The 143,810-nt window shown below is 40.5% G+C and overlaps 8 protein-coding genes across 22 annotated transcripts; 5 read left to right on the top strand and 3 right to left on the bottom strand.

Annotated features, from left to right (window-relative positions):
* Positions 1-4,976: 4,976 nt before the first annotated feature.
* On the bottom strand, positions 4,977-22,335 carry LOC307124283 (uncharacterized protein). 3 transcript variants are annotated; one of them, XM_079813346.1, is made up of 7 exons: positions 19,328-19,523; positions 18,174-19,103; positions 17,922-18,013; positions 7,596-8,082; positions 7,356-7,437; positions 7,067-7,255; positions 5,916-6,519 (listed from the first exon to the last, which is right to left on the bottom strand). In XM_079813346.1, the coding sequence occupies exons 1-6, from the start codon at positions 19,346-19,348 to the stop codon at positions 7,107-7,109; spliced, it is 1,761 nt and encodes a 586-aa protein (XP_079669472.1). In that variant the 5' UTR covers positions 19,349-19,523; the 3' UTR covers positions 5,916-6,519; positions 7,067-7,106. The 3 variants fall into 3 exon arrangements, with proteins under 3 accessions (XP_079669471.1, XP_079669473.1, XP_079669472.1); XM_079813345.1 differs by having other exon boundaries at positions 4,977-7,255; XM_079813347.1 differs by lacking the exon at positions 19,328-19,523 and adding an exon at positions 22,144-22,335 and having other exon boundaries at positions 5,322-7,255.
* tmem187 (transmembrane protein 187) lies at positions 21,694-22,699 on the top strand. Its single transcript, XM_079813348.1, has one exon. The coding sequence runs from the start codon at positions 21,783-21,785 to the stop codon at positions 22,551-22,553; it is 771 nt and encodes a 256-aa protein (XP_079669474.1). The 5' UTR covers positions 21,694-21,782; the 3' UTR covers positions 22,554-22,699.
* Positions 22,700-23,329: 630 nt separating this feature from the next.
* On the bottom strand, positions 23,330-26,928 carry LOC307124170 (visual pigment-like receptor peropsin; the record flags this gene model as incomplete). Its single annotated transcript, XM_079813217.1, has 7 exons — positions 23,330-23,542; positions 23,662-23,740; positions 23,832-23,996; positions 24,084-24,222; positions 25,397-25,586; positions 25,714-25,853; positions 26,907-26,928. 7 exons carry the CDS (start codon positions 26,926-26,928, stop codon positions 23,330-23,332), a joined length of 948 nt encoding a protein of 315 aa, XP_079669343.1.
* ndufs8a (NADH:ubiquinone oxidoreductase core subunit S8a) lies at positions 26,911-31,785 on the top strand. 2 transcript variants are annotated; one of them, XR_013816189.1, is made up of 8 exons: positions 26,911-26,979; positions 27,685-27,741; positions 27,865-27,930; positions 28,231-28,320; positions 28,422-28,594; positions 28,740-28,868; positions 29,925-31,067; positions 31,269-31,775. XR_013816189.1 is itself a non-coding variant. In XM_079812302.1 (7 exons), exons 2-7 carry the CDS (start codon positions 27,699-27,701, stop codon positions 30,054-30,056), a joined length of 633 nt encoding a protein of 210 aa, XP_079668428.1. In that variant the 5' UTR covers positions 26,911-26,979; positions 27,685-27,698; the 3' UTR covers positions 30,057-31,785. The 2 variants fall into 2 exon arrangements, 1 of the variants encoding a protein (XP_079668428.1); XM_079812302.1 differs by having other exon boundaries at positions 29,925-31,785.
* Positions 31,786-35,652: 3,867 nt separating this feature from the next.
* stx3a (syntaxin 3a) lies at positions 35,653-42,316 on the top strand. Its single transcript, XM_079813119.1, has 11 exons — positions 35,653-36,093; positions 36,736-36,810; positions 36,889-36,988; positions 37,103-37,177; positions 37,287-37,357; positions 37,446-37,554; positions 37,659-37,732; positions 40,494-40,628; positions 40,760-40,870; positions 41,208-41,293; positions 41,366-42,316. Exons 1-10 carry the CDS (start codon positions 36,064-36,066, stop codon positions 41,283-41,285), a joined length of 858 nt encoding a protein of 285 aa, XP_079669245.1. The 5' UTR covers positions 35,653-36,063; the 3' UTR covers positions 41,286-41,293; positions 41,366-42,316.
* Positions 42,317-42,458: 142 nt separating this feature from the next.
* Positions 42,459-77,031, top strand: kdm2aa (lysine (K)-specific demethylase 2Aa). 7 transcript variants are annotated; one of them, XM_079813097.1, is made up of 23 exons: positions 42,490-42,769; positions 47,216-47,354; positions 47,442-47,520; positions 48,390-48,436; positions 48,522-48,700; positions 48,785-48,891; positions 54,498-54,591; positions 56,380-56,533; positions 57,986-58,101; positions 58,482-58,505; positions 58,617-58,743; positions 58,831-59,060; positions 64,633-64,710; positions 67,554-67,805; positions 67,890-68,006; positions 70,055-70,141; positions 70,345-70,503; positions 70,820-70,846; positions 71,590-72,740; positions 73,405-73,568; positions 73,729-73,875; positions 73,965-74,180; positions 75,855-77,030. In XM_079813097.1, exons 1-23 carry the CDS (start codon positions 42,719-42,721, stop codon positions 76,034-76,036), a joined length of 3,927 nt encoding a protein of 1,308 aa, XP_079669223.1. In that variant the 5' UTR covers positions 42,490-42,718; the 3' UTR covers positions 76,037-77,030. The 7 variants fall into 7 exon arrangements, with proteins under 7 accessions (XP_079669228.1, XP_079669225.1, XP_079669223.1 ...); XM_079813098.1 differs by lacking the exon at positions 42,490-42,769 and adding an exon at positions 43,137-43,980; XM_079813099.1 differs by lacking the exon at positions 58,482-58,505 and having other exon boundaries at positions 42,489-42,769.
* Positions 77,032-77,995: 964 nt separating this feature from the next.
* tcirg1a (T cell immune regulator 1, ATPase H+ transporting V0 subunit a3a) lies at positions 77,996-100,593 on the bottom strand. Of its 6 annotated transcripts, none has more exons than XM_079813110.1 (21): positions 100,366-100,593; positions 99,227-99,349; positions 98,668-98,746; positions 98,319-98,467; positions 98,109-98,204; positions 97,961-98,022; positions 87,170-87,296; positions 87,003-87,085; positions 86,778-86,871; positions 85,902-86,114; positions 85,522-85,672; positions 84,686-84,825; positions 83,877-84,034; positions 81,398-81,488; positions 81,197-81,315; positions 80,850-81,063; positions 80,638-80,745; positions 79,311-79,403; positions 79,022-79,142; positions 78,761-78,932; positions 77,996-78,410 (listed from the first exon to the last, which is right to left on the bottom strand). In XM_079813110.1, the coding sequence occupies exons 1-21, from the start codon at positions 100,582-100,584 to the stop codon at positions 78,320-78,322; spliced, it is 2,703 nt and encodes a 900-aa protein (XP_079669236.1). In that variant the 5' UTR covers positions 100,585-100,593; the 3' UTR covers positions 77,996-78,319. The 6 variants fall into 6 exon arrangements, 5 of the variants coding, with proteins under 5 accessions (XP_079669236.1, XP_079669238.1, XP_079669234.1 ...); XM_079813112.1 differs by having other exon boundaries at positions 98,109-98,215; positions 100,366-100,546; XR_013816240.1 differs by having other exon boundaries at positions 78,000-78,410; positions 80,888-81,063.
* Positions 100,594-116,301: 15,708 nt separating this feature from the next.
* LOC307124105 (lectin-like) lies at positions 116,302-118,742 on the top strand. Its single transcript, XM_079813123.1, has 6 exons — positions 116,302-116,386; positions 116,459-116,534; positions 117,421-117,560; positions 117,711-117,851; positions 118,022-118,136; positions 118,329-118,742. Exons 1-6 carry the CDS (start codon positions 116,384-116,386, stop codon positions 118,421-118,423), a joined length of 570 nt encoding a protein of 189 aa, XP_079669249.1. The 5' UTR covers positions 116,302-116,383; the 3' UTR covers positions 118,424-118,742.
* Positions 118,743-143,810: the final 25,068 nt, after the last annotated feature.

Below are 143,810 nucleotides of genomic sequence, written 5' to 3'. Positions count from 1 at the left end.
CCCTCACGTTTGATTGGCTCACCATCCGCCGCTCATTCAGACGGAGACACATTCTGTCTTCTCCGGGAAACAGAGCGACCCAGTCTTCCCACTCTGGCTGTGACATGTCCTACTCCGCGCCAGGACGCCACGTGCTTTCCTTCGCGGATGGCCACGCCTTCCTTAGAGGTTTAGCTCGACACCCTATCTCAGGTATGTCCACCGCACCTCAACACCCCACTCCCTGTGTCACATTTCTCCCATGAGTGGAAGCTTCTGCCAGGGATATCATCCTGGGTCCTCCGCACAATTCAGTACGATTACACACCCCAGTTTTGTCGCAACCCCCCTCGCTTCGACGGGGTCATTCAAACTGTAGTAAACAGCGCCTCAGAGGCTTCTGTGCTACAACAAGAACTTATTTCTCCTCAAGGGGGCGATAGAGGAGGTTACATTAGCAGAAGAGAAATGTGGCTTCTTACAGCCGCTATTTCCTGGTTCCAAAGAAGGATGGCAGATTGCGTCCCATTTTGGACCTTCGTCGTCTGAACTTCACCCTCTACAGAGGGAAGTTCAAGATGCTAACACTCGAGGCTATTTCGTCACAGATACGTGCGGAGGACTGGTTCGTTACGATAGACCTGAAAGATGCATACTTCCATATTCAGGTCGTCAGACGACACAGGAAGTTTCTCAGATTTGCCTTCGAGGGGAGGGCTTAGCAATACAAAGTCCTTCCCTTCGGCCTCGCCCTGGCACCGAGGATATTCACGAAGTGTATGGATGCTGCTCTGGCCCCGCTGAGGCTCCAGGGCATCCGTATTCTCAATTACCTGGATGATTGGCTCATTCTGGCCCACTCCAGGAAGTTGGTGACTCACCACAGAGATGTCGTTCTTCGGCACATTCAATCTCTTGGCTTGTGAGTGAACACCACAGGAGTGTTCTCACCCCAACTCAGCAGACCACCTTCTTAGGAGTTCATCTGGATTCCGTTCCGATGCAGGCCCGCTTGGCCCCTGCTCGGTTTTCCAGTATTGTAACATGTTTGGCCCGCTTCAGGCTCGGCCATCATGTTTTCTGTGAGTACATGTCGCAGGCTCCTGAATCTCATGGCCGCAGCTTCCCCGGTGCTCCCCTGGGACTGCTCCACATGAGACCCTTCCTTTGGTGGATGAAACGCTCAAGGGCTCGGTCAACAGGATCGGCCCTTCACCTATTGAAGGTGTCACGCGGCTGCTTCCGTGCCCTATCAGTATGGCGGGACCCTATCTTTCTTCGGAAGAGGGTCACGTATGGGGGCTGTTTTCCGTCGCCAAATGGTCACGACGGACACCTCTCTAACCGGCTGGGGTGCGGTACGGTATTCAAAGGCAGACCGGCATTCGGGGTCTGGAAAGGGGAAGCTCTCTCTTGGCACATAAACTGCCTAGAGATGAGAGCTGTGTCCCTGGCCCTTCTTTCTCCCCTCCCTCATGGGACATCATGTCATTGTCAGGACGGACAACATGGCGGTGGTGTCTCATGTGAATCGCCAACCCTCAAACTGTATCTCAGATTTGGGAGGTGTTCGGAAAAGCGGAGGTGGACCTTTTTGCCTCAAAGGAGTCGTCCCAGTGCCTACTCTGGTTCTCTCTGAGTTCCCCAGCCTCATTGGGGATAGATGCGTTCGCGCATCCACGGCCCAATCTGAAACTCTATGCGTTCCCGCCCATCATCTGATTCCGGCGGTTCTGTGCAGGGTGAGAGAGAGTGGAGTCAGCCTCCTGCTGGTGGCTCCACTCTGGCCGTCCCAGGCTTGGTTCTCGGAGATGGTTCTCCTCCTGGATTCTCCCCCCTGGGAGATCCCGATCAGAGAGGACCTATTGTCCCGGCTTCAGGGCAGGATTTGGCATCCTCACCTGGAAATTTGGAAGTTGTGGGTATGGCCCATCAAGGGCCGGTAGCGCTGGATACTGGTCTTCCTGCCGATGTTCAGGAGACCATTGCGAGTGCTAGAGCTCCCTCCATTAGGAGGCTCTATTCCTCCAAGTGGAGGGTCTTTTGAGTCATGGTGCTCTTCCCATGTGGTGGACCCAGTTAACTGCCTGGTGGGTCCAGTTCTGGAGTTCCTGCAAGAAAAGTTTGCCGCTGGAGCAGCGGCTACCACCCTTCGGGTCTATGTCGCAGCTATCGCTGCATGTAGGGAGTCAGACGAAGTCCCTCTAGGCAAACATAGACTGGTTTCATCTTTCATGCGAGGGGTTAGGCGCCTGAGACCAGCACGCTCCCCATGTATTTTCTCTTGGGACCTCTCCGTGGTCCTTGAAGGGCTAACATTGGCTCCATTTGAGCCCTTGGAGTCAGCTCCTGAGCGAATTCTGACTCTCAAGGTTACTCTTTTGTTAGCACTGTCCTCTTTGAAACGAGTGGGCGATCTACAGGCCCTCTTTGTTAACGGGTCCTGTATGGATTTTGCTCCTGGCCTAGTCAAGGTTACCTTAAGACCTAGGCCGGGTTATGTGCCCAAAGTTTTGTTCACGAAAAATCATTTCGCTCTCAGGTTATCATTCTTCACTCCTTTCACCCCCCCCCCTTTTGACTTGGAGGAAGACGAGAAACTTCATTTGCTCTGCCCAGTTCGAGCGTTGAAGTGTTATGTGGACCGTTCTGACGGTTGGAGGAAATCTTACCAGCTCTTGGTGTGCTTCGGTACTGGCCACACCCACGAATCAAATGTCCCGACTTTCCACAACCAAAACACCTCATCATGTTTGTAGTAACAAAAACTGTGTAATCAAAGTCCTCCACCTTAAATTTAAAATTCAAGTCAAGATCAGTTCTATTTCCGTTCAGTATCATGTACGTAAATCGCCTGAACGACACCACATGTTTCACCAACCCCAATTTACTCCCTATAGCAATCTTTTTTATGGGAGCAATCAGTTTGCCAAAGCGTGACAATTCCTTAGTCAGCATCTCATCCTTAATAAAAGGGGGTACATTAGAAATGGTGACTTTTTTAGCGGGGGTAGAAAGAGGTAGTACTTGGGTAAATAAACCACTGATGTTTATTCCCTTTCCAACTACTTCAATCGCTTTCTCTACTGTACTTAAAAACAGCACAATCGAGTTATTCATTTTAGACGCCGCTAACACACAGTCATGACCCACTACATCACCAACCGCCACACTACACTCCTCCACACTCCCCGCAGCCTCCACCTTCACTCCGTGGCGCCGCGTGAGTGAATCTAGAACATTAGCTCCCTGAGTCGCCATGCCTCCCAGTACAAAGACTGGTTTAGGCGCTCAGTTAATAATTAAGTTTCTCTATTAAATTCACAAAGAAAAACTTTAACCAAACAACAAAACAAAAAACAAAAAAAGGGGGAAAAGAGATAATCTTTCAAAGCCACAGCGGGCACAAAAGACCACGCACTCACCACTCACTCGACTCAACAAACGCCCGCACATGTGCACAGAGAGAGAGAGAGAGAGAGAGAGAGAGAGAGAGAGAGAGAGAGAGAGAGAGAGAGAGAGAGAGAGAGAGAGGGCCTATATTTGATCTTATTGAATCATATAAGCTCTTAAATCATATTTTATTGTCACACTGTAATGGGTAGCCTAAATTAATTTTTTTAAATGGACAAATTAAACTCAAACATGTAAGGCTTTTATTTGAACACATAACATTGAAACGAAGGAGTGTGTTGTGGTTGCTTCATCTTACAGGGCTTCTTCCACAGGCTTCTGGCTGCTTTATTTCAAATAAGCACCAGATGGCGCTGTTCTCGGCACTCTCGAAGCTTCGAATCTTTTTCCGGAACAGCCAGGGGAAAGCCTCTGTGCTTCATGAGGCTTCATTTCCCCATCCCTTCCCTACTACTCAGAAATGCCGTGTGACCACATTTAAGACTAGCGAAGAGTGACTGAGTAAAGGCACAGGGTGAGTTAACAAGGTCACAGCTGAAGACAATCATGGATGATGAAACTGGGCAGTGAGTTATGGGAAATGTAGTCCTTGATTGAGTAGCATAAGTCTGGGGTAGAGTGCCCTGTGGTGGCTAACAAGGGCACTCCAGCTGCTGATTGTGACAGTACCTTATTAGGGCCCGAGCACCGATGGTGTGAGGACCCTATTGGAATTGCTCCGTTTATTAACTTGTATATTTATAACACTTTATAGGCTACTGTAGAAATAGTTTCAAATTAGCTTCACAATAATAAACAGAAAAGTAACAGAATTAATGATGCAAACTTTCAATAGGCTATACTTTTTATACATCCAATATGAGAAAATTTCAAATTCTGTTGAAGTTATTAAGTATCATAATTCAGCTCAATTAAGTTGTGACGATTCAGTTCAATAACTGAACAATTCAACAATTAAATATAACATCAGTGACTGTAAATCCGTTATCTGCTTTACATTGGCACTGGTAATCCTTTTGTAGTCTTTTCCATGATTCATCTTGAGGTTCAAAAAATATGTCAAATTAATATTTTGTGTTCAATTATTTACTTATGTGGCAAGTAGCTACATAATAAGCTGGATACTTTCACCTTGAAAAGGTTTGTTTTGGATTAATAATCAGATGACTGTACTCTATCCCTTAGCCTTGTTGTGCCCCCCTTTTAATAACTCCTTTTTATTACAAGGCAAGGCAAATATTGTTAAAAAAACATGTGACCACTACATATTTTGTGTATGTTTATAAAGTATTTTCTATGTTCATTGATATGACCTGTTATTATGAGTATCGACAGCATTAACAGATATATTAACAGAGTGATATATTTCAAGTTTTACCCTTACACAGATAAGAAAAACTACTCACCTAAATGTTTTTAAAATGTCAATAGTCATGTGTGTGACTCTGTGATTAAGGTTTTGCTTTTGGCCATACTAATGTCACTGAGCCCTGCTTTATGCCTAAAGCGTGTGATGTGCATGGCTTCACTGATTGGTTCAAAGTGGGCCACTACTGTGTCAAATACTTCACTGAAGCCAAGGTAGGATGTAGCACTTTTTAAATAATTATTACATTGTTACATTCAATATATTTCAATTGTATTATTCTCCACATTATTAACTCATTACACCATTTAAAAAAATTAAATGTTCTACTTGTTTCATATCCAGCTCAGCTGCAGAAGCAAAGCCCCTGGAGCACATCTGGTGTCAGTGCAAAAGGATAATAATGACTTGCTCTGCATTCTGAAGAAATTTAACCCAAACAACCTGCGCTTCTGGCTCGGAGGCTTTGAATTCTTTAAGGTAAAAAAGACAGAAGTGTGAAGAGGTTCACAAATGGGAAGAGCAAAGAGAAATAATTCAGTTATTGTTTTATTTTCTGTTCTTCATTGACATGCATCCACTAGTTTCACCTTCTGACTTTGTTTCTTTACAGTTTTTCTTTAAAAAAGAAAAGAAAAACTCTTTCTCACTTTCCAAGTCTGGTAAGTTTTTTTTGGCTCGATGGTTCCTTCTGGGATTATCAAATTTAGCCCAACCACATGTACACCAGCACAGAGGAATGTGTGGAGATGAACTGGAAAGGTAAGGATGGAAAGATAGAGGAAACTGTTTTTTTTTTTAAAAACTGAATGTGTTAGGATAATCACATTCAATTTTAACTTGAAGTTTGGCTAAACTATTTATTATAGTGAGATTGATGCTGTGAGGACAATTAGATGTTTGGTAAAACACACTGATAGATAAAGGTAACAATCTCACTGTCCGTCATATTTTCAGAGGTTGGCAGGTGGAACGACGACTCTTGTTATGTCAAGAAAAACTACATCTGCGCCTTCAAACAAAGTGAAAGGCTGAAAGTAGACCCGGAGTAGATGGAGCAGTTTTATCTGAGTATCATAAAACTTTCTGAATAAAATTATGCAAAAAAAACTATTCTTCCTTAAAACAACAATAAAAAACTTTCCTAATCAAATGATCAGTTGATTTTATGTATTTATTGTTTATCTGATTAAGTACTATACTTGAATACTTCAAAGTCATCCTTTAGTTATGTTTTAAATACTGTAGAACTTCATTAGATAGAATTCTCACACTAGGCACAAAACTGAATTCATGGAGTAGGATAAAAGGCAAAGGGATGGAAGGGAAAACACAATAATAGCTTGTTGATTTACAGTTCGTTAGTGAAATCGAAAAGCCAGCAAAACGATGCACACACAAAATCTAATATTTCACATAATAAATCGCATTATAATATGGAAAAAGACTATGATTTACTGTGCTTTACAGTTAATCAGCAGTTATGAATGAACAGGTGTGTTAGTTTTTAATACAAAATTTAATTTTGCCTATTAACATGATAAATCATCCTATTTATGACTTTTATTATAAAAAGAATTGTTAGGGTGAATGAAAAAGGTGTTCTTTTCTAGCAAATATTAAAATAGGACATGATCACCATTATCCACCATTATCCATCCTTCATAAATCAGTGCAATCCAAACTCACTGTCATTTCAGTAAAGTGATTTTTCATTTTTGAATTATCCAGTCTTTACAGTCAAGGTGTCCTTTAATCGGCTAAGGAAGTAGAAAACCAGAAATAACATTAATACAATGATCTCATTACTTGATTAAATAATGAAATTGTTTTAATACAATGGGGTCTTTCTCTATTTCAGGACCACTATCGTCAAAGATGATTGACAATTTGCATATAGTTTGGATTGGCGGTATGGTTCTGTTTTGGGCCAGAACCCTATAGGGTAAACAGAACAGAACCAACAATGTATTGCAGATATACTTAATGTCAATATTAAAATGTACAACATTATTCGGGAATTAAGTCTTATTCAGGGGGAATCAGAATGCCAAATCCTGAGTGACGAGAGGAGGAGCTGGGGATGGAGGAGGGTACATGAGCTCCGGAGAAACGCAATAGCTGCTGATAGTACTGAAGGAGCTCATATATATGCATGCTGTGATAGGCATTGTATCCCTATCAGCTGACAGTCATCTGATGCGAGCTTGACTAACATGTCCTGCCAGAATGCTACGAATCTACGATTGATTTGTGCTTTGCGGTGGGTTTCGCAGATTAATGTCTACTGCATGTGACTTTATTGACCTGATAAGATTAGATGATAGAGCATTCATAGAGGGACTGGTCAGGTGTGATCTGGAAATAGTGGTGAATGATGAGGAGGAGACTTGGAAAACGGGATGCTGTTAAATGGTAGAGATGCACTGACAGGGGATTCATTCAGGATGTCTTCGGGAATCTTGTAGAATATGGCGTTTGTCTTTTCTTTTTTTACTGAGAGAAAAAAATGAATGCAACAAATGTCAGAGGTCTGCACATGTTCATTTCTCTCATTTACATTCACGCCACTCAACTCTCCAGAGCATTTTCTCACCTTTTTTGGGTGGTGTGTGGGGTCTCTTTTTGCTGAGACGAATTCGACTTTTGAGAGCAGAGTTGTCCAGCAATTCAGATGACTGAGAGAGAAAAAAATATTTCGAAAAATATTTTAAATATAAAATATTATTTGTCATTTATTCCACTTTATATCAAGTTACTGTTCAAATTCACATATTCACATAGTCTTTCACATATTAACATATACTTTAAAGACAGAAATATAAGTATTCCCCACCTTGACTGCTGAAAAGTCCATCAGCGGATCATCCAATGACTTTCTTTTCATTAATGGTAAATCATGTTTGGGGATAATATACATGTTCAAACAATCATAGACATCTGATTTCTTTGGCGCACAGTCTATCCCAGATACCATTTGTTTTATTGCATTATTTGTTAGCAGTGTCTTAGGAATAGCAAAAGTATTTGCATCCAAGTCACTGTTCACTTTTGCTGCATTGTCCAGTTGAGCATCACTAACATGATCTTGATTGTTCTTTGTGTCCTCTGATTGGTCCTGCTGCGATGTCAATCGCGGAATATTGAGCTGAGTATCTTTTTCTGTTTGAAGAACATCATATGCCATTGGTTGATCACTAGTGTCTTTCTCTGCTGGACTAGTTTTGCTGGGCAGGTAATTCAGCCATTCCTTTCCTGTGAATATTTCATCCATTAAGTTGATCGGTTCAAGATTGAGTTTGAAGTCCTTTAAGGTAAATGTTCTGAAAAGATACATTAGATTGTATTTTTATTAACTAAAGTAAACAAAGATAAATGTAACAAATGTATTGCTCATTTGTAGTTAATTAACTAACATTAACAAATGGGACCTTATTGTAAAGTTTTACTATAGATTCAAACCTTTGTTGGGTTACACTTTATTTTGATAGTCCACTTTAGATGTTCCTCCTAACTCAACTACACGTCAACTAACTCTCATTGATATATGTCAACTCTCATTGGTATTAGTATTTATATACTGGTTAGGGTTAAGGGTAAAGTAATAAGTTCACATGTACTTGTAAAGTTAATTATAGTCAGTAGAATGTCTGTTTGGGAGCATCAAAATAAAGTGTTAGCAGATATAAAGCCACAATAAGTAATTTTTCGCCGCTAGAAGTCGCTTATTCTAAACAAAAGCGTAGCTTGATGACGTCTTGATTTCGCCAAGCTATATAACAATGATTTGTTTTATGTTGATGAATGTATCCAAATAGTTGCTCAACTGTCCAATAAAACACAGATTAAAGCATTTTTGGTGTTTCTAAAAAATATATTTTTTTTTAAATCAGAACTCGAGGGTAACATGGGTATGGTATCATTGATAGGCAACGCACGTACACGGCCCGTGTCCTGGTTAAAATTGCTTATTTCTCTGGATTTAAACATTCTTGGAAACATTTGGGATAATGTAAGTACACAAGTAAAAATATTTAAAGTCCTCATGAAATCAAAATCGATCTTATTTACTTTGTTAGCCCACATTACAGGTCTTAGGGTGAAAAAATTAATCCGTGCAAGTTAACACACATAAAAAAAATTGTTTGCCGTGGTAATATTTAATCAAAATCTGAAAAGTAACTTCCAGTCTTGAATGTCGTTCCCTTTCCAATGACGACTATGCGCCGGCTTGGGTTTGAATATCCTTAACCACTCCCCTCCAACCGTAGTCTGCTATGAGCGAGATGGAGAAGTGGAGCACTGAAGTGAAACCCTGCCCTCTATTCAATATTCCGTTTCACTTGGAAATACGTCACAGCACTGAAATAAAATCATGTCATGTCGCATGTCATGTCGTGACTACTATGTTGCTCGGAACTGCACCAAGAATTTCACCTGCTGTTGCACTTGTGTACATGGCTGTGTGACAATAAAGTGATTTGATTTTTTTTTTTTTTTTTTAAATCAGTTTCAACTTCCGGTTCACTGGGACTTTAACATTGCCCTAGCGGTTTTCGGATATTTTAATCCAAAAATCTTACATATTGTGCCTTTAAGCAGAATGTCTAAAGCAGTGTTTCCCAACCCTGTTCCTGGAGGCACACCAACAGTACACATTTTGGACGTCTCCCTTATCTGACCAATTCCTTTCAGGTCTTGGACTCTCTTCTAATGAGCTGAAGAGTTGAATCAAGCTGATGAGTGATCAAGAATATTCCAATGTACAAATAAGATTTCCTTCGATTCCTCTGTCCTTATTTTTCTTTACTTGCATCCTTCCCTTACATCCTATATAGTGGAGCTGAGACACGAGGAAAGGAAGTGAGGAAAGGAAATGACGATGCACGAATAAGAAATGAGAAGCACCATAGTATTGGGATGCGTCTCAATCAGCTCCCCAGGTCGTTTCTGTTAAGGGAACATAGTGAGCATTGATGCTCCTTGGTTTTCAAGGTGCATTGTGGTACATTTTAGGGAGCGAATGTTTCAGTGCATTAGAAGAAATTTGCGATTGAAGCAGCCCTCAAAATGGCCGACTCCCTGAACAATGCCCTGACTACATAACTAGGGAGCTGATTGAGATGCATCCATGGTGTGCCTCCAGGAACAGGGTTGGGAAACACTGGTCTAAAGTGGACTATCGAAAATAAAGTGTTACCATTTTTTGTTCCCTCAAAAAATGACTGTGATTTTAAAAGTGGACTTGAGATATCACCAGAGGCTAGCCTATTTCCCCTGTTTATCCATTGACAGATTTTTTCCCGTACACTTTAAAAGGTTTTTCCTGTTGAGGAGGTTCTGTTTATGTGGACTTAATCATTCAGCAGTTTTTAAGGGCCAGCAATAGCAGATCTATAACATGGATGTAAAGTGGCAAGAAAAAGTATGTGAACCACTTGCAGAATCTGTGAAAATGTGAATAATTGTAACTAAATAAAAGAGCAAAATGCATGTTAACATCATGCAAAATGCATGTTTTTTTTTATTTAGTACTGTCCTATTTATTTAGTTAAAATGATTCACATTTTCACAGATTCTGCAAGTAGTTCACATACTTTTTCTTGCCACTGTATGTGTTCGATTTGTTCCATTACGTCACATAAAAGGAATGTCACAGAACTAGAAATGAGTTATAAATAGGTGAACTTGATAATGCTACAAATAAGGAAGTCCTTTTTATAAAAAAAAAAGAAAAAAAGTTTCAAATGAAAAAAAAAGGAATGTGCATATAATGTGCATTATATATAGAATGTGCATATAGACAAGTATATCTACATTTATATCTCAACTCTGAGCTGTTCATGATCTAGGATTGGGAATTATGCTTTTCTGTGGCACCACTATCAATGCCTAAATGAATCTGCAGCGGTCAGGTAGTGGTCACATGGTAAAAACAGGAGCTCTCAAAAAATTCCCTCTTACAAGCTGTAATTCCAAGCTCTACGAGAACGTGAACACTTTTACAAGTTGAAATCACTAATTGCAGTAAATATGACATGGGGTGAACGCACATTTAATTCAAATCCAACACACCTAAACAAGCTAATCAAGGTTTTCAGGATTAGACACACACAGACAGGTAAGATTGATCAAGGTTGGAGCTAAACTCTGCAGAAAAGTGGACCTCAAGCGCCATAGTTAAGAACCCATGGTCTACAGGTCTACCCATGGTCTTGCACTGGCTACCACTCGCTGCTCGCATCAAGTTTAAGTCGCTGACGCTTGCCTACAGAGCCACCACGCACTCAGCTCCTGCATACTTTGACTCGATTCTACGTCGTCACACCCCCACCAGAAGCCTTCGTTCAGCTAAGGAGCGAAGGCTTGTGGTACCATCACAGAGAGGCAAAAAATCCCTCTCCAGAACATTTTCATTCAACGTTCCCAGCTGGTGGAATGATCTGCCCACCGCCATCCGAAATGCGGATTCATTGACAACATTCAAAAGTCAACTAAAAACTCATCTCTTCCGTGAGCACTTAACCTCCTAAAAAAAAAAAAAAACTTTCCTTTCCTCTTTTCCTCCTCTTTCCCGCCCTACTCTAGCCTGTGCTACACTGAGAAATGTACACGGACCAAGTATTTCAGGCACTTGTTGCGCTCACTCGACTCTTCACAACCAATCGCTTATTGTACCCCCAAGTTGTAAGTCGCTTTGGATAAAAGCGTCTGCTAAATGCATAAATGTAAATGTAAATGTACAGGCTTTCACATGTGTCAAACTCAGCTCCTGTGGCCTGTTGCACGAAGTTGGTTTCAGTTGCTACCCAAGTAAGTTCGAGATTAGTTTGAGCAAACTCTGTTTTTTCGGGCTCAATAAGGTTGATTGGTTTTTAGCAGTGTTCATCACCATAGTAACTTACACTACACGGCTCTGAAGCAGGTTTTATTCTGGGTTAGAGATCGCAAACTGGACCAATCAGCTGCAAGAAAAGATGCAATAAGATAATAAGATGCCACTCTCCCTGTATCTCTCGTTCCAAATTAAAGCAGTTTATAGTGAAAAATATAGAGACCAAATTGCTCATCTTTTGGTGCAAATTTTTTAAAATATTTATATTATATTAATTATAATTACTTTTAATTCATATAATATAATCATATAATTATTATATTAATTGACAAGTAGCCTAATATTAATATAAACATAATACATGCATTTATAATGCTTTTAAACAACGTGTATTCATTGGAGCTCTTTGTGAACCTATAATTATTAGGCATATTTCTTTGATTCACATCATGCATTGATATAGTCAGATATTCTTTCAGCTGCATTCCGGCCTTGTAAACGCATTTAATATCATGATCATTTTCAAAACAATCTCTCAATCTTAAGAAGAGAAGTGAATTGGGCCGTCTCTCTTGCGAGAAGTGTATAAAACAGACACTGTGTTTGGCTGTTTGCAGCACGTGTCACACTTTCAGGTGCATGCGCCATCCATCCATCCATCTTCTTCCGCTTATCCGGGGCCGGGTCGCGGGGGCAGCAGTCTAAGCAGAGATGCCCAGACTTCCCTCTCCCTAGACACTTCCTCTAGCTCTTCCGGGGGGACACCGAGGCGTTCCAAGGCCAGCCGGGAGACATAGTCCCTCCAGCGTGTCCTTGGTCTTCCCCGGGGCCTCCTCCCGGTTGGACATGCCCGAAACACCTTCCCGGGAAGGCGTTCAGGAGGCATCCGGATCAGATGCCCGAGCCACCTCAGCTGTCCCCTCTCGATGTGGAGGAGCAGCGGCTCTACTCCGAGTTCCTCCCGAGTGACTGAGCTTCTCACCCTATCTCTAAGGGAGCGCCCAGCCACCCTGCGGAGAAAGCTCATTTCGGCCGCCTGTATCCGGGATCTTGTCCTTTCGGTCATGACCCAAAGCTCATGACCATAGGTGAGAGTAGGAACGTAGATTGACCGGTAAATCGAGAGCTTCGCCTTACGGCTTAGCTCTTTCTTCACCACGACAGACCGGTACATCGACCGCATTACTGCAGAAGCTGCACCGATCCGTCTGTCAATCTCCCGTTCCATCCTCCCCTCACTCGTGAACAAGACCCCTAGATACTTAAACTCCTCCACTTGGGGCAGGAACTCTCCACCAACCTGGAGTGGGCAAGCCACCCTTTTCCGACTGAGGACCATGGCCTCGGATTTGGAGGTGCTGATCCCCATCCCAGCCGCTTCACAGTCGGCTGCAAACCGTCCCAATGCATGCTGAAGGTCCTGGTTAGAAGGGGCCAACACGACAACGTCATCCGCAAAGAGCAGAGACGAAACCGTGTGGTCCCCAAACCTGACACCCTCCGGCCCTTGGCTGCACCTAGAAATTCTGTCCATAAAAATTATGAACAGAACCGGCGACAAAGGGCAGCCCTGCCGGAGTCCAACATGCACCGGGAACAAGTCTGACTTACTGCCGGCAATGCGGACCAAACTCCTGCTTCGGTCATACAGGGACCGGACAGCCCTCAGTAAAGGACCCCGGACCCCATATTCCCCCAGCACCCTCCACAGGACGCCGCGAGGGACACAGTCGAATGCCTTCTCCAAATCCACAAAACAAATGTGGACTGGTTGGGCAAACTCCCATGAACCCTCCAGCACCCTGTAGAGGGTATAGAGCTGGTCCAGTGTTCCGCGACCAGGACGAAAACCACACTGTTCCTCCTGAATCCGAGGTTCCACTATCGGCCGGATTCTCCTCTCCAGTACCCTGGCATAGACTTTCCCGGGGAGGCTGAGAAGTGTGATCCCCCTATTGTTGGAACACACCCTCCGGTCCCCCTTCTTAAAAAGAGGGACCACCACCCCGGTCTGCCATCCCAGAGGCACTGTCCCCGACCGCCACGCGATGCTGCAGAGGCGTGTCAGCCAAGACAGCCCCACAACATCCAGAGACTTGAGGTACTCAGGGCGGATCTCATCCACCCCCGGTGCCTTGCCACCAAGGAGTTTCTTGACCACCTCGGTGACTTCAGCCCGGGTGATGGACGAGTCCTCCTCTGAGCCCCCAGCCTCTGCTTCCTCAATGGAAGACGTGACGGCGGGATTGAGGAGATCCTCGAAGTATTCCTTCCACCTTCCGACAACATCCCCAGTCGAGGTCAACAGCCGCCCATCGCCACTGTAAACAGCGTTGGTAGGGCACTGCTTCCCCCTCCTGAGGCGCCGGACGGTTTGCCAGAATCTCTTCGAGGCCAGCCGATAGTCTTTTTCCATGGCCTCACCGAACTCCTCCCAGGCCCGAGTTTTTGCCTCCACGACCACCCGGGCTGCAGTCCGTTTAGCCTGTCGGTACCTGTCAGCTGCCTCAGGAGTCCCACAAGCCAGCCAGGCCCGATAGGACTCCTTCTTCAGCTTGACGGCATCCCTTACTTCCGGTGTCCACCACCGTGTTCGGGGATTGCCGCCTCGACAGGCACCGGAGACCTTGCGTCCACAGCTCCGAGCAGCCGCTTTGACAATGGAGGTGGAGAACATGGTCCACTCGGACTCAATATCTCCAGCCTCCCTCGGGATCCGGTCGAAGCTCTGCCGGAGGCAGGAGTTGAAGATCTCTCTGACAGGAGACTCGGCCAAACGTTCCCAGCAGACCCTCACAGTACGTTTGGGTCTACCGAGTCTATCCAGCTTCCTCCCCCGCCATCGGATCCAACTCACCACCAGGTGGTGATCAGTTGACAGCTCCGCCCCTCTCTTCACCCGAGTGTCCAAGACATACGGCCGCAGATCAGATGAAACGACCACAAAGTCGATCATTGACCTACGACCTAGGGTGTCCTGGTGCCATGTGCACTGATGGACACCCTTATGCTTGAACATGGTGTTCGTTATGGACAAACTGTAACTAGCACAGAAGTCCAATAACTGAACACCACTCGGGTTCAGATCAGGGGGGCCGTTCCTCCCAATCACGCCCCTCCAGGTTTCACTGTCATTGCCCACGTGGGCGTTGAAGTCCCCTAGTAGAACGACGGAGTCCCCAGTCGGAGCACTCTCCAGCACCCCTCCCAGAGACCCCAAGAAGGTCGGGTACTCTGCACTGCCGTTCGGCCCGTAGGCACACACAACAGTGAGAGACCTATCCCCGAGCCGAAGCCGCAGGGAAACGACCCTCTCGTTCACCGGGGTAAACTCCAACACATGGCAGCAGAGCTGGGGGGCTATAAGCAAACCCACACCAGCCCGCCGCCTCTCACCATGGGCAACTCCAGAGTGGTAAAGAGTCCATCCCCTCTCGAGGAGTGTGGTTCCAGAGCCCAAGCCATGCGTGGAGGTGATTCCGACTATCTCTAGTCGGAACCTCTCAACCTCACGCACAAGCTCAGGCTCTTTCCCCGCCAGTGAGGTGACATTCCATGTCCCAAGAGCCAGTTTCCGTGTCCAGGGATCGGGTCGTCTAGGCCCCCGCCTTCGACTGCTGCCCGATTCGCTTTGCACCGGCCCCTTACGGTCCCTCCCGTGAGTGGTGGGCCCACGGGAAGGTGTCCCCACGTCGCTCCTTCGGGCTGAGCCCGGCCGGACCCCGTGGGGGAAGGCCCGGCCACCAGGCGCTCGCATACGAGCCCCAACCCCAGGCCTGGCTCCAGGGTGGGGCCCCGGCTGCGCCATACCGGGCGACGTCACGGTCCTCCTTCTTTTTGTCATCATAAGGTGTTTTTGATAAGGTGTTTTTTCATAAGGTGCATGCGCTTCAGAGTTAATTGCAAACTCTGTATTAAACCTGAGTTGACAGAGAACGTTTATACCTTGATCTAAACCAGGTTAGATTTATCTGAATTTGTCAACTCTAAACCTACTCTGAAACTCAGAGTTTGTTCAGCTAGCTTCATGCAAAAGGCCTTCGGAGGCCACTGTCCTGCAGAGTGTAGCTCCAAAACAGCTCAAGGTTTAGTAATCCTGAAGACCTTGATTAGCTGGTTCGTATCTGTTTATTTAGGACAGCTAATGTGTGATTTTGGGTATGTTTACACAACAACGATGTATATGAACAGACAATAATGTTGTCAAAACGATCCCCGTTCACACGGACAAAAAATGACTAAAAGGGCTGTATCATGCATGTAAGGCCAGTATTTGGAGATGTCACTTTGTCAAGAAACACCCCGGTAATACGTACTACGCATGCGCATGACGTCATCATTTTCACAAATTCACATTTTTGTTGTTTACATGGCATCGTTTTCATCATTTTTTCACCTTCAACCCCGTGCACATTTTAGAGAATTACATTAATCGAAATCAAAGAAATCATAGAAATCAAGTTTAGAAGAGAAACACAATTTTGTTACATAGAAATGGGGAAAAATCAAAGATGACGTCAGTAGACTATGGGGTGCCGCAAGGATCCGTGTTAGGCCCTCTGCTATTCTCTATATATATGCTGCCACTTGGTAATATTATAAGAAAACATGGAATTAATTTCCACTGTTATGCTGATGACACTCAATTATATATTTCATCACGACCGGATGAAAACGCTAAATTATCTAAACTGACAGCGTGTGTTGAAGATATTAAATACTGGATGACGTGTAATTTTCTGCTATTAAATTCAGATAAAACGGAGGTGTTACTTATTGGTCCAAAAAACTGCCCACAAAACCTCTTGCAATACAATTTTACCTTGGAAGGATTTCCTGTCACTTTATCCACTACAGTAAAAGACCTGGGTGTTATATTAGACCGCAACCTGACATTCGAAAATCATATTTCATATGTTACAAGAACGGCATTTTTCCATCTTAGAAACATTGCTAAGCTACGTAACATGCTATCTATTTCTGATGCAGAAAAGTTAGTTCATGCATTCATGACCTCGAGATTAGATTACTGTAATGCTTTATTAGCTGGTTGTCCTGCATCCTCAATAAACAAACTACAGTTAGTCCAAAACGCAGCTGCTAGAGTTCTTACTAGGTCAAGAAAATATGATCATATAACACCAATTTTATCATCTCTACACTGGTTACCTGTGAAGTTCCGTATCAATTACAAACTATTGCTACTAACCTATAAAGCCCTAAATGGTTTAGCTCCAGTGTATCTAACGGATCTTCTATCGCCCTACAATCCATCGCGCTCTTTAAGATCACTAAACTCTAGGCTTCTGGTCATTCCTAGGATATCTAAGTCCACTAAAGGAGGGAGGGCTTTTTCACATTTAGCTCCTAAACTCTGGAATAGTCTTCCTGATATTGTTCGAGGTTCAGACTCGCTGTCCCAGTTTAAAACTAGATTAAAGACGCATCTCTTTAGCCAAGCATTCACATTATAATTATCTTTTTATACTACAGTTAAATCGGATCAAAAGCATTAATATAATATTCTGAACAGCAGCTACGCTAATCATTTCACATCTGCTTTTCTGTTGTTATCTCGGGACACCAGTCCCGAGGTAAATAGTTCATCAGCTCCAGTTTGTATCCAGCCTCTCATGGAGACTTCAGATGCCCCAACACCTGTGATGAGACGACTCCACGCCTGTGAAGAGACGACTCAACGCCAGCGTTGTTATGGCCTAAATTAATACACGATTGATTAACTTTTTCGAACATTATTCTTTAACATTGTCTTTCTAAAATTTTTACTGTACATCTATGAAATGCACTTTCTGTAAAGCTGCTTTGAAACAATGTGTATTGTGAAAAGCGCTATACAAATAAATTTGAATTGAATTGAATAGATTGCAAATAATATGATATGCAATATATGTTTTCCCATTTTTTCAGTGTGGCCTATAATTTGACTGTTCATCAACTGAATTTTTTTGTAAATTTTGTAGTTATCAGTGTTGTAATAGTGAACTAAAACTAAAATTAAAGCTGAAATAATACAAATATAAGATAATTTTTTTTTAAATATTACTTTGTTAACTAACTCTGACATAGTATACGTTTAAGCATTACAATTACTAAAACTAAACCTGAAATAAAAACAAGAATTATTCAAAAAATGGCAAAAGCACATAACAAAAATACTAAAACTTTAAGATTAAAATAAAAAAATTAAGATTCAAATTAAAACTTAAATATAAAAATAAAAGCAAATTCACAAAATATTAATAAATACAATAATAGTATATAAATAATATCAAAATAACACAATTCAATATATTTAGCATATCCCACCTCTCTAAGAAAACATATTTCCCCTTTTTTGGCGGAAGTGGTGGTGGAACTTCTGAAGCCTCGACCTCCCTCTCCATCTCCATGGAATTTAGCTGCATGGTGCATTTACGTTTGAAAAAAGAGCCCAGGGAAAAGTGAAATAGTTAAAATAAGCTAGCACAAAAGTTAATTTTCAGTTCCCACATTCATTAAAGTTAAAGAACTGTCATATTTTAGATGTAGGAGAATAAAAGTATAAGGAAATAAACATACACATTTTGCTTCTTCTTCCCCACTGTCTTGGATGCCCTTGCTGTCGGCGTGGTCAAAATCATGTTTTTCTTTCAACTTTTCCATCAGTTTATGAGTAAGATTCTTCATCTTGTTTTTCACTCCCTTCTTTTGCATTTTGGCGACCGAGTTCTCCTGTTCCATCCCCCCGAAACTCATGGCAGCTTTGCTGAACCTTTTCATAGTATTTGCCATGTTTTCACATTCCTGTAGGTTTGAAATACTTGGAGCTGAGAGGGGTCTCTCTTCCTTACGCTTCTGGACTACTGGATCTGAAGCGGATCTTGCTGTCCTGCTTGTAACGTTCACATCAGTTTGATGGGTTGGAACACTGCTTGTGTCCATACCGACTGTTTTTGAGGGACCATCATCTAGTTGTTCATGCTTAAGCTCCATCTGTGTGGTGTCACATCTCTCTGAGGACATCGAGAGGTGAGACGTGTGTGCCGATGATTGTTGAGACGGATTGTTAAGCAATGATGCAGCTCTATCCGTGTGCTCCTCCGCGCTAGGCTCTTTGTTATTTTTGTCCTCCAACAATTCACCTTCTTTTGGCCCCCGACTAGATTCTGCTGCCTGTGTTTGTGTGGATAAAGAGACAGGAGGAGAACTCTTACTCTCACATTTATGAAACTCTTCAACCCCTTCATATCCATCTTCTGTATTAGAACTCCTTGTTGGTAGTTCCTCATCACCATCAGATCTGACTGTGCTATCCAAATCGTTCCCGTCTTCATTTGCTATACGTTCTTCCGACTCCAGAGAATGGTAAAACACACTTTGGCAGGTTGCATCTGGACCTTCCTGTGATTTGAAAGCACTTCTTTTTGGAAGTTTTTTTGGACTCATAAGTCTCAGCAGCATGGACTCCAGTAGTGGGATTTCATTCTGCTGATCATCCCTCACATCGCTCTGCATGAAAAAAAGAAAATGAATGACTATGCGATCATTCACCTTTTGAAGCACTATTCCTTCAAACTTACTACTATATATTTTGTAGATTGTACAATACTAGCGAACATATTTACTCTTATATATCATAGAAACATTGTATATTTGATCTTTTTGTGCTCTTTAAGAAGTTAAATGTGTTTTTGAAAATGAATTTTATCTTATCTTTAACAATCTTTTCATACCTTTGCTGTTTGTTCCTCCATAGTCTCTCATTTCCGGTTATCCTTTACATATCCTGCATTTCTTATTGCTTAATCATTTTGAAGTGTGCTAAAACTTATTTTCCCCTTTCTTCAATTCAGAGTCTATAGCTCTTGCAAAACAGTTGTGCAACCTGTGCTGAGCACCTTGTTTCTGTGCTTCCCTCTCTTAGTCACTGCCTTCTCTGTCTTTTAACTTCCTTTTATAGTCTAGCATTGCTGTACTGCCAAAACCTGTTTTCTAAATCTTATTTCACAATACCTTTTCTTCCTCCTATAGCCTATTCAATTAAACGTGCAAACATGTTATTAATGTGTGTCTTTTTGCATTAAATGTTAAATGTTTTTATTTTGACTGTAGATCATTTATATTTCAACATGTGCAGTTCACAATAATTATAGCGACAGACCAAATTGGGTGCAAATGAAACATATGGAGTAAGGAAATGTGTCAGAATGTGTCTTGATATTATGTTACTTATCATAACCAAACATCTTTACCGTACTGCATGTAAGCAGGAAACATTTAAACATTGTTTGGACCTGACTGGAAATGCCAAAGAGTCTTTCTGTCTTTGGAGGAGGAACTGGCAAGCTAGAAGTAACATTGGCCAGGTAAACTTGACAAACAGGAAAGTCCAGTGATCTGAGAAATTCCTTTGGGGACTTTCTGCTTCATCTTTGGACTACATCCTTGATTGTAAATGATGTCCCTCATTTATGTGTATGTGCACATCTATAGACTTCTGTCACACATGTGCTCATACACACCCACACCAAACATGTTTGCTTACTGTATACACAACAATACACTGCAGTGGTTCCAAATCTTTTTGACACCAAGGTCCCCATTGTCCACGACAATATTCAAAGGCCCCATGATGTTTTCAGATGTTCAGGATTTATAAGGATTTTATGAAGAGTTCAGATACAAAAGCCTCTAAAAGCCACTTCGGTCAAAAATGACATAACGATACTGAGTGAATGCTCTGCATATAGTATACATTCATGAAATACTTTCACTTCAAACCCACTAAATCCTAGCCTCAGCCCATTCAGAAGTACCGGTACTTCGGTAGAAACCTATACATAGAAGCCTGACGAAACTGCCTATTTTAAAGAAAAACGGCAGACGGACTTAGAGGCTTTTGCATCTGAAGTCTTCATATATATATTTATATAATGACATGAACACCCACCAAATGAATATTATTATTATTCAAGCATGGTTCAGTAAATTACAACTTATATCAATTAAAAGGAAAAGCATGTTAATAAATACCTCAGGCATAAGTTTACAATGTATTTTAGTAAATGGCAATCTTTTTTTTTCATCCACATATTTCTAAAAGCGTAGGAACTTGATACATTTTGTCACAGAAAACCATGTCCTCCAGTGTGACACCATTTCCTGATTTTAAATCGGGCAATTCCACTGAAACGTTTAATAAGTACCCCATTCAAGGTCATGTTACTATGAAGCCCATGACATGGTAAGATTTAGTCTCAGAAAAGTTTTTTGGAACCACTATAAAAGTGTTAATTTCTGTTGTTCTTTGGTGCAACACCCCTGCATTCTTAATTCTTTGTGCCACACCATAGGACACATTTAATGTTCAAAAAACAGTGAAAGAATTGACAAAGTTAGTGACCCCTTATATTTTCTCATCAGACTTCACACTACATAACAATATGGATTTTTTTTCGTCAAAATATATATATATATATTTTACTGCTTATTTTGTCAACTACCCATATAATGTACTTTTGGTTAAAACATTTTTTTTTTTTGTCATATGGCCACATTGACTTGGCCTATGTAATTTCAGTGATTTAACCAACAACATTCTGGATAATAGGATTCATCCTAGAATAACATTTAAATCAACCAATCAGATTTGAGGGACACATTAGTTAATGTCTAGTTTAGGCTTAGGTCTAACAAGGGTTAGGGGCTTGTACACCATTCTTATTCACATAGCCTATCATTTTTCTCTGGTTTCAGGGATAAGTTATTGGTAGGTTTAGGGATTTGCTTGCCAAAATCATGGCGACCATTATTCAGAGTAGCATAGTTATTATACCAAAAATAAAGAGATGATATGCTTATTTCCATTTTTAATAAAAAAAATTGTAAATGTATTTTATCATCTTTATCACAGTCTGGTGAAAGTATACCTGTAATATAGTGTATTTCTTGTAGTGTGCTCTGTTGCATATTGTGGCAAAAGTCATCAGGGAAAAGGCTAAAAAAATAGTAGGCCTAAGAGTAGATGCTAATTCAGAGAGTTCCAAGTTCACTGTGCAACCAATGAAACAGTACAGTGGTAGTCATGTGATCTAGATCGCGGAAAACAAACACTGCTTTCTTGTACACAATATCCCACATGTTTTCTTGCTGTCGCTTTAAACGGGATTGTGTCTCTTTTATCTGAAAATGACTATGTCTGCGGTCGCCCACGTTCTCGTACCCTTCCTGCTTTGCATAGCGCTTGCAAACACTCACATTTTCGACAAAGTTTTGGTGGATGTCACTTATGATCACTATGCGGAGAAGAAAGTAGACGATCTTCCTGCCTTTTTGGCAATGCCGTTCAACTGTCTGATAAATTCAGGATACATGTTATTGGGAATCTACTGGATCTTGCAACGGAGGTCAGACAGTAAAGACGGCAGAGCAGCCGCTTACACCAAAGACGTGTTTGCGCTCATGGCAGTCGCATATGGACCGGTGCAGTGGATCCGCTTGGCCACCTTGCGGCGCGCGCCCTCTGTTTTGGACCAGTGGTTCACTTTACCTATTTTTGCGTGGGTGCTGGTGTGGTGTAATGTCATCGACAAAGGCTGGTCATCTCGTTACGCTTTAATGGTCGAATCGTGCTCTATCCTCAGCTATGGACTGGCGCTCTTTCACGACCGAGGGTTTGAGGTAGCTCTGGGTTGTCACATCGCCTGCGCCGTATTCAAAGGCGCCCAAGTGCAGATGCGCCACGGAGATACGGAGTCCATGCGCTATCTTTGGTTGGCAGTGCTGTCCTGCGCTGGTTTCGTCGTTCTGAAGCTTCTGGATCATTCTCTTGCAGAGTACTGGGTGTTTCAAAATCTCACTGGACATTTCTGGTCCAAAGTTTGCGACATTCTGCAGTTTCATTACAGTTTTTGTCTTCTCACTCGCCTTACTGAAAATGCACAAAAACGCTATTCATAAATGCTTATACATGACATTTAATAAGTACGTAAGCCTACTGTAATTGTGAACACAATACAACTGAATAATAGGACAATGAACATATGCTATGTCTTATCTGTCATTAACAGTAACATCATGTCACACTGACAGCCTACAGACAGATTATACAAAGTCTAATGATTTGAATTACCGGTATGTGATCAACGAGTTTGTAAAATCACAAACTGATCCGATGCTCTTTTTGGTCCAGTTTCATCTCCCTGATATTTTTTTCTAACATATAAAAACATGAGCCATTTATGTCCAATACTTTGAATAATTTATAATACAGTATTATATTACTAAATCAATATATGTGTGTGTGTAGCCTATACTGCAACAATTCATATTTTACATGTATGTGTGTGTGTATATATATATATATATATATATATATATATATATACATGCCATTTTCATGCAAAGCTTTGGTACATTTCTGATTGTCTTAATTCAAAGAACTTAATCCAAAACTAAATGTTTGCAAGTTCATAATATCCATAATCTCTCATTTTCCAGTTTTCAAGTTGAAGACTATGAATGTAAATGCACAATATACGAACAGCCTTGTATTGTTCTTGCCTTAACTTGACGCATTAAAAAACATTCTGGAGCAAAAAAATATTTATCACCTACACTGCAATATAGTCACAGGAAATAGTGTCATTTGTAACAATTAAAAATCATAATACGATGCATTACAAAGTGCACAAAAAAAAAAACACATTTATGATCTTCTTGCTTGTAAATAATCCTCATATTTCAAGCCTTGTAATGCCAGTCAGCACTGGCTCTGGAAAAGTCGATCTCCTTTTGTTCCACAACAGTATGAGCACTGCTTCTCGGAAATCTTTATTTGTGCAGTAGATAAATGGATTTAAACAACAGTCCAGATACGCCATTACTGATGATAGTGATCTCAGCCATTCAGGGGAAGGGGACAGATCAAGCCTTCCAAGGAGAACCAACTAGGACAACAACAATGAGCAGAATTGTTATCATGGACAATCACATTCAAATCCGATCCTTTGTCTGCTGAAAAACGCACAGAACAGAAGATTATTCCACTCGTACAGGCTTTTCTCACCTCAGATGCAGCAAATGGAGCATAGCAGAACAGATACAAGATCACCAGCAGTGGTGTGATAGAGGACAGGTCATCGTGGCTACACAAAACAGATACAACATGATATCAAATGAAATTACCTTAAAATCCATATGAAAACTTCTGTGTTCACCACTTCCAACTCTACAAACCTGGAACGGTCTTTCCCAAAGCCTACACAAGGCATGATGGAGCAGAATAGTATGAGGAGGAATGGGATGAAGATGGAGATGGAGAAGGCACAGAGGATGTAGACCAGCATGTCAGAGTAACTGCTCTCCCAGAACACGGCACACAGCATTTCGGCTGGATCATACCTGAACAAGGGACGCAGAGTACAGTGAGAAGTTATGTAGATGCATATGGAGTATAGCCTATCTCTGAGCATCTTTACTCTAGCTCACCTTATCCAGGCATAGACTACTGGCACTGCTCCAAATATAGTTCCAGTGCACCACGATGCTACACATGCAACTGCCATCACAACAGACATTATTTTACCTTTGGAAGGAATGCCCATAAATCTCTGAACACAGAGAACAGCTGAAGACAAAGAAGAAAATAATGTGATAATTGTGACATATATATAACTTTATTTAACTTTTTTAAGAGTTTAGCTCTCAGAATATTCACCTTAATTTAAACAAATATTTTGAAAACTTTGAAATTTAAAGTTAAAACACTTCAATTATATTAAGAATTTAACCATTTTTAAATAAAAATAAAATAAAACAACTTATTATAACGGAAACAAGAAAAAATCCCAAACTGAGGACAAAGAAGGAAAGAATGGTATAATTGTGACAACTTTTTTAAAAGATAATTTAGATTTTCTTTAAAGGCTAAAACGAGGAGTTTAGTTCTCAGAATAACTTAGTTTTCTAATTCACTTTAATTTAAAAAATACAAAAAAAAAATTTAAATTAGAATTTAGAAACTAAAGTTCAAAGCCTTGCCTTAATCATAAGATTTTTACCATTTTTAAACAACCAAATAAAAACTATTTTATTATTAATTATAATTAAAGAAGAAAAAATCCCAAGCAGAGGACAAAGAAGAAAAGAATGTATAATTATGACATAACTAATCAGATTTTTTTAAGGTTCAAATGATGTTTAGTTCTCAGAATAATTTTGTTTTCTACTTCACCTTAATATATACATGACATATTTGAAACTAAAATTCAAATAATTAATATAATATATTTTTTTTATTAATAAAAGCAGAAAAATCACAAACTGAGGCCAAAGAAGAATGGTATAGTGTCATAACTCTTTTTATAGAAAACTTTTTAATCTAGATTGTATAGATATTATCATATAATATTATAGATGAAAAACTAATTCTCAAACTCTAATTTACTTTAGTTTAAACTAAAAAATATATATTTTACTCAAAACATTTTATTATTAATTAATGAAAGAAGGAAAATCCCAAACACTGGTATTGCTTGAAGTATTAATTAAAACAGCAGCATATCTATCTGAAGAAGGTCACATTACTTTTTAGATAAATATTTGGTTTCATGAAAGCTATGGTTGTGTGTGCAAGATAATTTTTTATTTCCTCATAATATCCTGTGACCAAAGCACCTGTCTGGAGATGTACAAAGGGGTGTTTGTATCGTCCTTTATTGCTAATGACAATGAAAGCAGTATTTGTGAAGATATCCATACAGCTATAATTAACTCCATAAATTGTTCAATGTCAGCCATACCTAGGCTTCCAATGGAAGAGGTGATGAAGGTGAACTTTAGCAGGCTCACCACCTCACACCACGGTGAAATCTGACCGTCACTCAGTACAGCTAAGAGGGAGCCACAGATTATGAGGATGGAGCAGAAGAAATCTGAGAGCGTGAGACTGAAAAGTGGCAGCCAGTAAAGACACTGATAATGGTCTTTACGCTGGGAGAAAGCAAACAATTAAATAAATAAAGGCATGAGATAGGTCATAATTTTTTTCAATTGATTGTGTCTATGGAGAACACACATTATAGATGACAAAAAACATAACATTATATATTATTCTTACCACTACTTTAACTATCAAAACCAGTCCATTGCCCAAAACACCCAGTACCATCTCAGTTGTGAGAATGGGAGCGAGAATAGACTTCTCAATTCTGGACCAATAATTACCCTCCGATTCCGTTAAATTACTTGAAGTGTTCACTGAAAGGAATAAGATACATTTTCAAAATTCACAGCTTCTAGGAATCAGGAATCAATTTAGCAATGAAATTGAAATAGTAAGCAAAAATGTAAGTTCCAAAAGCAGGTTTTCACAGTCAAAGAACTTTTCAGTGATTAGTTTGAAAAAGTTGGGGGGACAAAATTCTTAGTGTGAAGAACACTTTATCATCTAAAGAACCTTTTTTTCCACAACAAATAACCTTTTGTGCAATAGGAAGGTTCCACGGATGTTCTTCATAGAACCATCAATCCTAATAAAGATCCTTTGTTTTTTAGAGTGTATGAAACAGCACATCACATTTAATTTAAATTAAAGGTATCCTTCACAGAAAATTACAGAGCATTTTGTGTAAAAGTGATCGACTTACTTTGTCACCGAAGCAGAGACCTACATATAAACCTAACAATTAGAAAAAGGAAAGCTTCACACTGGGCTGTTTTCTGGATATGTGATACAGAGAGCAGGGAACACGGTGATTACGTGAAGACAGACGTCACAGCTTTCTTTAATTAAACTTATCCTGCTTCATTAAGCTTTAACCAATGAACACTTATTCAGCCCTTTTCACAGTGACAGCACTAATGGTTGTGTGTAACAGAGCATTATAAGAGAAATCTCATAAATCTTCACACAGAAATATTCATTTTAGGACTTTAAACACCTGCAGAACCATAAAGTAGTGCCATAAACGTATTATATCAACTCTGGAACAACTATCAAAACTATGACAAGTCAATTACAATTGAACGTTCACATTACTACATGGTGCAATGCTGAAACAATACATAAAATATCACATGTTTGAGTAAAGGGTCTGTTTAGACATTTTAATACAATGTCATATTTTACAGTTTCTCTAAAATATGGCAAACTACATTATTTAATATTTCTTTATGATATAATAGTCGAACAATACAAATCTGATAAAAAATGCAGTTTTATTAATTTTATTATTTTTAATTTAATATTTTACAATATAATGTTGTATATTTATTTGTAATTCTGTCTTATATTTTGTAAGAAAATCTCACTTCCGGCGTTCTTCATGTGCATTTCCTCAGTCGTCCGCTGTTCTGGTTGAGAAGGCCAAATAGCGACTGTCCGGTGAGTACGAAATGAGTTTTAAACTCAACTGCATTCTTTGTCTATTGTTTGAGTGAGCACGCGACGCATTTTGTTCAACCGATATAATTAATTCAATATTAATAAGGCAAATATTGGTTTAAAGGTTATACGAATAATAGCAGTACAGTCATTGAAAGTCCTTGAGAAATCAGCCTATGGTTAAGCTACTAAACACCTCACGGGCAGCGTTTGTCCTCGCATAAATATCACTTAGTTATAGACAAGTATGCAAATATTTAATATGTACATTGATATGTTAGTGAAACTGTAGTTTATGTGTGGAAAGCTAATTAGTCTGCTAACGGAGATGTTTGAGTTCGTGTCCTAAGCAACTTGCTGCAGTCCAAACTTCATGCATTATAATGGTTGTGTTACATGCTGTCTAAAGATGATTAGTGATAATAGTGATAATTGATATGTGGTTCTCAAATTAACCATATTTATGTATCTGCTGCCTCGTGAGCTGAGCGGAACCAATGGTTTGGGTTTTTGTTTACGTTCTGTAAGGGGAAGAAAATCATGGCACACCATTTTGTGTAACTGCAAATGTTTATCTTTTTTCTTTTTAAATAGATGTTTAAAAATTGTCATCAGACGTCCACCAGAATGTTTAGTGTTGTAATCTGAACAAATACACATGACAAACCCCATTCTACCTCAATCTTGTGTCCCTATTGCCCACAGTGCACTTCACTGAGATGTCTGCGGCGCTACGTGTGGTCTACACCGTATCCAGGCCAGGTGGGTTTATGAAACAGAAGCACACGAATACAGTGGTATTTATGTATATCTGGACTTTTTTTTATAGTGATCAAAATAAAGTCTTGACTCATAGGTGAGAGATGTCATGTGCTTACTCCTTAGGGTCATTTCTGGCCAGTCAAAATCTTGCACGTCCTCTGAGCCTATCAGCACACAGAGCAGGGATTAGTAAGTACTCTAATATATGTTCTTAATAAATAACCCTTTTCCCATCACATCGCTTTTTTTATGGAAGCATAAGATAATTGTGACTTTTTATTTCACAATTTTTTGCAAGTTTATATTTCACCAATATTTGATTTTCTTGCAATTCTGATGTTTAAAAAGTCATCTTATAGAATTGTAAGAAAAATGTCTGAATTGTGAGATCCAAACTTGCAAATGCAAGAAAAAAAGTCACAATTAACAATGTTCATTTTTTTTATTCCATGGTGGAAACAAGCTTCCATACTTTTTTCTTATACGCAGAGTATGTCAATAATCAGGAAGAAGCCACAGATATGAAGTCCATCACGGACCGTGCAGCTCAGACTCTTCTGTGGACAGAGCTGTTCAGAGGTCAGTAACAACATAAGCCTTTTATCTTCCATAAAGTCTTCACACAAATAAGCCCAATAACTCGAAAAAGTAGGAACCACCTGATATTTGTGTTGATGCAGGTTTGGGAATGACCATGAGCTATCTTTTCCGTGAACCTGCCACAATCAACTACCCATTCGAGAAGGGCCCTCTGTCGCCCCGTTTCCGTGGCGAACATGCCCTGCGCAGGTACCCCTCTGGAGAGGAGCGATGCATTGCATGTAAACTTTGTGAGGCCATTTGCCCAGCTCAGGTACACTCTCTTTCTGACTGCCCTTGTTCATCCTGATATATCATGCCACTGTAATGACAAGCAGTAATTGCATGTATGCCATTTATTTGCACATGTGAAAAGGAAGAGAATAAAAGTAATGTATGCCCCTAATTCTCTCTCTCAGGCTATTACAATTGAGGCAGAACCTCGTACTGATGGCAGCAGGAGAACAACGCGCTATGACATAGACATGACCAAATGCATCTACTGTGGCTTTTGCCAGGAGGCTTGTCCTGTGGATGCTATTGTAGAGGTGAGCATCTAGCAGCAAACATTTTAAATACTCATCCCGTCACTTAGCAGTTTCTTAAATGGGTTATCAGACAATGCAGATTAAAGCAGAAGTGTTCAAACTGATTTCTAGGAGATATGTGAAAGAAAAGTTTACAAAATGTGTTTTTAGAGCTATCAGAGATAATACAGCACAGCACAATATAAAAATAAAGTAAGAAAAAACAAATATAAACTACATTATACATTCAAAAGTTTAGGTTTATCAAGATTTTTGTTAAAGAAAACCACCAAGGGTTTTTATTTATTCAAAAATACAGTGAAAACACTATTGCGATTTTTAAATAACTGTTTTCTATTTGAATATATTTTAAAATGTAATTCATTCCTGTGATGGCAAAACTGAATTTTCAACATCATAACGCCAGTCTTAGTCACATGATCCTTCAGAAATCATTCTAATATGATGATTTGGTGCTCAAGAAACATTATTATTATTATCAATGATGAAAACAGTTTTGCTGCTTAATGTGTTTGTGGAAACAGTGATGCATTTTTTTTAAGGATTCACTGATGAATAGACCATTCAAAAGGATAGCATTTATATGAAATAAAAACTTTTGAAACTTTCTGTATCTTTACTGATCGATTTAATGCGTCCTTGCTTAAAGCGTTAACACTTTATTTTAACTTTAATAACAGTAAATGATGCATAATTACAAGTAACTAACCCTTAACCAAACCCTAACCGTAACTCTAGCAAGTACATGTAGTTAAATAGTATAACTCTGTACTTATTTGAGTAAGTACAATGTAACTACGTCACCTTAAAATAAAGTGTAACCAAAAATATTACTGACCCCAAATTTTTTAACAGTAGTGTATCTGCTTCCAAAGTGTGTGCATTGAATTATTTAGAGAAGTATTGTGATATTGTACAGCATGAGCGTGTACATGTGCAAATACTGCAGAAAATAAGCAGGTGCACATGCTTAGGATGAAGCATGTATTAACTTGCCATACATTGTACATGACCAGATTCGCTGAAGTTAATGTTTATCTTTACTCCTCTTTTCAGGGCCCCAACTTTGAGTTCTCCACAGAGACTCATGAGGAACTGCTTTATAATAAGGAGAAGCTCCTCAACAATGGAGACAAGTGGGAGGCTGAAATCGCTGCCAACATTCAAGCTGACTATCTATACAGATAAAATGCTTAATGGACTCTCATCTCAACACAGGGACAATATAGTCTTCAACATGCTCTCTACCAGTAATCACAGTTTCAATAGCATAAGGAATAATTGGTTTTAGACAGTTTTACAGTTGTGCAGAGTGCACATTTTCAATGCCCAGGGACTGACTTTGTTTTTTTTTGTTTTTTTTGAAGATGCACATACTTGATTTCTTTCAACGTGGACATACATGTAGATGCTCGGTTCTGATATTAAGTTCACACATTCAAATCTAAAACAAATACAGCAGCCTTAAAGTGGTGCCTCACATTTAAACATTTCTCTGTACATCTAAAGCTGTCATTTTGACTTTGAACATTTAACACAACCTCACACAGAAACTGTTGAGGTAATTTGTGTAATTAAAAAAGTGTCTAATGGCAGGAGAACCAAGTTGTTCTTGAAAACCACAGAGGATGACGCACTACTTTGAGGCTAATGTTATATTCTTATTTTGCACCGTCAATCCATCCTCCCCACTTTCTTCCCTCTTACTTTCATATTGTGACCATCCAGTGGGTTTAAATGAAGAAAGAGTTGTAACAAACAAAAGCACTTCAGCAAGTGTTGAGTTTCTCACATTGTATCCTTACAGGTAAAACATTTTATTTGTCCTTGTGAGAACTGTACAAAGACTAAATACATGGGTACCGTATATAATAAATTAATGCTCTGTCCAAATCTTTCACAATCTCCTGCCTCTTCTTATATTGCAATATTTTGGATAGCGATGTGTATATTTAAGATGAAGTCTCCATATATTTTTTTTTTACTCCTTTTGAATCTTTTTAATGGGATGTGAAATCTTTGTTATTTTTGACTTCTTCAAACATACTTCTTCTAACAGAACCATATTGTTCTGAAGAACTGTTTTATACTAAAATTATTCTGTGGCAAGCAGAACGAGGCAGAGGGACTGTCAGAACGGGACGCACCTCATTACTGATTTAACCATCTAACTACACAGACTGTCAACACACTCAACAGGTAAATTATTTATTTCATAAAATGTCTATTTAGACTTTCAAATTTTCTACCTATAATGACTTTTTCTCTTTAGTTTAACATTCTGAAGGACTCACATACTGTCTATTTTTGCTACGTTTGTCTTTCATAAACATGATTTTTACATACACAAATGGAATAGACACACTGTAACTCTAAATTCAATTGTGTATTTCTTCCCAGATGCTGTCACATCCCACAATCTCATCATCTGCAGAGAGAAACTACCATTCAATTACACTAAAATGATGGACTTTAAAGATGTCATGGAGGATTGTGAGGATATTTCACTGGAACTTGGTCTTCATTACTCCTTTTTTCTGTTTCTTGTTTGTTTTTACTATGTATTTCTGTCATGACAACTCTCAAGAGTGTTTGTTTGGCATGGTAATAAATATGACAATGTTGATATGTTTGGTCTTGGCAAAATAGATCTGCTACTGCTGCTGCTGTTAGTTATTTCTGCTGTAGAGCAAGTACGGGACTTGCTACTGCTAATACATAGTTACACAACGCACATTAACTACAGTGTAACTATTGCTGCTGCTGGACAATATAGCGTGCATTAATACCCATAGCAGATAGCTTAAGAGTGATGTGATTGCAAGCAGATTGTATAAAATCTATGTAATACTAATATACTTGTATTACTGAACATAAACGAGTATTAAAAAGGTTATATAAAACACCATTAAAGTCCTATAGGGGGAGACATTTTTTGCTTCAGCATCTGAAATGGATTTTTTGAGCTATAGAGTGCTCAAACTTTCATTCTAAGTACCCACATTTTCTACAAAAGGCACCAATTCAAACCTCTGCAAGAATAGCCCTGATGAGTGGATGTCAAATACATGGTGTGTCTTTGTTACAATGTACCCCACAACCAGGGTTGTAACACATGCTGGGGTAAGTTGTAACAATATCACAAAAGAAACAAAAACAGCACCCACACCATGCAATATGCTTCAAAAACAGAAAAATACAAAACAATGCCTCTCTCTGTGACTGATCATAACTCAAATTTTTCATTACTCACTTTCTGTTTGACTCAGGTGTGTGTGTGTGTGTGTGTGTGTGTGTGTGTGTGTGTGTGTGTGTGTGTGTGTGTGTGTGTGTGTGTGTGTTATAGTCAACTAGAACAAACTTCCTTAGCAGTATTTATGCTTAATGAACTCTCGACTCTAGTGTACCAGTGTAAAGAACATGTAGGACTTACAGAAAACACTGTCATTGTGTGTGTGTGTGTGTGTGTGCGTGAGTTTGTGTGTCTGTGTGAATATCAATCAGAGCCACAATTGGTGACAAATGAATGTTGTTAACCATAGAGTGGTGGGCACAGAGACTGCGTAGGGCACATTTTACCCACACTTCCTTTGGCTTACCAAATGCCTCTATACACATAACAAACATTTTTGTCTCAGAATCCTCACCACTGCCTTTCAACATTTTCTTCGCAATTAATATGACTGATCTGCCCTTCTTTGAAACCTCTATCTATCTATCTATCTATCTATCTATCTATCTATCTATCTATCTATCTATCTATCTATCTATCTATCTATCTATCTATCTCTCTATCTCTCTATCTCTCTATCTCTCTATCTCTCTATCTCTCTCTCTCTCTCTCTCTCTCTCTCTCTCTCTCTCTATCTGAGGTGTAAAAACTCAAAAATGTTACTCAAGTGAATGTACAAGTACTGAATGAAATTTTTACTCAATTAAAAGTAAACGTTTCTGGCCAGAATCCTACTTGAGTAAAAGTAAAAAAGTACCACATTAAAATTGTACTTGAGTATTAAAAAAGTAAAAGTAGCAGCAAGAATGAAAACTAGAGATTCTTCTTTAAGCTTTTAATCTCTAAAAACATGAAGTGAATGAACCACATACAAGGTTTTATCCTGCTTTAGAACTGTTTGAATTTAATGGTATTTAATTATCAAACTATAAGACTACTACCTAATGCCAGTATGCAACATGCTACTCAAAGTTGTAAAACCCCGGATTTAACTTAAAGGGATAGTTCACCCAAAAATGGAAATTTGATGTTTATCTGCTTATCTCCAGGGCATCCAAGATGTAGGTGTCTTTGTTTCTTCAATGGAACACAAATTAAGATTTTTAACTCCAACAGTTGCAGTCTGCCAGTCGTATAATGCATGTGAATGGAAACAAAATCTATGAGAGTAAAAAAAAACATGCACAGACAAACCCATATTAAACCCTGCAGCTCGTGACGACACATTGATGTCCTAAGACACGAAACGATCGGTTTGTGTGAGAAACCGAACAGTATTTGTAAGAAATGTTTACCTCGAATACGTTCTATGTCCGACACCTGTTCAGCGTGTCATCACTTCCGGTAAGTGAGGTCAATGTACACAATCTGGCGTAGAGATATCTGCGAGAGATCACTTCCGGCACTCTGTCTGATCATTTGCCAGCAGCCATATCACTGTTTTTTTTTTAAATGAAGCAGGGCTGAGCATGGTCAGTACGGATGGGAGACCTCCTGGCAAAACCAGGTGTCTGCTGGTAGATGTGTTAGTGAGGCCAGCAGGGGGTGCTCACCCTGTGGTCTGTATGGGTCCTAACGCCCCAGTAGGGGACACTATACTGTCATAGAGCACCGTCTTTCAGATGAGACATTAAACCGAGGTCTTGACTATCTGTGGTCTTAAAAAAAATCCTAGGATGTCCTTCGGAAAAAGAGTAGGGGTGTGACCCTGGCATCCTGGCCAAATTGGCCTCTGTCCATTATGGCCTCCTAATCATCCCCATATACCGATTGGCTTCATCACTCCGTCTCCTCTCCACCATAAGCTGGTGTGTGGTGGGCGTTCTGGCGCAATATGGCTGCTGTTGCATCATCCAGGTGGATGCTGCACATTGGTGTTGGTTGAGGAGATTTCTACCTTCTATATGTAAAGCGATTTTAGTACCCAAAAAAGCGCTATATAAATATTTTTTTGGGGAAACGCAGCCCAGGTCAAGGTGCTGCATTGTGGTAATTGATGCGACATGATGTCACTTCGAAAGGACCAATTAACATGTCTGACCAATTTCATGGAATGTGAAAATGAATCTCATTGGCAGAATAAATACATTTAAATTAAACATTTAAATTACACTGGGCATCAGCGCAATTCAATTGGTTTGGTATAATAGCAAGGGAAAATAGAATTGAGTCATCTCCAAAAAAGAAGTACTTTTTGACTGTAAATAAAATTGTAAGGAGTAAAAAGTACTTTTTTTTTCTTAAAAAATGTAATTAAGTAAAAGTAAAAGTATTGATTTTTAATTGTACTCAAGTAAAGTAAAAATCCCCAAAAATAATACTTAAGTACAGTAATCAAGTAAAATTACTCAAGTACTTTACACCTCTGCTAGGTGTTTTGTAAAATTGTTAAAAATAAACTGTTGTTAGTTGAAAATTTTTTACAACCCAAAAAGATGTTACAATCGTTACAACCCACGCCACCCCTGCCAGCCATTGTTTAGCTAGCCATATTAGCATACCCTAATGGATTGAAATTAGCAGGTTAAAAATTAATCAAATTATGCCCGAGAAACTACGATTTAATGTAATATAAGTTAAATGATTTATCTGCAAAACTTTAAGTAACAAAATTGGTCAACAACAAAAAATCATTTTTTAAATCATTTTTTAAATCATTTAAAAAAAAATTTAATCTGCATCTCCATCCTTAACCATCCATATGGAATCAGAGTAAGTGAGCAAAAACTGAAATCATCATAGGACTCCTATAGCTTATCCCTGATTGGTGGAATTGGTGGTTACACGTCTCCCCGTGTGGTAACAACCCATACCCAGTCTCCTCCATAGCACTTTCTAAGCATGGATCTTTATGGAACCTTATAAAAAGGGTTCTGCTATTGTTACAACCTGAAGAACCCTAATTTGGTACTGTTTAGAAATTATTATTATTATTTTTTCATATTTATTTAGTGTATTTTATACTGCTTTGTGACACACAAAACTGTTTTTATAGAGAAAAAATATACACTCTTAAAAATAAAGGTTCTTTGGCTGGGTGTATGGTTCCATGAAGAACCTTTAATATCCAAAGAACATTTCCATTGCACAAAAGGTTCTAGACTATAAAATGGTTAGAAATAATGGTTCTTTAAAGGACCTTTCACAAAAAGGTTCTTCCTGGCACCTTAATTGTTAAGGGTGTAAAAGCTGTTCAATTCTTGCCTGAATTACAAAATTAATTACAAATCTGGATTGTGTGATATCGTTTCACTTACTGCTTAAAAAGCAAATCGATTTTCATTTTTTTTCAGTAGGCCTACTTCAAAAGTCCCTCAACTTGCTCCAACCAGACTTTTTTTGGGGTGGAATTAAATTGTTTTAAATATGACCATTTATTTTCCATTTTAAAAATAATAATAATAATATTGACTATATTTTAAAACTTGAATTAAACAGTTTTACTTTGTTTTAAAAAGTAAATAATTTATTTCCATTTTTATGTTTGAATTGATTACTCCTTAATTTGATTTTTAAGTGTCACCTCTAGTCCTGCAGTATGTGGGAAGTCCTGTAGCCAGCACGTCGTCTGCGTGCGATCTGTCAAGCGCTGTTTGCATCGATCTGTGAGTTAATGGAGAAACAGAAGCACCTCAGTAGAGGAAGATTAGCTACCCGGCATACAACTGTTGCTCTAATCCGCTCTGAGAGGATAGGCTTAGGACAACTACAAGACAGAAGCGATACTGCCATATTGTTTGTTTTTTTGCAATAAAAAAAAGAATATTTTTGAGTTAACATAGAATATTTTTTGTCTAAAACGATAATCCAAAACGATTCTATTTGAATTCTTAACTGGGAGCATTCATACTGTAGTTAACATGTTTTCTAGTTATCCAGTCTGAAAACAGCGTCTCTGGGATCTTTTAGTGACTATTACAGCTATTTGAAATCTTATAAGTCTCATATTGCATTGAACCGAAGATGAAGGATCGACTGGAACAACTAAAAGCGGTAAGATATTTTTTTCTAATGAGTTATGATTCAAACGGCGGTCTGGGGACTGAATTGCTACTGTTTGACCTACCTGGGAGGTCCTGAGCTCAATATCGACTAAGTGGGTCATTGTAGAGAGTTATGGTTAATTACGCGTAGATTATCTAACTGACAATAATTACACTAATTATTATAAATAGGTTAACGGGTAAATGACACATTAACTGCCATCACGGTTAATTCAAGCACGTAGAAACACGTCTGACATTGATAGTTGAGATGGGTGAGCATCCACGTAAATATCAATAACAATGTCTGTTTTCCTTAGTAAATTCTGTGAAAAATTAAATGCTGTTGAAATGTTGAAGATAAGTTACAATGGATTCTATTATGTTAACTAACAAAAACAAGTATAGGTTACTGAGAAAAAAATCTTAAACAAGACTAGTAATTTGCTAATCTTAGTCGGTCACCCAGCTTGGACATCTGTTGGCTGGTCAGACTGGGAGACCAGCTGGACGTCCAGTTAAACACCAGCTTGACCAGCCTGGGAGACCAACTTAAACCAGTTACGCCTGGTTTAATATGTTTTTACAGAGAGAAAGCACTGTTTCTGCCAAGTTAATAAACTTTCTGCTTTGTTCCTGTATGGCAAAATAGAAGTCGGATCAAGCTCCTGATGATGTGGAAATTCCAGTGGAAAACAAAGAATTTATGGATGAGTTCTTCGCTCAGGTATATGTGAATTAACTATATTGGAAGAAAATAAAAACAGACATTTGAAGGTCACAATTTCTGTATGTGTTTCTACAGATTGAGGAAATCCGCACCAGTATAGACAAGGTTGATGAAAATATTGGCGAGATAAAGCGACTGTATTCTGTCATCCTCTCTGCAGCTACATCCGACCAGAGTTAGTCTGATCATTTTTACCTTTATTTTTATTTTCAAGTTATTTATAATTTTTCTCTGTTGTCTCCTCGCCGTATTCATGCTTTAAATATCTCTCATCTCATTTCTCAACTAGAGACGCAGGATGATTTGGAGGCAGTTACTAATGAGATAAAGAAACTGGCCAACAATGCTCGCAACAAACTCAAAAGTCAGTTTTCAGCTCTTACATTGCTTGTTCATGAAAATATAGCAATAACTAGACAATATGCTACAGCACTCTTGTCTATATATTCTGACTTTATATATTTTGTTGACAGGCATTGAGCAGAACTTGGCATCTAACACCGAGGAGAGGGCTTCAGCAGATATACGGATAAAGAAATCTCAGGTAACCACTAGCACTATACCAGCCCACAAGGATTTCAAAGAGTAGTTGTTGTTTTTTATTCATACAGTGTTTATCTCCTACATTTTAGCATGCCATTCTTGCTAAGAAGTTTGTAGAGGTGATGACCAAATACAATGAAGCCCAAATGGAGTTCAAAGACAAGAGCAAAGGGCGCATCCAAAGACAGCTGGAGATCAGTGAGTGACAAGCAGCAAATTTTATTGGATGCTAAATTTTCAAAAGATCAGTGTTCGCAATGTTATATGCATGTTTAAGGCTAATGTTGGATTCTGCCTTACAGCTGGCAAAGTCACTACTGATGAGGAACTGGAGGAAATGCTGGAAGGAGGGAACGCTGCAGTATTCACAGCAGGAGTGAGTACTATTCTGTATACTTGTTGAAACAACATAACTTGTCTCTATGTTTTTGAGCTAAAAGATACTTACACTACCGTTTAAAAGTTTGGGGTCAGTATTATAAAAAAAGAAACAAAAGAAATTCAGACTTTTATTCAGCAAGGATGCATTCAATTGATCAAAAGTGACAGTAAAGATTAGCCTGGTCCTACCAGTCTCTCGTACATTTCATTTGTACAGAGATTCTGGCCACTCTCCATTGACAAGTGTTTACTTCTTTGAAGGCGGGAACTCTGTTGAAGTTTAAATTCAAATTCAATTCAATTCAAATTTATTTGTATAGCGCTTTTCACAATACACATTGTTTCAAAGCAGCTTTACAGAAAGTGCATTTCATAAATGTACATTGAAAAATGATAGAAAGAGAATGTTAAAGAAAAATGTTAGAAAAAGTTAATCAATCATGTATTAATTTAGGCCATAACAACGCTGGCGTTGAGTCGTCTCTTCACAGGCGTCGAGTCGTCTCATCACAGGTGTTGGGGCATCTGAAGTCTCCATGAGAGGCTGGATACAAACTGGAGCTGACAAACTATTTACCTCGGGACTGGTGTCCCGAGATCACAACAGAAAAGCAGATGGGAAATAATTAGCATAGCTGCTGTTCAGAATATTAATGCTTTTGATCCGATTTAACTGTAGTATAAAAGGTAATTATAATGTGAATGCTTGGCTAAAGAGATGCGTCTTTAATCTAGTTTTAAACTAGGACAGCGAGTCTGAACCTCGAACAATATCAGGAAGACTATTCCAGAGTTTAGGAGCTAAATGTGAGAATGCCCTCCCTCCTTTAGTGGACTTAGATATCCTAGGAATGACAAGAAGCCTCGAGTTTAGTGATCTTAAAGAGCGCGATGGATTGTAGGGCGATAGAAGATCTGTTAAATACACTGGAGCTAAACCATTTAGGGCTTTATAACGCAGTAGCAATACTTTGTAATTGATACGGAACTTAATAGGTAACCAGTGTAGAGATGATAAAATTGGTGTTATATGATCATATTTTCTTGACCTAGTAAGAACTCTAGCAGCTGCGTTTTGGACTAACTGTAGCTTGTTTATTGATGATGCAGGACAACCAGCTAATAAAGCATTACAGTAATCTAGTCTCGAGGTCATGAATGCATGAACTAACTTTTCTGCATCAGAAATAGATAGCATGTTACGTAGCTTAGCAATGTTTCTAAGGTGGAAAAATGCCGTTCTTGTAACATATGAAATATGATTTTCGAAAGACAAGTTGCGGTCTAATATAACACCCAGGTCTTTTACTGTAGTGGATAAAGTGACAGGATAAGGGATAGTTCACCCAAAAATGAAAATTAGCCCATGATTTACTCACCCTCAAGTCATCCTAGGTGTATATGACATTCTTCTTTCAGACTAATAAAATGTTATGTTACAAAAAGTCCAGGCTAATCCAAGTTTTATTATAGCAGTAATAGTTGCTCTGGCAGTCGGCCGAAACTTTACTTTATAAAGTTTTAAATATGGTTATTTTTCTTACAGAAACGCATCTATTCGCTTCAGAAGGCCTTTATTAACAACCGGAGCCACGTGGAGCACGTTATTTGATGGACAGATGCATTTTTTTATGGACTTCAAAAACAGAGCAACTATTACTGCTATTATAAAGCTTGGAAGAACCAGGACTTTTTTAATATAACTCCGATTTTATTAGTCTGAAAGAAGAATGTCCTATACACCTAGGATGACTTGAGGGTGAGTAAATAATGGGCTAATTTTCATTTTTGGGTGAACTATCCCTTTAAAACTATTGGATCTGCCCAGAGTCACTCTGAATCTGCCATAACCAATCGCTAACGTTTGGTCGTGAAGCATGTCATCTCAAATTAGCGCACGACATCAACGTCATCGTTCTCAGCCACTCCCTCTGTTCGCTGATTGGACCGGTTAAAATTTGATCGAAGAAAACCAGAGAATATACCGCAATCCCAGACGGAGTACTGAAGGAAAATGAAAATTGAACGGAAGTTCGTAGGAGGGCGGAGCCAGGCTAAGTAAAGACTTCCGTTACAAGAAATATCTATTTCAAATAAATGCTGTTCTTTTGAATGTTCCATTCATAAAAGAATCATGAAAAACTATATCATGGTTTCCACAAAAATATTAAGCAGCACAACTTTTTGTGACATTGATAATCATAAGAAATATTTCTTGAGTAGCAAATCAGCACATTAGAATGATTTCTGAAGGATTGTGAAGACTGGAGTAATGATGCGGAATTGACAGTTTTGCCATTACAGGAAATGTTTAAAAATATGAAGACTTCAGATGCAAAAGGCTCTTAAGTCCGTCTGACGTTTTTCTTTAAAATAAGCAGTTTTGTCAGGCTTCTATGTATAGGTTTCTACCTCAGTACTGGTACTTCTGAATGGGCTGAGGCTGGGATTTAGTGTCTTTGAAGTGAAAGTATTTTATGAACGTATACTATATGCAGAGAGCATTCACTCAGTATTATCTCATTTTTGACCAAAGTGGCTTTTAGAGGCTTTTGCATCTGAACTCTTCATAATTACAATAGAAAACAGTGATTAGAATAGTAATATTTCACAATATTAAATTTTTTTACTGTATTCTGTTCAAATAAATGCAGCCTTGATGAGCAAAAGAGACTTTAAAAAACTCTTACCGACCCCAAACTTATAAACAGTAGTGTGTGTTTATTATTTAAACAACTATTTTTCCTTTTTTATAGATTATGGACTCTGGGATATCAAAACAGGCACTAAGTGAGATTGAGGCACGACACAAAGATATTATGCGACTGGAGAGCAGCATAAAAGAGTTGCATGACATGTTTGTGGACATTGCAATGCTAGTGGAGAATCAGGTATATGTGTTTGTCTTTTCTGGAGAATAAAGCTAAGATATTGGCCCAATTTGGAGGCCTTATTATTACAGCTGCTGGTTGAACACCGGTCTGTTATATATCTTTAGCATTTTATTCTCATCTGTCAACAGGGAAGTATGATTGACAGGATTGAGAGCAACATGGACCAGTCAGTGGGTTTTGTGGAAAGAGCTGTGGCTGACACTAAAAAGGCTGCCAAGTTCCAACAGGAAGCACGCAGGGTGAGCTTGGAAATTTTGAGGAGTAAAACAACCGTCACATACAATACAATACAATAATACATACTTTCACTTTATAGTTTATTTTCATGAATAAAATGCAGACTACTTATTGTATGATCCTCAGATAGTGTTTTATGTTTCTTGCAGCATTTTCTTTGTTCAGAAGGTTTTATTGTTCATCATCCTTTGAGTTTCTTCTGTTTTCCTTCTCTCTATGTTTCTGGTTCTCCCCCATCTCTATATGTCTGTTCTCTGTCTACACCTGCCCAATCATCCTTTCTGCTTTCCTGTATATTATTATGATGCTGTCACTGTTCGCTCCCTTCCACCTTTGTAGAAGAAGATGATGATCATGCTGTGTTGCACAATTCTTGCGGTCATCGGTGGTTCTCTGGTGTATAGCTGGCTGACATAAACTTCAGGGTAAGCATTCATAAATCTAAATTCATAATACTCTAGGTTGACTATTTGTGAGTAATATCTTGTCTTTTCCAGGTGATGAGGTTGTCTAGTCTACCAAGTCCAGAGTCTCTATCAAGAATCAAGAGAAGCATCTTAGTGCCGGTGAACCATAAACTGGCACAACATGTTTTCCCGTGCTTGTTTATCTCATTTTGTCTTTTACATTCTTCCTGTCTTATCAGTTGGCCTTGCATTGTTAGAGGCATCATAGTATAATGTGATGTGCAAGCTATCTGTCAATTTTAGGGCTGTGGTATGAAAAATAGCTTTAATGGGGTATAGCACCTAAAAATGAAAGTTTTGTCATTTACTCACCCTTAAGTTGTTCCAAACCTGTAGAAGTTTCTTTCTTCTGTTTATCACAAAAGAAGATATTTTGAAGAATGTTGGTAACCAGACAGTTGTCTGTAGCCATTGACTTCCATGGTATTTTTTCCTGCTATGAAAGTCAATGGGTGCCGTCAATTGTTTGCTTACGAACATTCTTCAAAATAACTTATTTTATGTTCAGCAGAAGAAAGAAACTCATACATATTTGGAACTTGAGAGGGAGTAAATGATGACAAATCCCTTTAATTTATTTAATAGTTTTATGGGAATTTATGATAAAGCTTATATATGATGATAAAAGATAAACAAGAGGCTATGTTTTGTTTTGGATGCCTAATTTTTGTAACTGACTGGTGAAACATTTTACACTACCAATGTCAAATATGTTGTGCCCAATTAGTCTTTACTGGAAAGAAAATGTTTTATCTTTTAATTTAGTATTAGTCAAAATAATTTCAATGAGTAAAGGTGGTTCTGTTGTTACTGGCGATACTTATTTAATGCAGATGAATAGCACTTAGTGTATTTCTTCATTTTTCTCTTATGTACGTGATAATAGTAGTACTGTATATTTTGGAGAGTTTAATTTTACAGTAGTCTGACTTGAGTTATTGTTTAGACTGAGTAGTCGTGATTAAAAGAACGAGGTGTATAAAATCTGTGTTATTCGTTCTTTCATCGATGCTTAAAAACAACAAATCATTATAAATGTTTATTTATGCGAGAAACTTTTCTGCAGTTGGTTATGACGTTGTGGTTATCGACAGAAATTTAGTCCAATGAGACGCTGCGCGTTAGATGATGGCTGACCAATCAGCAACTACTTCCTGATCGATTGGGTTTAACGAAAAGTTTTACCATGCGGAGTTACCTGGGGTCGATTACGGCTAATAATTCAATGTGTACAATTATTCAAGTATTTCAAGACAGTTTAATGGATTCAAAGAAATGTCAAGGACTTCACGATGACCTTATGTGAAGTTACACTCGGCTAATTCGAAAGAAAATGTAGATTTATTTCACCAGACGCCACAAGCCAGAGCTTTATATGCAGTCATGGACTGGACATCCGCCGGCGATGGGACGCCAAGCCACGCAAGATCTAAGGTAGGCTACTTAAAAGCTATATTTGACTAATCACATTGCGCATAAGAAATAAAAATAAAAACAATTTGGTTGCAGACATTTTGGTAAAGCTGAATGAGTGTTGATATTTTACATTTTGATTGGTTGGTAAACGCGAGGCTTTCAACACATGGAAACCAATCTTTGTCTAGATGATTTGATGGGCGTGTGACTCCAGCCAATGTGAGCATGGCTCGTCTGGTTACTTGTACTATTATTTGTCTCGTAGTACCGCCTCCTCGTGAAGTGACAGCGGCATTAACCAATGGGAGTAAAATCGATGGCGTCGCATGTGTCTGTGATTGGATGCTAAATCTGTAATGGGCGGGGCTTACTTCGTGGTGTTTTTGTGACGATGTGAAAATGGCGGCGAATGATCTACTACATTAACTTTGTCGTGAATTCACACAGTGGAGCTTTCTGAATAATGCTTACTTTCACTTAGAATAGAAAAGTTACTAGACTAGTCTAGTCGGAGTGCACATTTTAATAGTAAACAATACACGTGGACTATTTTACCCGCTGGATTTTCCCCACTGTGAGCCCGACTTTAAGTCTTATGGAAATGTGGTTTTATTTGAAACTTGAACAGGGATTAGCGTATGTTACTCGATAAATATACGCTCCTCATTTCTCGTCTCACTCTTCATGGGTGACTGAAATATTAGACGTTGTACATATAAGCCGTATGTATAAGCAAGACCCCATATCGTTTTGTGTTTAATATTTTTTTTTTGTACTACCGCGTAGTGTTTGTAGGCTGGTTAGCGGTTGGTTAGCTGGTGCTGATGCTCGTTCACTCCCCTCAGCATCGCATAGCTTGATAACCTAGCTTTTTATTCCGACCTGCTGTTTTACTCTCGTTGCTGTGAGAATGTAACGTTAATACAATAATTTTGTAGCTTTAATGTCTGCTTTTATGTGAATAAAGCTGCTGACGAGTTTTCAACTAACTGTTATTTGAAAACAGCGATTCTTTTATCCAGGCAGTATTCATGTAACGTATCGTTATTTCGATCAAACGGACACTGTAATAAAGTGTCCATCGAGCACATTTGTGGCGGTTATTTTTAACGGGATAAACTGACATAATCACGTTCGCTGGCTCGCGACTCGCCCGTGCACTGGCGGGCGGCTCGTGAGTCTTTATTCTGACAATGGACGATCACAAACCGCGTTACAGCAAGCGGCTGGTAAGTACAGCACACTAGACACTTTGATAATAAAATGTTTTGCCCAGGATGGTAACGTTAGTCTACTATGGAGTTTCTGAATTGATGGCATTTCGCTGATAAATTCCATAGCAGTTGAAATGTTTGCAGCAATGTTCGCTAGTGCTGTCATTTGAGTGGGATAAAGAATCTGCAAGGTGCGACTTTTATTTTCATTTTATGTACTCCGTATCGGTTTAATGCGTCCATATGTTTAAAATGTTGTATATAGCAGATGTCATTTAAAGATTTCTTGAAAGCTTTGACAAGTTTGGCACTCTCGTGAAAGGATAAATACAGTAGATGTTGGCTTTTGACAGAAGGACCACGTGACCAGCAAATGCCAGCAACCACTGACCCTTACAGTTTCATGATCTAAAAACATTTCCATTGTCACACAACAGAATCTGTAAAACAAAGTGTCCTTGCAATAAATGAGTGATACGGTGAGGAAAAACACCTAGAGATTTACTAGTTTGCACAGCTATTTTGTTAAAGATCTTGCCAATATCTGTCTTTCCATTGCCTCATCAAGAAGTTAAATATATTTATTTTTAACACTGTTCTTATGTCTTAGTGGAGTTTACTTGCGATAAAACCTGCCAGTTACGAATCCCAACGGCTCCACAGCTTGCAGTGCATCATCAAAACTGTGTAAAACATCTACACCACGAAATTCAATAAATAATTTATTAATATTCTGTTCTTATATATTGTTTTTTATTTATAATACAGGTCTTGCTTTCAGTTAAAGTGGTCGAATTCTCTTGATCCAAACTGACATATCCCTTTCGTTCCATGTGATTATTAATATTCATTTATTTTTGGATTAACCCCAACAATACCTCAGTTGTAAAGATGTTAAATGTTAGTTGCTGACACACAATGACTTGTGCACGCAGAAACGTTTCCACACGTTGGTTCTATTGTTTAAGGCTGGGTTTTAGAGAATTTGTAGCACATAAATTAAAAGATCTCTCAGCCAAGATGTATCAAGCATTAGTATTCATCATCTATACGATTAAAATGGTCTGAAATCTATATTGTTGGTTTGGTTGTAACATTTGCCCTGATAGTTCTCTGAAGAGCAGTTACTGAGACAGTGATGGAGAGTGAGCAGGATTTGAGAGATGGTTGTGAGCAGACTGTTTTTGTAGAGGCTGGGGAAGTGGAGGACGAACGATTAGATTGGTTTAGCGGACCACGTGATCAGACATGCGGAAACGGGGGGAGGAGTGGGAGGGGGCACTGCAGAGGCGAAAGGATGACAGAGGAGAACAGACAGCAGGTTTTCTCATTTTGAAAGACGGGAAGAAATGCAGGGATGGAGAACGGACAGGAGATCCTTACGCTAGTTGACGGGGGGATGTTGTTGATGAGACGGAGAGGCAGGAAGAGGAAAAGCCAGCAGAGGGATGAAGATGTGACACTGAAGGTGCGAGGTGTGTAGTGTCTCATTGCCCTCCACAAGGGCTTCCTCCTAGCGCACTGCGGTCTAGGGCCTTGCTTGGAGAGAGGGCGATCGAAAGCTGCATGTGGAACGGCACAGAAAAGGTTTTAATCCTGGCATCAGTTGCCACTTCATCTTGATTGATTTCATCTATAGAAGGTGTTCTTGTTTTGATCTCCCTCCAGTGTGGGGACACAGGTTGTACTGTCCTACCTTAAATGCATCTTTGCTGCTGAGAGATCTGACAGTTTGTAGATCTTTGTTGTGAATGGAAGAGATTGAAAGATGCAATGATGCAGCGTCAGAGAGCGACCGATTGGCAGGGTTTGCGCACAAGCCCAGAACCTGGAAAAACTGCAGCATCATTGACTAGGGATGGGCACAAGTGCCTAAGTACTGAGCATTGATTGATCTTTATAACAATTGCATCTTTAAAAATGTCTGTTCTTAATATTGTGATTGTTTACAGTTGCATTTTGGGCAGTACCCTGCAGTCTGATTGGTTAGAATAGGATCATGGTGTACATGGTGACTTTGTTTGTGAGAGCAATTTTCAACAGCAACTAGACAGGACATAATTTATGTATTGGAACAGAACCGGTCCTGAGACGTGTTTTTAACTTGGTACAAGACCAATAATTGGCTGGTGTGTTTGGACTTTTGTGTGCTAACATAAAGGGCTTTTGTTCTTAGAGTTGTACATGGTTCAATCAGGATATTTGAATGATTTGGAGAACATTTCCTAAGATACTGCACAGTCATGCCCAATTCATTTCATTGATTTTTTTTCTACCCCCCTCTTTTTTTTTTCTTGTTTTCTTTGAGAGGGTGTGACGACAGAGCTTTAGGAGCATGTGATTGGCTAGTGGTTCCACATCACCATAGAGACATTGAGGGCAGAGGCAAGGGCGAGCAGAGGAGGGTCTTATTGTTTTGTTCATTGTGTGCCTGTATGTGTGTTACTCACCTGCTCTTGGTGAGCTGTGGTGCATCTCAGAATCATTAACTGCAAACTAATATTATTTCAGATTCTACTTTTTTATGCAATAATAATAAGAACATGTTATTTGAGCACCAAATTATAATGATTTCTGAAGGATCATGTGACACTGATTCACTATTTTACTATGTTTGCTATATATTTTCATAAAATAAATGCCGTTTTGAGCATAAACATCAAAAACAAAAGTGTATGTATGGCAGTGTATGTTGTAGAAATCATTGACATTCACTTGTTCTGCTGTGGCATTTTTGAAAGCATCACTTCTTGTTTTAAATAAAATAAATGCAACTTCCTTTTCTGTGAATGATACATTGCTACCTTTTAGAATTTGTACTTTTTTGAACAGAGCTTGTTAAAGAAACTTCCTGAACTATACTGCTACTCACCTGTACTCTAAGGATGTAAACATGCTATATTAAGCAGAAAAGAGAATGTGGCCATTTGTTGTTTTCTGCTGGAAACAAACCAGCAGTTCTGCTCCAAGACTCTCAACAGTGAATCCTGTGCATCAGCATGATTTAGGAGGTTTTATTAATAGTTTCTGTGTGTGGGCTAGTGCTCGTGATGGGTGTGAGTTATTTAGTGTATGTTATGTGTGAGATTGTGGGCAAGTGCATCTCTCAGCCTAATGTAGGTGTGTGCTCAAATTTGAAGCTGTGGTGGTTTGTACAATAAATTATTAGAAAGAAGTGATTCATGTATGCTGAGAAATGGTGTTGTTCTGACAATGGTTTTTCATTGTGTGATTTTTCTTTGTCTTACAGCGGTCTGGCACGCGGCGGCGTTACCAAGACGATGGCATTTCCGACGACGAGATCGATGGAAAGAGGACTTTCGATCTGGAGGAGAAGCTGCACAGCAGCCGCTTCAGCTCTGACCGAGTCAAACGCATGGAGGGCAAAGGTGATAAAGAGTTGCAGTTCTTATGGAACGCATCAAAGATACACATCTTTATGGAGTGTGTAATTTAACTTTGCATGTTTTTTTCAGACCTCACATATGAGTATGTCCAGAGATATGGGCTTCGGGACCCCATCATCTTTGAGAGACCTGATGGACTTGGCATCAAGTAAGAGATCGTCCTTTTTTTGTCTTTTTTTCTTTAATATGCTTTGCTCTCTTTTTTGAAAAACCTCACTTTTGAGTTTCACAGATTGTTTGTTTTTACTATTGCTGTTTTGTGTCTTCTTCCTTCTCATATTTCAGGATATGTATACATTTTTACTAGGGCTGGGCAAATTAACGCGTTAACACGGGCGATTAATTTTTTCAGCTTAACGCATAAAAAATATTTAACGCAAATAAAGCAGCGTCCGTTTTTATATCCATTTTTGCCCAGCATTACATGATCACGCTCCTATCCATGAATGTGACAGCGCGGGAGATCCGCATCATGTTCGTCAGCGGCCGTTCTTAAAGTGACAGGAGCACTGATGATGCCTGTCATTAATGGTCATCAAAGAACAACGGGAACAGAGAAAAGTGTAGCTTTAATGATGATTAATCTATATTTAATTTATTATTTATGCAGTTAAGAAAGGTGTTTGATAACTATTACATTTCTGTATATGTCTAACAGGGAAGGCCACAGGCAAAAATGAATAAATTAAAAGTTGTTTTTTTAAAGCCTAATAAATGTTGAAATTGGGAGCTTTCAGTTATACTGTAATGTAACGTCGTTAATGTTTCATAGAGACATTAGTATCAGTGATACTGGCCTTCATTCATAAAAAGATGCCATTACAACACTTTAAATTGTTTCTACATTAATTTGGAGAGTAACTGAAATTATTACAATATCAAAATATTAAAAACTTGTGATTAATCGCGATTAATTACAGAAAAAAATTCGATTAATTAGTTAATTTTTTTTAATCGATTCCCAGCACTAATGTTTACATTTTAATCTAATCTACATTTGCTATGTTTCCATTTCAGAATGCCGGATTCAGACTTCAGTGTGAATGATGTGAAGTTGTTTGTAGGTAAGTGTTTTTGTAATGGAAATGCTGAATTTGGTGCTGGTTTGGGATGCTTTAGCCTCTCCTCCCTGCTCGTCTTTGTTAACAGGAAGTCGGCGGATGATCGACGTGATGGATGTGTCAACTCAGAAGGGCACAGAGATGTCAATGGCCCAGTGGAGGCGCTACTATGAGACTCCTCCCTCTCAGAGAGAGAAGCTTTATAATGTTATCAGCCTTGAATTTAGCCACACTAAACTAGAGAGCCTCGTCAAAAGACCTGCCACGGTAGGTACCTTAACGCTTTGATGTGCCACAAATATTAATATTTAAACCAGTCTGATAGCTAACATTTTGACCTTGTTGTCACAGGTGGACATGATTGACTGGGTGGACAACATGTGGCCACGGCACTTAAAAGAAAGGCAAAGAGATTCCACAAACTCTATCATGGAAATGCAATACCCCAAAGTGCAGAAGTGAGCATTTCTTAAATATTTCAATATAGTCTGTATTTATTCATTCTTGATCTCTTTTCACAACTTGTGAAGGCTTTAAAACTAAAAGGGTCTGTTCACCTATGGAGTTACCTTTGTGTCTTTTTATGCAATCAAACTGTTTTGAGAGCAAAAACATATACTGTAATTAAGAAACAAAAAAATGTGCTCTTTTATAGTGCAAGTAAATCTTTTTTCTTTGTGCAGTTTATCACGCATGCACAAATTTGCTCCCTGTTCTCCTGTCATTGTTTGCGAGTCTAAAAACGTTGCTTGCGAGTTGAAAAGTTTTGAATTCAAGTGAAGCTGCATTCCAGTGGGCGGTATCTAAGCACCAGAGTGATAGACCTGTTTTTATTGGTCTCTCATTTAGCTCAATAATTTGGCCTCACTCACTACTCGGACCCGCCACTAGTCGGGATTATGGCAGGCATCTGGCATCGCACAGTGCGTTAGATATAACACGGGATTTTAAAACACGTTGTAATGCTTTAATTAATTATAAATTTTTATCATTTACAGTAACAATTTTATGGACCTTTTATGTAACTCAACATAACGCAGCTAAGCCAAGTCATTTCGGATCAGTCTTTCTCAGCCATGTTCAAGGGAGAATTAAATAAGACACTGGCTGATGACACATGCTAATGACCTAACAAAATCCAAATTTTTATTACATTTGACTCTACCAACTATAGACTGTTAAAAAAAAAATATGGATGTCACCTGAAGGTTTCTGAAGAGGTGGGACGTGACTAGAGCTGAGGTAACATGATGACTAACAGACAGCAGACAAACGGCTAGTAGTAAAAGCAGTGGCAAACTACCTGTCACTCAAAGTGGCCACGCCCTTAATTATGCAGGCGAGTCAATGAATTGCAGTTTAATGCTGCATACACAGAATGCGAATAGAGCGTCAAATTTGTGTCTATCGTGTCTAGTTGGACACTTGAACATTTTGAATCCACTCGTGCGTATAAAGCGAGTGTTTGAAGCGAAATAGACGCATGTTCGAGGCGCTCCAGGAGCTGCGCCTGGATGACGCCCGCTTTCAGCTGTACTTTCGGCGCAGACTTTCTCAAAAATGTCCGTTTGATCCTAATATACATTTGTCCACATTTTAAAATGTCTTTCTAGAAAACAAAACACACCTTGTGTGAATTATTTTGCCAAAATTCATCATGTAATTTAATCCTACCTGGTAACACGTGCATAGTTAAAATTAGCAAAAATTTTACACATCAAAACTAATTTAATTAAACATCTAAGAGTTTTTTTTTTTTTTTTGAGATTTCTAATAACTTCTGTTTGCGAATTAAATGAGCAGAAATATATTATTGTTTAGTGCGATCACAAATAAAATGGAACAGACACAATTGAATATGCGTGTCTCATTATTTTCTACGAAGTATCAATAACCACTGGTTTTGCATGTTTGATGTGCACTCTTGACAGAATAAAATTACTGTCCCTGTAACCGTTTTTATCATAAACAGAGGTCAATATCAAATCAATATCATATCTAAATCCTAAATTCTTCAAATGATATATGGGTCAAGTTTAAATAAGACTGTCATAGTAATAGCATGCAGTAAATGTGAACAACAACAAAAGCCCAGGCAACTAGAGATCTTTTAAAGTTAACTGGTAGTCTAGCTGCATGCACTTCAGAGTGTTCTTACATGGTTGCACATGGCTTACAATGAATTGTTCTCCATGCCACAACCCTGCTCCATGTCAGACTCACTGCAGGAGTGCTATAGTGGCTGTGGCCAAAATATTGTGCTAAGCGAGAGTTACCATTAGAAACAGATCTATCATTTTGGTGGTTAGATACCACCCACTAGAATGCAGCTTCTCTTAAATTCAAAACTTTAAGCAACGTTTTTTTTTCCGCAAACAATGACAGCAGAACAGATTTGTGTGTGTGATTTAAACTAGACAAAGTTTTGTTATCAAATACTTCTTAAAGGGATAGTTCACAAAGAGATCGTAAAACTAAAACATGAATCAATTATTAATGAATCTAATATTTTCTGAAGAGACACGATCGCTTTATATAAATGGATTGAATTTAGGCATTTATTCACATATATATATACTTTAATCAACTCAAACATCAGTTGTGGTAAACAGAAGCTCAACCAATGAGGTTAATTCCTGAGTGTTACATGGCACATTTGATCTTCTGTTAGGTTGTTTTCGCACGTCAAGCAGATTTGGTTGAGCTTCTTATGTTCGCTGATCAATGTTTATGTGAATAAAAGCCTAAATTAGGGTTGGGGTTAGGTAGGGCTGGGCGATATGGAGCAAAAATTATATCTCGATATATTTTGCTATATCTCGATATACGATATATATCTCGATATCTTTACCTGAAAAATAACCCCCCAAAAACTACTGCAAAAACAAATATGCAAAGTGCAAAGAGGTAGGCAGTTCATGTAGGAACAAAGTAGGGATGCAACAATACAGTTAGTCCACGGTTCAATACATACCTCGGTTTTGTTTCCACGGTTTTCGGTTCGGTTCGGTTCTGATGGCTAGTCGCAACAGATTTTTGCTATTCTATTCTTAGCCGAACAGCAAGAGCTTAAGGAGGAAAAAAATACTATTTTTTTATTGCAATACTCTTTCTTTATTTTACTTAAAAGACTTGAAAAACCTTACTTAAACTTAAAACTTTACTTTTAAAAAACCATGTACACATTCCTAGTGTACTTATAAAGATTTACACTGGCAGCTCAGAGCTGTACAGCAGCATTTAAGTAGACATGTGCCGGTAAACGGTAATACGATATACCGCAATAATGAACATGCACAATATTGTTATCGTGGGCACTTCAAAATACCGTGAATAATTATTTATTACGAATTATTCCGATTTTTATAATGTATTTTAAGAATACTTTACCCATCAACCGTTTAAAATGAACAACGCGTCAAAGAGAAACGCGCACTGATGTAAACAGACCGTTCATGAGCCGAGCACATGGCGGAAGGCGTGAAGACACACTGAAGTGCACATTCACTTTCAGACAGCAGAGGGCGCTGATGGAACAGCAGAAATACAGCCGTTTCCCCAGTAATCACAATCCGGTGCTCATCATCACATAACCTAATACTTAAAGACTTTTTTTTTTTTTAAGTTTTAAATTACATGCCTTAGATATTGTTTGAATATGTTCTGACTGTTGTTCAATCACACACTTTACAATATGGCTCCATTATTTAACATTAGTTCATTCATTAACAAACTGACAATGAAAAATACTTCTAAAGCATGTATTAATCTTAGTTAAATGTACATTTCAGCATTTAATAACACATTATTAAAATCAAAAGTTGTAACTGTATTATTTAATGGACCTGAGCTAACACTAACAGTTGCTTTTTTAAACTAACATTATCAAAGAAGAATAACTTCTGTAAAAATGTAGCTATTCGCTCTTTTTTAATGTTAATGCATTAACTGGCGAGACATTATTGTAAAGTGTTACCTATTGTTCTTTATAATTCTTTAGCACTTTAATCTGTTTCAAATATTTGTTTACTTTATACATTTTTGTGTATTGCTTTATTGTATTTAAATGTTTGGTTCTTTTGTTAAAAGAAAGTTTTTAAACCTGTTATAGTATGACAACACTCTTTTTGCAACTTTTTTTAAAATATCGTGATAATACCGTATACCGTGAAAAAAGCTTCAGCAATTAATCGCAACATGAAAATTTGATACCGGCACATGCCTACATTTAAGTATGAAATTGAATTAATAAATGTAAAAATAAAATACTACATAGACTTCCCTATAAAATATACATTGATTCTTATTAAAGCTACTGTATTCGTTTTTCAGTCAAGAGCCGTGAGTGATTTTGTCTTTGTCTTTTGTTATTTTATTAACCACTAAAGGAATAGTTCACTCAAAAATGAAAATTCTGTCATTGATTACTCGCGCTCAAGTTGAATGAAGTTCTTTCTTCTGTTGGACATAACATATATTTTGAAGAATATTGGAAACCAAACAGTTGCTGGTCCCCATTGTAGGAAATAATAATATGAATGTCAATCGCTACCATCAGCTGTCTGTGTTAAACAGAAGAAATTAATACAGGTTTGGAACAACATTAGAATGAGTAAATAATGACATCATTTTAGAGTGAACTGTCCCTTTAAGGACAAGCGGCAGCGTGTTCACTAGGCTGCCCTGCTGTCAATTTAAGACTTTCACGCATCTAATATACAGACACACGCCGATTTGTCCTGTCTGGGAAGCACATGGTGGGCACCATGTGCTTCCCAGAGCGCGCGCACTAAAAGCCTGTCAAACAAGTGATTACTGGATTAAATCTTGATTACTGGTTAACATAAACACAGTCGGTTATGTCTAAAGTGAAAGTAAAATCGGCGTGTGTCTGTATATTGTTAACCAGTAATCAGTTAACCAGTAATCAAGTTAACCAGTAATCAAGATTTAGTCCAGTAATCACTTGTTTGACAGGCTTTTAGTGCGCGCGCTCTGGGAAGCACATGGTGCCCTACGCGCAAGGCTTTAAAACGCATGCAAATAATGAATTTTCATTCAAAAATAAAACAACTCAAATCAAGGGCATAGTAAGTAACCTTCTCCAGCAAGCAAGCCGCTCTCTCTCCGTAGTGTACAGTCGTGGGAGTTCTTGTCTCGCAAAGTAATGCTGCCTAGGTAAACTGTATCTTGGATCAAGTGTTTGAGAACCAACTGTCGGCATTCATGGCAGTAGACATCTGTCTGCTGTTCGTCCGACGCCTTAAAACCGAAGTATCTCCATATAATGGAGCCAGTTGTTTTTAAGACGAGTTCTGTAGCCTCCGAGCTGGTTGCGGATGCCGCCATGACAACACGCGAGGGGAGGGGGAACAAAAGCAAGGAGGCGGGGGGCGAGCGAGCGGGCGCGAGCACAGCACAGAGAAGGCAAACAAGCAAAGTGGCGGACTCAGAATTAAATATAAACAATATATCGATATATACGATATGTCAAAATCCATATCGTGTTTAAAAAATATCTCGATATATTTTAAATATCGAGATATCGCCCACCCCTAGGGTTAGGGTTAGGGTATCCTCAAGTGATCAAGTGTTTTACGAAAATTTGGACTAAACAGCTCAATTCATATCTCTTTTTGAAGCATCAAAGTGGTAGTTGTATAGCTGTCAATGGAGGGAAAGAAAGCTTTGAAGCAGATTTCATGAAAAAATTAAAAAATAATTTGTTTTCAGAAGATGAATGAAAGTCTTACAGGTTTGGAACGACATGGGGGCGAGTAAATGATGACAGCATTTTCATTTTTGGATGAACTATCCCTTTATTTGCAATCTACTATTTTGTTTTTAATTGAAATAGTTATTTTTGATCTCAAAATCATGTTGTTTGATTGCATAAAAAAGACACACGGGTAATTCCATTATCACCAGGAAATAAGTCCTCTGTATTGTTCCATTTTCTATCCTAATTAACTTTGTCCCGTTTCTCACCCAGCTCTCTTTGTTCTTTGTTTATTAACAAAACCGTCCTCTTCCCCCATTTTAAATTAGCTTGTTCTGTGTGCAGGTACTGCCTAATGAGTGTGCAGGGCTGTTACACAGATTTTCACATAGACTTTGGAGGCACATCTGTGTGGTACCACATACTGCGGGGCTGCAAGGTCAGAAAACTATGTGCATATACACTACTGTTTAAAAGTTTGGGGTCGGTAAGATGTAAAAAATATTTTAGAAAAAAAAAAGTCTCTTATACTCATTAAGGTTGCATGTATTTGATCAAAAATACACTAAAATAGCTGTTTTCTATTTGAAAATGTAATTTATTCCTGTGATGGCAAAGCTGAATTTTTAGCATTGTTACTCCAGTCTTCTGTGTCAAATAATTTGAATATGCTGATTTGTTGCTCAAGAAGCATTTCTTGTTATCATTGAAAACAGTTGATGCTTAATATGTGGAAACTGTGATGCATCTTTCCAGGATTCTTTGATGAATATAAAGTTCAACTGCATTTATTTGAAATAGAACATTTTGTAACAATGTGAAATTCTTTACTGTCACTGTTGTAAAATTACCATAAATTCTTAGCAAAAATGTTCTATTTGTCAACAGTAGTTAACTAAATTTGTCAACCTGAACTAACACACTAACTTTTTCACCTTTTAATGTTAATTTAAACTTTTTCTGTTTATTAAATTAAAAAGTTGTATCTGTTTTATATGATTATAATTTTATTGAAATGTATATGAAGTAGGATTAATTGGTCCTGACCTAGCAAGAACTAACAATACACAGTTGTATTTGATTAACTAACATCAACAAAGTTTAATAAATGACTAACAAATTATTGGTCATTGTTAGTATTATTTAATGCATTAACTAAAGTTAACGAATTGGAATTTATTGTAAAGTTACTGACTCCAACGGTAGTGTGCATGCTGAAATCGTGATACGAGTTTAGCATAGACACTTGAGCTCATTGATAATGCCAAATTAAAGGATTAGTTCACTTTCAAATAAACTTATAATTTACTCACCCCATTGTCATCCAAGATATCCATGTCTTTCTGTCTTCAGTCGAAAAGAAATGAAGATTTTTGATGAAAAGATTTCAGGATATTTCTCCATAAAATGGAAGTCAATAGACTCCATATGGTTCAAGGTCCAAATGAGAGGTTCAGTACAGCTTCAAAAGGGCTTTAAACCACATCAAACGGTACCAGACGATCAATAAGGGTCTTATCTAGCGAAACGATCGGTCTTTTTTTTAAAAATAAATAAAGTTTAAGTTTTATAAGCACAAATGCTCGCCTTGCTCTGTTCAGTGATGCACGCTCGTGACTTCACGTAATACACAATTACGTTGAAAAGGTCACGCTAGACGCAGGCGGAAGTACCGAGTCAGTGTTTACAAATGAGTGGAAGGAGGACCGTATCCACTTATTCAAACGTCTTTGCGCCTGCGTCTAGCGTGACCTTTTCAACGTAATTGTGTATTACGTGACGTCACGAGCGTGCATCAATGAACAGATCAAGGCGAACATTTGTGCTTATAAAACTTAAACTTTATTTATTTAAAAAAAAAGACAGATCGTTTCGCTAGATAAGACCCTTATTGATCGTCTGGTACCGTTTGATGTGGTTTAAAGCCCTTTTGAAGCTGTACTGAACCTCTCATTTGGACCTTGAACCGTATGGGGTCTATTGACTTCCATTTTATGGAGAAATATCCTGAAATATTTTCATCAAAAATCTTCATTTCTTTTCGACTGAAGACAGAAAGACATGGATATCTTGGATGACAAGGGGGTGAGTAAATTATAAGCAAAAGTTTATTTGAAAGTGAACTAATCCTTTAACTGTTGTTCTTGATATCTGATAATCAGTTTGCTGTCAAAATGCCCAAAATGTTTTTGGACTAGATGAGCCTGATTGCCTGTGTTTGCTACAGGTGTTTTGGTTAATCCCACCCACGGCACAAAACCTGGAGCTTTATGAGAACTGGGTGTTGTCAGGAAAACAAGGCGACATCTTCCTTGGTGACAAGGCCACTGATTGCCAGAGGATTGAGCTTAAGCAGGGCTACACGTTCATTATTCCATCGGGTAAGCATATTCAGGCACACACATTCATTTACATGAAGAGAGAACTAGATTGTTTTGTTTGCATATTTACTTGTAATATCTGAGATTATCATGTGTTTTCATGGTTTGAGTTTTGAATGATTAGTTTAAATTAGGGCTGTCACTAATGATTATTTTGGTAAACGAGTAATCTGATAAATTATGTGGTGATAAAAATAGACCTAAATGAACAATAGCCTTTAAAATGAATCGAAATATACACATAATAACAGTGACCTTGTTTACATGCACTGATATAAGGTGATAACTCACAAATATCGGCTTATTGAAATAACCAGTTTTCCCCGTTTACATGCACATCAGTAATCTGACAATGCAAGTAAACCGCTTTTACGTGACTTTATTAATAAATCAGATTATTTCCCTCTAGTGACGTCAAAACATAATCATTTGCATATCTGAGTCTTGAGTATTCCATGTTATGTCAGTTGTAATGTAAAACAAAGCTTGCAACATGTCAGCGGGAACTTCCAGCTCATGTTATCCTCTCGTGCGGTTACAGATGCAGCATATTGACTGAATCACTTCTATTCTGCTGCATGAGATGAGAACACATTTTCTGGGTCATGAAAGATTCTGCGTTTATGATATTTCCTTCTTTCTTTTACGTGTCACGTATCACACATAAGATAAAAATACCTAATCTAATATACACAAGATAAACATAATCCACTTATGTACATTATTTATTTTAACAAAGGCCTGCAGAGGGCCATGACCTGGTGGTGTAAACGCTACAGCTACTCTTTTTTTCTTAAACAAGAGCATGAGGACATCAAAACATACAAACTCAGAAAATCACTGAAATCGCAATGAACAACATTTTGCATATTAAGAAACATATCAATGTGTAGGTTTATAAATTATTTACCTTACAAATCTGGTGAAATGGTGCATGTTGTGTTCCCAGATAAACATTATAAGCAACCCTAACTTGCAGCTTATGCAGAGATGAAGCTTAACCAAGCTGTTGATGCACTCCAAGCATGAAAATAATAACAGAGCAACACTTTGCTTGAAACACAAAGCACGTCAGACTTTATATGCGTTCATGTTATTGGAAACCCAAACAAACAGCACATGCAGAGACGGAGTTCATGTGGAACAGCTTTTACAGTGACCCACTGGACGAAACGCATAACCTCCACGCACGTAACAGCCTTTGTGATTTCACAATAGCACTATGCTAATTATGATTTTTTTTAATGGTGTAATATATTGTGCATCTTTAGAAAACGGTCTCATAATGCGGTTCATGGGTTGTCGTCCATGCAAAGCGCCACTTCCGGTATTTTATCTGGTTAATTGACCTTGGTAAATTGCTATAAAAAAAATTTTTTTATTGAGTACTCAAAAATCGAAGAATTATGACAGCCCTAGTTTAAGTTTTCTTAATTACATGTTTTGTTTTAGGTTGGATTCATGCGGTGTACACACCAGTGGACACGCTTGTATTTGGTGGGAATTTTCTTCATAGTTTTAACATCCCCATGCAACTGCACATCTCCAGCATTGAGGACAGGACAAGGGTGAGCCCAACATTTCACTGCAGTGGTTTCAGCTCATGAATGGTTTAGACCATTATGGTCTTTTTAATCTCAAAAGAACATTTCTGGGTCATATTTGATACTAAAAAGGTTAATAAGGGTTAATAAGAAAATACATTTTGCATTAGAAAAAAGAAGCTGCATTTTTGTAAACATTTTGCACCATTTTGCTTTGTTATATTATCTTGATAACGATAATCACACCTCAATTCTCATCATAATAAAGAGGGGAAATGTATCATTTTGTTACTTCAATCCAATAAATATATACATTTTAATGCTACAAACAATCATGGCAGTATTTCTTGTACTGATTTTTTTTTTCTGATTTTAATAAAAACAAAACCTTTGTGTCTGGACAGGATGATTTTCCTTACTCCTTTACGGTAATGAGAATGTGATGTTTTTCTCATAATTATTGGAAATTTGGTAGGAAAATATGTATGTATCTGAAGATAATGTAACTGAAAATCGTAATGGTCTCTGGTCGTCCTCAGGTGCCTGTGAAGTTCCGGTATCCGTTCTATTATGAGATGGGCTGGTACGTGTTGGAGCGTTATCTGTACAGCATGACCAACACATCATACCTCATCCCTGAGTTCCAGAAATACTCTCTGGGCATCGGTCAGTACATTAACAACACATCCACATAGAATTGCTTTTAATGAGCACAGATAAGTTAAACTCCTTCTATCTGATACTAATACACAGGCTTGAAGCAGGAAAGCTCGGGCTGTGAGGTACTAAATGGCCACACTAAAGAGGAAAGAGATGACAGTGCTCCCTCTCCACCTAGTGGGCCAGGGGTGAAGCTTCACTTGACTCCCTTTGAGCTGGAGGGGTTGTGGAACCTGATAGGGAAGTTGGAGTCACTGCCCTCACATAAGAAGTGTGTGCCTTCAGGAATTCACAATGCTGCTGCCCTGCTACACGACATACGGGTCAGAACTCATGCTCATTGTGTATTATGCTTTTATTTTTGGAAATAGTTATTCTGATGCAGTTGCTGGTGTGTTATTTGTGAAGCTGTATCACAAGATTTTTTTATAAATAATTTTTTTTAATTATATTTTATATATTCATATCTCTTTATGGAATTAGTTTATATTAGGTTGTGCTGCTATAAGCTGCGTTCACACTGCCACTTTGTCACTGCATGTTGCCAGTGACTAATGGTTAAGCTAGCGAGGGCGTTCCCACTACTGGTTGCCTAGAAATGTTTATGAATGACAGTCATCATGGATTAGTTTTCTACCACATGGAATAACATTCGTTTTCTAAAACTAATCAGGGTTCATGTGTAATGAAAGTAATTTCCAAAGTCCATATGAAATTTTGGAAGTTAACTGAAACTAACAAAAGTTAAATAAAAAACTAAATAAAAAAGAAAATACATATCCCCTGTTAACAAAGTAAACAAAACAAAACAAAACTAACCCTAACTAATGTCAGCTGGTCATGATGTTATGGCTGAACAGCACTGACTAACAAATGTTCACCACTGCTAGATATACTAATTTAGCCTCTACCAAATAATTATCAAGGTAAATATCAAATAATAATTTACCAAATAAATCCCAAACAACAATAATATTTGCAACAAAAATATACACTTTATCGAAACTAATATGATACAATCAACTACTTAAAGGTCCCATGGCATGAAATTTTCATTTTATGAGGTTTTTCAACATTAATATGAGTTCCCCTAGCCTGAATATTGACTAGCCAATCCTGAAGTCTCCTGTTTTGTTGGGCTGTAATCAACCAAGGAAAATCTTGGTCGACTGAAGTCCTGAAATTTTCGACTAAAAATCGACTAAAATGACGTTAGGAAAAAAAAACGTTAAATTAATAAGCTGCACACTGTGCGCAGTACTTGGTAGCCTTGTTGTTTGCCTAAATTAATTATAAATAAACATAAAAAAATATTAGGCTATTTGCAGTATATTAAATAGTTTTTGAGCTGATTATTTTGCACTGAAATTAGTCTGACACACGAATCTGTTGGCTCTGACAGCGTCGCATCAAGTGCACCTGCGCAATATCATAGCTAGAGCTGCAACTAACGATTATTTTTTCTGTCGACTAATCTAACGATTATTTTTTTGATTAGTCGACTAATCTAACGATTATTTTCCCAGATTAATCTTATTATTCTTTTTTACTGATTATTGTATTTCAAAGAGGGTACTGAATTTGTATATTATTTTAACATGAAATCAATGAATGATGACAATATTAATTGTATTTCAGGAAGGGTAGTGTACATAGTATGCCATTTTATAATGAAATATATGAACACAAGAAGCTTTTTAAACATAATATATAATGATACTATTCATCATAAAATGTATACAGAGTAGGCCTAATTAGGAAAAGTTGTTTACTATAATAGTTGAGTATGATTTACTTATTGATTTGTGTCAATAGTAAACGAAAATGTACTTGTATTTATCTGCAAAAGGTTCACATACAGGAGCTTTCAGCAGTGTTAATGTATAACTAGTCGTCTATTTTGAAGGTACATGTGCATAAACAACGACTAAAGCTGCCAGAAGTTTTTGCCCAAACTTCAAAGACACATTTAAATGATTAAAGCTAGAGGCATATCTTTACTTTAATGTTACTTTAATCATGTAAACTACCTATATACAGCATGTTATTATGCATATGTGTTTGGGACAGAGCGGAACCAGGTCGCATTTACAGTAGATATATGCAGCCCATAATAAATAAAAGCACGAGACGTACTGGGGTCGGAAGAGAACCCAGGAAAATGTGACCGTCTGTTGCAATACACGCGCCACGGTTCAGCTGCGCGAGAGAACACTGGCAGCAGGGTTGCCAGGTTTACACAACAAAACCCACCCATTCGTTACTCAAAACTAGCCCAAAACTAGCCTAATCGCGTTTCGGGGAGGTTCTCTGGTAAACATCGCGTTCGGGGGGTTAAATATGTGTGTTTTTTTGCTTCAACCCGCGGACATGAGACACAGCCCGCGGCAACAGTGTAGAAGTAGCCCAATTCCGCGGAAAAAAGCGGACTTGGCAACACTGATTGGCAGTGTGAAAGCTCCCGCTCTCCACGCGCACAGCTCCGGCTCTGCCACCGCGCGCAGTGTGAAACCGGCGTTACAGAGCGAACAAAGCACAGTTTTATTCGGCTTCTGTTTAAAGTACTCCCACACTTTTGAATGTCGCGGTCTGGCTTTATATGATAAATGATCATTTTCACTATGCCCGGGTGCAGAAGCTGCCATTATTCTAGAATCTAGATCTTCTGTTCCATTCTAGAATGTAAATAATGTGCCACCGACGCGTCGACGCATTTCACGCACGTCGACGTATTTCCGTAGTCGACGTCATCGACGACGTCGACGCGTCGTTGCAGCCCTAATCATAGCCTATGACTTCCGAAAATATAGTACTATGTGTTGTCAACTAGATATCATCACAAGAACTTTTGAAGAATATGCAACATAATTTAGACAATTGTTTTTGTCATATGTATTATAATAACTGACAGACACTCATTTCAGCCGCTCTGTGCAGCTCGAACAGGAGCTGAGCTCAGCTTCGCGGCTGAGACACGAATGGACTATTAACTTAAAGCTTTTACTCTTAAACACAAAAGGCACGTCCACTTTAATAAAAAGGGAATATTTATTAACAAGCCAGATCAAGAGCAGAAAAAACGCTCTAACAATTAGATAAATAATATACAAGAAAACTAGCCTTCTTCAATCTGTCTCTCTTCTCTAGTGGGTTGGGCTAATCCAAAAGAAGTGGAAACAATGGGGGTGTTCTGAAGGCAGACTGTTACCTGTGAAACAGGGGTGCTCTGAAAACACCCCCATTAGCAATTAGTGCTTTCCACCTGATGAAAATGAACGCGGCGCGGCAAAACTGATGAAATGAACGCAGCAAAAGTAATGAAATGAACGTGGCTCGGCAAAACTGATTAAATGAACGCGGCAAAACTGACAGTACAGATCCACATGTAGCGCGGTGTTGTGACGCTTCCCCTCATGTTGATGGGCGTTCCTCAAGTTTACCGCTATGGGTGTACGTTTGAGCCAGCGGGGAATGAAAAACAAAGGACCCGCGAGAGACTTCTCTTCGCCAGTTGGCTGGGCTAATCCAAAAGAAGTAAAAAGAATGGGGGTGTTCTGAAGGCAGACTGTTACCTGTGAAACAAGGGTGCTCTCAAAACACCCCCATTAGCAATTAGTGCTTTCCACCTGATGAAATGAACGCGGCGCGGCAAAACTGATTAAATGAACGCAGCAAAACTAATGAAATGAACGCGGAAAAAAATCGACCAATCAGAATTTTGGTCGAGCCAGGTCGACTAATAATCGACTGGGAGATTACAGCCCTACTGTTTTGACGTAAAAACAGGAACGGTTACCTCCCTTTCCTCCGCCCAGAGAATCTGGCACGCCCATGCAAGCGCTATATTTTTCCTCAAGCGATCATGGCTTGTGAACGAGTGAATGCTGGCAGTTTCTCAGTGTTTGGATGTACAAATGAAAACAGAAGTCTTTTTTCAGTTCCTTCTGATCTGTGATCAGTGATTTCTGATGTGTAGCTAATTATTTATTATTCGTGCACACGCAGCGGCTTCTCTCTCTCCCGACAAAACGGTGTTTTCTATCTTGTGAGTCTATGTTTTTGTACGTCCTCGTCGCGTCTATCTGTTCTAAAATGTGCATACAGTTGTGAGTTTCTGCTCAATATCGGCAGAGCTACATCTTTAGAGATAAACCTCACACATGCCGAAGCTCGGGCTGCACTGACCGGTCGGCCTTCAACATCCCCGACCCCCAGTACTGCATCTGGCCCACAGCGGAGGCACCAAACGCGGCGCGAGATTAAGCAGAAGGGGGGTAAGCGTGAGCATATCCGGGCTAGCCAGCTAGCTCCACAATAAACTGGATTACATTCGATTACTGCTGTTGTGTCTTTGTTTGCGCTGTGTACTCAATGCACGCGCATTGAGTACACAGCGCAAACAAAGACACAACAGCAGTAATCGAATTGATGCTTTTCAAATGATAGGAAAATATCTAAAAATAATGGTATTATCAACACTTACTCGTAACTCGTTCATCTTGACAGCTGTAATGGTACATTACATGTGTTACAAAGTTGGTAGAATAATGATGAAGACAGGCTTGGTGTGACTGAGACTCTTGTTTATTCAGAACTCTCAGATACAAACAAAATAAACTTGCGCTGACAGCGCTCTCATAACTCAGTAGTTACTATAAATAACGTTGTTAGCAATCACTCCGTCTCTGGTACATTAGTGATGTCCGGTTCGCGAACTAATCATTCTTTTGAACCGGTTCTTTTTAGTGAACCAAATCAGTTCACCAAATCGGACTGAATCGTTCTAAACGGTTCGCGTCTCCAGTCAGCGCTGATCCATAATTTACTAAAGTTACTAACTTTCTGACATGAGTGACAGTCCCTTTGACTAGAAATAAACGAATAACCTGAAGTATATCCTAGTAACTACAACAGTTCACTGAACTGAGACGTGCTGACAACTGATGAGAAGTGAACTCGGGTCCATCCGTCTCTCTGGCAGCAGCTCGTGCCTGACTGCCTGGTAGACCTCGTTAAACCACGCCCCCTCCGCTCGTTTCAAATGAAAAGATGTCAGCCAATCACAACAGTGGGCGTTTTTACTGAAGTCTCACAGCAGACACGCCTCTTGAATACTGCTGTTACCTCAAACAGCAGTATAGAAAAAATGCCATTTTATGATGTAAAAATCATACTAACAATATAAGTACACATCAGGAAACATTATAAAATAATAGAAAAATGCTATGCCATGGGACCTTTAAAGCACAATATAAGAAACCACTCCAACACACTCAACAAAAGATAACCTGAATTAAAATAAGATCCCCCCCTCCGAATCTGATCATGATGGTACAGTTCAATTTCCTCTGGAACAGCACAAGTTTGGAGACTGAAGCACCGCCTCTCCCTTTGTTTGCTGACACATGGAATGCGGCCATTCACTCCATGGACCAGAGGAATCTAGGACTCGGGTACAGTTAAACAGCAAAGGAATATAATTCAAAATTTTAGTAAAATGTTAACTTGTCCTGTGTTTTTTTTTTATAATAAGGGGATTTAAATAAAGTAACAAACCATATTAAGTTAAACTTCAAAATAACCAATTTAAGTAAAAAAACTCAAATAACTTTTCCATCTTGCCGTTGACACTTCACTACAGGATGTAGTGACGGATTCATTCCTGTTGTTGAAAATGGCAATTCATTTGCATAAAGTTAAACATATCTCAGGCTTGTCACGTTACTGGACATGCCTACATCCTGTCGCCAACGGTCACTTGTGTTGCTGGAAATCACCAGCTTTCCATTGAAAATAGATGGAATCTTGTCGCTGCGTGTCGATGGCAGTGTGAACACCACTTAAGTCATATTGAATAATGATGATGTATGTTTTTTTTCTTTCTCTTCCTTTCAGGCATTATTAAAAGAACATGCCAATGACATCCCTAAACTCTCTTACACAGGAAAACCCATTGTCAGATGGCCAAAAAGGGTAAGCTCACAGAATTTGTTTCTTTAAGTATTTTTAATTGACTTTACAGAAAACACGTTAAGTGAACTTAAAGAATTTTTCTTTTTGTGTAGTTTTTGGTTTATTTCATGCCATACATGAAATAATTGGAATAACAGGGTACCCGCAGGATCTTAAAAAGTCTTAAATGTCTTTAAATTCAAAATCAACATTTTAAGGCCTTAAAAAGTCTTAAATTTGCGTATTGAGTTTAGGTCTTAAATAATTTCTTAATTTTCCTACGTCCATGTAAAGGCCCGGGTATACTTCACTTACCGCGCCCGGACGCGTCACGCGCGCAGCCCTGTCCGCGCGTCTTTTAAAGTATACTACACAAAGGATGCGCGCGGAGGATCGCGTTCGACACATGCGCAGTAAAAAAGTGTCTATGCTCTACCAGACATCGGAGGGCAGCACTGAGTCCTGTCATCAAAGGGACATTTACTGGGCATGATCGGAGAAGAACTGTAGTGGATCCACCATTGCAACATAGTTTGGAAGAAACACTGAAGAATCAAAAATTCTCTCTTTTTTTCAAGCGTGTTGTTTTTAAACCGGTCTTTGCACACTCTTCTTCGACGGCTGAACACTGTGCTCAATACTGTGTGTATTGCCACCTAGTGGACTCTTCTGTACTGCTGGCGCATGCGCTGTTGCACGCGGACCGTCCGCGCGGTCTCAAAATTTGGGCTGCGCGCGGACGGGGTGTGCGGCCGGCCGCGAGCCCTCCGAATGACGAAAATTACGTCACGCGGGCGGTGCACGAACGCGGACGGCCAAAGTATACCCGGGCCTTTACGCTACCTCTTGCTCATTGAAATGCTCCCGCAACATTTTAGTGAGAGTGTGAGAGTGTTGTAGTTCGTTTTTTCGCTAGTGAGAGACCAACATGCATCTTATATTGCAGCCAATCAGCTTTCGTGTTATTGGCGCGAGGCTCTCTCGGATTGTACCACAGACACATCAAACAGATTTTATTCTTCTACTGACAGTTCTTCCAGCTCCGCGATCGTGAAAGCAAAGGCGAATCTTTCCTACCTGCCATCTCGCATAATGACCAAATAAAAGTATGATATGCCCGATAGCACTAAAAAAAGAGTTTAAAAAGCGATGTAAACCCCGAATTAATTCGCTACTGACACTCAGACCGATGTTAGACTGGCCGCGGATTCTGTGCTCGCGTTTGCCGCCTGTCAGCGCTCGCGCGAGTGTAGCGAATCTTGGCTCATTACTGTAGATCTTAAAGTGAAAGCAACCCAATATAGCCTAGCCTATTATACCCGCTCCTGCCTGTGTCGTTAATATTAATCAAACAACAACAACGGGGAAAAACAAACAGTAGCCTACCTAAACTTAAAGCACTGTTTGTATCTGTATATATAAGTTGTATTTATTTGTTCTATTGTCAAACAAGATTCATGCATTTTGTTTGTATTGCCATGTGTGACTATTGTGCATCTAACATAATGATATGGTAAATGTGGCATCCTAATTATGAAAAAACAAACAAAAAAACATGCACATTTCTGAAAATGACCACCACAAAATCAGTAATTTTGATCTCACAAAAAATACATACACACACACACACACACACACACACTACCGGTCAAAAGTTTGAGAACGGTAAGATTTTTAAAATGTTTTTAAAGAAGTCTCTTCTGCTCACCAAGGCTGCATTTATTTGATCCAAAATACAGCAAAACATTTTTTTTTTTACAATTTAAAATAACTATTTTATATTTCAATATATATTTTAAAATGCAATTTATTTCTGTGATTCAAAGCTGAATTTTCAGCATCATTACTCCAGACTTTAGAGTCACATAATCCTTCAGAAATATATTTTTTTACTTTCTATTTCAGATAAATGCTGTTCTTTAGAACTTTCTATCCATCAAATAATCCTAAAAAAAATGTTTTACACAACTGTGTTCAACACTGATAATAATCATAAATGTGTGTTGATCATCAGATCCTCATATGAGAATATTAGTGAAGGATCATGTGACGCTGAAGACTGGAGTAATGATGATTCGATCACAGGAATAAATTACACTTTACTATATATTCACATAGAGAACAGTCACAACAGAACTGTCACAATATTACAGCTTTTTTGTATTTTTAATAACATAAATGCAGCATTGGTGAGCAGAAGAGACTTCTGTAAAAACATAAAAAAATCTTACCGTTCTCAAACTTTTGACCGGTAGTGTGTTTGTATATTAATCCTGGTGAGATTGAGCTATGAGGAAGTGCAAGTGTACTAATACTTTGTTCAATTTGAATAAATTAATTTGCTTTGCAAGTAATTTTGTGATTCTGCATTTCCTTTTGTACGTTTCTTTTTTTAATTGCGTGATATAGGTCTTAAATTGAATTCATAATAATCTTGAAAAGGTCTTAAATTTGACTTGGTGAAATCTGCAGATACCCTGAATAATGAATTTGATCGCAATTAGGAATAGCTTATTGTATTATCTGTTTTAATAATTTATTTTATCTTGATTTTAATTTAATATATGCTGAAACAAAACTTTGTCCTGACAGTGATTTTTCATTACTATATGAAATGAAGTGCTCAACACGAACGCAACACTTTTGATTTTTGGTGTATCTAATATGACTATAACATTTTTTGTTGCTCTGACAATTGTGACTACCTAAATAGGTTGATTTTAATCTAATCAAGCTTGATTTAACTTTTGATGCATAACGATGTTTAAAACAAAAACCCTAAAATCTGCAGTTTCACTTTTTTATTCTGTTCTAAACCCACCACACTGCAGTGCTTACCTCCTTTTATTTTTTTCTCTCCCAAGCCCCCCTGGTACCAGCCCCCTCCTCCCCCTCCACCTGTCATTCGTCCCAAACTGGCAACCACACCCATTATTTCACGGCCAGTGAAACCAGCCTCCAATATGTCGGTCCTGCGACGGCGCCGCGTGCGCTGTAAACGCTGTGAGGCCTGTCTACGCACAGAATGTGGAGACTGCAACTTCTGCAGAGACATGAAGAAATTCGGTGGCCCTGGCAAACTCAAACAGACCTGTGTACTGCGCCAGTGTCTTGCTGTGAGTGTCTTCACCTTGTGCATTGTTAATGTAGCCTTCCTTTGTTTGCATATATTTATCTCTTTCTCTGTGTTCTCTCAATAGCCTGGTCTGCCACTCTCTGCTGTTTGTGAGATCTGTGAGGAAGGCAACCAGGAGACTAGTGAAGAGCTCATGGAGTGCTCCAACTGTGCTCAGATAGCACATCCTAGCTGTTTGAAGGTACAAACTTTGTTACTACAGCAATTCAATCCACTTCTCAAAATCCTTTATTCAGATACATTTATCTGGTGAGCATAGTGACTGAAGGCTTTGCAAAGTGTGGGCATCATCCGTTCTCAACACAATCGAGTTTAACAATCGGCTGCTGGAAGAAAAAATCCTATTTCTGATCGCCAAAGAGAAATTCATTTTAGCACGAGTCCTTAATGTATAAGCCTTCAAGGACAGACCTACCACAAGCTTTTGATGAGATTTTACCATGAGAGTTTAAAGGGTTCGTTCACCCAAACATACAGTAAATTTTTTTGTCATTAATTACTCATCCTCATGTCGTTCCAAACCCCGTAAAGACATTTGTTCGTCTTCGTAACTTTAAGAAACATTTCTAATTATACCCCCCCCATTTGTCCCCATAAAGTAGAGTTTACCAGGCCCCACACAAACACACTTCTAATCACACACACACCTTATAATCTAAGATAAATTGCTTATAATGTAAAAATAATTCATTTAATTTGGTTAGCCATATCGGAAATTGCAAGCAAAGTAGAAACTGTCTATTTAATCAATATCTATAGAAATCCATTGGTGTACCAAATGATTAAAGGGTAACTTCAGTGATTTAGCATTAAGCTTTGTATTTAAACTGGGTCATTTATGCTGTAGAAATGTGAAATTATTTTTTAATTTGGTGCCTTCTAGACTGAGAAAAGACAGAAAATGTATTTTTGTCTCGTGGATGAAAGACAACAACTCCCAGAATGCACTTGCTTCGCTGCCCTACGAGGCCACTCTGTGCACCGTCGTTTTGATCTTCATAGTAATATAATAATTTCTTTCAGTTAGGAAATAAACACTATTGAAAAGACACGTTCAGTTTTTAACTGTAAAGTGTGAGTGAGCCGAACGAAAGTCGCATCACAGGCGCAGCAGTGTCAGGTTTCCTCAGCAGTGTCAGATTTCCTTCATCACGAAGAGCTGAGGTAACGTTAAGCGCCAGTCTGGCACGTTTTCTGATCGCATATGGAAGCTTAACTATCACAGGAATTCATTGAAGAGTTGAAACGCTCACTTTGGTCTGCATCGCACCGTTATGATTGTCCGTTCGGCCGTCTGTGTCTTACATGTGAGATCTCTCCCCTATGGGCGGGTTGAAAACATGCGGAAGAGCTCTATCTAGCTCCTGTAGTCTTTAGCCTCTGGCCAAAAAAATCCTCAGATGACGCAAAATGACGGTATTTGCGTCATTGGAGGAATTTTTCCAGAAATAAAATGCATAATTCTCTCGTCTCAGGGGGATATGAGGGGGGAAAGTACCATAATTTGAATAAACTACCGGGTTTCTACTGATACAAAGCCTAATGCTAAACCACTGAAGTTACCCTTTAATTGATTAACCATTAAGATCAGTTGGATTAAATAAAAGACAAATGAATTAAACTGAACGAGAAGAGATGCAAATCAAAAGTTTGATAGTAAGAGCTTTATGAAAGGCAGTTACTGTGAATGAAACATTTATAAAAATGAAACGCTTATTTTGTGTAGTGAAAAGGATACTTTGTGGTTTTGTGTATTATACTAACACAATTGAAAATATGCTGCAATGTTTGAAAAAAGTGCACTTTTGATGATCTGTTGTGATATTAGGACAATGAGTTTTGAAAATGTACACCTTGCTTGTAAAAATAGTACCAAAGCGAGTGATATACTAACTAAAACAGAAATAAAAATGTAATTAAACTATATAGACATTTAAAAAAAAAAAAACATACGACTAACGAAAATAAAATCTAATCAAAAATCTTAACAAAAACTAATAGTACATCAATGATACTAAAGATGACTAAAATGTGACTACAATTTAATATCCTTGCTGAATAAAAGTATGTAGTAGATTTTAAATCTATGTTGTATTGTCATTGCTGATTACATTGTCATTTGCTATGCTTTGTGGGGCAGTTCAGCTCTATTGATATGAGTACCATGATGATCTATAGTTGTACCCTCTGTACAGTAAATAGTTTTACTGATTAAATCTGTTTCTGTAGACATCTGGTGAGGGAGTGGTGAACAAAGACCTACCGAGCTGCTGGGAGTGTCCCAAATGTGTGTTCGGCAAAGACACAGATTCTGAGGTAACATTTTTAGCACATTCACCCACACCCAGATGTGTTTTTTTGTTTGTTTGAGCGTTTGTTCTAATGCTACTAGCTTATGCAAGCCTGCATACATACACAATCATTCACACCATGTAGAAAAACGCATGCCGAGAGCTTACTGTGTTGTACACACTCCGATGTGCGTGTGTAACAGTAACGGCTGTTTTCCTGTGTGCCAGTCGTCAGGCAGTGGTGATGACATCACGGCACAGGATGGGTCAGGTGGGCGAGGGGGCGAGGGCGGGGCATGGCACGGGGTCGGGCGGCCCCCCTCTTCTCTCTCTCACGGGTCGCTCCAGAAGCGGGCAGCAGCCCCTGAGCAGCGGCTCAGGAAGAGGGTGAGAGGCTCCGCCTTACTCACGCCACTGCTGCCGCATGCACAGCTGCTTCAGTCTCTTCTCTGCTCTCTCTACCTCTTGCAGTAAATTCCCTCTAATTTGTTCCACCTTTTTTGTGTCTTCTCTCGCTCTCTCTTTGGCCCACCCTGCCCTGTTCATCATCATCATGCCCAATCATTGCTTTGACTGACTGAGGGTTTCAGAATAAGCTTTGTGTTTGCAGCTTGTGTGATTCCATTCAGTGATCCTGATGTGTTCATCGCTGCTCTTTCTTTTCAAATTCATATTAACCACAGTATGCTATTCTGTTTTGCAGCTAAAATTGGAGGGCGGTAAAACGCATGTAAGTTATTTAATTGTATTTATCAGTGCTTGAATGATTTTCAAAATTTTTAATGAAAGTAACATTAAAAACGCAAATTGTTTAACTTTTAACATTTTAATAATTTTATACTGACATGTTGCTTATATGACTAGTAGCAGACTTTTGTTGTGATAAATATTATTATAAATCTTTTTTTTTTTTTTAAGTATGGGCTATCGTTTAGCTTGTTTTGCAAGTTTTTAGGCCCAGTTTCTGGATGGTTTAGAACTTATAATTAACTGCCTATTTTACAGATACAGTGTTTAAAGAATAATATTTTACTGCATTAATATAGGCTCACACTTATGTTAAATTGACTTCCGTTCATGTGGTAATAATTATTACTTTTTTTAGTACTTTATTATTACTTCATGTGGAACACAGGAAACAAGCAAGCTCATGCATTTTCCACTGTTCCACAGTTTGGTAACTCAGACTTGGAAATTTGTGTGACCAATAGAAAATTGATACGTCACAGCATGACATCTTAGTTGAATTAAAAGAATGCAAACGTTAAAGCTGCACATTTACAATAGTGTAATTAATTGTATATTTTTATTTTTACATTCATTATATCCTGAATTATGTTTTTAACAAGGATATATCACACATGATATTAAATGAATGACTTCCTGTCTGAGATTAGAGGTGGCTTTAGTGTGTTTTTTTTTTTTCTTTCTTTTATTTACTGTGTCTCTTACATAGTCTTTTCTCTCTTTTAGAAACGCAAATCTTCATCTCTTGATCCTCGCGTGGCTAAAATCTACCGGCGACATGGAATGGAACACGATGATGATTCAGGTAGCGATGACGATGGAGATAGTGGAAAGATGCCGTCAGTCCGAGGGGGTGTCTCTTCATCCCGGCGCGGTTATGGAGCTAGTAGGCGAGGTGTTTGGAGAGGCTCCTCGCATCGAGGGAGTCGAGGGGGAGGCAGCCTGGCAACAAGTTCGCTGAAAATGAGGCGAGGACTAGGGGCAAGAGGGGAGAGAGGGGGTCGGGTTAGGTTACGAGGAGGATCCCAGATGAGGCGACGGCGCTATGAAACGGATGACGACGACGACGACGATGATGATGATGATGATGATGACGACGATGATGACGATGAAGATGATGATGATGACAGTGATGATGAGAGGCATCATGGCCGGTCAGAAAAGGAGCATCGCTCCAGGAGACGGAGACAGAGAGGTGATGACTACGATGATGATGATGACGAGGATGATGATGAGGAAGACAGTGAGGAACAGGACTTTGATGGAGAGGATGATGAGATGGAAGACTTAGATGATGGAGGAGAGGAAGATGAGGATGGAGAGAACCAATCAGACTCTGATCCTGATCCACCCGTCTTACTTGTCTCAGACTTGAATGATGATCTGCTGAATGATTCCTATCTGACTGTGACGCTCCAGCGTCCTCCAAAGGCCAAACGTGACCCGGGCTCCATTGTACCCAAACTCGAGGCGGCTATGTCTCCCCGCACACCTAGCGGTCCTGGCTTCATCCAGCGCAAAACGCTACCCAGGACCCGACTCAGGAACAGCACCTCGACACCCGCCGGGAATGGCCTTTCTCAGTCCAAAAGCGCCCACACTTCCGGCCGCCACACGAGGCGGAGCTCAAACCAAGATGGTCGGGACAGAGACACAGCATCACCTTCCTCTATGTCTTCTCGTTCCTCTGTTTCTCCACCACCTCCTCCTCCAGCCGTCTCCACTTCTTCTCCTCCTTCTCTCCTCTCTCATCCCTCATTCCGTGATGTAGGAAACGAGCGTGGCTGTGAAAAAGACATTTGGGTATCAGTGTTCCGCTACTTGGGTCGGACAGACTTGGCTGTGTGTATGAGAGTCTGCAAGGCTTGGTACAAGTGGTAAGTGTAGTACACAGTTTTCTTTTAATTTTGTGGGGTGGGGTTCAGACACATTAGGGCTGAATGATTAATTGAAATTAAACTGAAAGTGTGATCTACTTAGTTATGCTTAGATAATGGCTTAGTGTGATTTATCAAGTTGCAAAGGCTGCAATTTAAATAAATGTGCTGCAGGTTTTAGAGTGTAGCACAGCACTGTGTCCTTTTACACACAAACAGCCCATGACCAGTGTTTTGCATTTGAATGGCAACCATCTAAACAAATTTTAAGTGAGAATAGGTTATAAATCTGTTGTCAACAAATTAGAAGCTTTAAGGGCTTGCTGTGGTTTTCAACCAGAATAAAAGCTATATGGTATAACATTTAAAAGCAAAGAACCCCCCCCCCCACCCGATGTTTATTAACAGAATTATTAATATTGACGTGTAGTCATATTAAATGGGTTCCATAACAAACAAGTGTGAATGTGGCCTGCGACAACCAAAGTTAAGAGAGACACACATTAACAGCGGTTAATTTAAGCTAAAATGTTTAGCCCACTGAACATTTGCACTAAAAGAATGCGTTTATACAGGTGTTTATAAATTGTTTTGTGCTATGTCAGGCTAAATTCTTGTATTTGCTCTGATCAGTTGTTGTGGATCCTCTCCTCTCCTGCTGCAGGTGTTGTGATAAGCGCTTATGGACCCGAATAGATCTGAGTCGTTGCCGGGCACTCAGCCCTCAGGCTCTGTCAGCTGTCATTAAACGACAACCTGTGACACTTGACCTCTCCTGGACACCTGTATCAAAGAAACAGATTGCCTGGCTCATTCATCACCTCCCATGTACGGTTAACCCAAATCTCAGCCTTTTACAGTCTAAATGTTTTAATATGTATAGGAATTTTTTTTAATAAAAAGTGCACTAAGATAAAGACTAAAATACTCACACTCCTTCTCACTCTCTCTCTCTCTCTCTCTCTCTCTCTCTCTCTGTTTCTCACAGGTTTAAAAGATCTAATAATGTCAGGTTGTTCTTCATTATGCGTGTCAGCATTAAGTTCGCAGAGCTGTCCGGGTTTGCGAACACTTGACTTGTGTTGGGCCGTAGGCGTCAAAGATTCACAAATAAAAGACCTTATTGTGCTCTCAGGTGAGGCATTCATATTTATTATTATTACTGGGACTGTACCGTGTTAGTTGAAGTGACTCATTCACTTTTCTCCTTCTCCTGTCATGCAGGCAGTGAAAGCCGCAGTCGATTGAGAGGTTTGCTTACTCTGCGCTTGTCTGGTCTGGATGTGAGTGACTCTGCCCTTAAGATGATCGTCAGACATATGCCTTCACTGCGCCGGTTAGATTTGTCTCACTGCCAGGGGCTCACAGACCAGTCCATCAACCTGCTCACTGCTACTGGCTGCAACACTCGCAACTCACTCAGACAGCTCAATCTTTCAGGTACCCCTGATCTTCTGAAAATACCCTTGATATTTGATTCCACATTTTGCCATATTTTAAGATAGGACAGTGAGTAAACAGGAAGTGAAGCGGGGGAGAGATGACCTGACAAGCCAGACCCACATCAAGATGATGGGTCTGGGAACTCGCCATTGGCAGGGCTCAATCCGAGGGGTGGGATAAACGGTTGTCATTCAAATTCCCTCTGCACGCAATAGGATGGTGCTACAACCAACCAGGGCAACGAAGAAGGTGAAGCGGAGCTAGTTGATAGATTAAACTTTCGCCGTATCCGGTTGGCAAAACTCTGAACACATTAAAAAAAAAAAAAAAAAGTGAATTGAGCTCTCTTTCGTGTATTTTTAATGCCAAAAACAAAATGATTTCAAAATGTCAGTTCAAGTGACAGTTGGTTATGTAATGCTTAAATGCTTAATGTATTACAATTGAACTAAACTCGTTAGATTTTAGGAGACTACATCTACTGTAGATTTAGTCGACTAAAACTAATAACAATTCAGGTGACTAAAATTTGACTAAAACTAAATGGCATTTTAGTCAAAAGACTGACTAAAACTAAATCAATTTGCTGTCAAAATTAACACTGGTTCACACTGCACTATTTTACCGCAGATTTTCACTCGCCGACAGGCTTTGTGAAATCTCCGACAAATGTCCGAAATCCTAGGCAAATCGGTGCTCGTTCACGCGAGTGGCAACCACGCAGTCTGAAGACGCGATCTGAGAGAATCGCTGATGAGTCACAGATGCCCGTGAGATATTTGGCATGCTAAATATCTGGACTTGTCGGCGATTCAAAATCCTGCTGTGTGAAATGTTTTGACTGAATGAAAGTTACATCGGCGATGACCTACAGCCAATGAGAGAGCAAGATACAGGGCTGCAGGAAGTTCGGGGAGGAGTTCTAGACCAGAATATGAGTATTTTAATAGACGTAAATAAACAAAGCACAAACATTTGCTTGACCAGCCGCAACAGCAGCACATTGCAGAATGATTTATTTGCCTTCAACTCTCCTTGCTCCTTGTGTCTCCCCAACCATTTTCTCCTCCATAATCTTTTTTCTTTTTCTCCTTTTCGCTGCAAATCAGCGCACAGTCAATTTGGATAGCAAGCGTCTTGCGGGCTATCATTTTTAATAACAATTTCAGTCTCGCTCTCGAACTCCGGTCTCACGCACGCGTGATCTTACTTTATTTCTTTGTCACTTCTCGCGTGTTTGGTTGTGAAATGTAGTTTGCGCACTGGACAGAGTTGTCTGCGATTCTTCCTATTGTTAATTCATGCAGTGTGACACCCCCTGTCGCCAATCCATCATGCAGTGTGCAACTGAACGCTACCCCAGAAAGTCATGCAGTGTGAAAAGAACAGTGATCCGACTACTCTGAAAATCGTGCAGTTTTGAATTAATTATTTTTGAGGTTTTATGGGTTTGTTCTATATGGATACATTTTATGTCTTAAACATGTCTTAATTGAATCAGTCTTTAATTTGATCTTTTAAAAGACCCTGCAAACAGTAATGACATGCACGTCTTTAATTTGATCTTTTAAAAGACCCTGCAAACAGTAATGACATGCACATAATTGTACTTAAGTCTTGATCAGTCTGGCACTCACTGATTGGTGGTTTCACTTTTTTCTGTCTCTCTAGGTTGTAATAAGTTGACAGATGCGTGTCTGTCTTATATGAAGCGATTATCTGCACTGGCTCTGTTGGATCTCCGAGGCTGTAGGAACGTGACTCGGCTCGGCTGTGAAAACTTCATCTCTGACCTGTCCTACTGCACCTTATTCTGTCTGACAGAGGACAAACTCATTCAGAGAATATCGTAACGTGCACACATATACACACACACACACGCATACATACACACACAGTCTCCGCACAGCTCTGCTTATTGAGCTCACGAGTGCTCCATCCCACTCAATACAGGCTGATCTAGCCTGAACAGGAGGATGAGGCTGAAGACAAGAGATGGGTGGAAGGATATGGCCGCTGTTTTACAAGTAGGGTAAAAACAGGCTGACAGGGAAGAGGTCATTTTCAGTGAGTAAAGTGGAGGATTTTACTCCCACAACCCACAAGGCCGATCCAGGCACATCCAGTGTGTGGCTTTTTCTTCTTCTCTGGGCATTCAGCCTTATCCAAAGTGACTTCTTCTGAAGATGTTGCCGATATGCTTGAAACTGAACTTCATAATCCAGTCCAAGTGGGATTTGGTGAATGAGGAAGGGAAGGTTTGATCAGAGAATTCTGTGCAGGTGTGACCACTGATGTTTTGCCAGACGATCTGTTTATGTCAATGATGAGCTGCAAGGAGGAAGAAAATGACATGGCACATCCTGATAGTTCTCATCTGCCACAACTAGTTGATCAAAGAATGTAGTGGCAGCACAGGATGAACCGGAATCATAAAGACTTCAGCATATTGATCCTGATCGTTCGCTCATGCTTTCTTAGTGACTATGAACGCAAATTTTGTTAGTTCAACCTCTGAAGGTTTTGCTGCCTGGATGTTTGACACTTAACCCAGCACACTAAGTTTTTACTCACTCGTACCAAACTTTTTGTTTTCTTTCATCTGATGGTTTGTACTTCTGCTTGCTGTCTTCTCAAACGGCCGATTCACCCGCATTCCCCTGTCCTGGGAAGGGTTGCTCACAGTTTAGGCTAAATTGTTCATTTACCCTTGGAAAGCTATAATTTAAGTGCAATTTGTAGCAACACAATAGCAATTATTTTCAGATAACTTTTTTTGTAATTGGTGTTCATTTAGTTCGTTTTTCTTTTTCATGAAAAAGCTGGAAAAATAAAGAGTGGGAAGCAAACAATGTGTTTGATTTTTGTTTATACTGCATTTCATCAGAATGCATGATTGTTACTTCATGAATCTATCGAGCTTAGACCTAGTTTTCACTGATTCGTAGAGTTTATCATGCATGATAAAGGCTTTTCAAGATTTTCAAAACGAATGTGGAGTATTGGTCAACTGATATGAGTTTTTAATGGCCAGAGAACAGGGTGGCTGATCTACAATGGGGTCCAAAAGTCTGAATCCACGTTGAAAATCTGGTATTTTATTCCTGGTAATTTAGTCTTGGGGTTTAGACACTTTTCAAATAAGTAAATTTGTCACTGACTATAGAAAACTGTTCAATTTCAATCAGTTTGGGGGTTGCCAGTTGGGGACTAGTTCACCACAGATGTCCTGTTAGAACTTGAAACCCTATTGCTTCTTCATGTCTCTTTGCTCTTTATTTCCAGCACATTGCTGGTTCCATATGTTTGTGCATGTGTGTGGTTTCATACAATATACGCACACAAAGGTGAAGCAAGCACCGAGTCCGTTCGAAACACACCATGCTGAGCTATTCACTAGCATTAATCAACGCCACCTGCTGGAAATGGTCGGAGCATAGTGTCTGCTGCTTAGACAGTGCGCTCTGACATTGGCTGATTGCCAGAGCAAGTCTCTCAGACACAACTTTCAAAATACAAGTCACAATGGGCCTTTTTAACATTGACCATGTGACCACCTTTGTACAAAAGGTGTGATTTCCTTTTCTCCATTTGAAGCATACTAGATTTTGTATTAAGGAAACTAAATGGAAGCATTTTCTGGCCCCCTTAGACTTCTTTTCTCAGTGAGCATGTAATTTTTTCCTCAGTAGGAACCTCCTAATGCCCAAATGTTAACTCTGCACAGCACCTTCAAGGTAAGAGTCAAGTTTTCTTTTGCATTTAGACAGAAAAAAGGTAGTGAATGGGGTGTGAATAACCATGACTTTGAGAAATGCAAATATTCTCATTTAATAGTTACACAAAACCTTTATTAGTAGCATTGTGTATTTTGTAATTCATACATCATGTGTTCAGCATTTATTTTAGTGATAGTTCACCCAAGAATGAAAATGCTCCTGACATGCTGCCAGAGTCCAGTGAACATTCTTCAAAACTTTTGTTTTGCACAAAAAAGGCATACAAATTTGGAACAACCTGAGGATGAGTAGATGACGGAATTTCATTCCAAAGTGATCAAATCACTCTTGTATTAATTGGGTGATAACGTATTCAGCTCCAAAATGAAGTAGATTTTTTTTTTGTACAGGGAATATTTACATTTCCTCAAGATGCTGAATTGATGCAAAGGAGAAAGGGTTGAACTTGTATCCAGATCCACTGTAGAATTTGTTCTGAAACTCCACCCTGCAACAAATTGGAAAATAAATGTTTTACTCCTAATGAGTTTAATTAGAATTCTCTCTCTCTCGTCTGTCAGTGTTCTCATTGCTTTGCTTTTTTTTTCTTCACTGTGTGCGAAAATGGATGTGTGGCATGAGAACTGTGCAACTGTGTGAGTCCATGAGAGTTGGCAGCCCACATACAAAACTATTAAGTGGAGGTCGGGGTGGGTTGCTATTAACCAGTAAGTTTTATTTAATTAGAGAGACTAACAACCCTGCGGCATTCTGGTCAATCACTGCGTCACCCTAGTGGGTCCCAACACCCTGGTTGAGAACCACTGCACTATTCAGTTTGTGTGTGATTTTTCTCACCAGTGCAGACGTAGGGCGTGCAGAAAGGCTGACAGCCCCTCCATGACAAGCAAGATGGAGATCGTGAGCATGGCGAAGATGGAGAAGATGATCGACAGCACCACAGATCCCACATAGCCTTGCCACGAGAGTGAAATTCTCATCACCATCACCCAGAGAACCTCAGACAGCTCTAACACACAAATACAGAATTAACTAAGCACCTACAACAGACAATTTAACCTTTAAGTGAACATGTAATACTTGTGAGTATTTGCATACGTGCATGCGCGAGGCTGAGGGCCCACAGTCGAAGGTATGATGCAGTGTTGGAGATGCAGCCCAGGCAGTACTCTATGGTGTGGATGGCCTGGTGCATAAAAACCTCTGTCCAATCAAACTCCTGTAAAGGTTAAAAAGACAAGCATACAGTATTTCAGTAGCACTGCTACAGAGGAATGGAAAATGAACTCTGAATCTACCAGAATGTTACCCTTTCACCTCTCTCTTCGACTCTTCTAATGTTTTGCTTCATTTGAGGAATGGTGTTATGATCTTTTCTTGTTCTCACCTGTTCCTCTGTTCCCCTTCCTCCCTCTAGGTCTCCCAGTTGAGCATTTATAGAGCTGGTGTCTGTGACGAGGTGTTGCTGCTCTTCCTGTAACTGAAATAGAGGGCCAAGACCTTTTTTTAATCGGAGACTGTATGGGAGAAACTTCAAGAACACTCACATTTCAGCAAAAAGAGCCACACGCCTCTTTGGTAAGTGCATTATTGCTTATTTGCTCAAGAATATGTACATATATTAGCTTTTTTTTTACACTACTGGTTGAAAGTTGAGTTGGTAAGAATTTTTCAACAAAAGTCTCTTATGCTCACCCACATCAAAAATACAGTCAAATATTATTTAAACTAAATGTTTTCTATTAATATATTTTAAAATGTAATTTATTCCTGTGGTGTGTGAGTGTGACAAAGCTGAATTTCCAGCAGCTATTACTCGTCTTCAGTGTCACATGATCCTTCAGAAAATATTCTAATGATTCATTCTACAATTTGGGGTACTTTTCACATCCACGGATAATAACACATTTCTTTACAAAATCATATTTTATCCATTATTGGAAAACATAATCTCACAAATATTTGTATGCAGCCTATGTTTCAGTTTGTTTGAATTTTCAGTCGGTTTTTGAGTTCAAAATGAAAAAAGTGTTAAAGTAATAAATCTATTTCTGAAATCTAAATACTTCAGGAATTTTTTTTTTTAAATGTCAATTTAAATTAAGAATTTATAGAAAAAACCATTTGGCTGCAAAAGTTCTGTCAATTGACCGTTCGCAAAGACCCGCCCCGTTTAGTTACTGTTGCTATGTCTCTCACACCACACATCATCAGAAGGAATGTTGTTTCAACCGCGTCAAGACGTCATTGTGTTATTCTACGAACTCTCTTGACTGTTTTGTCGGACAAAAATTATGATTGGTCAGATTGCCTGTCAATCAAACTCCCGGCGAAGGGTGAATTATCTTAACCGAACAACTATCTTAACATCCCTGAAACTAAAAATGGTTTATCACAACACCCCATGACCAAAATCATAATGGTTCATAGTGGACATTTTGAACACAATATTGTAAAAGCTTTCATTTAAAAAAAAATATTATCTACAATAACCAACTGCCAGAGTCTATATTAATGGACCATCAGCTGTTACACTGTATGGTATATTATTATAGGTTGTGTGATTGGCCAAACAAAGCCTGCCTTTCAAAATGGTGAATTGTCAACTATGTTACCTGTCAACTAAGTTACTCTGTAAAGCCAAAGTAAATTCTTTAAAATGTATAGATTTTTCTTAAATCAAAGATGCCAGAACAGCCTGATTTCAAACTTACCATTCTCCTGTTATTCCTGTGCTTGAAATACAGGTAAAATGGTTTTCCAAGTAACAGCACCGGAACTGCTAGCAGCGCCAAACACAATAATACTCTCTGAACTATCACCTAAAGAGTGTGACAGGATATGGATGTATTAGTCACAGCAGTAAAACTGTAGTATGATATAAAACAAGTTACAAGAATCAGCGAATACTGAATGAGTCTCTCACTTGTCCTGTATAAAGTGGTGGGTTGTCTGGGTTCTCACCAAACACGAACATGTCAATGAAGTGGATCAGGATGCTGGGAGCGCGGTCTGAATCCTGAGGTCCAAACGCAATCCATTTAAACACCACCATGAAGACAAGGTACCCAAAAAGACACAGCATGAACACTAGCTCTGGAATCAACACCAGAAACATGCTGCTCACATCCCCTGTGTACCTGAGGAGAAAGTGTAACATTAAAAGGCTGAGGGAAAAAAAATGAATAAGTTGTAATCCACATAGAACCAGAACAGTTCACAAATATAAAGCAAGTAATGGAAGACCGAAATGAATCGTACTTTATGACTCACATGTAGTTGAAGAAGGATAAGCAGACTCCAAAAGTCATATGGATGACCCCGATGATGACGGACATCTTCATCTTATAGGAGTTGAGGAAGGTGAGGTGGTTACTGGCAAGGCTCCAGATCTAAGAACCAGTCAAACAGTCAAACCCAAGCCTCACAGTGAGCTAGACACAAGGGGGATTTGATTAAAGGCCTGGTGGTTACCGGGTCAATGCCGAATGGATACGGTCCCTGGAATACTCCAGTTATGTTGGGATCCAAAGTGAGGTACTGGTTGCTCCTCAGAGTTTCATCACTGAACCAGCCCAGAAGAAAGTAGACAAAAGTGAGCGTAAAATGAGAGCACATAGGCAAGCTGAAATGGTGGATAATTGATCAGGTTCACAGAGTCAAAGTGTGAACACATTAGTGAAATTTCACAGACAAAAAAGGTCCAGTGTCTACTGTCAAAAGTGTGCAGATGTATGGAGCACAGCTCCAACAGAAGTTTTTCAAACCAATCAGCTTTCTGCTGGTTAACGTGGAGAATCTGTGTCTAAATTGAACCATTTGCTAAATCTGTGTGGGGAAATCCTTCACCCTCGTGTGAAATTTCCAATCGCACCGATTCATACAAAGTTCTGTCATGAAACTCTAGATGGCGCAGGCTGATAGGTCCTCACCTCAATCTGCTTGCAATCACATCACTCTCTATAGGGCGCAGCTGATTGGTTCCTGCTGTATTGTTAGCCAAATTTCAGAAACCCTCCACCTTCCCCAGCTCCACCTGTATAGATCTGCTATGGGTAATTTATGTATGCTATATTGTACAGCAGCCTGCGATCTCGTGGGTGCTCGAGCCACCGGAAAAACACATTATATTCTCTATTCATTTTAACCAATAAAAATAGAAGCTTTTGCAGCTTTCACACACCACTTTCTTCTCGTTTTTTATAGTTCTTTTGAGGTTGTTTCTATGGCGTTATTTTAACGACAAATGTTGCGAGTGCATTATTGTAACTTGAGGGCGCTTCCATCTAATGAATCTCCGCTCACAAGCGGATTTCCTTCACTCTAGCACAAAACTGGACGCACACTTTCAAATATACAGTGGTTTCGCTCAGATTGTATGTGTCCGCGCTCAAACTTCCTGTGCATTCGTGAATCTCTACTGGCTCTTTCTCTAGAATTGTCTCTAGAAGCTTTCAACCACCATACTTTCACGAGTGACTGATGAAATAACAGTGAAGAAATTACGGATTCACCTTTGTTTCAAGAGAGCATTTTCAAGCTGATTTTAGTTAGCAAGTTCTCTAGTTGTTTTATTATTTAATAGTTATTTTTGAGTTAAGTGCTTATTGTAAATAGGTACTTATTGAATTCTATTTAGTGAACTACTACTGACCATCAGGTAGGCTATATATCAGCGAGAGCGCGACTCGCGATGAAACTCATGGACATGATGTGCTTTTTTTTTGGTTGGTAATGTATTTGCAGTGTGTGTGCTTCTCTTTGCGAAACACGAATAGCTTGAGTAATTCATCATCAACGCACCATCAAATCACAGTAGCCTAACAGTAGGCTATAATTAATAATATGAATGTTAAAATGTTTTAAGGGGCATTTTTTGCATATCTGTATAATTTGCCCAGTTATCATTTGCTCATGGAAACGGGTGAATAAAAATGTTTTTTTTAATATATATATTTGGTTGGTAATGTATTTGCATGTATGTGGGGTGGTGGTGGTATGGAGTGTGTGCACCCACCAGCAGAAACATAAATGGGTCTTTCTTGCTCACAGCAACGTGTCATGTATGTATTGGCAATAGCAAGTCCCGTACATGCTTTGCAGCAGCAATGACAGAAGCAGCGCAGCAGGTCTATTCCGCCAAGATCAAACATATCAACATTGTCATACCCATTACCACGCCAAACACGCCCGAGAGTTGTCATGACAGAACTATTGAAAGGACTGGATTTCGCCTGAGAAAATTTGCGGTCACATGTATTATTGTTCTGCAAATTTTCTCAGGCGACCTAATCACTGTAGTAAAGAGTCACACCCTCATGTCTTTCCAAATCAAACAAGACGTTTGGTTCATCTTCGATTTCTGCCCCTCCATTGGAAGTCTGTGCAACCAAAATGCTAACCCTCAAAGTTATTAAAGGCATCGTAAAAGTAATCTATACTAATTGAGTAGTCTTCTGAAGAAACGTTATCGCTTTATATGATTAACAGGGTTAATTTAGGCTTGTTTTAATCACATATAATCATTGACAAATGCACATAGATGGAGCTAATATAGGAAGTTCTTTGTCTTAATGCTTTTATGAACTAAAGTGTAAATGTTTAATGTTTTGGTTGAGTGGACTTTCAGGGGAGGGACAGAAATATCTCAGTCTTATTTGGAATGACATGAGTGTGAGTAAATAATTATTTTTCATTTTTGGTTGATCTAACCCTTTAGTCTATCTTTACAAAAAAACGATTGAACATATCCACCATTATTGCCCAGGAAAGATACCCTTGTCCTTAGAGCAAAATTAAATATTTTAGTTAAAATCTACCTTATTGTGGGAAGCAGGCCGTGAGAATGCCGGCCTCGCCCCATTCTCATGGCCCCTCAGCCTCGCCCTGCTTGTCACACTTATATTTAACCTTTGCCTTGGGTTTAATAGTGTGTGTGTGCGTGTGTGTTTACCTCCAGTTATAGTGCTGCATCATGGGTTTGAGGTGCCAGCCAGAGGAAAGAGGACTGAGTCCTTTACTGAAGCACTCATTATAAACAGCCCCAGTATAGATGGAGAACAACCCCATCAGAAGGATCAGATACCTCCCACCAAACAGCATACGCCAAATCTAAAAGAGACGCACCGAATAACTAACTAATTCTGTACAACCCTAAGTACATTACAGAAAGTGATGGAGAAAAATAGACGGATACAGTACGGTTTAAATGTGGGGGTCAGTAAGATATATTTTTTTATATAAATTAAGACTTTTGTACAGCAAGGATACATGAAATTGATTAAAAGTGACAGTAAAGACATAAAGTTACAAAAAAAATACTTTTGAACTTTCTATTCATCAAAAAAAATATATATTTCAACAAAAAAAATTAAGCAGCAAAACTGTAATAATGATAATAAGGAAAGTTTATTGGCCACTAAATCAGCATATTAGAATGATTTGTGAATGATCACGTGACAGGATGAGGTGACACTTTAAAAATTGTTTAAATTGTAAAAAAATATTTCACAATATTACTGTTTTACTGTAGTTCTGATCCAATGAATGCAGCCTTGGTGAGCACAAGAAATATATACTGACCCCAAACTTTTGAAAAAGTAGTGTACAATCTCAAAGCTGAAGAAAGATGACCAGTATACTTGATATTCTTAAAAAAAATTAAGAGACTCTTAATGTATAGTATGTTCTATTCAAATGCTTTTTTCCATCTTGATGGCAGCTGTAAAGATTATGATATGTACTGTATAAAATGAAAGAAACCTCATTAGTGCTATTCCTCATTTTAGGGTCTCTCTCCTCCAGAACCATCCACAGGGCAGCCAATGTCATGAGTAAACCGTGACCAACATCTCCAAACATCACCGCAAACAGGAAGGGAAAAGTAATGATGGTGTACACAGCTGAGAAGGGAATACACACACACACACACAAGACATTTACCGTGACTTACCGTTTTTATAGGTTCATCTCAAGCAACACCCTCTCATATGGAGATTTCTACCAATAATAATAATTCACTGTGAAAGGGATAGTTCACCCAAAAATTGTCATCATTTACTCACCCTCATGTCGTTCCAAACCCGTAAGACTTTAATTTATCTTCGTAACACAAATGAAGATCTTTTTGGATGAAATATGAGAGCTTTTTGTCCCTCTGGTGACAGCTATGCAACTACCACTTTGATGCTTCAAAAAGTTCATAAAGAGATCATAAAATGAATCCATATGTATTGAGCAGTTTAGTCCAAATTTTCTGAAGAGACTCGTTCGCTTTACATGATTAACATGATTTACATCATGTAAATGTGCCAGATTTAGATATAAAGTGACCGTGACCATATAAATTTTGACTAAACCACTAAATTCATATAAGTTTTATGATCTCTTTATGAACTTTTTGAAGCGTCAAAGTGGAAGTTGCGTAGCTGTCAATGGAGGGACAAAAAGCTCTCAGATTTCATCAAAAAGATCTTCATTTGTGTTCCGAAGATGAACGAGGGTGAGTAAATGATAACAGAATTTTCATTTTTGGGTGAGCTAACCCTTTAAATGCAACTTTAGGTAACTATGTCCATGTGACGGTGTGCTTGTGTTACCTGGATTAACCTCTCTGTAACTGGCCACACCATAAGCATCCACTATGTTCTGGAAGCTGGAAGTAAATGTGTTGGTGTTAAAGAGTGTTGGAGGAGATGTGGGTGCAGGTAAACGGTTGTAGAAGGAGTCTACACTGCTACCGCTTTTTCTCTAAGAAATAGAAAAAAGAAAAGACAATACGAATACGCTATTGTGAGATTGACTGATTTGAATCCTGCTTTAAATGAGTGACCTTTGGTGCACTATTATATAACTTAGTCATCTAAAAAAGTATGACAAGTGTGTGCTCCGCAATTCTTCTTTAATACTTAAAAATCAACATTTGACATCTCGGTGATGTATTTCATGTGAAACAGTTTTCTAAATAGCCTTTTCTCACCGTTCCTTCTATCAGAGCGCTCTGGAGCAGAAGCAGTTTGGCCACAGGGCACCAGGCCTCTGCGATGAGACACTTGTCTGTGACTGAAGGGCTGCAGAGGTTAAGGACCGTCTGCACAGCTTTACACTTCTGCACTCGTATCTTCCACTGTGGCATCTGACACACACAGCGAGACAGCAGCTGCTGCATATACTGCTCCGTCTGAGACAGCACCTGCAGACAGACGAGAGGGAAGTTTGAGAGTGGACCTAAAACTATTTAAAGTCAAAATTATATAACTTTTATTTTTTTATGCACATTATTCCAAATAATATACACTACCATTCAAAAGTTTATTTAATGTTTGTGAAAGAAGTCTGTTTTAAGGCTGTGTTTATTAGATCAAATGATACGATTTTAAAATGCTATTTATTCCTGTGATTACATTTTTCCAGAATTATTTGATTAATATAAAGTACAAAAGAACAGCATTTATTTGAAATATATATATTTTTGTAATAATTTAAGTCTTAACTGTCACTTTGCATCATTTTAATACATCCTTGTTGAATTAAAGTATTATTATTTTATTTTTTTTTAACATTTGAATAAAGCGTGTACTTTATTTTCTTCTCTAGTTGAATATCCTGTTTTACTTGGAAATGCATCAGATTATGAAAGTAAAATAAGTTAACTTATAATGTGTAATGTTTTGCTTAAAAAATGTGCTTGTACCATTTTGTTTCAAATTAGTGCCACTTGATATTCTTATCTATGTAATGAAGTTTATACATTGTAAGTATGTCTGAACTATCTAAATACTTTACACTGTATGCTCTTATTTCAAAGAGAATGTAATTATACAAAATAAAAGGATAAAGGGAACATTTCAGTCACCGTTTTGATATCTACTATCCTGCTTTCCAGCCCCTGAAGTATTACTTCTCTCTCCTCCAAGCCCTCTGGATACACAAAGGTGTGAGTGTGGAAACTACGAATAGAGAGATACAGATTATATATTACTCATGTATAAATGGAAAAGATGGGGTGGGATTAATGGAAATAATGTGATATCATGACTATAGTAAGCTATAATTCAATTTAAATAAGCAAAGACTGTACCAATCACAGATCTTCTTTACTTTCTGCCCAATCTGCTCTCCCCAAAAAGAGATCAGAAAGACAGTCCACTGAATCATCTCTCCCTGTGAGCAGGAAAAACGTTTATGGCCAATTGACATTTTCATCAAAATGAGTTTCTGATTCATTTTAATGTAACACTCTCTTACTGTGTCTGGCACTTCCAGCCTCTCCTCCATCTCCCAGAAGTCTACAATGATATAACCACGACAGGCCCGCCATAGCAGCCTCTCAAACGATGGAACCTTCCATGGATGAACCACACCAGCAACAAAGCTTTGCAGGAAAGAATTCAATAACATTATTAGTGTCTTGTTACATAGTTTTCACATTTGAAATGTGAAAATAATATTACAACTTATTGCAAAAAGGTGCGCTCACATTTACGTTGATCTGCAAATTTTTGCTAGCAAATTCTAGTCATTTCAATTGGAATTCCATGCGATCGGAAGTTTCACGCAACAGTAAAACATTTCCCTGAGCAGATTTCGCCCATGTTCACACAAATTTGCCACACTGACCAACAGAAAGCTACTTGCTTTGAAAGCGATTTTTGTGCAAGCTGTGCTTCATACATTGCTGACAACGGACCTTTTGCCCACAAAATTTCACAAATGTCATGTCACTGTACTCTGGGTGAAATCCAGTAATTCCAAAAGCAATCCATGTGTTTGGGAGTTTCTTGTGAGGGCAAAAAAGTTCCCCACGCCGATTTCACTCATGTTCAAGTTGGTCACCCAACTTCGCTGTGCTGCCCAACACAAAGCAACTTGTTTGAAAGGGACTTCTGTATGAGCAGTGCTTCATAAGTCTCTCGGCTATTTACAATAGACAGTGGACTTTTTTGCATGCAAAATTTTGCTAATGTGTCCGCACCTTAACACAGTGTTTCCCAACCTTGTTCCTGGAGCCATACCAACACTGCACATTTTCAAACTCTTCCTAATCAAACACATGATTTAACTCATCAGCTCATTAGAAGAGACTCCAAGACCAGAAATATATGGGTCAGATAAGGGACATCCAAAATTTGTACTGTTAGGCCCAGATCACACCGAACATGTTTTTCAGGTTCGAAAATGATTGAAATGGCTCAGTGATTTACTGCAGATCAAGTTCTGAACGCAAATAAAATATTAGTGTCACTGTTACTGGTGAAGAAGCTGTCGGCAAACAAAATATTGAATATATTGAAAATGATAGTTTTGAGACCATATTTAAGAATATGAATATGAGCCAGATGCTGAATGTACTGGGAAATGAGCTCTGACGAGGACAGTGATGGTGGTGTGAAACATCTACTCAAACTGAAGCCTTCCAAACTCCGAAAGGTAACAAAATATGCTTTATTTTATTCTTCTGTAATTGGTACTCTAATATCAGGAGAGTTTTATATTATCACGACGGTAGAGATCCATTCGTATTAGATATAGATCCGGTTCGCTAAAGATCCAAATATAGCCCCGTTTCCACCGAAATTACCCGGAACAATTTGTCCCAGGAACTCTTTATCATAGATATCTATAATAAAGGCTAGATGTCTCGTCCGCGCTGCTGGCCAATGGAGGTCGACGTCCGCACCTGGCGGCCATCTTGTCACAGGCAGCTCGCTCACTCGTAGCACTGTTTTCATGGGTGCTTGCACTTTTTAAATAACCATAACTTGCTCAATTTTCTACCGATTTTCAAACTGTTTGGTTTGTTATAAACGTCAGAGATGTAGTTATGACACTGCATACTTATGAAAAATTATTCATAATTTGTTCAAGCATCCATAATTATAGCCACGTTAATAACGTTTATAAGAAACCAAACCATTTGTAAATCCGTCAAGATTTCAGTGAGATAAGAGTATTTTTGTTCATGCAGATCATCAGGTACCACAGAGCCCTACCTGTGACAAGATGGCCGCCAGTGATGACGGTAGAGACTCCGCCGTAAGACATCTTTCTAGCCTTTATTATGGATATCTATGCTCTTTATCCCTCAGACCTGCTGCTGTCTGCGTTTAGATTAGTCCGGTGACCTAGGATTGCGCGACTTTCCAGAGCACACTGGATTTCGTCCTCCGCAAATAAAGTCCATACATACCATTCTCATCTCCGTGCATCCCACAACTCTGTCTGACGCATGCACTGTTAGCCTAGCTTAGCACAAAGACTGGAGGTACATGGCTCCAGCTAGCCTACTGCTCAGTAAGTGACAAAATAACACCAACATTTTCCTATTTACATGTTGTGATGTGTATAGTCATAGCGTGTACAAATAACAAGGTTACATGAGACACAGCCATATAAACGTATACACACTGGGGACTATATTCTCAGAAGGCGCAGCACTGCTCTACTTCTGCGGAGTGCGGAGTGATTTGCTCGCAGGACCGGAGAAGCCCCGCTGTTACGTCTGTCAACAAAACCAACGTGACTAGGAAGATAGTAGCGAACGTAACTGTTGCATGGCTGACTTTGAGGAATTGTCAGAGGATTTTTACTTTGTATCAAACCAAAATCCAGAACCATATCGTTTTGAGCCACAATACACAGACAAGGAGTTACAAACTTTGGAAGCTGATAGACAAGACGCTGAATTACCTCTGGCACCGCTCATTTGTTACTGTGACAGTCAGAGCCAGGGTTGCCAACTCTCACGCATTTGGCGTGATACTAACGCTCTCACGCTTCCCAACTTAATATCACGCCAAATTGCCAAACCTGCTTTTGATATTAAACAAAGTCTAAGCTTTTACTTTTTTTTTTTTAAAGTTTTGATTCAAAATTCAAACAGTAAATAGCGTTTTGGCGCTAATATGGCATTAATAAAGCCCCAGTATTAAAGATCATTAACTAAAAAAAGTTGGTTTAGGGTTTAGTTACCCTTTAAAGCCAGAGTGTTGAAAAACGGAGTTGCGACATGCTCTTTCATCTCGCGGCGACGCGCGCGGTCACGTGCTTCAGCTTCACAAGCTCTCAATACTTCTAGCGCTGTGTCAATACATTTGAATGGCTTGATACACAACAGCTCAGCTTTACAAGTGTTTGCAGCAAGTTTTGGTAAACAGTACAGCAAAGTGGGCATTGATTATTACGTCAACCATACAGGATTGTTTTATAATGGAGAGTGATGGAGATGCAACATTGTTAACATTAATGTTATTGTTCTCTTTCATCATCTCGTGTTCGAGATCCACCTATGGGAAGGGCATCCGTACCTGACCTCTGCAGAAGCATCCAATTGCACCAAGTCTGACAAGACAGGCAGGAGCGCACAGCCAATGCCCGGTAAGGCCCCACCCCTTACCTGCGGGCATATATAGCCTGCACGCGCTACTGTACTCCAGTTGACATTCGCTTCTCGCGATCTCTGCACTGATACAGCTAGGTCGAATTTGCGCTGCTCACTTATTGTCTGCAGGAGGAAATATCTTCGGATCAGCCTCCCCCGGGCGTGACAGTTCCTATTCTGCCAGTTTCTCTGTGTCTGCTCTCGGAGCCGCCCACGCTCTTCCTCGTCATTCCTGTTCCACGGCTGCCGCCACAGATTTGTTCTGAGTTCTTCGCTGGTATGTCGCTCTCTATTCCTGCTTCTTTCCGGCGGTAGTTTATCACGGGCCTGCCCGGCCGCGTGTGGTGCTCTTGCCGCTATGATATTCACCCTTTCTGCGCGGTCTGCTTGGGCCTCAAGCACGCGGAAGAGGCCATAGAGAATCCGGAGAACTGCAGTCACTGCCTGGTGCTGCCTAGTTACTCCTGCGACGCCACCATAAAGTTGCTGCTACCCAGTGGGACATAGTGACGACAGCCCGCCACCGGGGACCTCCCGGGGCATGGCTGCTCTTGTCTGGGCTGACCAGCCCAATCCTGAGTTCCCCGAAGAGGACATCTTTGCGGGAAACCCCCCGCTCGCCAACGATCCGGCAGGGTCCGGTGATGACGACGATGCGGGACTTCTCATTCGCGCGAATTGCGCTGCAGCATGCCTATTCGCGTCTTTGCATTGACTTAACATGAAATGTAACTTAACATGTAAATCACTCGCGCAAAGCGCTTCATTCGCGTCCGGTGTGAACGCACCATCAGAGGACGAGGACGCCATCCCGCCCTCTGGCATTCCCCAGGCTTGCGCCCCCGCAGCCTTGCCTCAATCCATCTTCCTGGATGTGTGAGCGAGCGGCCGCTTGTCTCAACATCGGCTCCACAGAGCGCCACCAACCAGGAGAGGGATATTTACGACGGTAAAATGCTGGGAGCTCCCCTCGGCCTGAGGTAACAACTTTCACGTTCTCCTAGCGTGCGTTAAGCACACACGGCATTACTGGAGCGACCCGCTCGACTTTAAACACGGTCTCGCGGGTCTGGAGGTTAAAATATGGCGGCTCTTGGCATGGGTTAACCGCCCGCTATTGAGCGATCGCCAGGCACCTCAACCCAGTCCAGGGAGGGCTGCTCGCCCTGATGAACCGTTTTTCTGCTTCGGTGCACCAGGCCAATCCTCTGCCTTGGCTGTTAGGGCCCTAAATGTCTCCTCCTCTCCGCTTACCAGGCGGAAATTTTGGACGACCTGGGCCAACAGCTAGGGATCTTCCTCTCCTGCACTATGGAAGGAGATCATCACGGTTTACAACCTTGTTTCTCCATAGCGCTCGTCAGACCTTTCAAACCTTTGGGCGCTCCATGGCGCTTTGCTTTGTTGGATGTGACCAGGAGGAGGAGGAGGACGAGGCCTTCAAGTTGTGCCTTCTTAGGAAGGCGGCCCCAAGCCAGGCGCGTTTGCCTAATTCCCCGGCCCCGGGATGTAACTTTCATCAAAACCGTTCTCGAGCGACAAGCTCTTTGAACTCTCTTTCTGCAGTAACCCTGTCCAAAAGACGGAGGGTTTCTTCTGGAGGGTGCCCCCCTCCCGTGGCTGCCCAGCCTATGTGTTTAGTGGATGGGTTGTGTCTCCCCTGCGGTGTGGTGACACTGCTTTTGCACTTTCCCTCACAACAGACCCCCTGTCTGTTGTGAGGGAAAGTGCAAAAGCAGTGTCACCACACCGCACATACTGTGTCCCCTCACTCAGCTAATAAAGGCTTCGGCCCCAGTTTTCCCAAACCCCAGTGTTTTCCCGAAAACAAAACACACAAAAACACGTTAAATCAGACGAATCATATTAATTCGTTACAGAGAGATACCCTCTCTCTGCAGGGAAAGCACTTTTCTCTGCAAAGAGTGGACAGCTCTCTGAACCCATGCATGCCGTCCCTAGTTTCTCCACTAGAGGGCGTCATTGCACCACAAATAAGCCAGCTGGGCAAACACGAAGCCAGCACGGCGCGAGTGGGCACGCTCGCGAGCCGTGTGTCTGCTTCGCAAGCTGCAGAACCACCCGTATGGGTATTGCGTACAATATCGCAGGGTTATATTCTGCAGTTTGCAATGAAACCCCCACTTTTCAGCAGCGTTCGTTTTTCTCACACAGAGGAAAACACGGCGCGCGTTCTGAAAGAGGAAATCTCCTCTCTGCTGAGCAAAGGTGCGATTCAGGTGGTAGCCTACCCCCCAATCTGATAAACCAGGGTTTTCATTCTCGTTATTTCCTGGCTCCAAAGAAGGACGGTTCCCCCGTCCTATTCTGAACATCAGGGTGTTGAACAAACATTTGAGGAAATACAATATCAGAATGTTAACTCATGGTTCGCTCGCCCGCGCCATAAAACGGAACGACTGGTTCACATCGGTCGATCTGAAAGATGCTTTTTTCCACATAAGCATTTATCCACCTCACAGGAAGTGTCTTCGTTTCGCCTATCAAGGCATTTGTTACGAATTCATGTTCCTGCCGTTTGATGAGTCTAAGCCCTCGCAGCTCCTGTCTGTGTGCGGAAGCGGGCTTGACTCCCCTGAGAATGTCTGGTCTACGGATCCTGACATACATAGACGATTGGCTCATCATAGCCGATTCGAGGGGAAAGGTGTTGCAGGACACCTGCCGCGTGCTCGCGCACATTACATCTCTGGGCTTCAGGGTGAATGTGAACAAAAGCAATTTTACACCCAGCCAGAATGTGATATTCCTGGGCATGGAGCTTAACTCAGTCTCCATGCGAGCGTGTCTCTCACAGGAACGCATTCTCTCTCTGATGAACTGTCTGTCGCAGTTCAGAGAAGGGGCGAGGGTGCAATATCGCACATGTCTCAGGCTACAGGGTCTTATGGCTTCATCTATCCAGGTTTTGCCACTAGGACTCCTGAGAATGAGGGCGTTCATGAAGTGGGTTTTGTCACTACATTTCAGCCCGTTACACGATCTCTGTCGCTCGGTAACAGTGACGCGCACCCGCGCGGCAGCTCTGCGCCACTGGAAGAGCGTGGACTTTTACGCACAGGGCGCCCCTCTCGGGACGGTTATGTTGCGGAAAGTTGTGACGACGGATGCGTCCTTAACAGGCTGGGGTGCCACCCAAGAGGGCAGAACTGTGAACGGTTTGTGGCCGAGCAAACTACGTTCAGAGCACATAAATTATTTAGAGCTTCTGACTATTTGGAAGGCTCTGAATAATTTTCTGCCCCGTCTGCAGGGACATCATGTGCTCGTACGCTGAGACAATACCACGGCAGTGGCTATATCAATCGTCAAGGCGGCGTGCGCTCGTCGAAACTCCATGCTCTAGCTTACAAGCTTTTGGTATGGAGCAGTCAATTTTTTCCTGTCGTTACGCGCGACTCATGTTCTGGGCATTCTGAACAGAGGCGCGGATCTTCTATCGAGGGGGAACCCGCTCTTCGGAGATTGGCGCTTCCATCCTCAGATAGCAGACATGATTTGGATGAGATTGGGACAGGCGTCCGTAGATCTATTCGCCTCGCGCGAAAACAGCCGTTGTCCTATGTTCTTCTCGCTAAAGTACTTGGACTCGTCCCTCGGGGTGGACGCACTGAGTGCTGCTGTATGCCTTTCCTCCCCTGTGCTTGATAATTCCAACACTGGCCAGGGTGAAAGAGGGGCACCTGTCTCTCATCCTGATAGCTCCCAGGTGGCCCAAAGCGCCCTGGCTGGCGGAGATAATTCCTCTGTTACATGCCTAGCCGTGGCGCCTCCCCCTCCGCACAGACCTATTGTGTCAAGCGAACGGGGAGATTTATCACCCACACCCGGACAGGGTAGCTCTCTGGGCTTGGCCCGTGAGAGGGCGAACCTCAGCGCGTTAGGGCTTCCCCCGCGCATGGTGGCTACTATACAGAATGCCCGGGCCGTTTCAACACGGTCCTTATATGGCTGTAAGTGGCAAGTGTTCGATGAGTGGTGTGATGGGCGGGGTCTCACGTCATATCAGTGCTCAGTTTCTTATATTTTGTGTTTCCTCCAAGACCTCATGGATAAAGGAAGGTCCTTTTCCACTATTAAGGTCTATCTGGCAGCTATTTCTGCTTGTCATGTGGGTTTTGAGGGCTCAACGGTTGGGCAGCATCTTCTAATCCGCCGATTTATGAAGGGTGCCCGTCGTTCGTTGCCAGTCATTAGGGGAACGATCCCTGAATGGGACCTCTCCATGGTGCTGGAAGCCCTGTCTCAATTCCCTTTTGAGCCTCTGGGGAATATTTCCCTAAAGTTGCTGTCCTTCAAGACAGCCTTGCTCTTGGCTTTGGCGTAAGCCAAACGTGTCAGTGAGTTACATGCACTCTCGGTTCACCCCTCGTGCATTAAATTCTCTCTGGGCGGAAATAAGGTTTTGCTTAAGCCTAATCCAGCCTTCATGCCGAAATGTTTTCCTGCGTTCACATCGGAGGTGTTGGAGCTTTCCGTTTTTCACCCTCCGCCCTTTTCCTCCGCGGAGGATCAAAGGCTGAATGCCCTGTGTCCGGTCCGTGCGTTACAGACATATTTGGCTAGGACCAGTGCTTTCCGGAAGAGTGATCAACTCTTTGTTTCATGGGCTCCTCCCCACAAAGGGGATCCCCTGTCTAAACAATGCCTTTCACATTGGTTTGTGGACGCTATAGTTTTGGCTTACGAATTGAAGGGAGTGCAACCTCCCAGGGGGCATCAGAGCTCATTCCACGAGGGGCTTAGCCGCCTCTTGGGCTCTGTTCAGGGGAGTATCACTGCAGGATATCTGCTCTGCTGCCAGTTTGGCTTCTCCCCATACGTTTGTGCGTTACTATAGGCTGGATGTCACCAGAACCTCGGTAGCACATTCAGTCTTGGGGGTGGGGTCTTCCTGACCCTGCCTTCTTTTGTGTGTGCCACACACGTTTCATGTCGTGCTTGCACACCGCAGTTACGTGTGTGCGTCCGTTTGGCGGGTTCATGATTATGAGACGTGTCAAGCACCGCCCCCTTGGGGGTGACCGTCTTTTTTCTGGCTAACAGGACCTCACTGTGAGTATATTGGGCAATCGGGGAGCTGTCCATGTCTCTCCCATAGGTGGATCTCGAACACGAGATGATGAAAGAGAACAATAGGTTACTGTCATAACCCCGGTTCTCTGAAACATCGAGTGGAGAGATCCACCAGCCTTGCCCCGCTTGCCGCACGAGAAGCGAATATTCTTACTGGAGTACAGTAGCGCGTGCAGGCTATATATGCCCGCAGGTAAGGGGTGGGGCCTTACCGGGCATTGGCTGCGCGCTCCTGCCTGTCTTGTCAGACTTGGTGCAATTGGATGCTTCTGCAGAGGTCAGGTACGGATGCCCTTCCCATAGGTGGATCTCTCCACTCGATGTTTCAGAGAACCGGGGTTACGACAGTAACCTATTGTTTTTTATTGTATTTAGCCCTCAGGTATGTGACCATACACCTTAACTATTTTTCAATTGAATAAATATTCTATATTTTAGTTCAATAATATTTATTTTAGATGACTAGCCTCCTGTAACAGCGCCATTAGCTAGATCTAATGTAACGTTAGTGACACTATTTCATGAATAGGATGGTCACTACTGTATTGCAGTTGTTCCGGTGCTCCATGTATCCCGCTCTGTAATGTTAGTATTGTGTTGTCAAGAACGCGCTCTGACTGTCACAGTAACAGACGAGCGGTGCTCGAGGTAATTCGCCGTCTTGTCTATCAGCTTCCAAAGTTTGTAACTCCTTGTCTGTGTATTGTGGCTCAAAACGATATGGTTCTGGATTTTGGTTTGATACAAAGTAAAAATCCTCTGACAATTCCTCAAAGTCAGCCATGCAACAGTTACGTTCGCTACTATCTTCTTAGTCACGTTGGTTTTGTTGACAGACGTAACAGCGGGGCTTCTCCGGTCCTGCGAGCAAATCACTCCGCAGAAGTAGAGCAGTGCTGCGCCTTCTGAGAATATAGTCCCCAGTTTGTATACGTTTATAATATGGCTGTTTCTCATGTAACCTTGTTATTTGTACACGCTGTGACTATACACATCACAACATGTAAATAGGAAAATGTTGGTGTTATTTTGTCACTAATTGAGCATTAGGCTAGCTGGAGCCATGTACCTAGAGTTTTTGTGCTAAGTTGGGCTAACGGTGGGTGCGTCAGACAGAGTTATGGGATGCACGGAGATGAGAATGGTATGTATGGTCTTATCTAACTCTGGGGGATACAGTGAATAAGCAAAAGTCCCAAAAAAGTGGAGTGTTCCTTTAAGGGTTAACATTCACATTTTTATCTTTCCTTAGATCGCTAAGGCAAGCATCACTATTATAATGATAGTTGCCCTCTCTCTTTTGAGGTGTGATCTAGAGGGCTGCATTGGGATTGAGTCCCGCCGGGTCCCGCGGGACCCAACGTAAATCTCGCGGGAGCGGGCGGTTTGAATTTTGCTGCGGGCGGGAATGGGCGGCTAAAAAAAACACAGCGGGAATCGGCGGGATAGGGAGGTTGCCTAACGACATGATGGAGAAGATGTCAATAGATGATGTAGAAAAGAACCTTAAACGAGGTATATACAGCACAAAAGCTAAGCAAGGAAAGTCTGACATTTGGAGAAGTTTCTCAATTGTTTTGGTAGGCAAAATCATGCGGTATAACGTTATATGTATCCACATATTGCGCAGCTGGCAAATACATAGCTACTTGATCATACCTCACCAAAAACGCTCAGCACTCCCTGCAGGTCAAGTTGACTGTTTGGTGTTTTTGACAAACAATACATAGAAGTTTAGTGAGTGGAAATGGATTGTTTCTAAATGTCCGTTTGCTATTTTGTGTTCACATTACGTTCTGTTGAAGCATGTTTTCTCAGGTTTCCTTTCAGTCGGTCACGTTCGACGTACGTCGGAACTGACCGACGAATTGGGATCTGTTTTTTGTTTCTCAATCTGTTTTTCTGTTTTCTGTTTTGCAAAGCAGTCTATTTTTATGTGCAAAGTTTTTGATAAAAACGAAATTATATTTGAATGTATTTGTCTTTTTTTTTTTTTTTACATGCAGGCCAGGGAAACGAAACAAACAACCCCATGAATCTCTTTAATAATATCAATACAAATACGTGGTTTTTTTTTCCTGCGGGACGGGAGAAGACACAAAATCAATGCATCTCTATTATTGTGCGGGAATAAATTCTCAGAGTTTTGCAGGTGCGGACGGGAGTGGACATACATATTGCGGGAGCGGGCGGGAGTGTAACACATACGTTGCGGGAGCGGGCGGTAATGGTCAGAAATTCGGCGGGTGCGGGCGGGAGCGGGATGAAGAAAACAGTCCCGCGCAGGGCTCTAGTGTGATCACATTAGTGATATTTATATAAACGGTCCGTTGTCCTTTGTGTAAGGATGTATGAAGCACGGCTCCAACAGAAGTCACTTTTAAACCAGGCAACTTTCTGTTGGCCAACACGGCGAGTTCACATGGCCAACCTGAACATGAGTGAAATCTGAATGGGGAAATTTTCACCCTTATGTTAAATTCCCAAACATGCGGATTCCAATTTACATGACTGGATTCCGCTGAGCAACAGTAAATGTGACTGAACCTTTAGTTCCTCACCTCAAACGCATATCTTGCCTGCTGTCCAATAGTGCTGTGGTCTCAAGAGTTGGAGGAGGAAGCTTTAAAGACATTATGAGAAGATTTGGTGAACATCTGAGCGACATCTCTTGGAGGTAAGCATGATGAGAACTGGATTTTTTTTTACCTGTGAGGTTGGTAGTAAAATGCTCTGCTTCAGGACCCCTCTGTATTGGCTGAGCTGGATCAATTGGTTACGTAGACTATCCCGGTTCATTGACACCTACATGCAAACTGGGTCAAGATCACCACTTGCACTACATGTTTATAATGATCTCCTTTTCTGGAACACAAGATATTCATGATTTCTAAGCCTATTTCTCTTTCCTCCTCTCACCTCTTTGAGTTCTCTGGCAAGTCTCTCGCTCTCCTCCTCAATGGAGAGCAGCTCTCTTGGCAGTGGGGCTGATGGGATTGGCGTGGCTGTTGGTAGAAGCCCTTTCAGAGGAGGATAGAGAGAACGACTGATCTCTTGCTCCAGATATTCTAAGGAATAAGGGGAGGGGAAACGTGTTGAGGATGTGCACAGTCAGGCTACACTGATTATGCTCCAACTCTTTAAAGAGTTGTCAAAGAGTGCCTGGAAATAAAAACAAAGTGACTGAAATAACGGGGTAGCTTTTCACTGAAAGGTAAATATTTATTGGTTACATAATAATAGGGGTTGGTTTTAAAGACAGACTTACTAAAGGTTTTCTCCAGCTCTTCACATCTTCTCACTTCTGAAACAAACTTCCTTTGAAAGGCATTCACATTTGGATTCAACTGAGAAAATTGGGTTTAAGAGAGACAACAACAAGAGGGATAAAGAGCAAGAAAGTGTAAACGTACATATTAGAGCACACATTTTTATATGGAAACTTCATATTTGAAAGCTCTGCCAATGTCTAGGCTCTTTGTTCTCTTTGTTGGGACTACTGTTCGAAAGTTTGGGGTTGGTGGGATTTTTTTTTTAAATAAGTTCTTTATGCTCACCAAGGCTGCATTTATTTTTTATCACAAATACAGTAAAAACTGTAAGTAATATTGTGGAATGCAAACAGTTGTACTGTTTAATATTTTTGTGGAAACAGTGACTTTGTTTTGGGATTCTTTGATGCAATGAAAGCTCAAAAGAATAGCATTTATTTCAAATAGAAATCTTTTTTTAACCATATAAAATTCTTAACTGCTGATTAAAAGTATTAATTAAATAAAATTATCTTACAGACGTCAAACTATAGTGTATCCATTAAACTAACTCACGTCTCTGAATTCGACTAAGCCCAACTCCCCGAGCTCACTGACACAGTTGTAAGCCGAACCTGCCTGGAGGAAAAGCTGGACCAGGCACATCTCTTCACTTCGGAAGAGGCTTCCCATGGTAGCCTGAAATAATGTGTACAAATATCAACAATAACAATGTAAACAGTACAAAAATGAAAGTAATTGAGAGATAAGCATATTCATATCTTGCAAATTTAAGAACAAATGATAAGTGTGTTTATATACAGTGTGACAGTAAAATTAAAGGCCATTATTGGGCATAGCGCAACATATTTAATAGGGTAGCTTGTGCTTTTCCTAATTTTGATGCAAAAAAGGATTGTACACTGAAGGGTTGCATATGACAGTGGTTAGTTGGTAATCTAATTGAGATTTCATGGGGGATTCACCCACCATGTGATGAATACGCTCATGAAAGAGAAACAGATCCTCAATTAGAGTCATCTGAAACTCATCTGAGATAAGACCTGTAGCTGTGATCAGTACTTTATAACACATTATAAGAGAATGATATGGATCTGTATTGATTATTGATAGGACCAGGGTCGAGTCTTTTGATTGTTTCTGCAATTAAAATGTAAAACTATACTAAATGCATTGGAAATATGAATGCTCATAAAGATTTTAGCATTGAATGATAATTTGTTCAAACTGTTACACACCCTTTATAAACAAGTAGACAACGGTATTGCAGCAAGGCATTTTCTCGATTTTACCAGACAAGTAAAGCAGTAACGTTACAAGGAGACCCCTTTGTCTTCCAGGACAGTGTAAAGGGTGGTGAAAGTATACATTTATCACTTTACATATTTAATCGAAATGGTGTGTCTTTATGATAATTATTCTAGTCTTTAGAATAATCATTACGCTCTTTGCGTAACGTTAATGCAGTCTTGTTGCTCAGAGTAAAATAGCGGCAGTGTCCCGTTACTGCAGCAACAACATGGCGTAACAACATAAACAAAATCCGCCAACAGAAATAAATAAGACATTACTGTGAACTGAACAAACGATTAATTTGCCGTGGAATAGGTTTTATAATATGCAGTATTTACAATTTATGGTTTCAACGAGGAGCTCTAGGTCAATTCAAATGCGCATTAAACTGTCGATCTTACCGTATATAAGAGACAAGGATCGATGATAAATCCGAGATGATCGATGTTGGGGAAATTAATCATCCACAATTTGATCTCATGGTCAGTTCTATTATCAGGCTCTGCGATGTAAACAGCGGGTCTTTGAGCTCGTGGCCGATCATTACTCCAGCTCCAGTCATTGCCATGTGATTCAGCCAATGAATTAGACCTGCAACAGCACACAAGCCAAGAGCACATGTACCATTTACCTCTAAACCCAATGAGAAGCTAAATAATGAGGAAAATAAACATGTTTAGATGATGATTAGATAGTGAAAGTAACACATAAATGATCTAATGTTTATTTGTTTTCAGAGTTATTTTTGATGCAAAATATAATGAAACTTGAAAAATGTCAACGTAATGTGAGAAGCAATACAATTTAATTCAAAAGTAAGATCATAAAAATAACATTTGCAATGGCAAATGTAAGAACCAGCCACACAAAAAATAGGCCTAGAAAATGTCTATTATTATTCACCAAGATACTCAAAAGTATAAAGTTAAAGGCACAATATGTAAGATTTTGTATCAAAATATCCCAAAACCACTAAAAGAGTGTTATTTTGTTGAGTTATCCCAGATGTTTCCAAGAATGTTTAAATCCAGAGAATAACAAGCCTTTTTTACCAGGACACAGACACTTAATTTAGCTATATGCATCTATATATTTATCTATATATATATTCATCAAAAATATCTTAATTTGTGTTCCGGAGATGAAGGTTTTACGGGTTTGGAACGACATAAGGGTTAGTCATTAATGGCAGAATTGCCATTTTTGGGAGAACTAACCATTTAACTTTCAAATGGATGAGAAAAACTACCCACATATCATGTTTAAAACACTTAGAAGTAGGGGGAGACCGGGGACGGTTGTAACACTTTTTGTTTGAGCATCAGTTTTTTAATAAACTGTTATCCCCACCCAAAACAAGGCTAACTGTTTTAGCATGTGGATTTGAAGTTAGCATAAATACAAATTAAACTAGAGAAATAGCTACTTCAATCTACAAATTTCCTTACAGTCACATGCAATTTCTTCTGTGAGCTCAAAAAGAAGATGGTAGTGTATGATATTGATGACATTACCACAGCTCTTTTCTGACCTGTCAAACTTACAGTGTTACATCTAACACGGTTACATCTAACACTGTGTTACAGCACTCCCTGGTCACCTCAAAATGTGTGAATCTGTCATTTAGGTTTTGCTGTTGACCATACTAATGTCACTGAGCCCAGCTTTATGCCTAAATCGCGTGATGTGCATTGCTTCACTCTAGGCCGCTGCTGTGTCAAATAAAACAACCCTGCCAACTCCACTGAAGCCGAGGTAGGATGTAGCACTGCGGTTTAAAAAAAGTTTATTTGTTAAGAGAGATAAGTTACTGTGATGCACAATATAATATGAAATTAATAGATTTGAAAAAGTTCTAGGGAATGAAGGTCAGTGAGAAGGTTGTTTGTGACCTTGAGTCATAATTTGCTCTACTGGTGGTGGGAGGCCAGAGAAAAATTGAGCTCTCTTCTCTCTTCAAATATGAGCTTAGCCCAGTCCCCTTCATTGTCTTTCATTGATGACAATGGATGCCTCCGAAAGGGCAGTAAGTCAGTGCTTGTCCAGCAGCTCGGAATTCCAGTCTGCAATCCCCAGCCACCAGATGTTGTCATCGTGGATGCATCCGCTCATTTATCACGTGGTTTGGCCATCGTCTGGGACAGTGGCAGATCTTGCAGCCAGCATGGGACATCGGCTTAGTTGTAACGACACCCAAACTTTTGTCATCTTTGACAGATATTTGCAGGTGTCTGCCAAGGACCATGAGAGACATAGAAGAGCAGGAGAGAGCTGCACAGAGTACAAGCTCTCATTGACTACACCTCTACCTAGTCGAGCCACAGTCTTGAAAAACAAGCACAACAAACAAAGGCTGAGCGAACTCCTGTGTACTTTCAATGTAGGAAATAAGATCATGATGGTCAGTAGTGCTGACAGCATTGACACTCATGATGAGGCTGACATATCACTTATATCTTACATGTTAGATGCTGTCAGACATGGGCCTTCAACTCTTCACATTCTCAGTGATGACACATGTCTTTGTGCTTATGGTTTATTGGTGTTGGAAGGCTCGTATCACAACTAACCTACGGATGGAAAAATGGAATGGCACTGTTCTCAGCATAAATGTAAATGCAGAGAATCTGGGTGACAAATTGTGACGGGTGCGTAGCTCACCTCACATTTTGACCTTTACCTTTAGTTAGTTTTGAAGTTTAATTTAATGTTTGTTACTTTATTTAAATCCCTGTATCATAATAACAACACCGGACAAGGAAATGAGTTAAAGTTTATTAAGATCTTGAATATACAGAAGGGTGCACACTTCTTATATTTCTCTTTGCTGTTTAATTTTACCTGAGTCCTAGATTACTTGAGGTCCATGGAGTGACGGCCGCATTCCATGTGGCAGCAGACAAAGGAAGAGGCGGGGCTTCAGCCTCCAAACTTATGCTGTTCCAGAGGAAGTTGGACTGTACCATCATGTGTTGTTTTAGGAGGGATCTTTAGATTTATTTTGTTCAGTTATTCCTTTGTTTGATTGAGTATTTTCCTTTTCATATGTTTGGTTATATGATTCTATTATGTTAGGCATGATACTGGATATTGGGTTGTAAATGTTATTTTGTTTGAGTTTATTTAGTAAAGGTATTATTTTGATATTTACCTTTATTTTTGTTTGGTAGAGGCTAAATGGGTATTTATAGCCTTGTGGGTAAGAGCCTGAGTTGGTTGGTTGGGGCGGATTGGGCGGTGTGGACAGCTTGTCGAGAAAGCGGAAGTGAAACGCGGTAGGATTGCTGATTGAGCAAGTGTTTTGGCGGATTCGCATAAACTGTACTGTGACTGTATATCATGTCAACTAGTTCAGATGGAGATGAAATGGATTGGACGATCCCCAAAACAGCAAGATTGAAAAGGGCTTTAAAAGCAAGAAATAGAGGGAAAAGTTGGTCGGAGTATAGCGAGACTGGCGAGGGAAGTACAAGCAAGAAACTGAGATCTAATCAGTCTGAGAAACAGAAAACTGATAACATGGAGAGTGGTCAAGGAAACATATGGAAAGTTATTATTGAGTTTAATCAGGATGGTGGACATTACCACCCGATCAAACTTACTAAGGCAATTGAGAAAGAGATTGGTAAAATTACATTTGCTAGGTTTATGAGCAATAAAAGAATACTGATACATGCAACTAGCAAACAACAACAAGAAAAGATACTGAAAATGTCCTCACTGCAGGGGGAAAGAATGAAAGCACACATACCAGGGGCAATGACAAAAGTGAGAGGAGTTATATCAGGTGTACCATTGAGTATGTCAATGGAAGATGTAAAAAATGAGATTCAGGGAGGTAAAGTGATTGAAGCCACACGGCTTAAAAGTAAACGAGATGGATCATTAAAGGAAACACTATCGGTTGTAGTGCAATTTGAGAAAACTCTACCTAAATCAGTGCAAATAGGGTACATGAATTACAGTGTGAGAGAGTATATTCCCAAACCTATTCGATGCTATAAATGTCAAAGAATGGGACATACAGCACAGCAATGCAAAGGAAAGTTGAGGTGCGCTAGATGTGGTGGTCAGCATGAGTACGGTAAATGTGAAAAGGATACGAAGATTAAATGCTGTAACTGTGGTGGTGAGCATAGTGCTGCGTTTGGAGGATGTGAAGTACAAAGAGAAGCCAGAGAAGCCCAGAGGGTGAAGATACTAAGTAAAGTGTCTTATGCAGAAGCTCTAAAAACAGTGAGAGAAACGGCATCAAATAAAAGCCCCAGTAGAATGGATCAAAGAAACATAGTAGCAGTTAACCAAACACAAAGGCAGACTCCTGTTCATACTCCGGTTACATGTGATCACAAGTGTGAAGTTGATAAGGAAACATTGGCAGTTAAGAAGATAAACTTTGTGGTTTTCATTTGTCACACTATAAATGTTGCATCACAGTTGAAAAAGAAAAGTGATAGAATTAAGGCTATTGTGGAGGCAGCAGAAAGATTTCTTGATATAGATGTTAAGGCAGATCAGATACATGAATTGTTAACAGTACTTGGAAATGGGGAAAATGCACAAACTGAGGGTTAGAACACTAATTATGGTAATGCACATACTACAGTGGAACGCCAGAAGCCTCATAGCTAATGGTCAAGAATTTAAAAAATATATTTATGAATTAGATGTAGTTCCAGATGTAGTATGTGTACAAGAAACTTGGTTACAACCACATTTGGACTTTGTTATACCAGGGTTTACTTCTATAAGAAATGATAGGCCTAACAATCAAAATGGTGGAGGGTGTGCTACCTTTCTCAAGGATGGGCTGGCATTTAGAGAGCTCCCTTGTCCAGAGGATATGGAATGTATTATGGTCGAGATATGTAGTCCAAGGAAAGAGGGTCATATTAAGTTAATCAATTTCTATAACCCATGCAAAAAATTAATTATTGACAAATTAAAAGAGATGGCAGGGAGTGTATACAGGAAAGAAATATGGTGTGGAGATTTTAATGCGCATAATAGCCTTTGGGGTAGTAATCATACAGATAGTAATGGGAACATAATGGAAGAAATTATGGAAGAAAGAGTTTTGGTATGCCTTAATAATGGACAGGGTACAAGAATAGATGTGAATAGGGGTATTCTATCATGCTTGGATATTACACTGGTGTCAGAAAGCTTAGTTAAAACATGTGATTGGCATGTTAAGAGAGAAACTACCATAGGAAGTGATCATTTCCCAGTTCTCACTGTAATTAATACACACATTTGTATCCAAGAAGGGATGTCCATAACCAGATGGTGTTATGAGAAAGCAGAATGGGGAAAATTTAGGGCATGTTGTGAAGAGTCAGTTAATCTGGTTACATTTGATGGAAATATAGAAAAATGCACAAAGCAAATTACAGAACACATTATAAATGCAGCAATATGGAGTATCCCACAAAGAACAACAAAGGGAAGGAAGAAAGTGGTACCTTGGTGGAATGAGGAATGTAGCAGAGCTGTTAAAGAACGAAACAAGGCATTTAGAACATTAAAGAAAAATCTTTCATGCGAGAATGTTTTAGATTATCAAAGGAAAAGGGCTGTGGCACGTAGGACAATAAAGTATAACAAAAGGAGAAACTGGAGAGAATTCTGTTCTACCATAGGCAGAGGAGTAGAGTTAGGGGATATATGGGCTATGTTCAAGAGAATGAGTGGGAAAAGGACGTCGGTTGAAATTCCAGCTTTGATTGATAGAGAGAAGATGATAGTATCAGATAAAGGAAAGGCAGAAGTGCTAGGGAGGACTTTTGTGGCAGTACACAGTTGTGAACACCTTAGTGATATACATAAACAGCAGAAAGAATTTGCACTTAGAGAGAATAAGGAAGTGAAGTTAAAAAAGGAGGATGGCATGTCAATACTAGATGTGGATTTTACAATGTCAGAACTCAATATAGCTCTGATGGGCACTGGATATACAGCACCTGGGCAAGATCAATTATGTTATGCCATGTTCAAACAGTTACCAGTTGAATCATTTAAGTTAATATTAAGACTTTTTAATAAAATTTGGAGGGATGGAATAATACCACATAGTTGGAAAAGTGCAGTAATATTACCTTTCAACAAGCCTGGTAAGGACCCAGCTAATCCTGATAACTATAGACCCATAGCATTGACATCCCACTTGTGCAAATGGATGGAGAGGATAATAGTTCGCAGATTATCACATGTATTGGAACAGAGAGGTTTACTGACCAATATACAAAGTGGATTTAGAAAAGGGCGCTCCACAACAGATGCTTTAGTTAGGGTAAGTAATGATGTGGAAAAGGCATTGAAAATGAAAGAACTAATGACAATTGTATATTTCGACATAGAAAAGGCATATGATACCATGTGGAGGGAAGGTTTGCTTATTAAACTAAGTAGTATGGGTATTGGAGGAAGGTTGTATAATTGGGTTATGGACTTTTTAACAGGGAGGAAAATTAAAGTTAAAGTTGGATCAGAGGTATCTACAGAATTGAATGTAGACAATGGTATTCCCCAGGGTAGTGCAATTAGTCCGATACTGTTTAACATAATGATTAATGATATTTTTTCAAAAATGGATGGATGCATAAAAACAGCACTATATGCGGATGATGGGGCCATTTGGATGAGAGGAAAGAATGTGTCATATGTATTAGGTAACATAAGGAAAGCAATTAGGGAAGTAGAGATGTGGTCATATAAATGGGGATTCAAGATGTCGACAAGTAAATCTTGTTATATGATGTTTACAAAGAAGCGAAAGCGTCATGTTGAAAGTTTGACATTATATGAGCAGACAATGGTGAAAGTAAATGAATTTAAGTATTTGGGACTATGGTTTGATAGTAGGTGTACATGGAAAACGCATATTAAGCATCTAGAAACTAAATGTAAAAAAGTTATTAACCTGATGAGAGCTGTGGCTGGATGTGACTGGGGTGCAGAAAGGCAGTCGTTAATTAACATCTATAGGGCTTGCCTGAGGTCAGCAATAGATTATGGTTGCATAGTTTATGGTGCAGCGGCAAAAACAATATTTGGAAAAATTAATGTATTACAGTATAGAGCATTACGTATATGCACCGGAGCGGTTAAGACAACCCCCATTAATGCTATTCTTATAGAAGCAGGAGAGATGCCTTTGGAGTTGAGAAGAGAGAAACTGGCGATGGCGTATTGGATTAGGTTGAAAGGAAGTGGGAAAGAAAACCCAGCAAAAGAAACAATACAGGAATGTTGGGAGTATTCCAAGTTTCAGGGGCTTGGTTTTGGATGGACAAGAGAAATGAGAGTGAGGGAATATGAAATGGAAGCTTTAAATTTTACCACGGCCAATCCAGTTAGTAGAATTCCACCATGGCTCTTTCCAGAAGTAAAGGTTGATATTAATATATTGGTTAAAGAAAAGAGAATGGAGAATGGAGGAAATAGGAGTTAAAACAAACCTTTACATAAGAAACAGTTACTATAATTATTTAAAGATTTATACAGATGGATCCAAGAATAAACAGGAATGTGTGGGAGTTGGAGTATATATACCAGAATTTAAAATCCATTTCTCCAAAAGACTATCTGACCGGTTATCAGTGTACACAGCAGAAATAGTAGCAGTCATTATTGCACTACAGTGGGTTGAAGAGGTCAGACCTGATAGGGTGGTACTGTGCACAGACTCTTTGGCTGTAATTAAAAGTATTCAGGCAGTAACATCAATAAGAGAGGATCTACTAATAGAACTTTTTAACAGTTTATTTAGATTATATCGGGGTGGTATAGATATTCAGTTTTGTTGGGTACCAGCACATGAGGGGGTTAAAGGGAATGAGATGGCAGATAAACTGGCCAAAGAGGCACTGCTAAAAGTAATTATAATTACAATTCCACTAGGAAAAGGCGAAGGCAAAGCAGTGGTTAAAAGGAAAGGTCTTGAAATATGGCAGAAACGATGGGAGGAAGACAGGAAAGGTAGGAGATTTTATAAAATACAAAAAAGTGTCAGTATAAAGAGTTTCATGGAAAAGACCAGGCGTGAGGAAATTGTAATGACAAGACTGAGAGTGGATCACACAGGGCTGAATGGTACATTATTTTTAATGGGGAAAAGGAATAGTGAGAACTGTGAAAACTGTGGGGTTAAAGAAAATGTTGAGCATATAATATTGTACTGTACATTGAATGAAGTGGAAAGACAGGTGTTTAAAGATAAGGTTCAGGAGGCAGGGAGGGAGTGGAATCTGGTAGGGATACTGGGATCAGAAGGAGATGGAGAAGGAATACGAATCATTAGGATGGCTTTATTTACTTTTTTAAAAGACTCAGGGTTATGGAGTAGAATTTAAAATGACATGATTATACACACTCCAGTACAGTAGGTGGCGGCATGCACCTAAACGTTGTTTGCAGTCCGCCATTAAATAAGAGAAGAAGAAGAAGAAGAAGAAGCCTGAGTTGGTCAGTCTTGCACAGCCACATTACCATCATGACCTGCTGACCTTAGTGGTTTGAGTTGTTACTTTGTTTACAGGGGAGGTTTATTTTTAAGCTTATTTCATTTTTGTTTATTTCAGTTAATATACCTCAAGTTTTGTTTTGTTGTTTGAAATCTGCCCCTGAATATAATTTTTCCCTTCATTTTGTTGGAAGAAATAAACTTCTGTTTTTGTTTTCACTACCTGTCCTGCCTGTTCTTGGCCACGACCACCACAAATGGTGGCAGCGGTGGGATTGGCCAGTAGAGGACAGTGTTGAGTAGTAACAAGATGGCTCCAAAGAAATTGACACAGTTCAAGCAACGAGATGAAGCAGTGTCGGTGGAGGTGTTGGAGGACGAGCCTGCGGCAGTGGGAGGAGTTCCTCAAGTGGCTGACGATCCAGGACAGCTGACTCTGCAGGACCTGGCCGATATGTTTCGGAAAAATATGGAGCTTCAGCAACGACAAGAGGCCCAAATGCAGCGGGAGGCAGTTCGGCAGGAGCAACGCTGGAAAACAATGCAGCATCAATTCAACCTTCTTAGGGAGGAAGTGGATGTTCGTACCACCCCTGATCCTGGGGGGTCATCAGGTCCTGATCAACAGTCTGAAATGCCTGATAATGTGTCCAATGCCTCTGTGCCTCTTGCTTCAGATCCTGCCCGAGGTATGATTGAACCTAAGTTACAGAAGTTGCAAGATTCAGATGACATCGAACATTTTCTCACCACTTTTGAAAGAATTGCTCTGGCCTGTAAGTGGGCAAAAACTGATTGGGCCCTTAGGTTAGTTCCCTTATTGACTGGTAAGGCTAGGAGTGCCTTTGTGCACATGGACGTTGATGAGTCATTAGAATATGAAAAAGTGAAATCTGCCGTTTTAAGCAAGTACGCCATTAATCCTGAAACTTACCGTCAAAGATTCCGCTCATTAGAGATTGAGCATGATGAGACTCCAAAAGAACTCTATGTACGACTTCGAGAACTTTATGAAAAGTGGGTGCAACCCAAGGGGAAGACTGTAGAGGCTGTGGGGGAAGTGATTATCTTAGAGCAGTATTTGAGAATGCTTTCACCAGAATTGCAGGTATGGGTAAGAGAACATAACCCTAGTACAGCCTGTCAGGTGGCTACCCTGGCTGACATGTTTGTAGCTGCTCGGTCTCAATCACAAGCCTGGGGTGCAGCCCATAAGGGAAGTGAAGATAGGCGTTTATCAACATTTAGTCGAGGTGACTTAAAATTCAATTCTCCTAAGAAGACTAAAAGAGAAAATCAGTTCCCTAGGCCTTCCCATCAGTCTAGCCAGGTGCCCATTTGTTATTATTGTGGACAGGAAGGGCATAAAAAGCCAATGTGTCCTAAGCTTTTGGCTAAGACTTCCCACATATGTTCGGTACCTAGATCAGAGGTAGAGAGATTGACTCCATCTCAAAGCTTGACCATTCCTGTAGAAGTGAATGGGGAAACCGTGACCGCATTGATAGACACTGGTAGTATGCAGACGCTAGTGGAAAGTAATTTGGTCCCAACACCTCCAGAAGCAAGTGAAGGTAAGGTGGTCCTGAAATGCATTCATGGTGAGGAGCAGACTTACCCTATAGTCGGAGTGCAGGTAGTGGTACATGAGCTACCCTATTTCTTGAGAGTAGGAGTAGTAGAAAAATTACCGTATCCTGTGATTTTAGGTCAAGATTTTCCTGCTCTGTTGAATTTGTTGCTTCCTAACTCTGTTTCTAGTATGGTGATGACCCGGGTGCAGGTTAAGCAGTCTGTGGAGGAATCGGAAACTCTTAAAAGTCTTCCATTCTTTGATTCTGAGCTGGTGGTTGGACCGGTTAAGGTGAGGAAATCTAGAAGACAGAGGAGGCAAGAGAAGTACAGATACCTGCAAGCTGGTCAGGGAGAGGATGGTAAGCTGGATGAAATGACTGGGTTTGAGATTCCTAGTAATATGGCTGAAATGCAAAAAGAAGATCCTGTTGTGTCTTTGCTGTATCAACAAGCTAGGTTGACGAGCCAGGGAGAAGATGAGGGGTGCCTAAGAGACAGAGTAGTAGAGAGGTTTATCCTTCAGGAGGAGGTGTTGTATCGGCAACAGGGAGATCGTTTGCAGATGGTGGTACCTAAGGCAGTTCAGAATGTAGTCCTATCTTTGGGTCATTCCATTCCCTGGGCAGGCCACCTGGGGAGGCAGAAATCATTGGCCCGTATTAGGAGACATTTTTATTGGCCTGGTCTCAGAAGAGATGTGGTGGAATTCTGCAAAACTTGTCCAGAGTGCCAGATTACCTCCAATAGATTCCCCTCTAAAGCTCCCCTTCAACCTCTTCCAGTTATTGCAGTTCCATTTGAACGACTTGCTATGGACATTGTTGGTCCAGTTGAGAAAAGTAGGTCAGGCCACAGGTTTATGTTAGTTGTGAGTGACTATGCTACTAAATACCCAGAAGTGTTTCCTTTGAGGACGATTGGAGCTAAGCAAGTGGCATCCTGTTTGATTCAGCTGTTTTCTAGGGTAGGATTTCCTAGGGAGATTCTTACAGATTGTGGGACCAATTTTACCTCAAAGCTCTTGAAGCAAGTCTATCAGTTGTTGAGCATTAAGGGCTTAAAGTCTACGCCGTTTCATCCTCAAACGGATGGATTAGTAGAGAGGTTTAACCAAACCCTTAAAAATATGCTCAGGAAATTTATAAATGAGACTGGTTCAGACTGGAATCAATGGCTGCCCTACTTGCTATTTGCATACCGTGAAGTACCCCAGGCCTCTACAGGGTTTTCCCCTTTTGATTTGTTATATGGCCATGAAGTAAGAGGACCATTGTCACTGCTGAAAGAAACATGGGCCAGTCAGAAGGGACAGGGGGAAGGAATGGATGTTGCGTCCTTCGTAGTGGCAATGCATGAGAAGTTGCGGAAAATGACAACTCTAGCCCAAGAGCATATGGCAGAGGCACAGCAGAAACAAAAATCCTGGTATGATAAGTCTGCAAGAACCCGTTCATTTGTACCAGATCAGCAAGTGCTTGTAATGTTGCCTACAGTGTCCAGTAAGCTTTTAGCCAAATGGCAAGGGCCCTTTAAAATACTCAAGAAGATGGGACCTACAACCTATGAGGTTTCAACCCCAGGACAAGCCCGGTCAAGTAGAGTTTTGCATGTCAATCTGTTGAAGGAATGGTCCCCTCGAAAGGACTGTATGCTGATTCGGTCTGTGAAGGACGAGGAAGAGGTGGAAGAGCAGTATTTTCCTGTTCAGAATTCAGCAGTGCTTAAATTAGATCATCTCTCTGTGTTCCAGCAACAACAACTTCAGTCTCTGTGTCATCCTGAATTGTTCCAAGAAAGGCCTGGTCTAACAGAGCTGGTGGAGCATGACATCATCTTGAAAGAGGATGCAGTTCCAAAAAGACTGAGTTATCGTATTCCTGAAAGGCTACTTCCCGCTCTTAAGAAGGAGCTAGACCTGATGACTTCTTTGGGGGTGATTGAACCTTCTAAAAGTGAATGGTGCAGTCCGGTGGTCTTAGTACCAAAAAAAGATGGAACTACAAGATTTTGCATTGACTTCCGATATTTGAATTCTGTTTCAAAATTTGACTCCTACCCAATGCCTCGTATTGAGGAGTTGATTGAACGCCTGGGTAATGCAAAATATCTTAGCACTGTTGATCTCTGCAAAGGATACTGGCAAGTGCCTTTGAGTACCAGATCTAAAGAGCTGACTGCTTTCCGGACCCCTTGGGGGCTACATCATTTTAAGACCATGCCTTTTGGCCTGCATGGGGCTCCGCCCACTTTCCAAAGACTCATGGATCAGGTATTGCATGGCTTGTCTGACTTTACTTCTGCATATCTTGATGACATTGTGATTTTCAGTGAAACCTGGGAAGAGCATTTGAAGCATTTGCAGGCGGTGTTAAGACGCATCCAAGAAGCAGGATTGACCATTAATCCTGGTAAATGTGCCTTAGCGAAGACAGAGACTGAGTACCTGGGCTATGTCCTGGGAAATGGAGTCATTCGGCCCCAAGTGGGGAAGGTGCAAGCTATCAAGTCCTGTCTCCTACCAAAGACCAAGAAACAGGTGAGGTCTTTCCTTGGATTGGTCGGATGGTATCGTCGATTTGTGCCCAATTTTTCTTCCAGAGCTGCTGCCCTAACAGATCTGATTAAAAAGAGTTCTCCAAACCAGATTCAGTGGACTGAGCAGGCCCAGAGAGCATTCCAGGATATTCAAGGAGCTCTACAGGAAGGCCCAGTATTGTACAGTCCCAGATTTGATCACCCATTTGTGTTACAGACTGATGCCTCAGGAGTTGGACTAGGAGCAGTGTTACTCCAGGGAGAAGTGGGAAACTATCACCCTGTGGCTTACATTAGTCGTAAATTGTTTCCTAGGGAAGTGCGCTATTCCACTATTGAGAAGGAATGCCTGGCAGTGAAGTGGGCCTTGGACTCTTTTAAGTACTATCTTTTGGGCAGGCATTTCACTTTGGAGACCGACCATAGAGCGCTCCTTTGGATAAATAAAATGAAGGACTCTAATGCCAGGATAACTCGCTGGTACTTGTCGCTGCAACCCTACAAGTTTACGGTTCTCCATCGACCAGGAAAAGAGAACCTTGCAGCTGATTTCCTCTCCCGTCATGTGAGCGAGGAACCAGAGGTGGGGGAGAGTGTGACGGGTGCGTAGCTCACCTCACATTTTGACCTTTACCTTTAGTTAGTTTTGAAGTTTAATTTAATGTTTGTTACTTTATTTAAATCCCTGTATCATAATAACAACACCGGACAAGGAAATGAGTTAAAGTTTATTAAGATCTTGAATATACAGAAGGGTGCACACTTCTTATATTTCTCTTTGCTGTTTAATTTTACCTGAGTCCTAGATTACTTGAGGTCCATGGAGTGACGGCCGCATTCCATGTGGCAGCAGACAAAGGAAGAGGCGGGGCTTCAGCCTCCAAACTTATGCTGTTCCAGAGGAAGTTGGACTGTACCATCATGTGTTGTTTTAGGAGGGATCTTTAGATTTATTTTGTTCAGTTATTCCTTTGTTTGATTGAGTATTTTCCTTTTCATATGTTTGGTTATATGATTCTATTATGTTAGGCATGATACTGGATATTGGGTTGTAAATGTTATTTTGTTTGAGTTTATTTAGTAAAGGTATTATTTTGATATTTACCTTTATTTTTGTTTGGTAGAGGCTAAATGGGTATTTATAGCCTTGTGGGTAAGAGCCTGAGTTGGTCAGTCTTGCACAGCCACATTACCATCATGACCTGCTGACCTTAGTGGTTTGAGTTGTTACTTTGTTTACAGGGGAGGTTTATTTTTAAGCTTATTTCATTTTTGTTTATTTCAGTTAATATACCTCAAGTTTTGTTTTGTTGTTTGAAATCTGCCCCTGAATATAATTTTTCCCTTCATTTTGTTGGAAGAAATAAACTTCTGTTTTTGTTTTCACTACCTGTCCTGCCTGTTCTTGGCCACGACCACCACACAAATGTGGTTCCATTCTGGCCATGCATGCTCTTTCCGGATGTGATACCACCTCAAATCCTGTCGGGAAGGGGAAGGTGTCTGCACTCAAGGCCAGCTGAGTCGTACCTGGTAAGCTTCTCCACTGTATTGGAGAGGCAGAAGCCACAGATTTACAGATCACAAAAGCAACGAGGGCTTTCTTTCTTGCTCTGTACAATCAGAGGAATTCTGTAACCTTGGATGCAGCCCGGTATGAAATTTACCGAAAGCGCAAAAGGCCCCCAGTACTGAAGACACTACCTCCTACAGAGCGCAATATGTGCCTTCTTGGAAGACGTGCCCACCTACAGGTGCTACTATGGAAAGCAGCAGACCAGCCTGATCCACCGGCTGTGGATATCACCTTGTTTGGATGGGACAAGAAGATGGGCCTAAAGGAAGGAGAGAAACTGATTATGCCCACCCTACAAATATTGTAGAAATAGGCCATACAGTGCAAAATATGTGGTCAAAATGGACGACTAAGCTAATAATGCTAATTATGCAAATTGCTCAACATATGCAAATTGGCATTCGGCAGTTTCTGTATGCTGGGGACCCATACTTCACATTTCTGCAATAAAACTTTGGTGTACTCAATATTTCCGGGTTCACCTAGTTGGCTATTAGACAAGGGCAGAGGGAAGTGATGAAAAAACAAAACAAATGGGTTATAAGACCGTCACGTTTAGTTTTAAATAACTGATTAGCTAAAATGTTTATTATAGTGACACTGAGGCTGTGAGTTTGTAAAAAATCTCTCGCCTCTTCCTGGAAGTCAAGTGAATCTACGGTTAATACTAATGAGGAAGCGAGGTGGTTAATTCAGAAAGAAAACCTACAGGGGAAAAAAGGACAAATTTAAGTGTTAACAATCAGTTAACATGTGTTTCATTATATTTTATTAATGTTTATAAAGTAAAATATATATTTGACAAGAAAAGATGAAAAGATGTTGTGTAATTCTTTTTTTAAGATGCAATGCAGACACAATGCAAAAATCCCTTCATTTCACTGTCCCTGACATTTTCAAATTCAAACTTTAAATGCTAATTATTTTTGCAATCAAAATGACCAGATCATTGTAATTTTTTTGCCTGATTAATGAAATTAGAAGACCCAATGCTTCTTGCAGAATAATGCATTTATACTCTAGCATTTTATCATCCGGCCGCATTTGTTTCAAGGGGTTTTGATGTGTGATGAAGAGTGATGAATAACTGAGAACAAGATGTGAGAGAAAATGGAGGGGTTGTAAAAATGAAAGCGATACAAAGTTAATAGAAAAAAAAAACTTCCATGAAAAAGGAGTCAGATTATGAATTTGATGGCAATGTTTACATTAAAAGTTAAGAAATAATGATTGTCTGTACAGGATAATTATTTTCCTTTTTTAGCATGCAACTTAATGATTTGAATTTTTATCATCAAAGTATCAAAAAGCCACCCAGACTGTGAGATGCACCAACTTTGACTGGGAGTGTGAAGTGGAGGATGAAACTGAGAGATCACAACTCTTATCAACCACAAGATCTAGCAGGTTTATTGTGCTAAAGTAGTAGCCTTTCAGATGCTTGTTGTTTACCAGAAGCCTCTGTCTGACAAATGTATGGTCTGCAAAAATAGTTTTCGCTTGGCAAGCAAGCACAATGACGATATGGGTTAGAAATGAAATATCGCAGAAGGGTCATGGAAATGTACAGAATAAGTTGCAGTATTTTCTTGTTTGGTTTGAACCATTAGTGCAAAAGCTAATAGTCAAAAGTGCATTACGACCTAGATTGCAATGAAAAGAGTGCAGAGGATAGCCTAAGCAAAATTTTGTAATCGTGTTTAAATCTATTGGGACACTTATCCGGCAATCTTATCATTCCCTGCATTATGTTTATCCACTGAAATTGGAATGCGTGTTGATCTCTGCACACTGTAATAAAAAAAATCAGTAGAAAAATAGAAAAGGTACTGGTAATTTTACCAGACATTTTTCTTTAACCCTAAAATACAACACAATGCGTAATTCAAAATACAGGTACAAAAAAAATGAAAATGATGGAAAATTCCTTCTTATTAACACAGTATTGTGCCCTATTTTACAGACTTCTACATCTTTTGAGTGTGCTAGTTTAAAATTAATGATTATATTTTACATAATAGACAATGCTATTATTGTTCAAGATTAACATTAAGATATAATGGAAGTATTAATTTTACTTTAGTAGCAATGCACTGTAAACTGATTAGTAAATTCAGGCACTCGCTTTCCTGTGTGATGAAGAATAAAAAAACTGAAAATGGTATGATTGAGAGGAGGGGAGGAGTTGTGAAAACGAATGGAATGGAATAAAATAAGGTGATAACAGTTACTGTGAGGACAGATAGAAGACAAAAGTGCAAGAACAACAATGGTAAGTATGACCTTAAATGAACACACTCTTTGTATCTATTTTATAAATAATTTTTGTTTTGTTTTTCCGCAGAGGAAATCAGGATCTTTAAGATTTGTTCTGTTGCTGACTCTCTTTGAGAGTGGCAACTTCTTTACAATGGAGAGAGGTAATGTTTAATTCAACAATATATTTATTTTGAAATTTCCAAATTCTACACTTTAAGGTTCTACAGAAAAGATTCTGTCAGGTGCTTCATATATAGAACCTAGAATGTGTTTTTTGTAAAACACAATAGGCTATTATGCAAACATTTAAGGCATTTCTCCTTATACAGAACCTTTTTGGCATGAGTTCTTTAAAATCAACCCCATGCATTGAGTGTACATATATTGCGTAAGCCCCATTTCTTAATGTACCCCAATAATACAATAAACTGTAATTGTTAACACAAAACAAGTGACCACTATATATTTTGTGTATGTGGAGTATTTTCCGTGCTCACTGATACGACCAGAGGCGGACAGTAGTGAAGTATTTTTTACTTTCTACTCAAGTACATTTTTCAAGTATATACTTTATCAGTGTTTTTCTTTGGAAAAGTTTTACTTCACAACATTTCAAAGCATAATGTTGTTCTTTTTAATGCACTAAGTTTCATAAATACAAGTTTTTTTTTTTTTTTTACCTTTAATACTTAATTACATAAAAAATGTAGTACTTTCTTTCTTGTACTAGTAAGTAGTAAAAGTAAGAAAGAAAGAACTACATTTTTATGTAATCAAGTATGAAATGATATTCATTATGAAACAGTAAAAAGTACAACATTACATTTTGGAACGTTGTGAAGTAAAAGTTTTCCAAAGAAGAACACTGATAAAGTACATGTACTTGAAAAATGTACTTGAGTAGAAAGTAAAATTACTTCACTACTGTCCACCTCTGATATATTACAAGTTTACACTTAAAACAAACAAGAAAAATGATATATTATATTATATAACACCTATATTTTTTTTAAGTAAAATAGTCCTGGGTGTGATTCTGCCATTTAGGTTTTGCTGTTGACCATAATGTCACTACGTGCTGCCGTATGCCTAAAGCGTGTGATGTGCATGGCTTCACTGATTGGTTCAAAGTGGGCCGCCACTGTGTCAAATACTTAAACAAGCGTGCCAACTTCACTGAAGCCGAGGTAGGTTGTAGCACTCTTTATTTTTTTTTAAAGATTGTTACATTGCTAAAGTAAAGAGATTTAATTTTGTATTATCATTCGCATTATTACCTCCACCATTAAAAAAAATCCATGTGCAGTCATTAAATATTCTTCCTGTTTCATATCCAGCTCAGCTGCAGAAGCAAAGCCCCTAGAGCACATCTGGTGTCAGTGCATAGTCAAAAGGATAATAATGACTTGCTCTGCATTGTGAAGAAATTTAACCCAAACAACCTGCGCTTCTGGCTCGGAGGCTTTGAATTCTTTAAGGTAAAAAAGACAGAAGTGTGAAGAGGTTCACAAATAGGAAGAGCAAAGAGAAATAATTCAGTTATTGTTTTATTTTCTGTTCTTCATTGACATGCATCCACTAGTTTCTCACTACCCAAACACCTTCTGACTTACTTAATTTTTTTAAATCCTCTTTTTTACTTTCTCAGTCTGGTAAATTTTTTTGGCTTGATGGTTCCTTCTGGGATTATCAAATTTGGACACGTGGTGAGCCCAACCACATGTACACCAGCACGGAGGAATGTGTGGAGATGAACTGGAAAGGTAAGGATGGAAAGATAGAGGTTTTAAAAAAACGTATGTGTTAGGATAATCACATTCAATTTTAACTTGAAGTTTGGCTAAATGATTTATATAGTGAGATTGATGCTGTGAGGACAATTAGATGTTTGGTAAAGCACACTGATAGATGAAGGTACAATAATCTCTTCATTTCACTGTCCGTCATATTTTCAGAGGTTGGAAGGTGGAACGACGACTCTTGTTACGTCAAGAAAAACTACATCTGCGCCTTCAAGCGTCGTGACATGCTGGAAGTAGACCTGGAGTAGATGGAGCAGTTTTATCTGAGTATCATACCATAAAACTTTCTGAATAAAATTATTTTCTCTGCATCAAAAAAATAAAATAAAAACAATTCGTCCTTAAAATGATAATAAAGAACTTTTGCAATCAAAATGATCAGTTGATTTTATTTATTTATTGTTTGTCTGATATAAGACTTTTGTAAATAAGGAAAAGATTGCTTTTTAAACTCACTAACCTTAATCTAACTATGGTTTATATTCTTGTGTTGGAAAAATCATCACCTTTAGTCAAGTTTTAAACACTGTAGATACAGTAGATAGTACAATGATAGTACGACTATCTATTAAAAAAAAAAAAAAAAAAATGGTAATGGTAATGGTAATGTCACAGTACAGTAAAGTTGACTTCACTCATTCAAATTCCAGATGTTAAAATTCTGTCAGGATGCAAGTAAGCACATTGAGCTGCAGGAGTGAGGTGGATATTATGGCTTGACTTACTAACATAATAATAATATACAATATTAATCCTCTGGTGCTCTTCGGTCATTTCTGACCGGAAAATTTTCTGTTTTGAAATTCTAAAAATCACAGCTTCATCAGAATGATATGAAACTTGGTGACTTTATTGGCATTAGGACTGTGAACACACAAAACAATTGAGGGCATGATTCGAGCATGCTAATTGGTCGTAATAAAAAAAAAAGTTTACCTTTCATTATCTTCGGTCACAAATGACCGACCATAGGAAATGAATGGGAAATCGGCAAAAGCACAAAAATTCACTGAATTAAAAAAAAAAAAAATCACTGAATTAAAAAAAAAAAATTCACTGAATTTTTGTGTGCGCAATCTACAAATCGGCCACAATGCAGAAAAAAGTACACAGCAGTAAAGGAGTGACACTCTAAAACATCAAGAGTGTGATATTGACACATCCACACACGCACACACTCACGCACACACGCACACACACACACACACACACACACACACACACACACACACACACACACACACACACACACACACACACACACACACACACACACACACACACACACACACACACACACACACACACACACACACACACACACACACACACACACACACACACACACACACACACACACACACACACACACACACACACACACACACACACACACACACACACACACACACACACACACACACACACACACACACACACACACACACACACACACACACACACACACACACACACACACACACACACACACACACACACACACACACACACACACACACACACACACACACACACACACACACACACACACACACACACACACACACACACACACACACACACACACACACACACACACACACACACACACACACACACACACACACACCTCTATGAACCACTGTGTCTGTAATACAGACCAAAGTTTATGGAATGTGAAATCCATTCAATAGTTCAGTCATAATACAGAAAAAGCTCACAAAAGTGAAGGGGTGACACTCTAAATTTACTCTCTCTCTCTCTCTCTCTCTCTCTCTCTCTCTCTCTCTCACACACACACACACACACACACACACACACACACACACACACACACACACAAACTGTGCACTTGGAAGCTCAGGCTTGATCCTTTGCATCTTTCTGAGCATTTTGAAAAACAAAATACATAATTCACATTAAGTGTTATAATTGAATGAATGTTTAAAAAAAAAATACAAATTCGTAATAAAAAAATGGGTAATAAAATGCTTCCTTGCTTTTCTATTCCGATTAGGTTTGACTGTATACATAATAATAATTATTATTATTATAATCATAATGCAAAAACTAACACTTTAAATCACTATTTCTAACAAAAAAAACTATCTAAAGCTTTATAATAAATAGTCTTTGAGATTGTTTAAATATATATTCAAATCCATCTAAAAAAATCATTAAATGTGTTCAAAAGAGAACTAGGGAATTCACGAGCCTCTCCATATATAAGAGACTTCTAGTGGTTACACCCATGGTTGCATGTTTCCATAAATAATTCCAACAGAGGGCGCTAATCTGCCTTCAAAAAACTTTATTTTGAAGGCAAAGACTCTACTTTAACCTGAAATACTATTTAAATAACAAAACAAAACAAAAATATTATTTTCAATGGCAAAAGGACCATAATTATTGTATAAATATTAATAAGTACTATCAAATCATCTCAAAATACAAAAGAAAATAGAAAAAAATATTATTGAAGAAAAATAAATGACATTGGTTTTACTGGGGTGGAGGAAGTTTAATTTTTAGGTGTCCGGTCACTTATGACCGGGAAGAATGAAGAGCACCAGAGGGTTAAATGTTTTATATATAAAAAAGATGGACAATCATCTGTCTATTCAATCAGTCTTTCAATACAGTGGAACTTATTTTATTTTTGTTGCCATCCATCCATCCATCCATCTTCTTCCGCTTATCCGGGGCCGGGTCGCGGGGGCAGCAGTCTAAGCAGAGATGCCCAGACTTCCCTCTCCCTAGACACTTCCTCTAGCTCTTCCGGGGGGACACCGAGGCGTTCCTAGGCCAGCCGGGAGACATAGTCCCTCCAGCGTGTCCTCGGTCTTCCCCGGGGCCTCCTCCCGGTTGGACATGCCCGAAACACCTTCCCGGGAAGGCGTTCAGGAGGCATCCGGAACAGATGCCCGAGCCACCTCAGCTGTCCCCTCTCGATGTGGAGGAGCAGCGGCTCTACTCCGAGTTCCTCCCGAGTGACTGAGCTTCTCACCCTATCTCTAAGGGAGCGCCCAGCCACCCTGCGGAGAAAGCTCATTTCGGCCGCCTGTATCCGGGATCTTGTCCTTTCGGTCATGACCCAAAGCTCATGACCATAGGTGAGAGTAGGAACGTAGATTGACCGGTAAATCGAGAGCTTCGCCTTACGGCTTAGCTCTTTCTTCACCACGACAGACCGGTACATCGATCGCATTACTGCAGAAGCTGCACCGATCCGTCTGTCAATCTCCCGTTCCATCCTCCCCTCACTCGTGAACAAGACCCCTAGATACTTGAACTCCTCCACTTGGGGCAGGAACTCTCCACCAACCTGAAGTGGGCAAGCCACCCTTTTCCGACTGAGGACCATGGCCTCGGATTTGGAGGTGCTGATCCCCATCCCAGCCGCTTCACACTCGGCTGCAAACCGTCCCAGTGCATGCTGAAGGTCCTGGTTAGAAGGGGCCAACACGACAACGTCATCCGCAAAGAGCAGAGACGAAACCGTGTGGTCCCCAAACCTGACACCCTCCGGCCCTTGGCTGCGCCTAGAAATTCTGTCCATAAAAATTATGAACAGAACCGGCGACAAAGGGCAGCCCTGCCGGAGTCCAACATGCACCGGGAACAAGTCTGACTTACTGCCGGCAATGCGGACCAAACTCCTGCTTCGGTCATACAGGGACCGGACAGCCCTCAGCAAAGGACCCCGGACCCCATATTCCCTCAGCACCCTCCTCAGGACGCCGCGAGGGACACAGTCGAATGCCTTCTCCAAATCCACAAAACAAATGTGGACTGGTTGGGCAAACTCCCATGAACCCTCCAGCACCCTGTAGAGGGTATAGAGCTGGTCCAGTGTTCCACGACCAGGACGAAAACCACACTGTTCGTCCTGAATCCGAGGTTCCACTATCGGCCGAATTCTCCTCTCCAGTACCCTGGCATAGACTTTCCCGGGGAGGCTGAGAAGTGTGATCCCCCTGTAGTTGGAACACACCCTCCGGTCCCCCTTCTTAAAAAGAGGGACCACCACCCCGGTCTGCCATCCCAGAGGCACTGTCCCCGACCGCCACGCGATGCTGCAGAGGCGTGTCAGCCAAGACAGCCCCACAACATCCAGAGACTTGAGGTACTCAGGGCGGATCTCATCCACCCCCGGTGCCTTGCCACCGAGGAGTTTCTTGACCACCTCGGTGACTTCAGCTTGGGTGATGGACGAGTCCTCCTCTGAGCCCCCAGCCTCTGCTTCCCCAATGGAAGACGTGACGGCGGGATTGAGGAGATCCTCGAAGTATTCCTTCCACCGTCCGACAACATCCCCAGTTGAGGTCAACAGCCGCCCATCGCCACTGTAAACAGCGTTGGTAGGGCACTGCTTCCCCCTCCTGAGGCGCCGGACGGTTTGCCAGAATCTCTTCGAGGCCAGCCGATAGTCCTTTTCCATGGCCTCACCGAACTCCTCCCAGGCCCGAGTTTTTGCCTCCACAACCACCCGGGCTGCAGTCCGTTTAGCCTGCCGGTACCTGTCAGCTGCCTCAGGAGTCCCACAAGCCAGCCAGGCCCGATAGGACTCCTTCTTCAGCTTGACGGCATCCCTTACTTCCGGTGTCCACCACCGGGTTCGGGGATTGCCGCCTCGACAGGCACCGGAGACCTTGCGTCCACAGCTCCGAGCAGCCGCTTTGACAATGGAGGTGGAGAACATGGTCCACTCGGACTCAATATCTCCAGCCTCCCTCGGGATCTGGTCGAAGCTCTGCCGGAGGCAGGAGTTGAAGATCTCTCTGACAGGAGACTCGGCCAAACGTTCCCAGCAGACCCTCACAGTACGTTTGGGTCTACCGAGTCTATCCAGCTTCCTCCCCTGCCATCGGATCCAACTCACCACCAGGTGGTGATCAGTTGACAGCTCCGCCCCTCTCTTCACCCGAGTGTCCAAGACATACGGCCGCAGGTCAGATGAAACGACCACAAAGTCGATCATTGACCTACGACCTAGGGTGTCCTGGTGCCATGTGCACTGATGGACACCCTTATGCTTGAACATGGTGTTTGTTATGGACAAACTGTAACTAGCACAGAAGTCCAATAACTGAACACCACTCGGGTTCAGATCAGGGGGGCCGTTCCTCCCAATCACGCCCCTCCAGGTTTCACTGTCATTGCCCACGTGGGCGTTGAAGTCCCCCAGTAGAACGACGGAGTCCCCAGTCGGAGCACTCTCCAGCACCCCTCCTAGGGACACCAAGAAGGTCGGGTACTCTGCACTGCTGTTCGGCCCGTAGGCACACACAACAGTGAGAGACCTATCCCCGAGCCGAAGCCGCAGGGAAACGACCCTCTCGTTCACCGGGGTAAACTCCAACACATGGCGGCAGAGCTGGGGGGCTATAAGCAAACCCACACCAGCCCGCCGCCTCTCACCATGGGCAACTCCAGAGTGGTGAAGAGTCCATCCCCTCTCGAGTAGTGTGGTTCCAGAGCCCAAGCCGTGCGTGGAGGTGATTCCGACTATCTCTAGTCGGAACCTCTCAACCTCACGCACAATCTCAGGCTCTTTCCCCGCCAGTGAGGTGACATTCCATGTCCCAAGAGCCAGATTCTGTGTCCAGGGATCGGGTCGTCTAGGCCTCCTCCCTCGACTGCCGCCCGATTCGCTTTGCACCGGCCCCTTATGGTCCCTCCCGTGAGTGGTGGGCCCACGGGAAGGTGTCCCCACGTCGCTCCTTCGGGCTGAGCCCGGCCGGACCCCGCGGGGGAAGGCCCGGCCACCAGGCGCTCGCATACGAGCCCCAACCCCAGGCCTGGCTCCAGGGTGGGGCCCCGGCTGCGCCGTACCGGGCGACGTCACGGTCCTCGTTTTATTTGTCATCATAAGGGTTTTTGAACTGCTCTTAGTCTGACCCGTCACCTAGGACCTGTTTGCCTTGGGAGACCCTACCAGGGGCATATAGCCCCGGACAACATAGCTCCTAGGGTCATTCGGGTACTCAAACCCCTCCACCACGTTAAGGTGGCAGTTCATGGAGGAGGATTTTTGTTGCTGTTGAAGCTTTTACTTGTCTTAGAAAAGGCAGTTGCTAACAAGTGACTAAATGGGATAGCCATCAGGGACATTAAACATCATAACAGTGAACAGATAAACTCATCTACACAAGTCCGCTTATACTTTTTTTTTAACCCTCTGATGTTGTTTGCATGTCTGTCAGAAATTACAGAATTCTTTCTAATTATTGCACTATATTTTAGTTCGATAATGTTTTTTATTTAATATTTTTAGAGGATTTTATGGTACTAAATTATATTTATGCAGTAGTTATAAACTATTTATTCACTTTTTGAGCGTTGAAAATGAAATTGAGAATGGAATTTCCAACTTAAACTGTCATAAATCTTGAATGCTTTGGAGCACAGCCTTAAAGGGATAGTTCCCCCAAAACGCTTCGGTTACTAACGTAACCTCGGTTCCCTGAGAAGAGGGAATGAGTATTGCGTTTAGCTAAACGCTAGGGGAATTCCTTTTCCTCGAGATATTGAAGCAAATTTTTATCCTAAAAATACCATATAACACGCAGTGCAGCTGCACAGCTCTCAGCAGGAAGCTGCTGCGTGCTGATTGGCTGTGCCGCTGCAACTGCAGGAACCTATGGCGAGACCGCTGGGCGGGACGGACCAATCAGGTCCTTCTATATTCCCGCCACAAGGGGCAACAGAATTTGCATAGCCAAGGGTATATAAGACCCTGTCTCGCCAGGTTAGTCAGGTTAATCGACTGAAGCGACTCCTGAGCAAGCGAAGCACGGCAAGCAAACGCAATACTCGTTCCCTCTCCTCAGGGAACCGAGGTTACGTAAGTAACCGAAGCGTTCCCTTTCGAGAGTACTCTCGTATTGCGTTTAGCTAAATGCTAGGGGACCCAATGCAAAACGTTGTGCTCGCTTAACGGCTCTGAAGCCCAGAGACACCATACCCAAGCCGACCTAAGTGGTAGAGGTCTTCACGGGTCCAAAAATTCATACCCGAACCCGAAGAGACCCGTAATGTGCTTAACGGAACCGACCCGGACCCGTCTATTATTTCAAAAGCTGGACCCGGACCCGTGAAGATCCGAGAAATGCCAAAAACGTAGTACCCGGAACCGACCTGGACCCGTCTATTATTTAAAAGCTGGAACCGAACCCGGCGTGAAGACACAGACCCGACTGGACCCGTTTGTCACATATTCCACAATAACTGATATTAACAAGTCAATAAACAAGTTATGAAAAATATAACTTTTTGTCTTACCTAGCCGTCGTCTCCCTTCCTTGTAACGTTACTTGTGATTCATTACATCCTTGCCAAAAAGTTAAATCCATGTTATTCCTCTCTTGTTATTCCAAGCATGCTTAATTCACTCATCATTTCAGCTTTAAAAGTCCACTTTATGTCACGGTGACGGATGACAAATGCGTCTTTGCAGATTTGCATTTCGACTCGAGTTAACTCGCATAATAACTTTGACTGTTTGCCTTTTTGAACTATAATAGCCGTTCGGTGGCCGCTGACGTCCGCATTATTTATTTGCTATAATCTCTGTGAGCGAGCCTGACCACCAAAACTTTAAGAAATAAGACGGTTCATTCATATTATTATTAAAGTCAATCACAGCGGAAGCTCGGGTTGCCATAGAAATGACACGGGTTTGATACTGCACATGCGCGGTGGCTGGAGCAACCTGAAATATGAGCTTTTTTACGCAATTTGAGCATCATAGAAAACATTTGTGACAGTTCACCTGAGATTTTGTTGCTGATTTTAAATATATTATTTAAATATAATTTCAAATCAAACTTCAACAGTGCGTCACACGTAGACAGCACTTACTTTTTTCTCATGTTTGTCCACAATATGCATGAAGGATGCCCGGACAGAAGAGGTGCCCGTGGGTTTAACTTCTTTATATTCGTTGTTTTTTAGCTTTTTTCACACATCACTCATGAAGGTAACCATTATTATTACCGTGCGCTTGCAGAGAGAGCGAGCGAGCGAGAGAGAGAGAGAGAGCGAGAGCGCGAGCGCGAGCGCGTGAGGCGAGCGAGCAAGAGAGAGAGAGAGAGATCGCTCGTGTTTTTCTTCTTTCTTTTTTTTAAACCTTATTTCCCGGCTCACACTTTTCTTATCCTAATTTTACAGTTGCAAGTTACAAAAAACACACAAGCAGTGCTGACTGACTCTGATCACGGGCAGGTGTTCTCCGAGTCCGGATCGACTCGGGTATTGCACACAATATTAAACAGACCCGGGACCCGTAGTAATAGATTGGGACCCGACCCGGACCCGGCTGATCATTTAAAATATAGACCCGAACCCGTACGGGTCCCGGGTCGGGTCCCGGGTCCACGGGTCTCGGGGGCTCCGTGAAGACCTCTACTAAGTGGGTCCGTAATATGATATCATGAAAGTCTCAATATGAGCCAGACCTGAGTCGGGCCATTTAATGAGAATAACACGCAAGATACGTGTAGTGTATATATATATCTATATATATGTGTAGACCAGACATAGTCGGGCCAAAGAATAATGAAAGACCAGATAATTCGAGTCGTATAAGGAATGTGCTTATGACTTATACAAATACTTAACCCAGACCAGACTGTCGAGCCTTAAGGGTTTAAATGTATTACACAGCGAGAAGCCCAGCCTGTAAGGCAGGGACATCTAAATGATAAAACCTGATAAAAGTGGACGGGGAGGCCCAGCCTGCCGCCGCACAGATATCATTCAGAGAAATGCAAGTAGACCAAGCCCACGATGACGCCATGCCTCTAGTAGAATGGGCTTTGTAGAATGGGCAGGTCACTATAGGGCAGCTGAGATCTTTAGACTCATAAGCCAGCGAGATAGCATCCACTATCCATCGTGACAAGGTATGCTTTGTAACTGCGCACCCGCGGGTGCGGCCGCAAAAGCACACAAAGAGCTGTTCAGTTTGCCTGTAAGCAGCGGAAAGCTCTATGTATATTCTCAGCACTCTGACAGGACAGACCAAATTGGCATCTTCTTCATCTAACGATGATGAGAGTGCTGAAAGTGAAATGACCTGTGCTCTGAACGGAGTTGAAAGCACTTTAGGTGCATATCCATGTCTTGGTTTGAGGACGACTTTGGAGTTGTTTGGCCCAAATTCCAGACAAGAGGCGCTCACTGAGAGCGCGTGCAGATCACCCACCCGCTTAACTGATGCGATCGCTAGCAGAAAAGCGGTCTTTAGTGATAGGAGCTTTAAGCTCACCGAATGCAGAGGCTTGAATGTAGAGCCTTTCATGGCATCCAGGACCGTGGACAGGTCACATATAGGGACTGAAGGGGGGCGAGGTGGGTGAAGCCTTCTAGCCCCTTGAAGGAAGCGCACAAAAAGATCGTTCTTTCCCAGTGACAGTCCGTTCACTTGAATGTGATACGCTGCTATAGCAGCCACATAAACTTTGAGCGTGGAGGGGGAACGACCCGCATCCAGCAGCTCTTGTAAAAAAGTGATCACTTCTGACACTTCACAATTATATGGGGTCAGGCTTCGTGCTTTACACCAGTCCGAAAAGACTGACCATTTGCCTGAATAGAGCTGCCTGGTCGCGGGGGCTCTGGCTTCATAAATAGTGTTTAATACATTTTCAGAGAGGTTCTCATGTACCCGTTGATGGGCCGGACATGAAGCGCCCATAGATCGGGACGGGGATGCCAGATCTGCCGTTTTGCCTGCATGAGGAGGTCTCTCCTCAGCGGAATTGGCCACGGAGCTGTATCTGACATCGAACTTAGCAGTGAGAACCATGGTTGATTTCTCCAAAGCGGGGCTATTAGAAGCACAGCGCACTTGCTCTCCCTGATCCTCTCTATGACCTGAGGTAACATTGAGATTGGGGGAAAAGCATAAAAAGGAAGGTTGGGCCATTCGTGGGCCAACGCATCCTTGTGCTTGGAGAAATATATTCGGCATTGAGCATAGTCTTGTGAGGCGAAAAGATCCACTTTTGCCTCTCCAAACCTGACCCAAATTGTCTGAATCGTATGTGGGTGAAGAGACCACTCTGCAGGGGACACTTTGCCCCTGGACAGCATGTCCGGACCCAGATTCAGAATGCCTGGCACATGAGTCGCCCTCAGCGAGCCCAGGTTGCGCTCTGCCCGTATTAGGACTTTTTCCGCCATTGTGTGCAGACCGATAGATTTTAGACCGCCCTGGCGATTTATATAGGCTACCACTGACCTGCTGTCCGTTCGGACCAGGACATGGTGGTGCTTTATGTACGGAAGGAAAGCTCTTAGCGATAGCGTGAGTGCTTTCATCTCTAGACAGTTTTTGTGAAGGCTCTTCTGCGAGTCTGACCAGAGACCGGAGACTGGCCTGCCCTCGTGAAGGGCTCCCCAACCTAGGTTGGATGCATCTGTCGAGATAACTTTCCACTTCGTAACAGTGCCCAAGCTCACGCCCGTCTGATACCAGACGGGATTTTTCCAAGGAGCCAGAGCCAACACACAGCTGTGGTCTACCTTGATTTTTAATCGGCCCGAGAGCCATGCGTGAGCTGGAACGCGGCGATTCAGCCAGCGCTGTGGGGGGCGCATGTGTAACAGACCTAGTCTGAGAACTGGTGCCGCCGAGGCCATGAGACCCAACATCCTCTGAAAGTGTTTGAGAGGAGTGTATACACCGGACCTGAGGGAAACCGCTCGGTTCTGAACAGAGAGCGCACGCTGTGACGTCAGAAGCGCGTTCATCTGCAGTGAGTCTAATACTGTTCCCAGAAACGAAACGTTCTGTGTGGGAGACAATGAGCTCTTTGCCACGTTGATTCTGAGGCCCAAGCATTTTAAATGGTTGAGAAGCCAAGATCTGTGGTTCAATAACTGTATCTCTGACTGAGCTATTATGAGCCAGTCGTCGAGATAGTTGAGAATTCTCATTCCCCGAAGCCTCAGCGGTGTTAGCGCCTCTTCCATGCACTTCGTAAATGTGCGGGGAGCCAGAGATAGACCAAAGGGTAGCACCCTGTATTGGTATACTTTCCCCTCGAAGGCGAATCTCAAGAATGGCCTGTGATGAGGGGCTATTTGTATGTGGAAATAGGCATCCTCTAGATCCACAGTGAAAAACCAATCTCCCGGGCGAATGTACGCGAGGATTTGTTTCATTTTCAACATTCTGAACGGGCGCTTCATAAGGGCTTTGTTCAGATGTCTGAGATCTAGGATGGGTCTGAGACCACCGTCCTTTTTTGGTACAAGGAAGTAACGACTGTAAAAGCCCGACTCGCTCTGTGAGGGGTGTACGGCTTCCACCGCCCCTTTCATTAACAGTTTTGATATCTCGGTTCGAAGCACGTGACTTGTGTCGCTTCTCACCGTTGTCTGGTCTGCGAGCAAACTGTAGGGAGTAACCTTGTTCTATTATGTTCAACACCCATTTTGAAATGCTGGGAATGGCCTGCCAGGCCTCGGCCTTCGAAGCCAGGGGCTGAATTAGTTTGTGGGGCAAGTCGCTGAGTCACAGGGACTCGGCGGCCCGATAATGTTGCGTAAAAGTGGCGCTTATGAGGGAATTTCCCGCCGCCTGAGTGCAGGGGGCCGGGGCACATAGAATATTGGTGCTTGTGTACAGGCGACCGCGTTTGAGCACGGGCTCGTTGACTGTGAGGATAGTGTTTCCAGCCACCTGAGTGCAGGGGGCTGAGGAACATGGGGGAGTGATTGAGTGTAGGGGTACATGCTTTAATGCTGGCACACTGCCTACAGAGAAAAAACTCTTTTTGTGACTCATATGGGTCGCCGTGAAAACGGCGTTTGTGTAGAGGCGAGCGCGTTTGTTTGCGGGCTCGTTGGCTGTGAATGTGATGTTCCCAGCCACCTGATTGAAGGGAGCTGGGGAACGTTTTGGAAGAGAGCGAAGTGGTAAACCGGCCAAAGCGGGTGTTATCCACCTTCTCTTTGTGCCTCTGGCTAGGGCGGCTTCGGCGGCTCAGGTTTCGACACATTGCTGGGTCGGGGACCTCGACGCTCCGGCGGTCTGCTGCGACTCGTAGAGCGGGAACGCTGTCCGGGCTTAGAAGCCGCGCGAGGCTGGTGAGCTGGTGGCACCACCTTGGTGGGCTGGGCTGGTCCAGCTTTAGCGTGACGGCTAGCAGAGGAGCTGGAACGCTTGGGCAGGAAATGTTGCATTGCCTGTGAAGCCTTTTGCGCCTCTGTGAAGCGTTCCGTGAACCCAACCACGGAGGGACCGAATAGTCCTGAAGGCGACATGGGCGCGTCCAGGAAAGCGGTCTTGTCCGAGTCTTTCATTTCAGTTAGGTTGAGCCACAAATGGCGCTCCAACACCGTCAAGTTGGCTATACATCTGCCGATTGCCTGAGCGTTGGCCTTGGTAGCGCGCAGGGCCAAGTCAGTGGCGCCGCGCAGATCCTTCAGAGCCTCGTTGTCAGGGACAGACTCATCCAGGGAACAGAGGAGTTTGGCCTGGAAGACCTGAAGCACCGCCTTAGAGTGTAGCGCTGAGGCCGCCTGGCCGGCGGAGGCGTATGCTCGACCGGCGAGGCTGGAAGTAGTGCGGCAGGCCTTGGAAGGGTGCACAGCTTTTGACTGCCATCCTCTGGCGGAGGGCGGGCAAAGGTGTGCAGCGACGGCTTCCTCGAGGGGAGGAAGAGCTTGGTATCCTTTTTTCTGAGCGCCATCGACCACCGAGAGCGCTGGAGAAAAAGAGGATTTGGCGCAAGACGAAAATGGCGCCTTCCACGATTTAGATAGTTCCTCGTGGACTTCTGGGAAGAAGGGAGCGGGCTTTTGAGCGGTCGGTTGGCGACGGTTCTCGAAAAACCACTCGTCCAGTCTGCTTCTCGTGGGCTCCTCGGGTTGAGACCAGTCAATGCAGAGGTCGTCCACGGCCTTAGTGAGCAGGCGAATAAGCTCAGCATCCACTGAGGTTTTGCCACCGCTGGCAGTCCGCGTCGAAGTGACAGTATCCGACCACCCGCTTTCAGATGCAGCAAGCGAAAGGCTGTCATCCTCCTCCTCCTCCGGTCCGCCGAAGGAAACAGCAGCAGCCGCCAGACGAGGGGAGCTGTGCTGTTCCTCGACGAACATGACAGGCGAAGGCGAGGCACGCGGGGAAATGACCGGGGTGTGCTCGTCAGAGCGCTCCGGGGGCCTCTGGTTGTGGCGTTTCTTTTTCCGTGGCTCGAGAGGCTGAGAGCAAGGGATGGGATTCGGGTCGAAACTGGCGAGCCGAGCCCGAAGGGTCTGCAGCGCCAGTTCATCGCACTCCGGGCAGCCGCCCTGGTTGAGTGCAACCTGCGCGTGGTCTCGTCCGAGACATGAGACGCAGATGATGTGCCGATCCTCGTCCGAGAGAAAACCTCTAAACGAGGCGCAGGAACGAGACATTTGAAACAACATCTCGGCTCTTTTTGTGAGTGTGTAGCAACGGCAAACACACGGAATGGTATTGTATAAAGGATATGTGCCGGATGGCGCAGCTGGAAGGCAGGCTGAAGGCGGAGAGTCCGACGTCCTCAGGCTGCAAGTTCCGTTGGGTGCGTGTCGACGGCAGGCTTCGATCCAGAGCTCAGCGAGGTGAGTCGCTGAAGAAGAAATAATCTGACTAACCTGGCGAGACAGGGTCTTATATACCCTTGGCTATGCAAATTATGTTGCCCCTTGTGGTGGGAATATAGAAGGACCTGATTGGTCCGTCCCGCCCAGCGGTCTCGCCATAAGTTCCTGCAGTTGCAGCGGCACAGCCAATCAGCACGCAGCAGCTTCCTGCTGAGAGCTGTGCAGCTGCACTGCGTGTTATATGGTATTTTTAGGATAAAAATTTGCTTCAATATCTCGAGGAAAAGGAATTCCCCTAGCGTTTAGCTAAACGCAATACGAGAGTTCTCTCGTAAGGGAAATGAAAATTAGCCCATAATTTACTCACCCTCAAGTCATCCTAGGAGTATATGACATTCTTCTTTAAGACGAATAAAATCGGAGTTATATTACAAAAGTCCAGACTCCAGGCTAATCCAAGCATTAGAATTGTAGTAAAAGTGGCTCTGTTTTTGACGTCCATAAAAAGTGCATCTGTCCATCAAATAATGTGCTCCACACAGCTCCGGGGTGTTAATAAAGGCCTTCTGAAGAGCACAACGCATTTTTGTAAGAAAAATATCCTGCAGACATGCAATCTCAGACACGCATGCGCAGTCCGACACATGCACTCTCAGACACGCATGCACACTCAGATACATGCAGTCTCAGCCGCACTTGCGCAGTCCGACACATGTGTTTTCAATCACGCATGCGTACACAGTTCTACAAGCGTTTCCGTTCTCATCAGCTGCTCATGGACACTCAGATACATGCGCTATTGGACACACCTACAGGCTACGTGTAAGTTTATTTATGCAATTCGTACAAGATTAAGTTAAATTAAAATAGTTGTTAATTATTTGGAAAATGTTATAGAAAACTATCCTGATTATTATCTGGTATATCCCCCATGCACAGGTGTGACGTTATGCACGTTTTTAGAGGAGTCGACGACCATTAAATAAATTGATTTAAGTATATTTACCTCATTCATAGATGATTAGCTAGATGTAAAAGAGTTGTTTAATCTATTAGATAATGTAAACGAAACTGTGATGATATCAGTCTGATGTATCCTGCCGTGCTTATTGGGTACCAATTCTTCATCCAGTAAGTTGAAGATCTAAATTCATTTTGTTTAGGCATTGAACAAATGTACGGAATTTTACTGTCTCTTGTTTGGGTCTGTTGTTTTGAAAAGTGATAGAAGTTTGCAGGTGACATGCTGTGTGTAAGTGTTGTTTAGATGATGTGTTCCTTAAAATTATTTAAAATAAAGATTAAATAACAGGTTAATTTTGTTAAAAATGGTTATTCAAATCAAGAGATACTATAAAACAGATAACAAACATTCAAATAATATTATACACAAGACAATAATTATTTTCATTTCTGTCTCTTCAATTTATGCTTACAGATGCATCAATCAATAGTCATAGAAGGTGTAAATCAGCTGATACCAAAATGCACATCTTGTTGCAAATTGTATCATTGCCCCCTGTGCCCTTCATTGATGCCAATGGCTGAAAAGAAAGTTCAGGCTTACTGGGAAGTCCATATAAAAAATGCAATCTTTTTCCAAGGTAAGATGAGTGTGATATGTTTTTTTTGTTTTTGTCGTTGTTGTCTTTTTGAAGCAAAAGAAAAGACCTATTTCAAACATATTCTTGTGCACACTATCAAACTCTCTCAAACGCCTCTCACACTCTATCAAAGATTTTCATGCATGCTATCAAACTCTCTCATTCACTACTATACTATTTCTCACACACCAATCAAAGCTTTCACCCAAACTCATTCACAAACATACTATCAACTCTCTCACAGACACTATCAAACTCATTGTCTGTGTATCATCCATTTAGTTTTTTATTTAACATTCAAGATGCTTATTGTGTTTATCTTCTACCCCTAAACAACAAAATAATAAGGTAGTGTGTATGAGTGCAATTTGAAAAAATGTCTTGAACAGCCTCTCAATTACTAACGTCCTGTGAAGTTGGATATTATGGGGTATTTAATCTTTGTCAAATATAACTTTTGTTTAAATGTAATTTTTTTTCTCATTTGTATCCTGTTTATAATTTCTAGATACTGAGCAGCTGGACATGGCAGAGCTGAGGAAATGGTGGTGCATCATGTTAATGGAGAACTTCGGACTGGATCGGTAAAGTTTTTATTTTTGGCCTCTGAATACTTAAAGCTTTAATGAATAAGCAACTATGCAATATTCAATCTTTAAACTCTATTTTCTAGACATGGAAAACTGTTTGCCCATTATGCAGAGGAGTCCAAAGCCTTCTAGTCCGGTGGCGTAATGAAAATACCGTTACCGTGGTGATAAAAGCACCAAATTTTGCATGGTGTTTCCTAAAGGTCTATAATGTAATTTTGGCCTAGGCGCCCCTCGGAAAACTTTGTAACATGGCATATTAGAAGTATATAACTATCAATCGATTTTTCAAGTTCCCTTTCAGTCAGTCCACTACGAGTTACGTCAGTGACTGACGGAATAGGGGATTTTGCTTGGAAGCCAATCACCTTTGAGTTCTACAAAACGAGCCAATGACATGACAATGGCATGGGTCTGTGGAATTTGCATAGCACGACTCCGCCCCACCTCGTGGGTATAAAAGTAGCTATGCTCACGCTGACGCAGCGCTCATGGATGAGTCATGTTTTCACTACAGGAACATGACCATCGTGATGTTTAGATCAAGACTCAATGATCTCTGAAGGGATAGAGTCTACTGTCATTCCCCAATCGAGTTCCTCTTCGTGAGGACCTACTTTGGCTGATGGTGATCTGAGAGTTCTGGTGTGGGAAACCCCGACGTGTATTTCTAGGGCCACACCCCCCTCCACATCGCAAGCTGGTGAGTTTCTGATTTAGATGGCTGGTCCCTCACTTCAGGGACACAGCATTTAATTCGGGGCTTCAGTGGATTATTTGATGTCGATCGCCGAATCACAATGCGGGCTTGAGTCCTCTGGAAATGAAGGTTTGGCTGTGCTACCTCCTTTTGGAGCGCCAGAGGTGCCCGAGTCTGATCCAGAGCTCACTGCCATGCTTTCCCTGGCAGCTGTGAGCGTTGGGCCAGATTGGAAGGGCCCTCCACCTCAGCCCAAGCATTCAAGGCTGGATGATTGGTTCCTGGGAACAAGGCACGCTGATCGCCAGGGCCATTCTTCCCGGAGGTGCATGATGAAGTTACCAGTTTGTGGAGGGCACATTTTACTGCCTGTAATCATTCTAGTGCTACCTCGGCCTTCACTACCCACGACAGAGCGCAGCTGCATCCTCACAGCGCCTCCATCTGGCATGGTAAAAAAAAATGCATGAGGATGGTGCTACTGACCCAGGCTCCCAGAAACTGATGCAGGAAGTGTGCACTGCCACTGACTTCGCTCTCCGAGCGATGAAGGTCACTACGCAGTCCCTGGGTCAGGTGATGTTCAGGAGCGTCACCTATGGCTGAACCTGGCAGATAGGAGGGAGTCTGAGCGAACCTGTTCCCTCCATTCCCCTGATCTCCCAGGCCAGCCTCTTGGGCGGTTCTCGGCCGCCCACGAGCAGTCTGAGTCGCTCAAACTAGTGCTAACCAGGTGGCCTGCTGCTGCATCTTCACCGCCACCTGCTCAGCCGTCTCAGCCTGTCTGCTGCCGAGGGCACCCCTCTTTGGCTCCCGCCCCTCGGATTGCTTCCTATGAGACCACTTCAGCACTGGCTTTGTGATCGAGTTCCGAGATAGTTATGGCAACCAGGCACGTTCCGGGTCCCAGTCACTCAGGCCTGCCTTCAGACCTTCACCCCGTGGTCGAACCTCACTTTTCTACGGGCCGGAGTGCCCTTAGAATGAGTTTCCAGGCATGTTGTTGTATTACAGTTTTTTCCAATTGCTAACACACTAAAATTACATGGACAGCACAACTATTTAAACTGACACACAAAGAGCAAAACCTCTTCTCAAGTCTTCAAAAGTCTAAACACATTTTCTGCTTTACACACATTTTGCAATTTAAAATGGCACTTTTGCATAAGACACAACAATCTGACATAAAGTCACATGTTTGCCATTTCAAAACACTGGCATTCAAAATGACACTACATGAGCTAATTGGCCAATACATGTGCCACCTGGCCAAACACCTCAATGGTTAATTGTTAACACTTCAACCAGGATGTAAGCACTATAAAAAGACCACTGGTGAGCACCTTTTTTTTTTTTACAACAACAATGGAAGATTTTGCAGAGAGATGCAAGATGCTGCCTAATTATTTTTCTTGCCTCTTTTTTTTACTGTAATATATATTTTTTTTCAGTTTACTGTTTTTTGTGAGAATATTTTTGTTTAGTCCCATGCAAATATATCTGTTGTGCATATGTTGCACTGACTTGTTTACCGTAGTGAAAAAAGATAAAAATAAAAAGTTTCAACAGCATGTGTGTGTATCTGCAAATATGCATGTGAACAATTTGATAAAAAATTTAGTATTATGGCAAAGCATACTAAAGATGAGGGTGCTTTTCATTATGCCCAACAGTGTGTAGTTGGTTAGACAAAAATCTGGTAATATGAATGAAGTGTGTGCCATTTCGTGCAAAAGTTTGATTTTGATGATGCTATGTGTAGTGTCGGTTGCAGTGCTTCATTTTGCAGGATATATGAGGTATTTTTCAGTTTGGGTGTGTGGTTTTGTGAATTGAGTTAAGTATTTTGATAAAACCAGACTATTTTGAAAAATTTTGTTAGCAATTGGAAAAAACTGTAACAGATGCCTCTGCCACGGGCTGGGGTGCCATGTGCAATGGTCATGCTGCCGCGGGCTCCTGGATAGGGCCCCAGCGCCTATGGTATGTCAATTGCCTCGAGTTGCTGGCCGTACGTCTAACCCTGCACAACTTTCAAATGTTCAGACAACAATGCGACAGTGGTTTTCTGGTGATCAAAATCAAAGTGACTGAAATAACGGGGTAGCTTGCCACTGAAAGGTAAATATTTATTGGTTACATAATAATAGGGGTTGGTTTTAAAGACAGACTTACTAAAGGTTTTCTCCAGCTTTTCGCATCTTCTCACTTCTGAAACAAACTTCCTTTGAAAGGAATTCACATTTGGATTCAACTGAGAAAATTGGGTTTAAGAGAGACAACAACAAGAGGGATAAAAAGCAAGAAAGTGTAAACGTACATATTAGAGCACACATTTTTATATTTAAATTTCATATTTGAAAGCTCGGCCAATGTATAGGCTCTTTGTTCTCTTTGTTGGGACTACTGTTCGAATGTTTGGGATTGGTGGGATAAAAAAAAAAAAAAAAGATTTATGCTCACCAAGGCTGCATTGATTTTTATCACAAATACAGTAAAAACTGTAATATTGTGAAATGCTAACAGTTGTACTGTTTAATATTTTTGTGGAAACAGTGACTTTGTTTTAGGATTCTTTGATGCAACGAAAGGTCAAAAGAACAGCATTTATTTCAAATAGAAATCTTTTTTTAACCATGTAAAATTCTTAACTGCTGATTAAAAGCATAAATTAAATAAAAATATCTTACAGATGTCAAACTTTTTTCAGTGGTATAGTGCAGGGGTTTTCAAACTGGGGTCCGGGGACCCCCAGGGGTCCTCCAGAAGGTCCTGAGGGGTCCCCAGAAAATTTCAGAGAATAAAAAGACAAAGCAAAAATGTATAAATTCTACCGAATATTCTGTTTCATTTCTAAATGTTTCTCTCATTTCTTGCCATTTACATAAGCTACTTTCCAGACTTGTATATGTTTGCTTTGTATCTTTCTAGTGAGTTTTTCTCACTACAGTCCCCTTTTGTAAGTTTGGAAACAATATTTTGTATTTATAATGGCTCACAATTTATCTAACAGTTTAAATGTTTTGTTCTTAAAAATAGATGGAATTTAGGATGGGGGTCCCTCATAAAAGATTCATCGTATTTGGGGGTTCTTGGCAGTGTTGGGGGTAACGCATTACAAGTAACTTGAGTTACGTAATAATAATATTACTTTTTCCAAGTAACTAGTAAAGTAACGCATTACTTTTCAAATTTACAACAAAATATCTGAGTTACTTTTTCAAAAAAGTTGCACAATCTCACTTGCACAATAAAGATTCTGTACTCCTCAAAATTAATAATATCAGTCAAATGCAAAATCAGAGTACTATGCAAACCTCCAATAATTAAATGTTAAATAAAACAACTATTTTTATGCATAATCTACCTTTATATTTAATTTACCAATGTCTTGCTGCTGACCTTTGATGAGGAAAATTAGTAGATTTTTAGTTTTTATTGGTAAAACTTTTTTCTCCTGCATCCTATTCTACCATTATCCAGAATGGCAGGACAGCAGAGCTGCGCCCTCTGCTGTTCATGCGTGAATTTGCATTTTTACCTCAGCCTGGGGCTTATTATTTCAATTTTGGTATGAAGAGGTCTTTACCGTTGCACAAAAATATAACTTTTTTTGTTATAAACAAAAACAAGCCCAGCCCAGGTGAGAAAAAGTAACGCAAAAGTAAGGTAACGCATTACTTTTCTTAAAAAGTAACTAAGTAACTCAATTAGTTACTTCTTAAGGGAGTAACACAATATTGTAATGCATTACTTTTCAAAGTAACTTTCCCCAACACTGGTCCTTGGCATCATAAAGTTTGAAAATCCCTGGAATAGTGTATCCATTAAACTAACTCACGTCTCTGAATTCGACTAAGCCCAACTCCCCGAGCTCACTGACACCGTTTTAAGCCAAACCTGCCTGGAGGAAAAGCTGGACCAGGCACATCTCTTCACTTCGGAAGAGGCTTCCCATGGTAGCCTGAAATAATGCGTTCAAATATCAACAATAAACAATAACAATGTAAACAGTACAAAAATGAAAGTAATTGAGAGATAAGCATATTCATATCTTGCAAATTTAAGAACAAATGATAAGTGTGCTTATGTGACAATAAAATTAAAGGCCATTATTGGGCATAGCGCAACATATTTAATAGGGTAGCTTGTGCTTTTCCTAATTTTGATCCAAAAAAGGATTGTACACTGAAGGGTTGCATATGACAATGGTTAGTTGGTAATCTAATTGAGATTTCATGGGGGATTCACCCACCATGTGATGAATACGCTCATGAAAGAGAAACAGATCCTCAATTAGAGTCATCTGAAACTCATCTGAGATAAGACCTGTAGCTGTGATCAGTACTTTATAACACATTATAAGAGAATGATATGGATCTGTATTGATTATTGCCAGGGTCCTATTAAAAAAAATCGAGTCTTTTGATTGTTTCTGCAATTAAAATGTAAAACTACAGGGAGTGCAGAATTATTAGGCACGTTGATTTTCTGATATTTTTTTTCCAGGCACATATGACCAATTCCAAACCACAGTAATCCTAATAACTACTATTGATTTAGTATTTAATAATGTATAAGTGATATATAATTGTTCATGAAGGCTGGAAATGAAAATCACCTTATATTCAGGTGTGCAGAATTATTAGGCATGTTTTCTTTTACAGATAAATTGAGCCAAAAAAGAGATTTAACTCAGACTGAAAAGTCAAAAAGTATTAAATGCCCATGAGAAGGATGCAATACTAATGCAATACTAGACATTGCAGTTAAGGCATGACCATTGGACAGTGAAATGCTCGTTGGGTCAGCAGGGTCAGACAAAAACATGTGGTGAAGAAAAGACACCTGTTAACCGCAAAAGAATTAAGAATTAAGGTGAAGAATTAAGGGTGAAACCATCAGGAACCCTTTAGTCTCCAGCGCCACCATTTTCCAGAGCTGCAACCTACCTGGAGTCTCCAGAAGTGCAAGGTGTCAGGATCTCAGAGACTTCAGTTAGGTAAAGAATCCTAAAAAATGACCCCCACTAGATAAGAATCACAAGCTGAAGTGTTGTAAAATACATTTCATAAAATACAATCATCATTTATATATATATTTATATTTTTATATATATATATATATATATATATATATATATATATATATATATATATATATATATATATATATATATATATATATATATATATATATATATATATATATATATATATATATATACTGTATATATAATCTCTATCTTTGAATGTGTATTTATCCTTTTGTTGTATTGTTGAGTCACTGTGTGACTTCAGTTTCGAAAGGAGCTGATGGTTTACCTGCTTTGTTTTATCCTTATTCAATAAAGGAACCTAATGTTACACTTTTGTGTTTTTATTTATATGGAATGTGCATTTTATACGACCGAGTATTAGGGCCACACTGAGGAAGAAGGAAAAAGTCATACATTTATGAGGCTGGTTCTTTCTACGGAAAAGATGCAGATTCTTTTTACAGTCCTGATACTTATGACAATGTGACGCTGATGTGCCAAAAGATTAAGTATGTCCTTGTTTGTGAAACCATACTGAAGAACAATTCCACGAAATGCCCCACAGCTGTCATTTTAACAACCGTCCTCCTCTAAAACAACAGGTTACAATATTATGACTTAATTTTTCGAAGTCTGTGACTTTTCTTTTTTTTCCTCTGTGGCCCTAATATTCTATCATTTTTATATATAGCCTTATAGTCTATGGGAAACCGTAAATTATCTAATGATAGCAACATCATCTAAAAATCATAATTTATCAAAAATGATTGAAATTATGACCACAAACGTTTAAATAATGACAGTGGGTCTAGTTATATGTGATAACAATGTATAGTGGGCAGTAGAATAACTATTGGTTTCCGTTTGTGGTGACTGCTGACTGACATAAAGGATGAGAGATTAAATAGATCCTGGAATTTAGCCTGGTCTGGAGCAGGCTAGCTCCACAGAATAAATCTCCATGGTAATTTATACCATAACATCCAACTGCCACCCTATCCAGCTTTAGTGCAACCGGATCACGGATAAATTGAGCCAGGATCACCAAGATATCCCAGCTTAATCCCTTATCCTAGTTTTGTGCAATAGGCCTCAGGACACAGACACTTAATTACAGTGCTGCCAACTCTCACGCATTGGCTGTGAGACACACGCATTTGATTGGTTTCACACGCTCACACGCTAACACGCCACACCTCCAAGTTCTCACTCTGAAGTGTCAACCCAGTCAGTCAAATGCACGGAAAGATGAGTTTATCTATAGATCTACCCGTTGAGCCACTCGTGATCGACTAGTTATGCTTTCGGTGAGGGGGTTCAAGATAAATGTGCAAATAAATACGGTGTAGTGCGACCAAAAGCTACATTCTGTTTTGGGTTCTGACGAGAACATGAGCGAAGCGGTGCGGTGTGACGCTCAGCTCAATAATCCGCTCTATGCAGGCGTGCTCCACTCATGAACCGCGTGCTGAAATCCTGCTCAGACATGGCATTTATCTGTACTTGTTGTAGCTACTAAACAATGTATTTTGTTTCATATTTATGTTTAAATATTATAATGCTATTTTAAAATTTCATCTAGGCTATTATGAAAAGTGCAAAGATGCGTAGGTACTAGGCCTATGTCAAAGACTTCATTAAGTTTTGTTTTATAGAAAGTACATTTCGTTTTGTATAAATTGTATCTTATTTTTAATCAATGTTTCAATTGCCTGGATTTAATAAATAAGAAGCAAATAGGCTATAGCAGACAATAATCGTGAGATGGAGGCACAGCGATCGCATTGTGAATTGGAGCGCGTCTCATAAATAAACCAAAACTCAGCAGGCTACTTGCCTCACAGACATGAGAAATATGTGTATAGAAAGCTTGAAATGTCCTATTTTAAACAAAACCATTTGAAACAAAAATAAATAGTCAAGCAATGCACACTGTTCACGCGTGCAGCTCATGACTGGCGTCTAAGAGCGGTTCTGTTCAGATGCTGCGCTTCATCACTGCAGGAGCTGCGAGTTTAACCTGCGTTTAGACTAATCCTAACTCCTGAGTATTTCATTTAAGTTGCATACATTTTGTTCTTGCACTGGTGTAAAATGTGTAGCCATTTTGCACTTTGACAACCAGTTTGAGATATATTTGAGACATGACAGTTTTTGCCATTGAAATGACTGGGGAAAAAGTGTCCCAAAATAACCCTGAATTCACCCCATACTATTTGAAATTATATTTACATTGCATTATGCTGTTTTAAATCCCAAATATTATAACATTCTTCATTAACAATTATTCAGTTATTTGTAACAATGTTAATGTAAAAAAAAGAAAAAAGAAAAGTAGTTTCAACGTAGCTAGATACTTTTTGATAGTAACTAGTAGTGTAGCTATTTTTTCAAAGGGTAGCTTGAATGTAACTTAAAGGGTTAGTTCACCCAAAAATTAAAATAATGTAATTTATTACTCACCCTCATGCCGTTCCACACCCGTAAGACCTCCGTTCATCTTCAGAACACAAATGAAGATATTTGTGTTGAAATCTGAAGGCTCAGTGAGGCCTCCATTGGCATCAATGAAATTTCCTCTCTCAAGATTCATTAATGTACTAAAAACATATTTAAATCAGTTCATGTGAGTACAGTGGTTCAATATTAATATTATAAAGTTACGGGAATATTTTTGGTGCGCCAAAAAACCCCCGAAATAACGACTTATATAGTGATAACCGATTTCAAAACACTGCTTCATGAAGCTTCGGAGCGTATCAATTCAGTGAGTCGATTCAGTGGTTCGGAGCGCCAAAGTCACGTGATTTCAGCAGTCTGGCGGTTTGACACAAGATCCGAATAATCGCTGATTCAATACGCGCCGAAGCTTCATGAAAGCAGTGTTTTGAAATCGGACCACTGTACTCACATGGACCGATTTAAATATGTTTTCAGTACATTAATGGATCTTGAGAGTGTACATTTCATTGATGCCTATGGAGGCCTCACTGAGCCTTCAGATTTCAACACAAATATCTTCATTTGTGTTCTGAAGATGAACGGGGGTCTTACAGGTGTGGAACGGCATGAGGGTGAGGAATAAATTACATTATTTTGATTTTTAGGTGAACTAACCCTTTAACTTTAACTTAAAGTAGCTTGTAAGTTAAAGTAGTTCTATTCAGACAAAATCATGCCTCTACATAGTGCTTTAAAATAGTGTGTGTCTATAGGATATACTGTATACAAAGCGTCATATAGATGCATTGTCTTAATAGAGAGAATTAATTATCAACCTATACTTATCTATTAAAGGCAAAAAAGAAATCAACAACAACAACAAAAAACAATACTACTACCCCATTCAAATGCTGATGCAGAGAGTGTTTTCTGTGATGTGTGTGTGTGTATATATATATATATATCAGTGGCTGCTGGTCAATAGAGGGCGCTGGGGCGCCGCCCCCATAAAGATTCCAGAAAATGATAAAAATGATATAAAAGTAAAATAAAAATAAAATTGTTTACTCATACGATGTGCTGGCTGTTAGTAAGAGCCTCAGCATTTAATAAAAACTGGCTTTGATCGGTTAACTATTTTATATGTTCTTCAATATGTTTCATGCGGTTTCATGCGTGAGGGACGCCGGACAAATGGATGTCTATCTGAGTCTAAAAATATACGGGCAGCATGTGACCTGAAGCTGGTCTCTAATTGGTTCTTAAAGATCCTCCTCCGGACACAGGTCGTTGCGTCCCTGGCGAATCAGAATTGGATGCGTGTTATTTTATCCAATCTGATTGGTTCTCGTCACCTGTCATTCAACTTTACACTCTTGGCCACTAAAGCGAAAGTGCACGGGCGACAGTCACTCCGACTCCGCCAAAACCTTATTAGGATGATCAGTTTCGTAGAGATGGCAGCAGTTAAACCATATTCTTTCACAAGGCGTTCGTTGGAAGAAAAAAAATTATAAAGGATCCCGAACCGGACCAACGCGATTTACAAATCCAGCAGCAGGCCAGTGACAGAGGACGCAGCTGCACTCTGAGTTTCATGCGCTTTTTATGAGAAACGTAGGTGGCTGGCTGGATGTGTTGTTAGCAATGCCCTTTATTGGTTTCCCTGTCTTTTAT

Source organism: Gobio gobio (assembly GCF_949357685.1).
Source record: "Gobio gobio genome assembly, chromosome: 3".
NCBI classification, from domain to species: domain Eukaryota; kingdom Metazoa; phylum Chordata; class Actinopteri; order Cypriniformes; family Gobionidae; genus Gobio; species Gobio gobio.
The sequence above is the reverse complement of the archived record's forward strand: the minus strand, read 5'-3'. Positions and strand labels throughout refer to the sequence as shown.

Coding starts and splice junctions, on each gene's coding strand:
- LOC307124105 (XM_079813123.1), top strand. Junction 117,852..118,021: donor GAGGCTTTGAATTCTTTAAG/GTAAAAAAGACA, acceptor TTACTTTCTCAG/TCTGGTAAATTTTTTTGGCT. Junction 118,137..118,328: donor TGTGGAGATGAACTGGAAAG/GTAAGGATGGAA, acceptor TCATATTTTCAG/AGGTTGGAAGGTGGAACGAC.
- LOC307124283 (XM_079813345.1), bottom strand. CDS start 19,348: ATGGAGGAACAAACAGCAAAG. Junction 7,438..7,595: donor TGGACTTTTCAGCAGTCAAG/GTGGGGAATACT, acceptor TTTCTCTCTCAG/TCATCTGAATTGCTGGACAA. Junction 7,256..7,355: donor CCACACACCACCCAAAAAAG/GTGAGAAAATGC, acceptor TTTTTCTCTCAG/TAAAAAAAGAAAAGACAAAC.
- stx3a (XM_079813119.1), top strand. CDS start 36,064: ATGAAGGATCGACTGGAACAACTAAAAGCG. Junction 37,733..40,493: donor CTGCAGTATTCACAGCAGGA/GTGAGTACTATT, acceptor CCTTTTTTATAG/ATTATGGACTCTGGGATATC. Junction 40,871..41,207: donor TCCAACAGGAAGCACGCAGG/GTGAGCTTGGAA, acceptor CCACCTTTGTAG/AAGAAGATGATGATCATGCT.
- kdm2aa (XM_079813103.1), top strand. CDS start 45,323: ATGGAGAACGGACAGGAGATCCTTACGCTAGTTGACGGGGGGATGTTG. Junction 47,355..47,441: donor CAAACGCATGGAGGGCAAAG/GTGATAAAGAGT, acceptor TGTTTTTTTCAG/ACCTCACATATGAGTATGTC. Junction 67,806..67,889: donor TACTGCGCCAGTGTCTTGCT/GTGAGTGTCTTC, acceptor TTCTCTCAATAG/CCTGGTCTGCCACTCTCTGC.
- ndufs8a (XM_079812302.1), top strand. CDS start 27,699: ATGTCTGCGGCGCTACGTGTGGTCTACACCGTATCCAGGCCAG. Junction 27,931..28,230: donor AGCACACAGAGCAGGGATTA/GTAAGTACTCTA, acceptor TCTTATACGCAG/AGTATGTCAATAATCAGGAA. Junction 28,869..29,924: donor CTGTGGATGCTATTGTAGAG/GTGAGCATCTAG, acceptor TCCTCTTTTCAG/GGCCCCAACTTTGAGTTCTC.
- tcirg1a (XM_079813108.1), bottom strand. CDS start 100,584: ATGTGCTCTTGGCTTGTGTGCTGTTGCAGGTCTAATTCATTGGCTGAA. Junction 98,468..98,667: donor AGAGCTGGAGAAAACCTTTA/GTAAGTCTGTCT, acceptor CTTATTCCTTAG/AATATCTGGAGCAAGAGATC. Junction 78,411..78,760: donor CACGCCCTACGTCTGCACTG/GTGAGAAAAATC, acceptor AATTTGTTGCAG/GGTGGAGTTTCAGAACAAAT.
- tmem187 (XM_079813348.1), top strand. CDS start 21,783: ATGACTATGTCTGCGGTCGCCCACGTTCTCGTACCCTTCCTGCTTTGC.